The sequence below is a fragment of the Pieris napi genome, chromosome 17 (genome assembly GCF_905475465.1).
Source record: "Pieris napi chromosome 17, ilPieNapi1.2, whole genome shotgun sequence".
Taxonomy (NCBI): domain Eukaryota; kingdom Metazoa; phylum Arthropoda; class Insecta; order Lepidoptera; family Pieridae; genus Pieris; species Pieris napi.
The window spans coordinates 7,575,530-7,719,708 of NC_062250.1; the positions used below are offsets into that span (position 1 = coordinate 7,575,530).

Genomic DNA, 144,179 nt, shown 5'->3' on the forward strand with positions numbered 1-144,179 from the left:
GGTTACCGGCGTTGGTAGGTACCGTCAATCTCGCAATTTACATTCCATATAGGCTTTACCTAAGATTTGAGGGAGAGTACACCCATTTGTTAGTACATATTTTTACATTTAACGTTATACTAATTTAGACATGCTTCAAAATTTTACACTTATGATAAAGTATTTCTCAGTTTTCGTAGAAACCGGAAATTCCCTGTTCGTCGTATGTGTAACCTAATTACGAGTCTGCAGTCTGATGAGAGTACTCATTATGAAGAGTGTAATACAGTACAGAGTTTACAGCAAATTCAGTTCTAAAGGACGAAGGTTTATAACGCATTTAACGAAGTTACTCTGTATTTTAGATGTGCTTTTAATATGTAATAGATAAACATCGTTGTATGGCATAGAGTTGCCCATTTGATTAGTCATATGCAATATCAATGCAGGAAGGTATTTATTTACGATACATTGAATGTCACTGAATGCTGTTTGTTTATTGATATCGATTACAAACAAGCAGTTTTTTTTAATAAAGGAAAACCTTTAAAAACAAAGCAAATAAAGTGTGCCATAAACAAAACATTATTTCGAATTTAAAAAAAATACAATTTAAAAATAGAATAGTTACGCGACACTAAAGTCAGAAATCGCGTGGTCGTGGCATTGCCAGTTTTTTTAGTCATACAGTAAAAGAAAACATTGTGTTAGAACCATATGTCTAAGACTCAAAAAGAGGAAACATTTCATATAACAATCACTTTTCCACGTCTGTAAGGTTAATTAAACTGCTTGTTCCATGTGAACGATGTTACGCGTAACTAGAAAAAAATAAATAAATCAGATAATCAAACAATATCAAATATATATTTGATTGAATATATATTTGTTGACTATGAAGTATTCTGAACAATAGATCTCTTAATTTGGTTGTTTACTCTCACAAAGTAGCTTTCATAAATATTAGTTAAGTATTATTAATATTCTATTTCGACGGTTTCTTTAACTTGCTTAGGTTATATGATTTCATAAGAAAAGACAGAATCAATATTTAGAAAGTGTAATACAAGTGTACATACAAGAATAAAAAAATCACTGACCCTACATTTGGGCCTCAGATGATTTCCGTATTTGTTTCGTCATCATTATATTCACGTGACATACGCTGTCAATTAATAGGTTTAAGGTATGCTGTTTTCCTCTCGATGTTTTCCTTTACCAGGCATTTCGGTGAATGGTACAGATACCGGCAAACATCTTAAACAAATGTCCTTGCCTGCGCAGAAGCGATTTTTAGGTATCACTGGGAGAGGGGGCGGCGGGAGGTGGTGCGCGGGGGCGGGAGAGTGACGTGTCGATCGCGTGATTGGTAAATCAGTTGACCTCGTATGTGTACGATACGCAAACTTTCCCCCACCCCCTAGTTTAATGCTCAAGAAGTTTGCCGGTATCTGTACAACCGACATATGAGTTAAGTTCCGCAGCAATTCTCATTTGATATATCTGAAATGTATACTTATAACGTTAATTTTCTTAATATCATTATTCAAGACATATTTTGTTACATTCAGAAAACTTTGTAAAGAATTTCATGATATTATGAATATAGCGATAACAAATAGATGTTATGCCGGTGGTATCACACATAAGCTTTGCCTTTTTAATAATAAATAATTTTAGTTTTCACCTGATTATAAGTTACTCGTATGGTCTTATGTTTTTGTCTGAAGCAATAATTTCGTATTGGTTGAAATTACGACTACTTGATTGGAATGAAAAATAAAGAAACAGATGCTATAATGTGTCTGCCTTACTCGAAGGTAAAGAGTTGTCTTCATAACAACTTACTGGAAGTTTTCTTCATAACAAAGGTCTAATGGTTACGAGTATTGTCATATTCGTAACGAACCCTAAAAAGCCAATAAATTCTCGTGGCAAAAAGTCTCTTTAGAGAATAAGAATTTGATCAATTTCGTATTCTTACGAAGTACGAGACAGGCTGTCCATATTTCTTTGCATTTTCTTTGCCTACGTCAAAAGTGACACCTCCGAACTTCTTTGAATATTGCTTGATTGACGTTTTTATAATACCAATATGATTCTTTTTATTTGAGAAAAGTGAAATTTTCCTTTGAACGAATCTAATTTGCACTGACGAATATCTTCAATTATTATATTGGATTATTGCATACAGGTGTCATGGTTCATTCTCAGTGCCTGGATTTTACCTCTAAGTATAAGTTGCCCTTATAGTTTGATCTAATACTTACTACGCTGGCACAGTGATCCAAGTTCTGGCCGCCTATACAAGAGAACGCTAATTTCGACGATCTGGTCGGGTGTTCGAAACTGGATTCTTTTGTTTTTACATTTGTTTCCATTGTAATAAACTTCATGGGCTGGTCTACAGAATCTGATATAACCAAATAAAGAAAATAAATTAACATTTATCATTCGCATGTGTTTTGCACACGATATTTATATATAGATTTGACTTAATCATAATGCATATAAACTTTGATAGGTTATATTAGATAATTGATGTGTTTGTGTGTTAAATTTGTGATGTCATTATTGCATTTTTAGGCATACACATTGTTTTAGAACGTATAAATAAATAAATACCTATAATCAATGATTTTATAAGAAATATTCGAAGAATAATTTGTCCGAATATGAAACAAATAAGACAATGGGTCTGCACAACTATTACAAACAAACGTAAGAATAAAAGAAACTTTGAATTCAGTAACAATAAGTAAACAGAAAGTTCGAACAAAGAGTCCCAGAAAGCGATCTTTACAAGTCCACGAACTTTATAACTGGACATCGGGCTTTTGTCATAAAATTCAGCACTTTAATTGCTAGTGTCAGCCTTGGTCCCTTTTATATTAAAGCACATCTTGCAAAACTATTATAGAGATTGCAAATACCACTAAGAAACTATTTATTTATTGAAGTGAAACTTCAACTTCCAACTAAAAAAATGTGCGTGTACTAGTAGTGTACACACGTTAGAAGTGAAACTTCTTTATGACCCTATTTTTCGAAAAATTATCTATATGCAACTAACTTTACAGAAATTGGTTAAATAAAGTTAAATTAGATAAATTTATAATAACTGGAAAAAAATTTAGTGTAACATTTTTCGGTTACGCGTCACATGTTTCGGTTACGCGTCACATTTGACCGTTACGCGCGTCTTTTTCTCGTCCCTACCACGGTTGATTCGAAGAGATTCTAAACCATTAATAACAAAAATTTGTAATAACTATAACAATGATACTAAAAATTATATTACAATTTATGAAATTCTGTAATAATCTTAGTGGTAATAAGGTAAAATGAAATAATTGTATTATTTGTATTCAAGTCTGTGATATTAAAAGCCTTTTGTTAAACTTTATCTAATTTAACTTTATTTAACCAATTTCTGTAAAGTTAGTTGCATATATGTAGATAATTTTTCGAAAAATAAGGTCATAATGAAGTTTCACTTCTAACGTGTGTACACTAGTACACGCACATTTTTTTATTTATTAACACTTCGTTGCATTACACATAAAAGTTTAACATAATTAAATGTAAAGGAAACATTTAAGGCAACTGGCGGCCTTATCGCTTTCGAGCGATCTCTTCCAGGCAACCACTGTGAGAAAAGAAAAAAAATGTATTAAATTAGATAAGGTAGTAACTACATGAATTAAACTCCTCTATTCGTTTTTAAGACCATTTCAGCACGTTATGGAGCTAGCACCGGTATTCTGTAACATGCGAAATCTATTGCGATCCCGTATTCAAATTAGATTTTTTTAAGACAAGGTGCCTTTCAAGTATTGGAGAGTATTTAGTTGTTGTCAATTTTTGACAACAATTATAAATAACAACTTAGCTATCTTATTATTATGACATTATGATAATTAATTTGAAATTTGCACATGATATTTTTATTTGGCTGATTGTGCGGTTTTTTATTGTTAATCGATCTGAATGTACCACTTTCTTAAGAAATTAATGTTTTCTTATTATTATTGATATTTTACACAGCACACTCCCAATATTTAAATAACTTCATATATCGAAATAGCATTAAAAATATATTGCAATGACGATCGTTAAAGGCATAAGCTGGCCTAAAATACCTACTCTGATATTAGCAGTCTTGTGATAATATATTTTTTTCTTTTACCTGGGGAAATGCATTTTGCGTATCCTACCGCGGTGAGACTGCTTTGTGCGGGAGGGTTATATGGGACTTGCAAATGTGCAAATGTTGCATGGTGCGACCAATAATGGTATCCCGTTACTAAACATAACATAACGTAGATTATTTATTATTTAATCAATATTTATCTACCTAACTAAAAGCCATATACAATAGGTCCACGTCCAAAGACATAAGCTCGCGAGTGGTGTTTAAGCGCGGTACCTCCAACACTTATTACGCCTCAAGTTCTTCTTCGAAACCCACATACCCAGTCTCGCAATCATATGCACCCGATCTGTAAGAAAATAGGCACTCATAAAACTCTATGAAACAAAGATTTTGCGCGCCGCTATAAATCATGGTGTATACGTATCAGAGATCACAAATAATATACAAGGAACAAATCGAGTGGCGTGAGTTATGTGGAAAGTTTCTACTGTGCATTTAAGTTTAGGGTTGTGGGTTAGATAACTGTACTAAAGATACAAATGTAAGGTTATGGCCGATAAACTGTGCAATATGACGAGTGGAAAGTTTTTTTAATGTATTTTGAATTGACCGGAAGTTTCTCGTTTCAGCGGCACTTTGAGTCGCAGAGCCAGCGGACTTGTGTTTTTTTTTCTGAATTGCGGTAGACTGTGGCTGTTATTAAACAAATATTGGTCGTCCGTATATATGTATCAAATATAGAGCGAAATAGATTATAGATATACTAGCTGACCTGGCAAACGTCGTTTTGCCATGTATATCATTTATAATAAAAAATAGGGGTTGATCGTAGAGGGGTGAAAATTAGGGGTTATATGTATTTTTGTATCCTGTATCATAAAAAAATAAAAAATAATTTAAGGGTGGACTTTTACATTTTGGGGGATGAAAAATAGATGTTGTTCGATTCTCAGACATACCCAATATGCACACAAAATTTCATCAGAATCTGTCAAGCCGTTTCGGAGGAGTTTAACTACAAACACCACGACACGAGAATTTTATATATATAGATAATATAAGACAATTAATAATAGTGGAAAATTAATAGAAATGAAATAATAAAATTATTTAAAAGGTGACTAAAAATAAGTCTTACATATACAACATGTTGTTGTCGTTTTGAAGCGCACGATTGTCATACCATATATGTACAAGCCTTTATTCAGATAACTCAAAGTCAAAGTCAAATCATTTCTTTCAATTAGACCATCTAAAATGGCACTTTTAAACGTCAAAAAAATAATACAAAGAAGATTCTAGTTGCCCCTTCCAAACGGTAGTTTCGTGTGGAGAAGAATGGGCAAGAAACTCCACACTTACTCTTTTAAAATAGGTTTACAATATTTTGTTACATTTGTTAAATAATTATATGTGAAGACAGTGTACTCTTAGAATAAACTACTATACTAAAAAAGTTAGTATACATGTTCCTCACATATTTACAAAATATATCGAAACCGTAGAATATTAACATTAAAGAGTAATAAAAATATTAAAAAAACTCAACAAAACAGTGTGTGATATACAAAAAAAATAATTACATTTGTAGCATTATAAATTAAAAAAAAAAAAAAACTCACACTTGTAATACATAAATAATAAAATAATTGTAACTTTAATTAATGCTTAATTTCATTTATAAATACATATTTGTTAATAAGTCAGTTAGGAAATACGCCGTTACTACTGACCTATGAAAACTGTCCTAAATTTTCCTTTTAAAGACACAGAGCATGTCTAGTATAATCCGAGAACGTCTCAACCCCTTAAATCACTAGCAGGATTAAATTATCCTAACAAAGGTACACTCGCGGCCATAAATAATAAGAGAGCGAGCGAGGCGCCGTCGATCCGAACAAAAAGTAACAAACATATCTCTTAAATAAAGAAAACATGGGCATATGTTAACATCTGTTGGTCGGCAGTCGCTTTTACGATTGATTCGAACCGCTTTGTACTCGTCTGTACATCTTGAACGTGCTCCATAGCCTACGAGATATGTAATTTAATTAATACTAAAACGAAAAACTTACAATTATTGGCTAATTCATAAGGAACACTATTTAAAATTTAAATGGAACATATTATCGGGCAGAATCGTAAAATTTGAAAAATATATTTCCGCTAGTTAATGTTCTAAATGCAAAATGAATGTTGCATTTCAGTTATGTCGGGCGATTCGATATTTGAACATTTTAGCCTATGTTTTTGACAATTGATTGATATTTGAAATTGGAAATATATTAAACACTAAACTAAAATACGTTATTTCTGAATGTAACTACATAACAGGCTTTAGGATAGGTAAGGGGTAAGTCCTGGAAAATGATCTAAGCCCATATCACTTTCGAATTTACTTGATATGTAATTTGACTTCTGTACCCTTAAAACCTTTTTGCCAAAAACCTTTTTATTTCATGAAATTTCTGCGATAGTCGTCAAGTATTTGTATCAACTTATATTATAACTTTGTAACTAACGCACCCTTCTTTACGTTCAAAAAAAAATATTTGTTTAAATATTATTGTTGTATTACATTAATACATCATAGTTTTCGTCCTAAAAGTGCTAAGATATGAAAAAAAAAAAGGGTGCATGTACTTATGTACGCGCGTAAGAAGTTATACTTCTTTGGCATTATTAAAAATAGTTTTTGATTGCATGCAAATAATTAATTACAATTAAATAATCAAAGACTGGAAAAGGAGTCATTAAAGTCAATAAAGTTCAGTTTACATTTGAAAAATTAATTAAATAAATATTTATTATTATTCTCTTACATTAAACAAATAAAACACTATTTATCTTTAAAACATTTTTATTTCATTATACTATTTATTTTTAAGTGACTCTAATGTCTTCATCAGAATTTCGGTTTGTAATTTTAAATTAATCATTACTTGGTTGTGCATCTACGAGGCTTCTCCAAAACTACTTGCTTTCTGCAACAAATAAGAGAATATTAATTTAAGCTCTGTCCATGCAAAACTTAAATTTTTTTATAATTCATATTATAAATTTTTTAACACATTTATATTAATATAATTATATAAATGTGTTAATAAAATAATTTGTAGCACATGCTACAGACCTGGATAGCAACTTTCTTTTATTCTATTTAGAGATAGAGATAATTTAAATATAATACCGGTGTCTTCCTTGTAGGTTTCTTTGGAGTTGTTTGGGGATTCTTGTTGTTCAGTTCGACATGATTTTCTTTAACCTTTCTTTAATCCTACAAAATAATGAAATTGTTAAGTTATGTTGTCACTGTTGTGCACACCTTTGTTTGGCTTTTTTAGTATTCAAGTTATGTCAAAACTGATTTATTACCTTGTCATTGTTGGCTTTTGGGATATCAATTGTTTCCAAAATGATTTTATTTGTAATATCCTGAAATATATAAATAACATCTATTAATTTAAGTATCATGGTGAGTGGTTCGCACTCAGGTATTAAGGTGTATTATACCCACTGTCCATTATAAGTGGGAATGGGCTCACTTCTGGCTGGACAGAGTTTCGGTACTACAAGTGCAACATGGATGTTTTGAGGTATTACAATATCTCTAACTACCTGTAGGGGAATAAAGTACTGTTGTGAGCATATGCCTATGCTTGAAAGGTTGAACCTTGAACATCACCATACATCATATTTATAATTAACATTCCTACCTCGACACCATCACAATCAAATTCATTGAAATCTACTTCAAACCGTTGCGGTATCATCTCTGCCATATCCATTGTGTCTCGAGAAGGTGATGGTGGCTTTGTTCCACCTCCAGTTTTAGATGTTTCACGGCGATAAGATGACAACTCTTTTTTTGTATTCAATTTAGTGCACTTCCACTGATTCATCAATTGTTTTTTGTCTCTTGTCCTTATATTTGCTAGATTAAATCTGAAAAATTACATGTTTTGATTAAATAATGTGGTCATTTTTTTGAGATGCAGGTACTTATTAAAATGTTTACTTCTCTGTTATATCGCTCCAAGCCTTCATTTTCTCCTTATTAGTATTCGTGCTTAAATCTTTGTTCTCAATTATTGATATATAGAATATTTCTAAAACGTTGCTGTAACAAACGCAATAAACATAAGCAATGAATAATGGTTCATGTTTCAGTTTTAATCAACAATAATACTCGATAATACCTACGGATAGTTAACCTCAATTGTATTGAAGCACTCAGGAAGGTTGGCACAGTTTTTTCACAAATATTTTATCATATTAATTAGTTTTGATTTAGATATTAAATTTAAATCACTTCTGATTATAATTCAGACGCACATATAAAATTCGCACTTGTATAATGAAAATAACTAGATACATAGATAATCTTTTATTTTAAACAATAATTCAAACTCCTATATTTGTTTAAAAGGTAAATGTCAATGTCAGATGTCAATTGTCATGGATATTCAAAATTCTTGTTAAGCTGCTAAGCTAAGAAATAGAATATGCGTGAAGTTAGCTTATATTCTATTTCTTTTGTAGATTGCGCACGCTATAATCACACTCCGAATTTTGTGTCATAGGTGCGCGCGCATCGTAAAATTTCACTCTCATCAAATTTTCATAACGCGCCTAAAGAAGTATAACTTCAAAAAAATCATTTACATTAAAGTAAATAAACACGATTATTTATAGATTTTTTTTATTTTATTATTTCTTCCTCTCATTCCAGTATTCATGTTTCGGTAGAATGCCCTCAATACACTTCTTGACTCTTACTTTGTGGTTGTAATAATAATTACATTACAACATTTCAAGGCAAAGTCTAGCCATAAAATTAGGCCAATTAGCAGTTAGACATGTTTATTAAATTACCTCCCTATCCAGTACCACCTTACAATCACAAGCATCTAATCAGAGGGTTGCGGTTTGAGCCCGCAACGAGCAATTCTATTGCTCAGATGCTAATTTAAAGACGCTAATATGCAAGTACATTGTCACGAGCTTCCAAAATGATAGTTGGGCTTATTCAAATGAGCTTTGTATATGGCATAATTAATTCTATTTTGTATTGTATTGGGTCACACCTTACCAGGTAAAATCTTTGTTGAATTATTGTGGTTTATAAGTATGTATGTTGTAATAACTCTTATTTTGTTTAATTTAATGTTTAAAGAAAAAACTTTTTAACCGGATTAAAGTTATGTATTATTATAAATTTACAATTATTTAACATAATTTTAAATCTAACCGACGTTTCGCGTGCTTTACAGCGTGCGTGGTCACGGTGACTGAAGACAAAAGGTGTTGGATGTCAAAAAGTATCACAGCTGTAGAGAAAGTTGCATTATCTGTTGTTTAACTTTTAACTTTAAATGTGTAAAGGTGATGTCAATAAAAGACAATATACTACGAATTAATATTTTAAAGAATGAGAATGGGGCATGAGACAAAGAATTAACTCAAACCAATGTCGTACTAAACCATTGTACATACTTCGTAGTCGACTCAAAAGTGTTTTGATGATTTGTTTAAATTCTTAGGCAAAAATATTAACATTTAAACAGTAAATTCTTTACTATAAGACCCATATGGAATAAACCAATAGTCATACAGACATGCATTGGGGTGTAAAATAAATATCTTCACGATTTTCCTCCGTATTGTTTTTGTAAACAACGACCGGGTACTGATCACAAACATACACAGTTTATTTGATAAGGTTGTCTAAGGTTAATATTTTAGAGGCTCGCCGATGCGCTCTCTTCGATCAGACTCTTATTATATTTCTTAAGCCATTTTTATCTCAAAAGGTGTTTCATTATGCTTATTAGCTTTATATTTGGTAGATGTAACCATAATACATACATATTATTTACTAGATTATTGTTAGGTGTAATTTTTTAATAATCTGTAGCAAAACCTAAATACATATTAGATAATGTTTAATGTGTTCGATATTTTGCTATAACCCAATAAAAAATTATCGCGGATATATATTTTGTAAGTGTAAGATATAAAAAAATCAGTGGCACTACAACCTTTTTTGGTCTGGGCCTCAGATTTCTGAATCTGTTTCATGATCATGTTTAAATCTAATAGGCAAGTAGGTGATCAGCCTCCAGTGCCTGACACAAGCCGTCGACTTTTAGGGTCTAAGACAGGTTTCCTCACGATGTTTTCCTTCACCGTTCGAGCTAATGTTAAATGCGCAAATAGAAAGAAAGTCCATTGGTACACAGCCGGGGATCGAACATACGACCTCAGGGATGAGAGTCGCACGCTGAAGCCACTAGGCCAACACTGCTGTACAACAAGTGTAAGATATCAAGCATAAATAAAAATACTCCATCCGGCTCATAAGATATTTTATCCAGTCTATAGTATTTATACATATTTTTCATATTTTATACAGTTCATTGCCTTAGCTAGAGAGATAAAATTATAATATTATGTTCTAACCAGGGGTGATACAATATTTTAGGTGTGACCCTCAGATATTTGTATCTGTTTCGTGATCACTTATTTTATCTACTAGGCATAGCTCTCTGTGCTTCACGCACGCCGTTGCCTTTTTAAGTCGGGATCATACTCCTCACGATGTCTTCCTTCGCTGTACGAGCGAGCATATCGACAGAAATTATTGCACAGTTACGGTTCGAACCTATGAAACTAGGAGACGAAAGTTGCACGCTGAAGCCACGTTCAAAGTCACTGACTGAACGTAGCCATTTCTGCTAAAACCCTCCATCTTTTAGTCGATACCAACTCCGGGCAAATAAATACAGATAACACAACTTTTTCTACAGCTGTGATACTTTTTGACATTCAACACCTTTTGTCTTCAGTCACAGTGACAACGCACGCTGTAAAGCACGCGAAACGTCGGTTAAATTTAAAATTATATATAATAATTGTAAATTGATAATAAAACATAACTTCAAATCCGTAGAAAAAGTGTTTTTCTATGTCTAAAAGTTATGTCAATAAAGACAATACTATCACTGACTGAAATTTGACATTTTAACTCGCGAAAATGCTGATTACGATCGTACAAGTAAATTGACATATAACCAAAGCTGATGTTATTTCCATATAATGTAAGACAATTATCTAGATCATTCTAAGTTCATAAAGACACAAATCAAATTGTCGTAAATTTTATAGTTCGTATTTAAGGTTTGTTTCCTTAAATGCGTCGTTAATTCGTTTTGTTTGACTTATTTTTGGACGTAACAGAGTTGTCCGTTTCGTAAGATCTGTGATTTTATTTCACGTATGTACGCTATAAAAGTCTACACGTGTTTCCCAATCAGTACAATTCTTGCTTGTACTGACGTAATAATGATTTAATTGGGATGGTTAATTTTAAAAAGTGTCGTCTATGGTATCTTTTGTTAACTCATTTATGCATCTTATAATTTGAACGTAAGTGTGAATATTGTCCTTTTTATATGATTTTCTTAGAGGAAAATTGCGTGCTTGCTACCTCACATTATATAGCCTGGAGGTTATAATGGTTCATGGGTCACGACATTGCGTGCTGTCCTCTACTGATTCCATTTGCACTCCAGTGCTTGGATGCGCCGGACGTGTGACGTGGTCATCTCGATGAATTTGTTATGATTATATATAATTTATATATATATATATAATTAAATACCCTTCCGATCGTCAAGAATATAACAGATACAGAACTCTCATTTATGCACGTCCTACAATAATAGCTATTTTTTTTTATTATTTAATTGATTAATGTTAATAATATCATATCTAAATCTGTACGCAGCCAAAGACGTTCTTTAATACTGTAATAGGTACGAATATACCTAATTCGTTGGTATTTTGTGCAAAAAACATTTCAACCAAGCGAAATTTATTTCGATCACAAAGCCATTCAATAAGACGAAAAAATATTAAACTTCTTATCGCATTACGACTTTCGCATCTGGAAGAGAGATGTATGTACTAATTAGAAGCTTTCGGATGCGAGCTGAATATACAAACAACCAGTGACACAATCTGTAAAACAAAAATAAAACTTGATTTCCGATGTATCTCTACTCTAGCTAGTTAGTCTCAAATATCTATATCTCTAATTTAATATGAGATATGAAAAGTATTTGTTTTCGAATACTTATTGTAGTCTATCTTCTCGAAGTGTTTGCCTAGTGGCTTAAGCGTGCAACTCAACCCTTTAGATCGTAGGTTCGAACCCCGGCTGAACCAATAAACTTTTATTTCCATGCACATTTAACACTCGCTCGTATGGTGAAGGAAGCATTAGACCTGAAAAGTCAACGGCCACAGAAAGCTGATCACCTACTTGCCTACCTAAACCGATGCAAAAATTTGAGGCGAATTTTTCACTACTCGGAACAGTTATTGTTTGGTATAACGTGGTAAAAAATATTATTAATATTATACAGTTTCCTTACCGACATTTTTTTCTTATTCTACTTAAACTAATAGATTTAGTAGAAAACATTCTATAAAGCGCTCAAAGAGAAATTCATATCATGTCTAAAATCTTACATCAAACTCTAATGAGAAAAATGCTTTAATTATACCGAAATATATTTCCTAACATTAATATTGAGACAGTTGTAACAGAAGACAAATTGTACAATTCCAAGTAAACGTGGAAACAAATTTCATTAACTATTTTCAGGGGGACTGAAATAGGACGGACATTTTTAGCCCCCTCTTTACAGATTCAGTTCCACTTATGTCTCGCATTTATAAAGATTTATTATGCATTTGTTTTAAATATATTGCGAAGTTCTTAACTTTTGTTTTAACTTAATAATTTTAAGGCACTTCGACCGACTGAATCTAGGATTATTTTTAAGCGACATCAAAACTAGAATCGGAAAATATTGGATGGACTTTTAGGCTTCCAATTTATTGGAAACTAAAAATAATATGGACCGTTTTTGAGATATGGGTATCCACGAAATACTGGAGGAGACACATATAAAAGAGGTACCTAGGTTAATAATAAGTTTACCTAAATTACTTCTATTAGAGGAGTTGTGCGAAATAAAAAGTTAGCTAAATAATTATACTTCAATTTAATAACGGAATAAATCATAGTATGAATGAATTAGAATATTTATAAGAAAAAACTATAAGCAGCAAAATAAAATTATTTTTTTAAAACAATTCTGTTTCATTTGAAGTGGAAACTCTTTTGTCATGACTGTTGGAGTACAAGTGCGTTTGTTGAGGATTGTAGGCTCCTGTTGGACATACAAACAGAGCTATCAGCCCTGCGATTCTGTAACTCACTTCACGAACTCACACAGCGGTTTTCGCATCGGCGGTCTGTCTCAAATCAGTCGTGAAGCAGTAATTTTATGATTTGGCATTCTGATAAACAATAAAGTACAAGCTCCCACCTTTTCAGAATGCCAAATCATAAAATGACTGCTTCACGACTGATTTGAGAGCGACCGCCGATGCGAAAACCGCTGTGTGAGTTGTGAAGTGAGTTACAGAATCGCAGGGCAGTTTAGCATATCAGCATCGCGCAATAGGTACAGCGCGGAAATGTTGCCAGCATCAGGGATACCTTTTATTATAAAATTTTATTAAATATTATATTTGTAATTAAAGTTTAAATATATTATATAACTGGTATTTATTAAAATTAACCCAGATACAATTAATAGATTCAATATCTGTTTTATAATTACAAACAAAAATCAATTAATTTTAATGTTATGACTCTAAACGGTAGAGAATTTATGACATTACTACTAAACGGCTTTTTGTCTTCAATTTTCCCTTTGCACTCAAAGTACATGACAAACATAAAACATTTAAAAGGACATGTTCATTTCACAGTTGCGCGCACAATTTAATTTAGCTTTTAATTTAAAGAGCAATAATTTTTAATTAAAACAAAGATTTCTAATGGACGCTACAAGTTATCTAAGAAAGTACGAACGCGACAGTTAATTTCTTGTGACATAAATAAAATTGGAACGAGGGGGGAGTGCCTTCCCGCCGGAAAAAATAACAAACATATCTCTCAAAGTAAGAAAACAAACAACGTATGTTAACATCTGTCGCGGCACGAGCCGTTACAGTCGTGTGATTAAGTGGTTATGTTTTATTTCATTGTTTTTATACTAGATGCCCTGGTTTCGTTTGGATGAGAATATTGACACGGTTTTATAGCAATACAAAGTATTCTATGTAGTGGTATTCCTGGTTCAGCTTGGAAAGGGTATCGAACTTGTGCTATTTGGGCAAAACAGTGAAATAATCATGATATTATGGTTTCCTTTTGAAAAGTGCAAAGTGAGAAGCTCATACGATTCAAGCTTTATATATCCTAAGTCGTATTGGATTTAAAAAAAGGGTGCGTGTACTTATGTACGCGCGTAAGAAGTTATACTTCTTTGGCATTATTAAAAATAGTTTTTGATTGCATGCAAATAATTAATTACAATTAAATAATCAAAGACTGGAAAAGGAGTCATTATAGTCAATAAAGTTCAGTTTACATTTGAAAAATTAAATAAATAAATATTTATTATTATTCTCTTACAATTATGTCCAATGCCGTAGCATCTTCCGTGGGCAACTTCATTCTGTTAATTTTGTGTAACGGTGCGCGCGCATCGTCAAATTTCACTCTCATCAATTTTTCATAAAGCGCTTAAAGAAGTATAACTTCAAAAATTATCAAAAGCCAGCAAAGTTCAGCAGAAAAAGCTGCTATTAAACTGTTTAAAAAGCTTGTTTGTTAAACGACAGATAACATTGGAATTGCATTTTATATATATATTATAATATATAATAAAGTTACAAGGCAGTGACACTAAATGATTCTCTTTAATTAATGACCCCTTATTGTCAAGAGCCTTTTGTTTTCGAAAGGGTCGACAATGGGTGGGACCTATACTCAATCCATTGTAATAGTATTAAGGTATTTTACAGTTATACCTTAATTTGCATTGTCATCCTATTTAAGACCCCAGTTAATAAACTTTAAGTATCTGTTAAGTGAGTAATTCTTGCTCATTTGGGAGTTTCTATAAACTTTTAACTCGTGTTTTTTTTATGATTGGACAATTCACACCAATCGAACTAGTCCCATGCTAAGCTGGTGAAGCCAGCACACAACACCAAATGCTCATCACATCGATGTTTGTCCCAGCCGGGGATTGAACCCGGGACCCATGGATTTGCAGTGAGGGGTACTAACCACTAGACCAATGAGTCGTCGTTAAGTCGACAAGTTTATTTTTTATAACTAAAAGTTGATCATACTTTATTTATGTTATTATATTTTACATATGTTTTAATTTATTTATTACATATGTTATAATTATTATATACTATCTTAAATATATAACGGTATAATTAAGATTAGACACGTATTTATTTGCCTGAATAGCTTTGGGATTTATAATACAATAAACAATTTTATATATTTACTTAAAACGTAATAATTACCAGTTCGAATTATACCTATGAAACACACAGAATATGTTATTCAGTGCGTTAAATTTAACACCATATTAGTAGAAATAAATATAATGCAAAATATCAAAAAGACAATTATGAACGCGACAGTCCCAAATACTCGAAATTCTATACGCCAGTGTTGATTGCAGTTAATTATAAATTCGTCTCCCTCGCATTGTCTTTGACTATTTTGGTCACGTCTTTGTTATTCTCTTATGTACCTTCACTCATTGTATTAAAGTACTTTTTCGTATGTACTTCAATAAAATACATTTCTTTTATCCACGATCTAAATCAAATCGAAATCAGTGCTTGAAGGAACACACTTTGACAGTATTACTTCCGCTAATAAATGCTTTGTCCACTCGTATCATTGAACAATGAACTTGAAATTGTTCGAGTTGTTTTTGAGTGACATTATATCAACAAAGCTTCGTTTTACTTCTTTACACTTCCTCTGGCCAATTCTGTCAATTAATTAATCCCTCAGTTAGAAAAGGCATCTAATTGTATCAGAATTCGTAAAACAGAAGGTATTTTTTTACAGTATGGCAAGTCAAAGGATATTTATTTAATAAACTTTAACAAAGCACTTTAAAATCGTAATTAATTTTCGTTAAAAGTTTCTGAAAATGGTTGTTGCTATAGGTACTTGGTACGCTATATTGCTTGCTTTTATAAATATATAAAAAATACTTATATTACCTCCTTCGGTTTTTCTTGATGTTGGTATCTCTGAGGTCGTAGGTTCGATCCCCAACTGTACACCAATGTACTTTCTGTGCGCATTTAACACTCGGTCGTACGGTGAAGGAAAACATCGTCAGGAAAGCGGAATATACGCTTTCACCTTTCGGGTCTAGGGCATTCCGCTTTCCTGACGATGTTTTCCTTCACCGTAGGCACAGCATGCTGTTCACTTGCCTATTAGATAAAAAACAAATGATCATAAAACAGATACAGAAATCTGAGGCCCAAACCTAAATTCAAAGCTCTCGGACGAATGAACGATGATCCTAATCCTTGGGATTGATTTGCTCCGGTTCAAACAATTTGTATGATTCAAAACTAAGCAATTAAAAAGAGTGGCGGAGAGTTTCTTGACAGTTCCTCTTGCCCGCTCTACGCCCTTCACCTGCGAACTGGTAGTAAATGTAAATTTAAAATTAATTTAACTTCTTTTCTGACGTTCATAAGTGTGTTTGTTTTGAATAAGGTTATTTTGAGTTTCAGTTTAAACGGTCATAGTGCCACTGGTTTATTTAAAATATTATACTTAAACAAATGGAAGCTACCAACAATTCCTTTTGTCAACTCCTTGTTTAGTTATCAAATTCTTGATTATAGGTAACTAGTAAGAACAAAAACTGCTTGGCCAATTGTAACATTATTAGATTTCATTAACATCTATAAAGAATATGGCTAATTTGCTTCTGAATACGGAAAAGGAACTTAATAAAACCAAAGGGTTGGTGAACACTCTATCGGCAACAATTCCTTATTTAGATTCAATTTCATTTATTAATTTTCTAGCACTTTTTAACAACCCGAAAACATTAAAGGAAGCGAACACAATACGCTTACAAAATAAGCCAATGCTAATGTACTTGAGTTTGAAACCTTGACATACATATGACTCGGTCTATTTCATGTATAATGTTAAGACAATATTTTATAGTAGGTAATCGAACCTAGGAACAGATTATATATTATCAGCAAAACATGAGTACTGATCATAACGTCATGTTGTCGCGTTGTTATCTGTGTAAAGCGGGCCATAGACAACTAGCGGCTCAGGAACTGCTCGAGCAGTCCGTGTATTGCGAATATTAATTTAGTATGGATTTTTTAAAGACTTTTTCAACACTAGACATATTTAATTCCCCTCGCTACTCTTTCAAACAAGATATCCTTAAAACACTATCAGACATTTAATGTCACTAATTCAAGCCGATTTTAACACACAGGCTTTAGTTACACACATAAATACACACCCACACCCTACACACATTCTCTCTAGAAGGTTTACAGACTTAACGTTTCGATTCAAAAATTACAAATATGTAAATAAAATACCATAATATTTAACAAAATAAATTATTTTTGTTTCCATCAAATATAAAAAACCAATGAGCCCATTGGTTTAAATATTAGTATCCTCTTCGAAAATAAACCCATGGCGATTTAACGAACGTCTGCTTTTCATCGCTGCCTTAATTGGCGATCCGAGAGCTACTTTTGTCAATTTAATTAGCCGACTGTCAACTGTCGTCGTACGACTAGGTAAACTTTGAGTCATGAAATTATTAATTGCGACTCATAAGTATATGAAGTTTTTGGTAAGCGGTCTCTATATAGGTTGATAAAAATTAACCACATTTACAGTAATACTCCTTTTTATCAAAACTACCATTGAATGAGAGAGTATGACTGTTGATTTATCATCAGCCATTCTTTTAGGTCTTTGGACGTAGGCCTTTTGGCTCCATTTGCAGCCTGTATGCTTTGTGAAGTCGTCGGTACATGTCGCCGGTGGGCATCCAGGCGGTCTTTTGTTCTGCCCAGGACTCTATTTTGAGCGAGATCCTTCGGGTCCACCGGGTCTTGCTCATGCGTTGTCTATGGCCCGCCCATCATCTCTATGGGAGATGCCCAGCATTGCTGCTTATATACAAATGTTAAGCTCTTGGTTGATTGTGCGAGTCATAGTTTCGGCTCCGTATATAAAGACAGGAAGCATGCATTTGGTCTTGCCGATTCGTCGCTCACGCGTGCGGTATGCATCTATCCACTTCAGCCTAAGCGCTTATCTACGGTCTACAGGTTCTAGATGGCATTAGACCCACTCATGGTTCGTTATTGCTTTAGACCGACTTTCTCTGACTCCGTGCCGCGTTCTTGGATCAAAGTTACCATGTCCTCTATGTTATTGGCTAATTCAGCAGGGCAGGGCTTTCAATTACGAATTATTTGAATTGAATGAATTTCAAGGACTTTAATCAAACATTGCCATTGTTTTATCTTTTGTTTTCCAATCTACCTCACTCACCCCAAATCTATACCGCAAACGAAATATTCGTTTAATAGTGGCAACGTAACAAATATACGAGCATAGACAGTTAGTTGAAAGGGAATTGGAAAATAAAGGCTACAAAAATTGTGGTTTAATTTTGTTCTTATTTAAAACAAACTTTAAAATCACAATCCTTACAGAATCAAGACACATACTATAAATTCAATTAAAAAGTAAAATTATTAAATTACATTTCGTAGCTGCGTTATAAATTGTTTTCATTCATCGAAGTTATTTTAATTATTTAATCAGAATATTGTGCGTTCAAATTCATTGAATTGAAATAACAATTTGAAATATTATGTAATTAAACATTGAACAATCAAATCAAATGGAACCGAATTACAATTTTTTTCTACTTATGAGTAATTTCATAAGTTAAATTTTTGTGCATCGATGATTCGCAATGGCTTAACAAAATATGATCCCATCAGTCGCTTAAACTGTCATAAATTTAATCAAACTACGCAAAATAAATCAGCATCAATATGAAATTCATTGGTTTATTGCTTTTTTATAACTTCGAAGTAAAATTTATATATTTCCACTGATGCGATTTCTCACACACATACTACGTAGACTCAAGGGCCTTGTGGCGGTTTATAATTTATAAATACGAGTAGTAAGGTAATCAGCCAATTTGACATGTCGTCGATTTTTGTGTTGAGACTGATATTTTCCTGAAAGAAAGACCTAATAGTATTCAGCCTAGCTTCAAACGATAGACCTAAAGATTGAGAGTCACGCTTAGCTGCAAGTACTGCACCTAATAATATTACCAAGAGGTAAAAAATAAGTTTGTTGGGCGTAATAACAAAATCTAGAACTTCACTAGTACAAAACATTTTAGTTATTCAACCCGAATGAAGTCACGATATATAATAATAATAATAATAAAAGCCCTTTATTCACTGACCTTTAAATTTACATGCTACTCTTATTTAACAGTAGTATCTTAAATCTAATTTACATAGCGAAAATAATAATTTATTAGCAACCACTTTGGTCAGGTTGTCTGTCGAAATAGGCCTCCCCCAATTGTTTCTACGTCTCCCAATCCTTGGCAGACCTTCTCCATCCTTTTGGTAGATCGTCCTCCCTCAGAAGTCACGATATATAGTTTTGTCTAAATAAAGCTCACCTCTTTATGTTAAGAGTAACAATGTAACAGGATCACTGCAGTTAATTATAATAAGCTTTCAGATTACCCGACAGAATTTACATTTTCCTTGTTCAATGATTTAAGCCTAAATCAATATAACTTAGTCGGCCCTTGTCTTTAAATTAATATTTATATCTCATTAGAAACATGAAATGCCTAAGTAATGCTTATTAATTAGAATAATATTGATAGTCATTCAGTTAATATTTCACCTCGTTTGAACCAATCAAAATTAAAATATAATTTTCTTCACGTAGGTAAAAAAAATATTGCTTCTAAATTTACTTATATTGCTAGTTCTTAAATCAGCAAATAACGGACTAGAAGAACTGGCAAAAATCTGTCACTCTTGTAATTGGATAGCGTTTTTTTTAAATGTTTGTATGCACCTGTAACCATTACATCATGCTCTTTGTGCGTTGCTGTTTTGTTATTTTAACTGTTAAATAATTAGTAATACGTCAAGGTACTGTATATCAAGCGCCATCACGCCATGTGTACGAATGTATCTTTCAAAAATTTCGTACGTAGTCCTAAACATAAACAGGAGGGAGAATAGTAAATGTTAAAATTTACTTAAATATATAGAACCGCAAAAGTCAGAAACAAAAACACATCAAAAGACAAAATAAAAGAATAAAGAAACAATAGTTGTCAATTGATTCGCATCACAAAGCGAGCCTAATTCTAGCTGATATCATCAGAGAAAATAAATCATCTTTTTGTTCGGCTGATAGACGACAAAAATTATTTTCAATGGGAAGAAAAATGGGGCCGCCTAATGAGCCTGCGATAATTATAGAGCAAAATAAAGGAACAATGTTAAGCTCGTTCTACGATACTATATTTCTATTTATTTAATGAATATGAAAGTTTTCTAATTATGTATAATTGAAAATTTCGTATATACACATTTATAATAAACATTCAAATTAAAATAATTTCTTCATATGTACACCTATGAACGTCAAAATATAAATAAATATTAAATGTTTCTAATTTTACATTTACTGCCATTCTCAAATCAAGGGCGTAGAACGGAAGAGAAGAACTGGCAATAAACTTCAATCACACAATTCACACAATGTTTGTAAAGAGGTTGTTTCGTAGGTATATATAAATATAGAAATATGCTACGAATATTGTAGCAAAATATTCAGGACAGCCACATCATGAAATGTGTTAAAAATTTATGTAAAAAATAAAACAAAGACAACTTCTTATGATTTAAAATATCTATCAAATCACTGAACTAAATTGACTACGTAATTAGTTAAAAACTAAATGAAAGAAATGTTGACAGTTTTTAGGTCAATACCATAAATTTAATTAAAGCACCGTCGGAGTATCGTTACCTAAGCTTTTCCATTTTACCTTTAGACTGAATATAACATATTTTATTAATATCAGTTAACGTAATAAACTAACACTTGACCCATATATTATGTGTTATTATGTTACGTGCGGTTCTCAACGCTAAGGCTGAATCCTGGATAAAATTACGCTGATTTTGCCCAATATTTTTTTTAACTGTCAGGCATATTTTGATTTAAAAAACTTCTTCATGATTAGCAATGTAAATAAATGATTTTTATTAATATTTTATAGTAAAAAAGGTTAGAAAAACACAGTAATTAAAATATAGCATATAAGATATTATAAAAATCTTATTTTATAAATTTATTATAATGTATATGTTTTGTTGATGGCTGAAAGCAAGCGCGTTTCTTTTATACTTTCATGAATAAAAATAATGATATCAATTAAAATAACCAAGTCACGTAGTAATGTATGCTGACCAAATGTATTTCTTGCAGCTTAATATACATTTTAATTGCTTCTTCACAAGATTTTCACAGTAGGTTTTAGTGGACCACAGTCGAATGCGAAAATTCCTTCCATCCTTTTCCATCGGTCGGGAAATTGTCGTCCATCCCTCTCGTTTACCCCGGTTTGCTGCCAAAGGAATGATCCCTTATGTAAGTCAGTGCGATCCAAGCTTCCCAGGCGATCGGACGTACAGCGTTTCACAAAAATACAAACATAATTTGAACTCGTAACGATTCGTGGAAAGGATGAAAGTGACAAGTGTTTTGTTTAAAAATATAACGGAAATAAAGTGAATGAACAGTTGAAAAGCGTTTATGAGATTTATCACTTAAACAATTTTAAGTTTATTCTTAGTATGTTTACTATAATCCTTACACGCGGTCGCGATAAACTACAAACGATATATGTGATGGCCGTTTAAAAATAGATAATAAATGACATGTCAACTTTTTTTCTGACATTTGTCTATTTTAATGCAGGGATTAGTGACATTCGGTGGAATAAGTTGTGACACGGCTCGGAACTAATTAAGGAATATTAAATAGTGACGATGAAAAGGAAAAGGGTGTGAAAATAAATAATAGTGTTGTTAATTAGTTGTTTTTAATGATGGCTGATTTAAAGAAAATTAAGTGGCATTCGTATTTTTTGAATGCGATGATGCTGTGCGTCACTATGATTTATGGTAAGTGAAGTTTCTCCTAATAATAGTTGATTCCGACAACACGTTTTATTAACTGTAGCGAGAAACAAGAAACGTTAAGAATATAAAGACTCGGTGATACGATTACTATATATACTAAGACATAATTAAAATACGGTTCGTAATAGAAAAAAATGTTTCATTAATTTACAAACTAATAAAAAAAATTAATGATTTTAATTGGTAGAAGCTACTGCAGCTGCCGGGGCAATTTTATTACGTGTATTCATTGCGTTTTAAACTACTTTCATTCTTTTTTGTAATAAACAGTTTTATAAATATCACGGGATATTAAACAGCTTTATGTAATGATTCGATGAATTTAATTGCAGCGAAAAATTGGTTCGGCAAAAACGGCAAATTACGGCTCGAAAAACATCTTTATAACAACTTTCAGAGTCAAATAAATATTATGCACTCAATAACTACAAGTAACTGCTTTTAAAGAGATAATCTAAACGTTGTCTGTTCGGTTATTATAGTAAATTATTTATTTAAAAAATATATAATATACATGGAAACCGACCCGGTAAAAAATAAAATCAAAAAATATCTGAGAATAACAATGAATTAGCTACAAATATATTTTTGGTCTTCAAAGATTAATTCATGAACTTTTAATCTTTCGTTACCCTCGGTATATAAACCCTAAAAAATATTCAATTTTGTAACGAAATACATATTCCAAGCCATCTTTTCAGTATTCAAACCACCATATATTTTTTTAATTGCCTAGAACAGATTGCTGGAAACTTATAATCTGTTGCCCTCCTAATTGTTTTATTAATTATATTAATTTTGTCATTAAATAAAGTACTAAATAAACATAGATTGTATTTTACATACCTAACTGTAATATTTGATCCAATTTCAACCAGTTGCAATTTCTCGAACCAACGCTACGTGTTCTTTTATCCATTCAGTGCTCTACATCTCAATTCGTGCTTCTATTCAATCTGCAATGAGTCTTTGAAAAAGATCGTAATAAACGTTTATGAATTCTTAGGTTTTTAAATTAAAAACGTAGTGATGGTAGATTTTAGTACCAATGTTTTTGTAGAAACTCTTCAATGCTATATTAAATTAGATAATAATACTTGTACAATAAGTTTGTTGTAATGAAAGACATGTCTTTAGAGACAAAAGTTACTTAAACCTTGATGGTTTTATTAATCATTATAGAAGTCCAACTAATAGGGCTGTGAATGAAACAATTATTATCGGACTTCGAAGTCAAGATGTTAGGGTTATATACTTTACATGCGTTAGCACAAGTTATTAGGCTTTGAAATTTCGCGGTTGTATTTTAAATATATAGTACGAAATACCCTCAAATAAAAAAAACTAGTAGAGGGTATTTTCTTCATGTTTGCGTAGGGCTCATTACGGACAAAAAAATGGTGCACAGCCGTGATTCGAACGCACGACCTCAAGGATGAGGCAAGCCTAAGCCACTGACACTGCTTATCAATAGAAAGATACATATTAAAAGCCAAATCAGCTAAGAACTTATGATATGATTATAAAATAGCCGATAAAGTCCAACTCCAGTGAATTACTTTTCTATTTAAGTTAACCACTTAACTTTTATCTTAAGGCTTACTATTAAATTTAATAATCGAGCTTATAAAGCAGATTAGCGAGGTGAAAATTTTGTCTACGAATTTTTGTGCAAGCTCGCAAAAGCTGATGGCTACTTTTCCAAATATATAGGATCACCGAATTTCATAGTTTTTTGCTGAAAATTTACAAGAATAAAAGTCTAAATTTTACATGTATTTTTGTAATTATAAATATATTATACTTTCCATGCATAGAGTTTGTTACAAATGTTCGTCATTCAACTGTTTTCAATAGACATTTTCTTAGTTACCTTCCTGAAAATAAAAATCGTATTTATCTAATCGTAATATTGCATTTGCAAAAAACATAATATTACAGATACGTAAGTAAAGTTTAGGAACCCAATCATGACTGTTTATTTAAAATGTAATATAATTATATAGGTAGGTAGGTATAATTCACAGTTTTAATTAATTACAGTATAAACACACACGCTTTAGCCACACACACACTTTACACGCACTCTGTCTGTAATATTATTGTTTAGTCTATAAACATTTGAATTGGCGTTCTGAATTAAAAATTAAAATTCTTGTATTACGTTTAGTAAGCTGTAATGATTTGTAAAAAAAAATATGAAAAATTAGGCTTTGATTATATTTATATATGCCGTAACTCGTAAAAATAATAAGAGCATGAGACCTCTAGATGTTGCCTTGATCCAAGAAGCTACTTAAGTTTGAGTGCTCGCCATATCCACGTTCAACTAGTCGTACTTATAAAGTTAAAATCTTAAACCGCTAGCTTATGCTAGTAGAAAAGTCTACAAGAAGTTTTCTCAAAAATATCCAAACTAAATTTATTAATATTGATTCATCATAATAGGAACATACATTTGTTCCTTGAATCTGACGAACAAAACGTTCTCTAACACTCAGAGTCATTCATTAATTATAACGATTCAAATCTCTTAATACTGAGTTAAATAAGGAGCTAAAAGGTCTTTTACTGCTTGAATAATCGTTCATTAATTTCGCAGCTGAGTTGCACCTCCTTTAAATTATTTGTTAATTTACCAAAAGGTATAATAGGAGGACTTTTAAACTAAATTTTTGTATAATTTTACCCCAGATGAGTTCATTGATTTGGGTAAGAGGGTTGAACATTTATTAACTATCTAGTCTCATCTGATTCTGTATCGCCCTTATTTAAGAAATTTAATCTATTCCGAGTTTATTTTTTTTTTTGTTCCTATTTTAGTTTTTGTCTAAATAACTATATGTATTATGTATTTTTGCAATTCTAGCTTACCTTATCTAACTTAATTTTTTTTAACAGTGGTTGCCTGGAAGAGATCGCTCTAAGCGACAAGGCTGCCAGTTGCCCTACTTTTTATTTAATTATGTCAATTGTATTATGTTTGTTAAACGAAGTTTTAATAAATAAATTATGCGTGCTACAAGCGGTACGTTACAATGGTGTGCCCAATGAAACCATTTTGGCTTATAACTTGAAATTTTATATAGCTGTTAAATTGTGTAAGTACAGCAAATAATTAAATTTACTTCATTTCAGAATAAATGTCAGATAAAATAAATTCAATACGAAATCTAATGGAACAATTTAGAAATTTATTGAGATTCTCGATAATATAAAAACGTGTTACTCGTGAACAAGTGCTAATATTTGTGAAAACTATAATAATGTCTCATTATTTCATTTTAAAGTTATATAACAATAAATAATTTTTAATAGATGTATGAGACAAACTTAAAAGGCTACGCACGTTCGAGCCTTTTGGTATTGTAAGATTATCCCTTTGGCCGTTTGATTTTGACAGAATAGGTTTATATGTATCAAAGCTGCTGTAGTGCGTATAAGCTTTCATTGTAGACCTTTAGATTTTCTATGTGCAATATTAACACCTCTCTTTTTTTTTATACATGTGTCTTCACTAAGACATCATGGAATATTACGATCTAGCCTAACTTAAGACTAATAAGTAATTTAAGTCTAACCTAATATATTACAAAGGATATTTAACATAAGAAAGTGTCCAATAACACTACTGTCTACTATTTTATTTAAAGTGTCCAATAACACTACTGTTTTATATTAACACCTCTCGTTCGGTAAAGGTTACAGAGGGAGGTAAGAAAACTCTTATTTTTTGGATGGATGGATTATATTTTGAGGCTAACTAATTTTTAAAATTGTGGTGTAACTTAGACTTAACTCCAGCCCTATTAACAGGTTTCATAGTGAAATTAAAAAATGTAATCGATTAATAATATATATTATTTATACCTTTGAGAAAACTCAATGTTGTCTTATTTAAAAAGAATTGTGGCATCTGTTTCATTTATCTAAGAGATTTTAGCTATTATGTTGGTACTTACTAGTTTACATTTCCTATTTCGATCTAACAGCCGAGCCTCAAATTATATATCAGATTTTAATGAAGCAAAGATTAAATTATGCTTTAAGTTAGGATTAATTTAATCAATCAAATTAAGTTAAGACTATTTAGTGGAATTCATAAATGTGCTGGGTTGAGATTTTTAAAAATTATTTTTCATGAAGTATTTTCAAATGTAGATTCATACATTTTTACTGACATTGATTTTAAATCAAAAGTTGCCTATCGGTTGGGGAAAGCTGCGAGATTTATTTTAGAGATTATAAAGGTATTTTCAGTAGGTACATACGGACCGAAATTTTTCAAATACGGAATCTTTACTCCTTTGTTAGATAGAATATTAAATCTTTTTATATATATATAAAAAGAAAATGGTGTTAGTTTGAGGCTCTTTCACGCTTAAACCACTGATCGTATCGACATGAAACTACCACCATTCGATCCTAGATGGGTTATGGCTATTTATTTTTTTAATTCCAACGTTCCTTCATTTTTTTATTTCTGTTTTACTTTTATGAAATTTTTTCCCGCTAATAAAAACAAAAGAGGCTTCCTAGAACCGCAAAACGTCAACATCTGTTAAAAACTCGATTTTCGAAATATTTCAATTTTCTTAGCGGGAAGTTAAAAAGAAGAATAATAAAAAAAAAAAAGAAAAAAATGAAACATAAAATTTATTTTAATTCGTCCAGCAAAGCGGGCGCGAAACGGCTAGTATATTATAAGATATTTCCTCTGTGGTAATCAATTCGATTGAACAATCCCACTATAATATTAATGTTTAAAATTACAAAACTTATAACATCCTTTCCTACACTAATTTAACTTAAAGTTAATTGATATTAGCCTTCACCGGACACAGAAAATAATTAAGTGCCCCAATTCCTTAAGTCTTAATGAGAAAAGAGACAAAGTGCATTTAGGAAATTCATTCCCGACTTCGCTTTGAGACCGCGACTGGTTTGAACTTTCATAATTATCAGCATCTGGTAAATTCGGGAACAAATGAGTATTTTGTGTGGTATAAATCTCTTCTTAATAATACTTAAGAATAACTCTGACTCTCAGGAAAAAGATATTATGAGAAGTTGCAATATAAGGTATATTATACCGTCGATAAGACAGAGTTACCAGTATTTTATGTAAATAATTCAAGTGCCGTAATTATAATCGAACATTTTGATATTATACTCATGTACTTAATAAATAATTATAAACTGGATGAAAAAAAAATCATATGTCCAATTCATACGTGGTAGAAGTGAAACCTTCAAAAACAAAGTTTTTATAATTCAAATATGTAAATTAGACTTTTTCTCTATCTAAATGTAGGATATTTTCTTCAAAAAAAAATATTTTAATGTTAAATTTTTATTTATAACTTTAATATCAATCTTTAATTTGGTAAAAACTAAAATAATAAAAGTTTGAAATAAATTCACAAGATCCAACGTGGGAGAAAATGAGATAGGAAGCATTATACAGTGTATAAACTTTTAATTAAGTGTTGTACGAAGTTTTCACTTCAAAGAGTTTCTATAACTAATGATTTGTAAATAAAATTGATAAATAATCTAACTTTATAATTAAACTACTTACTTGACTTACTTATTTAATTTTCATCAAATCTGTTTTTTTTATTTCAGAAAATGTTCAAATACACACTAATTTAAATTTTATACACTGTATAATGCCTCCTATCTCACTCTCTCTCACGCCAAATCCTATTAATTTATGTGTCTCTCTCTTTTTACTGTTGCTTTTTCCGTTGCATCCGGTTTGAAATCACAACGATTCTAAAGAAGTTTCACTTCAATTATTACGTGTTCAACGATTTCCAAACTGTTTGAGAACATATACGTATCTTTACTGATGTTATCAGATTCAACTTGTTCTGCGAGAGAAACATATAAATAAATTATTTTCTTTTCAAAACCAGTGTTTGAAAGAGTCCCTTCCAATATCGCAGGATCTCATCGTCAATATATTGTAACATTTATTTACTTTTTTAAATTTAATAAGAATTTAACTTTAAGTAATAAAAAATAATATAACACAGGTAACTTACAGAAGTTAAATTCTTATTATCTATAATTCTTCCCCTATTTTTTTATTATAAATGATATACATACAGATGTATATCATTTATAATAAAAAAATAGGGGTTGATCGTAGAAGGGTGAAAGTTAGGGGTTGTATTTTTTAAGGTTGTATCATAAAAAAAGAAAAAAGTAAAAAAATATCTAAAAATAAAAAAAAATATTTAGGGGTGGACTACCCTTAACATTTACGGGGATGAAAAATAGATGTTGTCCGATTCTCAGACATACCCAATATGCACACAAAATTTCATGAGAATCAGTCGAGCCGTTTCGGAGGAGTTTAACCACAAACACCGCGACACGAGAATTTCATATATTAGATACAGATTTACTGAATATATTTGCATTATTTCGGCATATTAACAAACCCCGAGTAGGTTTACTTTAAGATAAAACTACACCTAAACTCTTTTGTTTCTTATATTAGGCTATATTTTTAAACATAGTCCAACTTTACTGTGTTGATAAATCATAAAGACTAAATTTAGACTTGTAGATAAATGTTGTTTTATAATAGTATCAATCGCTTATACTGGGAATAAATAAGGCGCAACTGCGTTTCTCTGTGAATACAAAAGAAACAACATTTAAAGCCTATATTGAAAATTAAAATATCTTACATATATTAATGTCAAGTGACATAAATTAAACATCGTCGATCAGACGGCAAAGACAACATTACAAAAGAGTTTATATAAAATACAATATAGACAAGAGTTTGTATAGGAAAATATATTACGTTTAACAAATATAGCGACTAAAGAATCGCTATGATCCAAATCAATCGCTTTAATAGCTTTCATTCAACCTACATACTCCATAAGCAAAAGCAATGAGCAATCAACGGAGATCAAAAAGATAAAGATAAACACAATCGACCTCAATTGGTTGTTGATGAGGAAGCGAATATGATATGAAGGGTTTGCTAATGGACTCTCCAAGATTATTAAGAGCAGTTGCCAAGTAAAAGATACTATTGCTAATGTACCTGTGATTTACTATAAATCGACAATCTTTTATGTAAAAAAATTGGCCTACCTATGATTGTTTTATAATCATTTAATTATATTTACTCTTTGACCTTGATACCGATGCGAAATAATATTATAGTAGCAATATGATTAAATATCTAATAGATTGAAAAAGTGACTGTAATACTTTAAACGGAAATAGACATAAATCTTGAAATATTTGTATGTTAGTATGTTTGTAACGTATTGGCTCAAAAATTACTGGACTGATTTTAAAAATTCTTTCAACATTTTAATGGTACATTATCACTGATTACTATAGGCAATTATTTTTTTATTAATTACAAGAAAACAATAAGGATATATATTCTAAACCTCAGTGAAATGTTTTTAAAAATTACCCGTTGATGTCATTTATTCTTTTATCATTTTGTTTTCATGAAATATCGTACACAGAGGGAGCCAGCAATAGGTACACTATTGCTAAATATATTATTATTTAGGTATAGATGTTTAAAAAATAAATGTCCACCCGTTTTTGTATTTAATATAAAATACACGTAAAAATCAATAGTTATATTAGGCTCAGGACATCCAGTATTTCCCCAACTTTGTGATCTCTGCAACACTATTACAGTTTCCAGTTCGACACTACTTCCCGCAACTAATTAGAAAGCCAAGAGACTTCATTACAAACTTTATTTATTTCATCCCAAGATAGTGCTTTTACTGGATTTTTCTCACAAACGATCTTCGAAATTCCGTGCAGTTTCTAAAGACCTAATCTGCAGGCAATTACGAAACTTACGCCGAGCTTCAAAGGCAGTGTCTCCGAAATGAATTCCCTACATGCATTTTGTCTTCACTCATTACAACTTCGTTAATAACTTGAATTTGGTTGAATTTTTGAACTTGGGGACAAATTTTCATGGTTTAAACTTACTAAGTAAAAGCTATATAAGTAGACATAGACATAGACATAGATATTTATTACAAACGAAAACACACACACATAAACACACAAAATAACAATACTTAAAGAAAAAAATAAAATAAGACATCAAAAACAATAAAAATTAAAAATAAAAAATTAAAAATTCCCTTTTGCCATTCGGTTCGCTTCCAGTGTGCAATGTGTGTGAACTGTGTTTGTAATTGGCCCTGGCTCAGCATTATGCTGAGGAGCTAAAAGTTCCACAGCGCTGGTAATTCTGCCAGAGACCACAGCAGCTAGTTTGCGCCTCTAATAAAATAAAATAAATAATAATAATACCAAGTAGAAAATAATAATAATAATATTAAAGTTAGAAGTGTGAGTAATGAAGATCGTGTGTAACGGTGTTTAATAAATAAAATAAAATAAAAAGTTAAAAATAAGAATAATTGTAAATAAGATATTTTTTATATTAGTGAACATCTATTTTTAGCTGTTCCATTTTTATAAAGTTTGAAGTATGTTTATTTGTATATTTTTTTAAATTTCATTTCATTAAATCTAAGAGTATGTGAGCAATGAATGATACATTTTCCCTTCCTTTACCATAGTAAGCTGTGTATAATATAACTAAATGATATTTATGAATATAGGTTAGACCGATAAATAATTTATTAGATTTCGGACTTTTACATAATAAAAGATTGCTAGTATATCCAAAGAAGAATTTCAAACATGAAGACTCAAGTTATTCAATATTTTGGGGAGATCAAAGAAGCTTTCATATTGATAAAGTTTTTGAAGACGCAGATGTCGCGAATCATACGTCATCAGTATTTGTATTATAATATTCGTGTATGTAAGATTATTAACAGAAATGATAATTTTCTGGCCATTTCTCGTCCATCAATTTAAAAGTAGTAGCTAATTTTTATATATTTTATAAGGATAAAATAAAAGCTATTTGAAGTTCTATGTATTAATATGAAAAGTTAGTGGTTAGGTCAACAATATTCAACCTTCAGGCATTAAAGTGGAATTAACTTATAATGCTCGTACGTAGAAATCTTTGGGTTTAATCTGAATTCTCTGAAAAATCTCAACTTTCGTATGTAAAAAACATATTGAATATTGAGCGTAAAGTATTGAATCTTATTCCTTACTCTGAGACCCTTAAATGTGTATTAGGCGATACAAACGAGAACGCTATTACATTTAATTAGTAAAAGAAGTCGTCATTTAAAATCACAGTAATAATGCTTATACTCTTATTACTCATATTACCCTTAATATTTGTCTCAGACTTGAGTTATCGTTGTAAAATATTAACAAGAGTTATCCGCCTTAGGTCAAATCCTAAATAATAATTCAACATTAAACTAATGACGTGCTCAAGTAATTCTCTAGTTAAACTCAAAGCGAGAATTTCGGTATTCCAAGTTGAAAGTTGCAACTCATTACCGCGACTCAATGAGTGGAACTTTGCTAATTGACATGAAAATTTAAGCGTAGGAGAACTTGACTAAACAATTTTAGGTAAATATACTGTAAACCATAATGTTCGCGGTTGCATCTGTGAATAATTGCGTCTTATCGTCGAATAGTCCACTGTAGCTCAGTGGGACTGAACATAATAATATTTGATTTACCGCAACGTGATTTCAGATACCATCAACTACAAATCAATATTAACTCAACATTATATTGAAAGTGTAACAAATTAGGAACCGGGAAAATTATCGAATTGTGAAATGAAGACAAAATCTGAAATTCCTGCATATATTGGGACATAAACAGTGTTTTCCTTTTTAATCTCAGAAGAAAAATAATCAAAGCTTCGTAAAAATAAAATAGTTAAGTAAATAAGTAAAATAATTAAATCAAAAGCTTTTTATAAATTTGACGAATATTTAAAAGATACTAATCCTTGAGATTGATTTGTTCCAGTTCAAACAGTTTGTATGACTCAAAACGTAGCGATTAAAAAGAGTGGCGTAAAGTTTCTTGCCAGTTCTTCTAGCCCGCTCTACTCCCTTGACTTGCAAACTGACAGTAAATGTAAATTAAGAATTTTTTTCTGACGTTCATAAGTGTACCTGTTTACCTATATGAAAAAAGTTACTTTAAGTTTGAGTTTAACTATGTCCCGCGACTACGCGTAAAGCAATTTTCAATACTTGAGCTATGCGCCGCAATAATATCTTTTAAAATTTTAAGCATTAGTTCCAGAGAATAGCACAACTAAATCGTCACGATTCGTCGTGTTTTCAACGCCCATGCACATTTCCCTAAATATGTGGGCGGCCGGTTATAATCTAAGAAACCGAAAAGTTAGTTAAGTATGTAAACAACAACCTACTTTTCGGTTTAAAAGCTCACTCAGCATATGTTTCATAGTAATACTGTTTATATTATTAATAGTTTTGAGACGTATTTCATTGAAACTACAGCTGTTTAATCGGATACAAGTGTTTCTATGTTATCTATAAATATAAAATTCATCAATCAGTTATTGCATTACTGATGCAATGCAACGAATGGAACGATTCCGCTATTTCTTTTTGTTGTGATTGTTATTCTCCGGAGAAGGTTCTTATGAAATGTAAATAAGGAAATTCAGTGGTACATTAGAAAATGTAAGAAAGCTTAACGACAATATTAATTGTACATATACTGACAGTTGTTAAAAATAACTTTCGTAACGCTAAAATAAATATCGACGATCACAAATCTTACAATACTTTGTTTTTAAATAATTTTAATTTTCTATTAATTATACAAATTTGAATTCCATATTCATATTTATGACAGAACATCGACTATTATGTCGCTTATAACTATAGCATTTAGATTTTTGAGGTCATACTAAAATGCGACAGCGTGTGATTTGGGTACTCTAATGTCAAACAAACATCAATGCGGTTAAATCTGTCAATAGTAAACAGCTGTTTGACGGAAAGCAAACATTAGTTGTGGTTGCTAAGGACGTTTCAAAGCTGATTGCACTTGTATTTGCACATTATAATTCTTAATGATAATTAAAATAAGAGAGATTTCGTAGTTGGACAGCGCATAGAGGTAATCTTATTGAAGCATATAATCTTTTCTGGCTACGATATTGCTCCAAGGATCGAAAAGCTGTTTAAGCGAGAACACACATTTGAGGGGAATTTTCTTTATAACTAAAAACCACTCAATATTCAAATTTCCTGAACCACTTTCTCCCAAACTAAGTAGTGGCCGACTGGAATATTTTTCCAGCAAGTGTATTTAATGCACATGTAAGCCAACTTCAGTAAAACCGAAGGAGAAACTTATTATTTCGACATTGACTTTAAAAAAAATTACCCTCATGATCTTTATACCCCCATTAACTATCGTTAAATCATTGTTATATATATAAAATATTGTTATTTAATACTGTGTAATGTAGTGCATTTTGAAATCGGTCCAATTTTAAAAGGAATTGATGTAAAAAGAGACTGGATAATTCCAAATATGCAGCACGCACACATCAGCTCATTAAGTTGCTAGTGTGTTATCATAATACGAACGTCATGACGTGACGCATTATGTCGTATGTCAACGAGTTTTACACTAGTGATGCTGTGAGTGTTGACCAATCACAATCAAACGTAACGTCCCGATGTTTCACCTTTCGTATTAGTCTCATTACAAAATTGGCTTTTAGTTAGAATCTCATAACTTGTAAAAAAATCGGTTGTCTGTAAAGTCGGTTTACTGACGATAGTTGAACGTGACAACGTCATAAGAAAATACTGATGGAATGGTTGCATTTTTCAAAAGAAAATTTTAATTTTATTTGTTTGATAGATTGTTTGTATGAATATAGAGAGGAGGTAAATGGAAATTACAATTGAATTGATCGACTACAATATAATCGATATAATACGATATATATACTTTATATACAATAAAAATGTCGAACGCTGCCGAATGCGGAGGCCGATTGTGCCTCTTTGTTGCTCGTTCCGCGCTCTCGCTTGCACTTCAAGCCTTAAATGGAACGCCTCAGAGCGAGGTAACGCCGCATGCGTCATGTTTTTTTCGTGCGTGCAGCCGGCTCCATCGAATTATAAGACGTTGTCACGTCAAAAAACAAGTGTAGCAACGCAGTTCTTCTACCGTAAAAAGTCCGTGTAAGTAAGTGTGATCCGTGTAATATCAGGTCGGGTAATTTATTCAGTCTCTACTTACGTAATTAGCTAAGCTAACAACATCTTATAGTGACAAATCTTGTATGTTTTAAATAAATACATTGACTTACACACTTGTGTACTGCCTTGGCCACATATAAAGAAAATGAGTAATCAAACAGACACAGGAATGTGTCCGACACGTGTCCTGTAAAAAGATTGTAGAAGTTAATGTAAAAATTTATACTGAAGTACAACTGATCGATAATCTTCGCCGCTAAAATTTACTTTTAAAAGTAAGAACATAATAAAAGTTGAAGCTAGACGGAAGACTGAATAGAAATTAATTATTCTAGGAACAAGTTTAAAATAAGCATACACTTTCGAGGAAAGTTATTCTTCAAAGTAATAATTCAAAAAACTGTTTATTCTTTTATAAAATAAACTTGGACCACGCCAAGTATTTTTAGCCTAGTAGGCATTAACGTGCGACTCTAATCTGAGGTCGTAGGTGCAAGCCCCGGCTGTGCACCATTGGACTTGCTGTCTATGTATTAGGTCCTTACATATGAAATTGGCGTTTTGTATGGGAGGAACAAAAAGTAAATATTTTTAAATATAATATATTTAATTAATCAAAGTATGAACCATTGTTTTCTATGCACTTTTGCCATCTCATATGTAGTTCATTTATCCCTTTACTAAAAAAACCAGTCGGACGGGAATCAATAAAATCTGTGAAGGCGATTTGGACTGCCCCATCAGAGTTAAATTTTTTCCCTTGCAAGAAGTCGTCCAAATTTCGAAAAAAATGGTAATCTGTTAGAGCAAGGTCCGGGGAGTACGGAGGATGTCTTAGACATTCCAATTGAAGCTCTTCTAATTTGGTAGCCGTCTGTTGTGCAGTGTATGGTCAAGCGTTGTCGTGAAGTAGCAGTGGCGTGGAGCGATTGACCAGAATAGGTTGTTTAGCCGCTAGCTTTTCCATCATGGTTTGCAATTGCTGACAATAGACATCAGCCGTAATAGTCTGGCCAGATTTGAGGAAACTGCAATGAACAATACCGGCACTAGTCCACCAAACTTACAAGTAATTTTTTTGGGGTTAATTTTCGCTTGGGGCAGGATTTGGCTGGCTGGCCAGGATCCAACCATTGCGCTGAGTGCTTCCGATTATCGTAAAGAATCCATTTTTCATCACAGGTAATGATTCGGTTTAAAATACCTTCATTATTGTGCCGGTTCAGTAATGTAACGCAGCAGTCGACGCGCGTTTGCCGGTTTGCTTCAGTCAATTCGTGAGGTACCCATCTTTCAAGCTTTTTAATCTTCCCAACTTGCTTCAAGTGAATTAAAACAGTTTTATCACTAACACCGCAGCCTGCAGCTAACTCGGACGTGGTTTGCGATGGATCCGCTTCCTCAATAGCCTTCAATACTTCATTATCAACTTGGGTCTCAGGCCGTCCACGGGGGGCTTGTTCTGCAGGTCGAAATTTCCAGAACGAAAACGTTGGAACCAAAAACGAACTGTGTTTTCTTTTGCAACATGACCGCCATACACATCATTCACCCTTGGAGTCGTTTCCGCGGCACTAGTGCCACGGCGGAACTCGTACTCGTAAATAATGCGATACTTTAAGTTTTCCATTTTGTAAAATGAGTGACGCAAACAGAAAAAAACAGAAGAAAAAAACAAATGAATGACGGTCATCGAAGCACAAATACATGTGTAAATAGCTGTACAAATTTTAATTTGGAAGTCTTAACCAAAGAGGAGATATTTGAGGTCAAAGTGGCCAATACGTAAAACGCCAATTTCATATGTAAGGACCTAATATTTTTAACACTCGCTCGTACGGCGAAGGAAAGCTTCGTGAGGAAATCGGCATGTATTCGACCCAAAAACCGCGTACTGGCGTGCCGTACTTGCCTATTAGAATTTTTTTTTTGCACTTACCATATACACAAAACTAAGGCCTGGACCTAAAAGGACGCTATTGGTTTGGGTTACATGATTGGTAAAATAACCGTAACAAGCTATGGAAGAATAAGTGAATTTGCGGTACTATTAATATCTCTGGTTCTGTGGTCAAACCTATTGAGACGGCACTGCCGGAGGGCATAAATATTCCTTTGATTCACAGAATTTGAACGCTGATTTAAGAAAAAACACCGGTGTATAAACAAAATCTTGTTAAGTATTTCAAGCAAAAGCGATTCAGTAATGAGAAGGCAAATTAAGTCACACTTTAATTAAGGACTTTTTAGACGTTCATTAATGCTGACGAGCAACGGCGTTTTCCTCAAAACGATAAAAATATGTCCTAGACTCATTTAATCTTAGGGAACTTTACCTTTTCATGTTATTCACGTTTTGGTACCGTCAAAGTGACACAATTTTTAGAATTATACTATTAAAAATGATGAGTCGTCACACCGTCACAAAAAACCTGAATATCTGTTCAAAGGTCGGTAAAACAGTCTGGGCCGCTAGTATTATCGACAAGTTTCATTGTCTATCATGGCGTAGTGTTTTTCAGAGTCGTGTTTATTTAAACCAAAATAATGATATCTGTACCAGAAAACTCGTTCCAATGTGATAAAAAACATAGTGTATCTTTTCGATTGGAAGTGATCATTAAAATGGACAAGAAAAATACAATTCGAAGAGGGAAACGTCCCTCTAAAGTGCTCGAAGAAAATTATTATGCCAAAGAAGTATAACTTCTAACGCGTGTACATAAGTACACACACGTTCTCTTTTTATCGTTATTGTTGTGCTACTAACATTACTATTACAGTGATATTTAAGATTTTAGTCAGCCCGCGACGCCTATTCTAAAATCTAACGTCGGCACTGTTTTAAAACTTCAAACACAAAATAATACTAAATACTATAAACACGTTTTAATACAGTGCATTTTGGTTTTTCTAAGTTTACATTGCCCCTTACAAATGTTTGCATAACGCTTTTACATGAAATATAGATGCGATTCTGTTCTCAAATTGAATTTCGAACACCAGCTTAACTTAAATCACTTAAAAAGTATAATCTAGAACAATTCAGCGAAGAAAAACTTGCTGTTTACCGAAGCTTTCGGGGAAATTCGAATTCATTGAATATGGAGTTTTAAAATAGGTGAAGAAAGGGATGCACGTATTGAAACGCACTAGTGCGATTGAGATGGCAAACGGAAAGAAGATAATGTAGTTACATTGTGAATTCAGTTCTTTTATTACGTTAAAATGTACTTTCACGTGAGTTTCTGAGAAATGATTTTTTACAAAACAATTCATTCAGATGCATTTTAATTATAGTTGATTTCGCTGTTTCACGTCGTCGTAGAATTCAGTATCATTCAAAAACACTGAACTACAGACTAAAATACATTCCTACTTGATTCAGTACAAATTTTAAAGAACCGTCCAACGGGGCATGGGGACTGTGTGCGTCTAAAGCAGGTAGGTGATCAGTCTTATGCACCTTCTACTTGAAATAATAAACCAGTTGTAAGCTAATAAGCTTAGGGCTTAGTAGTATTACTGTAGTAGACATTACAATCTTACCTTAAAATTTGAGTTCTTATTTTTCAATATTAATAATAAATTTCTAATATTATTAAGATAGATTAAAGATTATTTCCTTAATAAGGTCAAATAACACTTTCTTATGAATGAACATCGAGAGAAAACGTATAGATTAAAAAAATCCTAAATTATTGTTTCCTCGGAATTCGAATCCAGAAACTTATTTATACGCCATTAAATATAAAACAATGTTTATACATAGGCTAAGGTTGGCCCATACTTAATGTCATCTGAAAGTCGTGTTAAAACGCGAAATGTACGAATACGATTTTAAATTCAGAAAGAGGAAATTCACTTTCTCTGCACTATATCTGAGTCCTTTCAAAAGCGAGCAGTACTTATGTATATGAAGTGGAAAAGAATAAAAGGTTTGATATTACTGATGTAAAGGGATATTATTTCGTCGCAGTATTGTTAAATATATTCGTTTTATTCACGTTTACAGAGTGGGCTTTACAAATAAGGTATTAGAATAACATTCAGAACGCGCGGAATTGTATGAATATTGTATAACAATCATATTGTTCAATGAAAATTTTTACACTTCAAAACAATTGTAATTAATTAAATCGTGAATACAGTTTATTACATTTAATTATTTTATTATTTATGGTTGTTTTTTTTATTAATGGCATCTGTTTGCTAAATAGCCTAAACGGGTGACAATTGTCAACCGATTTTGACACGAGCCCAGGTGGCTGACGGTTGACGTCCAAGTTGAAAAGAAGTCGTTATTGAGACTTCATAGCGCGCAACATCTGTATTGGAGAGGACTATTGGTTTCGAACGTACTGGAGGGAAACGAACCACTATCGCCATCGAAACGAACGAACATATATCGATTCAGATCAGATTGTCATTGGCATTCCTCTGTTTCTGCGATAAAAAAAAGTTATATCGAGCTCTCAGCTTACCTAATCTCAAGCCCTTAGCATCAATAGGTAATATGTTTCTGATTACTTAATAGATGTTGTAAGTATCATTTACCACAAAATCACAGATAAGTAGTGTCACTGACATACTTGACAGGTAAGTCAAAGTCAAGTTTTATTAGAGATTCAAGGAATTCAATATATTTTATGCAGTTCTTCCTCTTTTTATAGTACCAAAATTAATGTTCTCGTGCATTTTTACACAATATTTTCACCCTCAAACAACAGAGAAACATCAGATATATTGAGTTTATTGGTATTAGTGTAATCGGCTTAAAAAAATATTTAAATCGTGCCTCACGCTTTTATCTTTATTATTTCGTTCCTACTTTAATTTTTACTACCATAGTCTGTAAACTTATAGACCATAGATTACTTTAGTCTCTGGATTTAAGCTGTATTCACATTTTGTTTTTAATCATAATACATAGAGTGTAAGAAGTTCAAAACAAAATTTACATTTATTGCACTATTCATAAATAGACGTATGACTCAAGCCCACTTACTTGGCTCATTGTTAAATAGGTTAGTGTGTGGACCGAAATGCCATTGTATGAATACTTAATCTGCCTGGTCGTTTCATTATTTACGTTTTAGACCTGGGTTGTTTTGGAACTTTGTACCCGTACATTTCGTAGCCGTACTGATTAAATACCTATAAAGAATAATTTAACTTACGATAGAGTCGAGTAAGGGTAAAATTCAGAACTCTGACTTACTGCAAACTATGACTCCACTCCATCATAACATGATTTTTTTAAATAATGTTGAAATCAAATTATAGAGAAAGAATTCACTCTGAGGGTACGTCTAAATGATAGATAGTATGGTTTAATACCCTCACGAACAAATATGTGTAGCTATTACAAAGATTATCATAAAAATTTTAACCCGTAGGCCAATCCGCTTTTTTAATGAATGTCCTTATGTAGAAGTTTGCATTATAATTTCTACAAGAACCGTTTTAAGCTACCCCTTGATTTACATATTTAAAATGGAGGGTTAATAGGACACGTTCGCTACTTCACGGTTTACGCATTTTAGAAAGAACAAGCTACACTTATGGCTTCCGCGTATATATATGAGGTTTATTCCACTTAGGTATATATTGTATAAAAGTAATATTAAAATAGTTTTGTTTGGAAGATCTTAGTAATAGCCATGTTTTTGTTTATTTATTTATATTATCATGAGTGTTTAGTTAACAACAAATGTACCTAATACCTATATTTATCAAATGTTCTTATCTATTAACATTTTTAAATAATATTTCCATTTTTTTTTTTTTTTTTTTTTATATAATTGGGGGGCAAACGAGCTTGCGGGACGACCAAAAAGGGTAGTCCACGCAGCCCATAGACACCCATTTTAGTGGGTGCGTTGCCGGCCTTTGAGGGAGGAGTAGGCTCGTTTTTTAAAAATTTGGAGGTCGTATCTCTGAGGGAAGACCCCCCCCGGGAGCCGATTCCACAGTTCGCTAGTTCGCAAAAGAAAATGCCTAGTGAAGCGGACCGTGGAAGACCTCCAACCATCAAGATGATGCTGGTGAAATTTAGAGGTCGTTCGGCTCGTACGGTGTTGAAAAGAGGCAGGAGGGATCAACCCAAACAATTCTTCAGAACACTCTCCGTAATAAATTTTGTAAAAAACGCAAAGAGACGCAATGTCTCTGCGTAGCGATAGAGAATCAAGCCGATCAGTAAGACATTGGAGATTGACAATTCGACAAGCCCTTCGCTGAATTTGGTCAAAAGGAAGAAGCTGGTATTTGGGAGCACCGGCCCAGAGATGCGAGCAGTATTCCATATGAGGTCGTACTTGAGCTTTGTAGAGCTGCATACGTTGCACCTCAGTGAAATACTGCTTAGCCCTACCCAAAACACCCAGCTTTTTGGAAGCCAGTTTGGCTTTTTCTTCCAGATGACTGCGAAATTGGACTTCTTTCGAAATGCCAACCCCAAGGATACTGAGGCTGTGTGACGAACTAAGGAGAGCGCCTTCAAATTGGGGAGATACGACAAAAGGATCTTTCTTGGCAGAAAACGAACAAACCTGAGTCTTTGTAGGATTAAACTTAACAAGGTTGTTACTACCCCACACAGAAACCTTCTCCAGAATCGACTCAATTTCGAGAACAAGTATGTTGCGACTCTCATCGACTTCAGATCGAGACATGTTCGGATGGCCGGAATATAATGTGTCGATGGTGCTGTCGTCTGCATAGCAATGGATGTTGTCGATATTCAACAGGTCATTGATATGCAGAACGAACAAGGTCGGCGAAAGGACACAACCTTGCGGAACGCCTGCATTGATGGGTCTAGGACTGGAACACGCTCCGTCAACTAGGACTTTAATGCTACGTCCTACAAGAAAATTTGCCAGCCATCGGCATAAGCCATCGGGCAAACCGTATGACGGTAGTTTCGAAAGAAGCGCCCTATGCCAAACCCTATCAAAGGCCTTAGCTATATCCAAGCTAGCGGCCAATGCCTCTCCCTTACTTTCCACAACTTCGGCCCATCTATGAGTTAGATAGGCAAGAAGATCACCAGCCGAGCGGCCACGGCGAAAGCCATACTGACGATCACTAATTAGCTGGTGCTCCTCCAGATATCGCAAGAGCTGCCTATTGATGATAGACTCCATTACCTTTGAAAATAAAGAAGTGATTGCGATAGGTCTGTAGCTGGATGGTTCAGAGCGGTCACCTTTTTTGGGAATGGGATGAACATGCGCAGTCTTCCATGAGCTTGGAACTACGCCCGAGGAGTACGAGAGTCGAAAGAGCCGTGTAAGCACCGGAGTCAGCTCAGAAGCACAGGTCTTAAGAACGATCGAGGGAAGGCCGTCAGGACCACTTGACTTGTGGGTATCAAGGGAGATTAAGGCCCTCCGCACACCAATCTGTTCGAATCGAACTTCAGGCATAGAAAACCCGCAATGCGGAATAGTGGGCGGTAAGGTCCCTGAGTCATTGAGCGTGGAGTTAGAAGCAAATAGAGAGCAAAGGAGCTCTGCTTTCTCTTTCGCCGAGTGAGCCATCGAGTCATCCTCCTTTCGCAAGGATGGCAAAGAGGGCTGACAAAAGTTTCCCTGAGTTGCCTTCGCCAATGACCAAAAGGCTCGAGTTCCAGAGGGCAATTTCGCGAGCTTTTCACCAATTCTGCCAATATGGTCCGATTTTGCTTTAAAAATTTCTCGTTTAAGGGTTCGGGTAGCTGCGTTAAATTTCTTTTTATGGAGAGCTACATCGGGATCCTTTATGGCCATTGCGTGAGCCCAGATTTTATAGTACTCTAGCTTAAGACGGGAAGCCTCTTTGCAAGAGTGGCCAAACCATGGCCGAGATTTACCACGAATGGGGACCATAGAGTAAGGGATATAGAGTTCCATTGCTTGTAGCACCACATCGGCGACAGATTCAGCGCTGGCGTCAGGATCACCACCCTTGAAGCAGACTTGCAACCATGGGTATGCTGCAAAGAAATGACGCATGTCATCCCAATTGGCCGATTTGTAATGCCAGACACGACGGCATTCCGAAAACTGCGGGCGGGTTCGACGCCTAATTGGCACAACGGTTCGCACCAAGCAGTGGTCGGAGGACCCAAGTGGGGCATCCACAGTAACCTCATAGAAGTCTGGGTGAGAAGTCAGCATAAGATCTAATAACGAAGGCTGATGGTCAGCTCGGTCTGGTATTCGCGTAGGCGTTGTGACCAGTTGAGTTAAAGCATATGCAAGAGCGAAATCATGGAAGCCTCTTCCCGAATAGTCGGTCGTACGAGAATTTAACCACTCAGAATGATGGGCATTGAAATCACCCAGTATAACGACTTCAGCAGGCGATAGAGACAGAAGGGAATCGAGTGCAGTTTGGACATGTTCTATAAGTCGATCGACCTCGGTGTTGCCGCTGTGTGACCTGTAAAGGCAGCAGTATATGCGGGGATGGTCAGCACACTCTACGCGTACCCACAAGGTAGAAAGATCGGATTCTTCCAAATGTAAGAGGCGTCGGAAATTTATATCCTCACGAATGTAAACGCATACACCGGCTTGTGGCCTAAAATTATGCTCAAGACAATAGCCTGGATAGTGCAAATGTTCAACAGACGAGGGAACTATCTTGGTCTCCGTTAGAAACAATAAGGCCGGCTTAGCCGTCTCGAGGTGAAAGTGGACGGGATTTAAATTAGATTGAAGCCCCCTAATGTTAGTAAAGTCTGTGTTAAATTGTGTTACCGTGAGTTTATTTCTAGATTTGCCTCTGCAGTTGAGCGGTATTTTGTCCCCCCCAGAATACGCGGGACAGCCTGAGTGAGTACACCCAGGGACGGATTCTCCTGTACTAGAAGTGCAGGTACCCTCCTGGGGTAAAAAAGTTCTATTTAATAACGCTGCCATGATGATTCGGAGAGGAAGGAAATGAGCTTCCGGGAATCCCACAATATAAAACGAAACGCGACACACGTCCTGCGTGGGCCACTTCACGCTTTTTTTCAATGGGAGAGTGGTATTACCCCGGTCGTGTCGGCTCATTCGGCTGCTTACGCAGCATGACACTCCCACTACTTGGACTAACTGACTGCGCTGGTGGAAATAGTTATTGTTCAAATATCCCACCAGCGGGCGATGGGGTCGTCACTGCCCTACGCCTTAAAAATCCCTTAGTCGCCTTTTACGACACCCACGGGTAGAGATGGGGAGGTGCTATTCTATAAGCCGGCACAACACGGCAAATTCCATATCAATAAGAAGAGATTAAGAATTTCGAAAATCTAAGATTGACTGACGACTGAAAGCATAACTTTTTCTCAGCTAAAATTAAATGACTACTTATTATTCTTGGTACCTATTTTAATATATATTTTTGTTAAGTTTCGTAAATTTTTAAACTTTTTTGTATATATTATGTATTTCAGTTTTTATATATATTATGTATTTTAGTTTATTTTTATTGTCTTTATCTTAAGTATAATTGATTTTTGTAATATTTAAATTAAGGTAGACGATTTAAATAAATAAATAATCATGTTCCTTCCTTTCAATATAAATATAAACAACTATATATACTGCAAACTATATAATATAAATTAAACAGTTTTGTAAAGACTTTGAATAATTAATATTTGTAATATAAATATGAATGAACTTTCTTTACTTATTTCTGCAAAAATTTATGGGTTAATAAACAATTACAAAAAATAAATTCCTAAATTCCCAAATAGAACATTTTTGTTTAAGATATGAAATATCTTGTCAAACGCCCAAACAAAAGATTACATAAGATAAAAGATTAAAGCAATATCATACATGTAACAAGGAATCTGCATTTGCATATTTAAAGACTTCGTGAGGTAAAGGCTTATCTTGAGTTTGTTCTAGACTTGTTTACTTGTAAATAAGGGCTTACAAGAATTTCAGATAAGCTTTGATATTTTGCGAAAGCTTACTGATATTTCCATCTCAACTGGGCGAGGGTAGTGAGAAATAACTATTATTTCTACATAGCATGCTGTCATCTCGTTAAATATGTCATGTAAGAATGCGCCAATACTTTAGTAATAGCATTTTGTTTTTTTTGTTTTTTATAGAACAGGGGGCAAACGGGCAGGAGGCTCACCTGATGTTAAGTGATACCGCCGCCCATGGACACTCTCAATGCCAGAGGGCTCGCGAGTGCGTTGCCGGCCTTTCAAGAATCGGTACGCTCTTTTCTTGAAGGACCCTAAGTCGAATTGGTTCGGAAATACCTCAGTGGGCAGCTGGTTCCACAAAGTGGTGGTGCGCGGCAAAAACTGCCTTGAAAAACGCTCAGTTGTGGAACGGCGGACGTCGAGATGATACGGGTGGAATTTTGTACTCTGCCTCGACGTCCGATGACGAAACTCAGCTGCAGGTAATGCGGTAGAAGATGCAGAGTGACCCCACCCCACATCTCTACGCAACGCCAAAGGATCAAGCCGCTCGGAAAGGGATTGGTCATCGACGATTCGAACCGCTCTGCGTTGAATACGGCATTTTGTAATTTCAAATTAAGAACTGACTTCACTATTTGTCCTATTAGACGCCTGTTTCAATACCTCAGATATGTTTAATTATTATTAATTAACCTTTTTAACGAATAAAAATCTTAAAATTTAATCATGCTCTATCAAATAGTAAAAAAATTATTAGGCATATAATTTGGTCACTGAGTTTAATACATTTTACGTACATAAACATCTGCTTTCTTTGCATTTGAAGTTAATTATACAAAAAAATATACTTCAAAGATATTGAAAAGATATTAAATGCGGCGTCTTGAGATTGGTTGAAAAGGTTTTATAGCGATACTTTGCCTCATCTTACGTTCAAGGGTCTGAAATCTTAAAAGGTTTTGATGAGCTAATTCTGACAGACTTGATATCAAATGCGTTCGAGATGTTGGTGTTTATAAGAAGTTGTGTCTATATGTGAAATCTATTTCCATACGTATAGTGAATACGTTTATAGATATTAAACTATATTCTATATTACTCTTTAGCGTGAAGGGTACACGATAACGAAATAGATTTTAACGATATAATTATTTCAATAGACTATAGACATTTAATTAGACTTTTCATGATTTAGCGTCTCGTTTATGCAACTGGAAGTTAGTGCGTGAAGTTATAACTAGTTGGCCAGTTGCGTTACTACTGCGACCAACTTTGACCAACTTGGGCCAACTTCGGCCAAACTTGCCTTTGTAGTTCGACTGCACTTGAGTGTAAACATTCGTCTTAGATAAAATTGATGTTTTGGTTTGTGTTCGTCGTTTACTCTTCTTCTAATCTATTGCCGTTAGAACATTTTAGGTCTGGGCCTTATATTTCTATGAGTGTATCGTGATCATTGGTTCTAAGTGCTATTAATAGACAAGCAGCCTTCTATGTCTGACATACGCCGTTGACTGTTTGGGTTTAAGGGCGTAAGTCTTTATCTATACGATCTAGTTTAAATAAGAGCACTGTTAGAATCGCGCGCCAAACCATTAAAAGTGCAATTCTCTACTCTAAGGGTTGTATGTTAACATCAATTGATTTTTCTTACTATGTATGCTTGACATTTGCTCGTTGGAAATGTCAATGAGAGTTACTCTGACATTTTATTTATGCTTATCAGTATTCCCGTAGCTATACTACATTTTACAATATCTAAACAATTACACAACGATTATTACTATTACCTACTTACACAAAACAATATAAATAATATATATATATATAATAAATTGTAAGATGCATTGATCATTATAATACATTTAATATAAAAGAGGAAAAACAAAGCCAGTATGTGTATCTAATAAAGGATACCAGAGTTTTTTATATTATTTTTAAGCATTTTTAGTTATATTAAATATAACTATTTGATGGTAAATTGTGATATAATCTGAAGGTATACGATACATGACTGAGTTACGTAAATAGTTTGTATTACACCGAGGAATTTGAAATAGTTGGGTTTGCCTTGTATTGTATGAAGAAGGGGTGTGAAATAGTAAAAGCGACAATAAGTCCGGACTTTCAATTAAACTGTTGCAAATAGCGTGTAAAAACATCAGGTCATATTGTTTACGTCTACATTCCAGGGATTATACTTATTAATATTTCAATCGGAAATTATCATCAATGGTAATCATATAGATACGGTACGACGGATCTCAAAGCACAACATCTATTATACGTTGTAAAGCCTTTGTAAAAAAAATATTTGAAAAATAGCTTTAATATTTTTTGTAGAAATTTTAAAAAACGCATATTTACCGACAAATTGAATGGCAGGAACGAATAGTATCGAAAATGGCTGACCGTACCTGTCATACAGCCGCGTCCATCGACAATTCTGTGTTTGACAATGGCTGTTTCGGCTCGAATATTTCGCCCTTTGTGGCAAAGTTGGCCTATCACGTTAAACCAGGATATTGGATGCAAAATTACTTTTTCTCTCAAAGAGTTTTGTTTTACGTTATATTGTGTTTAAATATTTTTTGAAAAATAATAAAGTCACGGAGAAAGTAATGAAGCTTTCTATTGATGGACTACAAACATGATTCATTAGTTACAAAGATGACTTTTTACCTTTTTACAAACACACAAACTTTTTAATTATCACTTAATAGCTATGGCGGTCATCGAAAATGACTTTGGAATTTAGCGAAAATTTCCTGATTAGATAAAAACTGTGTAGGTTTTTGGATATGCTAACCGACACAAGAAGTAGACAAAAAAGGTTTAGAATACAAATTTCAAACTAAAATACTGACTTATTGACTTACAGACTTTCATGTACCTTAGTACATGAAAGTCTCAACATTTCAGTCTATCTAAAGAAGAAATACAATTATTCTTGTATATATAAGGCAACTTCTTGTCAGTTGAAAATATATTGAATGTGGATGAGCTAACTGGTTTAATATACAAGGCGATTGTTAATAACGTTGGGGAAAGAACCCACCTGCTTTCCTTGAGTAGACCGTTTTCATATTATGAATTAGAAACTTATATAGAACAGCACTTTTTTTTTATGGCTCTAGCACGGTTTGTGCATTTGCCAGCGTCAAGTATAAGATTTTTATAATTCGTGCTTTTTGCCTTAGAAATTCAACCATGTACGGTTTACGCACTCGCCCGGTACCGCACAACCCTCCCAAAGGCCGAGAACAAATTTAAATTAAATTAAAACTTGCCCTCGAACCGGGAATCGAACCCGGTACCCCTCACCTAGCTGCCACTTAATAAGACCGCTAGGCTATGAAGCCCCTAACAGCACTTTTAACGACGAGAGTGATATTATGTGAGTGTGTGAGTGAGTATTTTGTCAGATCGTAGCAATCTGTGGTATTTTACGTGATAAAATATAGATAATTAATAATTCATTTAATACAGGTAACTATAACAAGAAAGGTCTTTTAATTTGAGAATTCTAAAATAATTTCATACTTCATAAACATAATCTGTTCGCGTCAAAAATGAATTACGTACGCGTATTCACACATTTTCTCGGATCTTTTATACGATATTATATGTGAATCACTCGGGGAATTTATGAACGGCACTTCAATAACGACAATTTCTATTAGCGGCATAAACGTTATTGAATTATTTTAATGTGCGTTGAATGGGAGCGAAAATATATGGTTCTAAAATATTTTTATGGCGTGGAAAATGGAAAAATAAAGACTGTTTAATACACCAACATACCCGCGTGCTTGTGTAGAATAAAAGTATGTTATTAGCTACCCAATTACGTCTTAAATTTTGCATATCTAATTCAATATATATAAAGACGTTTTTTAATTTCTTCTTTGGTTATCAAGACCGGACCGGACCGTAAATTTTCTGAAATGGGTATAGTGAAATTACACAGGTAAAAGACGTAGGTCGGACTAGATATGGTAATTGCTCAGTAATTCTCTTTTTGGTATCCTTTGGTGTGGAATGTCTAGAGAGCGCAGTGGCTTGAGTCAACCTAGTTTTTTTTTGTTACGAAATTAACATACACACAGTGACTTACTGACACTTTCATAAATATCAAATACATTCTGGAATGGCAATAGAATAACTTAACTTCTATTATTTCTGTACCTATGTACAAAATATTATTGTATTAAATTTACGCAAGTGAAATTAAAGTTAGTTTAAACAAAACACATTTAATTCCGACTTCAAGTTTTAATAAAATACAATAAAAATAGGTAGTAGTAGAGTAGTAATATAGTAATAGAAAGTAAACATTCGGGTTACCAATACATTTATGTAAGCTTTTTAACACCTCCGACGACTATATAGTCGGGGAATAATCTGGAAACGTTTTAATAAAAAATAAAAAAAATAAAAAAATAAAAAATACAATTAAAGAAAACACTTTTTTACCGGATTAAAGTTATGTATTATTATAAATTTACAATTATTTTACAGAATTTTAAATTTAACCGACGTTTCGCGTGCTTTACAGCGTGCGTGGTCACGGTGACTGAAGACAAAAAGGTGTTGAATGTCAAAGTATCACAGCTGTAGAAAACGTTGTATTATCTGTATTTATTTTCCCGGAGTTGGTATCGACTAAAATATGGAGGGTTTTGGCAGAAATGGCTTACGGTGTCCTCTATTTTCGCGAATTGTTTATCTTGAGATTTTAATTTGGATATTATTCGATCCCAGGTGTTTGACAATTTTAGGCCGTCTTCACTATTGAAATTTAAATGTGTAAAGGTTATGTCAATAAAAGAGTACTAAAATACAATTATTTCCTTTTAGTTATCTAAAATGAAGTCGTTAAGTAATCACTTAGTGGCCTTATTAGGCCGCTTGTTGCACAACATAGCCCATACAAAGAAGACAAATATAATAGTTTCTCTTACCTAGATAATGTATATCTATCAAAAAAGCCTCTTTACATTGTAATCAGAATATAAAGTAAATTATACAATAATTTCCCAAATGCCTTTCTCCGATAAATATTAAATTCTGATTATAATGTGGAATATTGGTTAAATTAAGCCGGAATCAGTCGAGACTCGAATGGGATTACTTTTATCCTCAATTGGATTAAAGGGAGTTTACAGTCTTTTGCTTTCCGTCATTCTCCTGACACAAATCGATATTGAAAGTTGAGATTTCATAAACTTAATGGTATGAGACCAAAACATTTTTAATTTATATTAAACAAGTTATTTAAATAAAAAAAATAGTTTAGAAATGTTAAATATGCTGCTATTGGCTAAGTTTTATCAGTTTTTTTATATGGAACGAGAGCAAACGGCCGCAGGATTCTTCCCAAAATCTACTACCCACAGGCTCTCACCCTGCTAGAGCCTCGCAAGTACCTTTGAGGAATCGGCGTTTGAGGAATCAGTAATTGTAAGGGTCCAAGTTGTATTGATTCAAGCGTTGACGACCTGCATACTGTCTACTATCAGTACGTGGTAGACAAAGGACAAACATCGTGGTGATGCCCATAATCTGACGAGAAATCAGGCGCTTTGCACCATTTTAAAGTAGTGATTTTCTCACAGTGTAAACACAAATTAAAAAAAATAGATGAAAGAGAACTTTAATCAAAACAATGCAATTAGTCTTAAGGGAATTTGTTTAGATTGATTGATTTCTTACATCATTTAAGCCAAAAATACACAAGAATAGCCAAAAACTCGGCATTTTCCCTTTATATTCCATGCATGCCTTGATAACTTTGAGGTGACAAATGATATACATATTTGAAATCAATATGGTTGATTCTTTAATTTCATTTCATAGATTGAGCCCCTAATGAATTATAAGTTAAAGTGTTTTGAGTCAATTTCGAAAATTAAATAAGCCTTCATCGCTCAGATGAAAATCAATATTATCACTTTGTACAGTTTGTTTACGTTTAAAATGTATGATAATTAAGAATTTGAATAATAATATAGTAAAATGGTGTTAATTTTAATTTAACAATCGATACGCAATTTTTCGTACACCAAGCAGATATTTTCAAAGATTTTCGAGTTAATTTAAATAAATATATACTTATTTTTTTTATTTTTTTATTTATTAACACTTCGTTGCATATACATTAATATGGTACAATTGACATAATTAAATAAAATGGAGAGCAATTGGCGGCCTTATCGCTGTCGAGCGATCTCTTCCAGGCAACCACTGTGAGACAAGAAAAATAAATAAATTATTAAATTACATAAAGTAGGCAAGTAGTGCAAAAGTACATATAATTGTTGAGAAAAAGTTACTTAGTTACTCCGATGGCTCTGCGACTCTTCGAGTTTCTTGGCCCCCGAAATGAGAATCTTCCCTATCCTGTTTCCCTATCCAGCTGTAGCAGATCCTGCTACACCCTGTCGATACAGCGTTACGTAGCCCGACCAACTGGCCTCCAAACAAAAACCTTCTGCACCGTCCGATCAGAAATTCAGGTGAATTCAAACATCTATTACAAGTTGCATACAGTATATAAATTTCAATAAAAAAAATAGCCATACTATAAACACAATATGACGGAGAACAATGGGCGATTATTACAAAAACCAACACGGAATCGAAATATATTCGCTGAAATCGATATAATTGCGAGCTTCAATTCCGATCATTACTAGCTGTTTAAATGCAGGCGAACACCTTTTATTGAAAATTCAACTGCCACAACACCATTAAATCCTATTTATTGCTTTAACCGTAACAGAAGTTATGAATAATAAGTGCCCACTAATTTCGGTCGCTTTGTTTCAATGCGCCGCAAATTATTATCATTCATGCAAAACAATTTTTTTATTTATGTGCGTTGTGTGTTGCCTATGAGACTTTTAACAATATGATACTTACATACTCCGCTGGTGAACGCCAACTTCGAAGATCCTGCGCTGCCGCTTTCGACAGAAAGTCCGTCTCCATGGCGTCTTTCCAATGACATCTGGGCTGGCCGATGGCACAATGGTATACCCACCCAGATATGGTTTCCTGACACATCGATCCTCAACCATTGTCTGTAGGTGGCCAGTTCAGCGGAGTCTATTGGATTCGCCATGATGTTTTGGGTTAGTGTACCATCACCCCAATCTTTTCATATCTTAGTTTTTGATTGGGCCAAGAATCTCTTTTTCGATGGTCAATCAATAGGGTCAATGAAAATCGTAAGCAGCATATCTCAGACCCCAAATGATGATGTCCATCTTGAACACAAGCTTGATTAATTATTTGCCAATAAAATGTATACGTATACTGCGTAAAATATTTGTTCTAAGTTTGGGGGAACTGTGCAGTAGGTTGACCTGATGTTAAGTGCTTCTAGACATTCACATACCCAGGAGGCTCGCATAGCAATGACGGCCATTTAAGTATACCCGCTTTGCTTGTAATCACTAGTTTTTCTATCGAAAATTAATACTCATGGTAGAATCGCATATCTATAGTAGTCTCCAAAATGCTGGTCGATGCCGTAATTCAAGACCAGCAATAAAATTAATAAAGCGAGACAAAATTAAGCAATCAATTATTTCAACATTTAAATAACCGTTAGGCATTAATAACTTTTATATATTTTATATTTATCTGAATATATTAAGTATGTTAAATCGGTGTTCCGTAAGCACATATTCGGTGAGCAAATATAATCAACTCGAGTAAATAGGGGGCTTGCTACCGCTTTGTTAATCTTGGGATGAAATGGAAATTTCTTTATACCCTTCACATATATTTTATTTGATTATAATTTACTTTAAGAAAACATTCGATCAGTTGATACACAAAAGGTTTGGAAAGAATTTTAAATTTAATTTTTATGAATTGTGCCATAGTTTAGATTTACTTTAAAAGTCTGTACGAGCTGTTTTGTTTAGTAATAATTATTGTCTTGTCTAGTTACTGTATGAACAAATATAGGAATACGACATTCGAATACCACATTTAAGATATATTTAATATTTTAGTATCTACGGTACCAAGCATCTATCAATATTATAAGTTGATTGCGTCCTCGTTTTCTTATGAAACCTTTTGCCATTGCCTTACGGGGAACCTATACTAATTATATTCCTAGGATATATATATAGCTAATAAATCTTCCTCAGAAATTTACCCCTTCCACCTCACTTATATCGTGTTTAGTATTTTTTGTTCGTTCAAAATTTAGTTACTTATAATTTGTATTGTTGTAATTAAACGTAATTTGCGTTTTAAAGCAAATGAGTTTTATATTGTTATTTTTTGTTGGAAAACCTTTTATTTATATGAATTAATAACTAGAGACAGATAAGTATCATGTTCTTGAATACGTTTTCTTTGTTTTTCACTGGCTAGGTTAAGCTAGGCTAGCCTAAGAAGACCGGCACCGCATTTACGAGCCTTCCGGCGGTAGTGTCTATGGCCGGCGGTGTCACTTAACATCAGGTGAATCTCCTGCTTGTTTGCCACGAGTTAGATTAGAAGTTCTTATGGTAGTTCTTTCAACCAAACGAACTCTTCAAATTATGAATGACTTAAATAATATAAATTTTCTTACAGAAATCCTTAATTTTTTATTAGCAAAGCAAATTTGAGCTATGATTTAGGATGTTTGCAATAATTTAGTTAACTGGCTGCCATGGTTAGTGTGGTTTGGGCGGCATTTAATTATATTGAATATTATGAAGCAAAATTTACAGAATTAATTATGGCTTAGATAAATTGACCGCTATAGCACAAATATTAACATTAAATAATGTCAACAAATGGTATTTTATGCAGGTATGGTATGGTATAAATAATATTTATTTATGAAGATTCTAATGAGGGATTTTTTATTTATTTATATCAAACTAGCGACCCGCCCCGGCTTCGCACGGGTGCAATTCTGATACTAAATTCAAAGTGCTATAGGGCAGTGTTGCCAGATGTTCCGGCGACGTACCCCTAGACTAATTTGATTTCCCCCTAGAAATCCCCTAGGATGACTTCAAATACAAAAAAATAATAATTATTGTGTAGTGTTATTACTGAATCACATCGTTCCTTGACAGCTCAAACGAATATACAATTAGTAAGGTTATCCATAAGAGATAGACCTATACCATCGCGGTATACTTTTCTGTAGACCTTTTCAATGTGAACAATACTTAGTACATTACTTTGTACGGTTCGTACGGTTCAGCCTGCGTTTGTAATGTAAGCAGAAAAAATGTAATTATTTACAACATCATATTAGAAACCTCAAAAATAACAGTATTTATCCACTATTTAGTGCATGCTTTTATACATATAAACCTTCCTCGTCAATCACTCTACCTATTAAAAAAACCGCATCAAAATCCGTTGCGTAGTTTTAAACATTATCATACATAGGGATATAAGGACAGAGACAGCGCCTTTGTTTCATACTATGTAGTGATAACACGAAATATTATACCTAGTTCTGTAAAGGAAGCGTAGGTATATCAATCAACACCGGCGAAGCAAGGGAGGCCGCAGATAAAAATTGTAATTTGTCATAGACCATAGATAAAACTCTTTGGTGATAACTTCGTGGAATCGACATAGTGACTTGTATCGTAGTAACCATACTTTATCATCCTTAAAGCTTATATTAAAAAACAAAAACTTATATTAAAGATTTTATTTTTTCGTTTAACAATGATGCTACAAATTTTAAATGTTGATATTGTGTATAACGTGAGTCATTATATAGGATTGTTTCGACGTTTGTAATTCAAATATCCACCCAAAATTCAATAAATATTAGTTTCTTAGGTAAAATAAATAAAATCTCGAAACGATAGACATTTTAGTCCAAAATAAAGCGGCATTTAAAATTAATTAATAAGTGACGCATAAATCAGCTCCTTTTTAAGGTGGGTAAAAGTGGAACAGGTCACAAATCTGTGGCAACGGGTGCGGAGTCCGGCCATTCCTTTGATACTTATTAACGCATTCCTCTGTGATTCAGGGCCGTATTTCAAACACGTACTTCTGTCTTGTGTGGGACGAGGTAAAGAATTCTGCGGGTTTTACAGACCTAATATTTAAAAAAAGATAACGTTTATTTCCGTCTTTGTTTTACCTATATTAAGCATACTGTAAATAATAATTTTATACAGTTATTTTAATGCGCAACAGTCTTAGACCAACTGGCTTCCCTTATAGAGAATTTTATTTATTTACTAGCTGACCCGGCAAACGTCGTTTTGCCATGTATATTATTTCTGGGAAAATTTTTTTTAGTTCAATAAAAATAACTATCTTCTATAATAAAAAATAGGGGTTGATCGTAGAGGGGTGACAATTAAGGGTTGTAGATATGTATTTTTGTATGTTGTATCATAAAAAAATTAAAACAAAAAGTTTTGTCTAAAAAAAAGAAATAGGTGTGGGACCAACCTTAACATTTACGATGAAAAATAGATGTTGTCCGATTCTCAGACTTAATACTGAATATGAATAAAAAATTTCATAAGAATCGGTCGAGCTGTTTCGTATGGGAACGAATATATTGACACGAGAATTTTATACAGGGTGGTCCAACTAGTGACGTCAATATTTTTTTTTTAATTTCTTCGCACCTGGGGGTGTACGAATATACCCCATGTATGTTCCGAGATTTTTGTAGTTTTCGAGTTATAATTTTTATTTATGTTTTTTAAATGTTTTCTGCCAGCGAGGTTTAAAAAATTCATATCTTTTTTTGTTGTAGGTATTTTGCAGTTTTTTTCTGTAAATTGATTGTTTTAAATGTTGTTTAAATAAAAAAAAATATCTCAGCTTCCTAAAATTAGTTAAAACTACTCAAAACAGGTTTTAAAGTTAGAAGTTTAGTTTTTAGCTGGATTTGCCCAAACATTCGACTTCAATTTAAAAATACAAAAAGAAGTTTCCATAGCTTCTGGCTAAGTTTCAAAACTCCGCAGGGTTCTAAGCTTCCAAAATCATAGAAAAGGGTAGGTTGTGTTTCAGTAGTGTAATAATCTAAAATTACCATATTCAAATTTACTACTACTCAAAAAGTTCGGGTTTTTTGGTGTAAAGAAATAAATAAGTCAAATGCAGTTTGTTAGATTGTACAATCGCTCTTCGCGTATGACTTGCAACCCTCGCTGTGGTCTGTCTTTTTTTCAGTAACGTTTTCGAAATGCTTTCAGGACTTAAAAAGATTTCAGATGACTTGTGATTGTGGATATTCCGGGACAAAGCTCTTTGCAACATCGACAGTTGTAAATGACATTGCGAGTGAAGAAATATTAGTTGATTTAATGTACGCTGATATTCTTTGTTACACAATTGGGAAAATAGAATGGTCTTTAAAAAAATTGCTTTGTAAAATTAATCAATTAAAAATTTAGTTTTTTAGTATGTATACTATTTCGTGAACTACATTGCATGTTATTATTAGAACTATGATATTTATACACATTTAGTGCGCGACGGCGGGATAGATATTAAATTAAGATTAAAATCTTGCTGTCGTGAATTTAGCCCCGTTTGCATACCAATAGATTTGTTGCCACTCTTGCTCGAACAATGAAGGAAAATGGAGGATATTTTCCAAGTCTTACACCGATAACCACGACGTCAGGCACAGAAGGCCGCTTACATATTTGCCTAAGAAAACAATGATCATGAAAATAAAAAATGATTATTAATAGCAAACAAAAGATTGCGGGTAGATGATGTTAAAGTATTTAGTAGGTACTTTGATTGCTCTTTAATCATTTTTACATTTAAAGTATTAAAATGAAGTATTTAATGTTTATAATATAAGTACCTTATAACTTGTGGCTCTTGTTTTCTTTTAAGGTGTTTTTTGTTGGAACGTCGTGGTGCTGTCCACATATAATTCTCTATGTCTAGTCTATGATGCACTGCATTTGAATTTGGATAATTTTTCTTTTATTTTTCTATGTGTGGTGTCATTTTTATTATAATGTATTATATTTTATCATACAAGTTTTCAAGTATTATTTGCATTTTAATTAATTGCTATAGCCGTTAGTCAATTCTATCAGTGGTAGCGGAGCGTGGTTGGATAAATATCTAGTGGCAAATGGAAGAAGCATATTTAAAATAGTAAACAGTAATTGTTTTTTAAATGTGATTGCAATATGATAAATCAGGTTTCTAGTTTAATGATGTTAGTAGTACCAGTAGGTAAACAATTAGTTCATGGTGTAAACAAGATTTTATTTCGACTTAACATTAAACTTTCTTCTATAATATCTCTTCCCTTCATATTGTCTGTGTTATTCAGCCTTTAAGGTATATTTAATTTAACAATAGGTAATTGTTGGTGGGCATTCTGTAAACTATTATTATAGGAGATTTAGAAATGTTAATCTTTTGTTGTCTGGCTTATGTGATTCTCATATTGTGTGAAACTCGACATTTGACGCATGGCGGTCGCACGTTTCTGTCACAACAGTGGATTGAATCATAGATATAGACTTTTTTACATAAGTTTTGTGTAATATTGGGTATCTATGACTACAAAACATGTTGTCAATACACATTAACGTTTAGCCGTAATATAACGTATAAGAACTATATTTATCTTTATTTATAATACCAGTTTTTTATATGCACCGTTCAGTAACGTGTGTAATGTGTCAGAAATATAAGTAAATAAAATGATCTAATTATAAACTCTCACAACTAAAGCTCCAATCACTCTTGCCAACATAAATATATAAACTGACAGCCAGACAGAATTTAGCTTCACAAAATTACGATCTCTGTTGTCTGTGAAAACATACGAGTGATTCATATCTTCGCTATATTGTAAATACAAACACATTAAACGAAAGGTGGATCTCTTCAGCAAAATAAACAGTTTGCAAAATCTATTTCCAAATTACTGCGAAAATCCTTATAATACCCTCTGTATAAACTTATTCATATTTCCGATAAGAGTTCTTAATAGGCATATTAATGCGTCCCGTGAACCTTGTGACAATTTGTTTGGGGTTGGTCCAAGTTGATAAACCCTTTTTTAACGCATGACGTGTAACGTAACATTCCACCCCAGATGGCGCAAATTCTTACAGGGCACGGAGCCTTTGCACATTACCTGCATAGGCTTAAAATTAGAACAAGCCCAAAATGTGCCAGCAGTAATAAAGATCAAACAGTAGAACATGTGCTTCTACGTTGCCCTATATTCGCATCGTCCAAGCACTACCTGGAGCAACAAATGCAGATGACTGTAGACCGTAACGGGCTAAAGGCCATGTTAATAAAGCACAGACCGTGCCTGGAACGGTTCTGCTAAAAAATTATAAAATATATAAAGGCGGCAAACAAAACTGAAAGCGCGAATTGCAAGGAATTCTCGCGAGGAATTGCAACCCCGGCTCGCATGAATATTGTAAACAAAAATATTACCGATGTAGCCAGGGTGTACTTCGTGAGACGCGTAACACACCATTTGTGAAGTAGTTTATTGTAATTAATATAATGTATCATGTTTTTTTTTTTGTAAAATTTTTTAGAGATAGAAAAAGAATAGAGATTTATTAATTTAAAAAAAAACGTAACGTAACGCCATTTTATATTTTTTTCTACTTTATTTTAATTTTAATTGTTTAGTTTAATTTAAAAACTGTATTGTTGGTAACTGTCTTAACTAACTTAACCAAACTTTTCATTAAAACACAATACGATTTCAAAGAAAAAAAATCACTTTAAAAGTTAGCTTTAGATTGAACCAGGTCCGGTTTATTTTAAAACAGCTCTTAAAGTAAATATCGTTACATTGTTAGTCGGTGTATTTTTCGCGCGAGTGCCGCACTTTATTTTAGTTTCATAGTGACAGCTTTTCCATGACGCTACATGACACGTTCGCAAAATTTTATAGTTAAGTATATTGCAAACCGTGTTTCGCGTTTCAGCAACATATATTTTATTATAAAGGGGGAACATTTTATTTTTGTAAGTAACTATTAAACTCAAATCGATTTCAAAAATTGTTTCACCGTTTGAATGCTACAATTTTTTTTAATGTTTTCTAAATAAGCAAATTAAACCAACTTAAAAAATGCCACGCAATCTTTTATATTAACCACGCGTTTTATGTTAAAAGTTCGGCTTAGAATTTCTGGTTTAATGCTAACATGTCAATGAAGTCTTTATTCGAAGGACAAAACTCTTATATCCGATTTAAGCAATATTACTTTTGCACTTTTTTTCTTGTTTTGTTCGGTATGTATTAAAGGATGAGTGAAAAAGTTAGTCCATGACAGTATGGGCCCATTGGAAATCGGCATTGCTTGTGACAGCAACTTAAAACTCAGTTAGCTTTTTAGTTAAATAGATTTACCAGATAATATGAGTTGGGTCTTTTATAGATAATATATATTTTATTTTTTAATACAGAAATTTACCCTATTTATTTACTGTTCAATGAGGAAATAAAATGTTTAAATATATATACCACCTAAAACCTAGAGCTCAAAGCTTAAGATAAAAATTCAGAATTTTTTATACGTATATTTCAGCGCGTTGAAAAGTGTCGATAACATCTGGTTGAGACTTTCCCGTTATGAGAAAATGCCAAGAAATAAACTTGGTACCTCAGAAATATGTTTACAAGGTTACCTTATACCGGCACTTTACGACAAGATAAGACACAACACGAAAACAAATCTTGATAAGAAAATAAAGACTTTTTAAAGGCTTTTTTATCTTATTTTGTTCGACTGATACGAATATTAATTTAATAGACTTTTTACAACTTTAGATACCTTGCGAGACTTTAGATTTCTACAGAATATCTTAGTACGTACTTACTTTTCTTTTGTAACTTAGTGGCTAGGACAGATAGTGAATAAGTGATGCTTCTTAGTAGATATAATAACGTAGGATTTCTAAATAATTTGAACCTAAGCTTGTTAGTCTTTAGCAAATTGTCTTGAGTTCCTTTTGTTTAAATTGAGTCTTTGTAAACGGCATTTGAACTTGATTCTTCAAGGAATAAGTATTAAGGAATACGTTCGGATTTTAAATAATTTTTAATCTCTTATTCTTTAAGGATCCACAACCTTTGTTTAAGTTTATGTTATATATTATGTTTATAATTCATTGTTTCTTGTTTGTATAAATCAAACAATTAACTGTTTAAGCAATTAACTCTTAATATATGAACATAGTTATTCTAAGAGATTTAGAGGTTTTTTTTGTACTCTCTATATTGGTCATAATGTTTTTTGCTTTCGCCATGTGACAATGGTATGGTATATAAGTCAGTTAGATCAGTACTAACTTATGTATCTGGAGTTCTGTGCCCCTTAAATGGAGCCTGACGCAATGTTGTGTCTGTTTTAGTAGACATCTTTTAAATCAAGAAGGTAAGCTAGCTTCTGTGCATCTGACATTTGAGTCTAAAAGTTACAATATTTTTCCTACTCACACAAAAATCCATCTCAGTTTCTAAAGTGGCGCGATAAATTCAATATATCAATAATATACTCTTACAATTATTACGTTAAATCATGGTAAAATTATAAAAGTGAGTCTTTACCCGGTATGTTCTTTTAAACACAGGTTTGAATATAGTAAACCTACTTAGTGACGTATATAAATGACACAATAAAAGAACCAATAAGAATTGTTGAATTATTCTCGGATATAACAACGCGTCTCCTTTCAAACACAACGTGGTCCCTTTAAAAGGCTGAAGCGGTATTTGTAATATAAATTTTCATGAAAAATAATAGAACATTATAATTGTATCGACTATAAATTTTTTTAAGACAAACAAAGGGTATTAAAAGTAGCAGATAAGCGAGCCGTAGGTACGTATAGAAGATTCCATCATCAGATTTATCGTCTGATGATGATTGAGATGTTATAGTCTCAGTACAGCTGATTGTACTGATTGTGGAATGAATTATTTGTTCTGTAATCGAAAACAAGGCACGGCAAAACAAGAGTTTGTCTATGTCGAGGTTTGATTGTATTTTATTCAAAAAAAATATTATAAAGTATATTTAGTAGTTTTTCTAAGAAAATAAAGTATAAGAAAAAATTAATTAAAGGTAGATTTAAAACCGCGTGTGAGGTTTACATAATTATAGAATTACTATTTTTTTTATTAAATTAAGTAAAATGATGTAATTATTACATACACTAATTATATATTCACCACACATTTTATAATTCCTTTTACAACTATTTTATTTTATTAGCCAAATGTCAATAGAAATACGAATTTTATACTGAGAGTATTGAGCTAAAATATCAATTTACTCAGCCCTAATACCTACCTCGTGTTATAATAAAAAAATTGAATCTAAAATGTATAACATTACGAGTGGTATTTTGGTAGGGCCACTACCAGAAGGATCGCCTCAATACTAATTTGGATTTTGTACATTTAATTAGCTTTCCTTCTTTAATGACTTATATTCTGGATCGCACGAAAATTTTGAAGTGTTGTAATATCGCAGTGTCGGTTATATCATTCGTATTCTAGTTTTTACTGGATTTACTTGAAACTACAAACATATTGCTCGACATTTGAACGGTCACCTAACAATTCGAACACGCGTCAAAAATACGAAAGTATAAAATCGGAAAAGCTGAAGATATTGCCGGAAGGAGCAGGTGCCTCTCTATATTGAATACACTTCCTTCGCGAGTTATTGGTCACCCTGTTTCATTTATCGACTTATTTTTACTTGTATTACAAGGTCGGGTATTTTACTGCAAAAACATTTTGAAAATATAACATAATCGGATTGTTTTTATATAGTTCAAATATTGAAGTGGCAATGTAATAAAGTACAATAATTATATTATTGGAATAATAATTTGCACCTAATAAAATAGAATTGCAAGCCCAAGATAGGACTAAATAAAGATCGCAGAAAAATTTACTTTTTCATTTGCGGCTTGAGGCCAAGGAATAATAAAATATCAATTATTTAGTAACGCATTCGATATCTTGTACTAAGGATTATTGGTATGTATTTAATAGTCATAGATAATAAAACCTAAAGACTTATAGGAAATAAATAGATGTAAACGGAACCGGAAACGAAACTATAAAAATATATTAATTTCACAGTATGTACTCCAATAAAAAAATATGTAGTTATTTGTTATGGATAGTGTTATTATTACCTAAGGTTTATCGTTTTGTATTTAATTTTCATACATAAAAAACCTAAACACTAAAGTCTTCTAGGAGTAGGAGTACATACTACACAATATAAAATTATTTAGTAAATTTGTTACGACGTTAAACCTGGAGTGTTTATTAGCACTTTTTCCACGCTTCCACGAAATTGTGTAATATATACATAATTTCCTTTATACCTACAAAGGAGAATTAAAACACTTTGTGAATGCCTTTTATGTCCACAAACATCATTTAATAGTTTCATTTAAATCAATCGTCAACCAATAAATATTTTATAATTCAATGAAAATAAAACACCGCTCGTTTTTATCTGCAACAATAATTGTTTTATTCAACGAATGTAAAAATAAATTTTACTTCTGTATTCCCACATAAATAAGCGAATTCCATAGTAAAATATTTAGTGAATATTGCATTTTATTATTAATATTGTAAAAGCTTTCTTTTAATAACATTTATATCAGTAATTGTCACGTTGTGAAATTCTAGAGCGATTCAAAACCGGTGTGAAATCTGTGTATTTTTGTTATATACAAATATGTCCATATATAAAATTCTTCATATAATTTAATGTATAAAGTGTTTATATTTATTTTAGACTTTACATAAACAGGCGGTTGCTACCCAATTTCTTTTAATAAATAGTCTATTTTTTTAGCTCTCACGATTTTAAAATGTATCCAATTCAGCGTTCGTTTTCCGGCAAAGCAATAATTGTTTACACTATAATATTTCCGAAGAAAGAGTATCGCAATCAGCATACATAAATAAATATTAAGTAATACGCATGGCTCTAATGGCAAAAGAATATTTACATCAATCTCAAATAACTTTAGAAGCGGAATAAAGTTTGCTAATGCATAAAGTTGCGACCTAAATAACTTGAAAGTTGGGAAAATAATTTTATATCGATACATTCAAGTTGATATTGGCAGAATACCAAGAAGACAAAGTTTTGAAAGACCTTCATCCAATGCAACTTAACTCTGCCAAATGTCCAGCCTCGGAACGGAGTTTATTTCAAATGTCATGTGATTTTATTGTTACGATACCCGATTTATTTCGAGAGGTAAACTTTTTGTAGATTCTTTAGATGTTATAGAACTTTTGAATCGACGTCTCAACCAATTACCAATTATGTGTTAGACGAAGTATTCACGTTCTTATTCCTTATTCTTGAGGTTTAATTTAGTCATAGCACGTTCTTCGTCTTTTATAGTTACAGCCAAGACATTCAGTTGGTATTTGCGGTTTTAGTACGTTTATGATTGAAGAAATGTGATGTTAAAAATGCATTGCTTTAGTTAAAAACTATAAAAAAACTTTCTATGATGGTCTTAAAAATTCAATAAATTGTAAAAAAATTCGTTGTTAAACATAAAAAAAGATTATTGAAATCTGACCTGAAAGCTTAAGTATTCAAATTGGTAAATCAATTTTTCCTTAAGCAAATATTTTCGAAGCGTATAATTAAGTCTTACATTACCGAAATTTTCTTTGTTCACAGAAGCCGGGGGACTCCGTACCACGGAACTGAATATTACGCCGCGAGTCGTTCAACGAGGTAGAAATGTAACGATGGCCTGCATATACCAGCTCCACGAGAGTGAGATCTATTCAGTAAAGTGGTACAAGGGCTCGCAGGAGTTCTATAGATATTCTCCCTTAGAGTCTCCCACTACTAGAGTGATGCCCGTAAATGGAATCAAAATTGATGTGAGTACAAACTTTTCTTCAATTGTTTTGTTCATGTTATAATTATTATCATCGCAATTTTCATATTTAAGTTCTCAGCTCTTAATTAATATATATGAAGATAAAATTAATTATACTGCCTAATTAATAATAACGAGATTATTTCCAGTACATAATGTATCGCTTAATGTGCATCACTAGGACCCTATACTGTATCGATTCGTAATAAAATCATAATAGAGGAAAATCTTTTTAACATTATTTTTAAATTGAACTTTGTTCCCTTGTTTCAGAGGTTAAATTCAAATGAGACACACGTAGTTATAATGAATGTTACACCAAACTTAAGTGGGAACTACAGCTGTGAAGTTATCCAGAATGCTCACACTTTTCCCCATTATACGGCCAAATCAAGACTTGATGTTGTAGGTAAGTAAACTAATATGATATTTCATAAATGATTTTATACTTTGACATATTTCTAATAGTGGTTAAGACATTATATCTGTATGAGTTTCGACATACTCATGAAGCGCATACACAAAATATAGGTACTTTTCTAATTTTTTGTTAATTAAATACATTTTTTAATTGCATGATTGGGACAATTAAAATCTATGTTTTAGTAATAAATTGAAATGGAATGACATTATTTTTATTTATCTTTAAATTCCAATCATAATGACCACGACGAAGATGGGAACTTCGGAATGCTTCAACAATAAAGTTTATGATACAAATTGTTTTTTTTATTTAAAATAAGTCAGGTTATATACATCTCATATATACAATTAACCATTTGTCCTTATAGTCTTTTGGTAAGAGTGGCTTCCTTATGTCAAAACCAATACGTTTTTTGACAAAAAGGCTTGCTTCTCTCTAGCGCTATCCTCTTGCCATTTTCAAGACAAAAGCATATTTCATCATTTGGAATTATGTATTAGAAATAATGACTGTTAAAAATTCCTTAAATAATCCTTTGTATTTGAGTAAGTCACAGCATTAGCTATTATTACAAATAAGGGGTATTTATGAAAACTATTTCAGTCTCACAACCTCGTCAAAATGTGTTTCGACTTTGTTGCAGACAGCTATACGTTTGTACAAAGCATGAAAAATATTAAATAAACAAACGTTTTTTCGGGTGAAAGTTCCAAGCATATTACTTTATCAGTACATTTAGAAAATCTAAAAATATTTTTTACAAAGTCATAAAAGGAATAAATAAATTCACAAATAAAAGCTTTATTATCAACAATATATCAATAGTATTGGAACTATCCAAATGTATTTACGAGCGTGTTTTGCGTGCGTAACCAATAAGTTCGGCTATAACTGCTCTCTCGCAGCCAGATAACGCTAGTAACGATCAAGACACGCGATTTTCGTCCTTATCTGCATAGTGATGTCGCCTTTATTGGACCAGGAGAAGTATCGACTGTAATAATGTTTCGTAGAAATCTATTGTATTTTCGTACGGCGATTTTAGTCTACGATTGGCGCAGACTACATTTTCTTCCTTTCATTTAAATATTATTCGAGTATTGAAGAAATATATTTTTTAATATCTTTAATCAGTCTTATCTTTTTGTATTCATTAACATCACCCTATTGTTTAACCGAAGCTAAGTTAAGCTAGCCCATTCCTAAATGTATAAAATGTCAACTACACTCAACCTAAACAAACGTTATGTTAATTCTATATAAACAAAACTTACTGATTATAATATTATGTAATTGACAACATAAATATAAAACTAAAAGCCTCTTACACTTATTAAATAAATTCCCTTTACTCTTGGAAAGAGACAAAGCAATACTCGGGCGCTAACAAAACCCTCGAGGCGTTTTTCAGTCACTATTCACCAGTTAACAAGTCAAAGGTTTTAGCCGTAATGAATGGTGTTAAGAACGAGAAATATTTAGGAATGTGCAAATAAATTTTATATTCAGATTTTAGAAGATATCTATGAGGACAATTTTATTTCTGAATAAGAAATCCATGTAAAACTGAAAGAAGATATCGCTTATAATCGATTCATTAGTTGGCCAGCATAGTCCATTGAAATGTTTTGGCGCGTTCTTTTTACGTGGCATCCCCAGTGGGCCTATTCCACAAACAACTTGCTGATGAGGTAATCTTCGACATAATTATATTAAAAATCAGTGATTAGAATAGGGTAGCAAGCTATCCCATTTTATTCTTCTTCGAGGGTTCAGGTTGTTGCTTACAAATTTTTTGTACGATGGATAGTTTAGAAGATATAGCCAAAAACGTGTTTTCACCCCTTTTTCCAAGATGGCGGCCGGGGGATTAGGGCGCCAAGTGCCAACCCCACAAACTTGGGTTTAAGCTTGTATTTACCCCCCCTCCATGTTCCATAAATAAAATTGATTCCTCTAACAAATGTTCAGCAAATGTAACATTTCAATGGACTAGCAATGATTGTGAATAGTTTTTGTATTATATTTTCAAGTGCAAACTGTCAATTACCAAAATCGCTTACAAAAAACGAGTACCTCCCTTGGGTTTTTTCAATGTCAGTGAAAAACAAAAGCTGTATGAAAAAATTGCACTTGTATTTCTTGTGAACGTATAGCAAGCGTTCCCTGAAGCCAAACATTTTAAAAAGATTATAAATTCTATAGCAAATGTATTTTAACGCTCCAAGACGGTAACTAGAAAACCGGCATTATGTTATATTGTGCTTTAGTGGTCCCTTGTAAAAATAAATTACAAAGTACTAAGCTTTTGAGCTGCTTTGGCGTCGTTGCCAAACGAATAAGAAATCTTATACTTATTTGTTTTTTGATTTCAACTATATGCATTGAAAATTACAATATGCAAGTAGTAGGGTTGAGACATAGCCTCAATATTTTAACTTGAATTTTTATATACATAATAAATACAATGGTCAGCTTACAACACATTCTATTCAGCTTAAATACATCTTTAACTTTATTTTACAATTAATACTGACTCTCGACGAAAACAATGCTTTGTTTCATGTTCCTCACATCAACACTAACTACGCAAAAAATCTCAGTTTTGTATCGCGCAGCCCGGACATACAACGACCAATATTTAAGCCTTGACTTGTTAAAGCTATATTATATGTTTAAAAAAAGTATTAAGAATATCCATAGCGCAAAATCACCTGCACCATGAACATACCCCACATACACACCTTCACGTACATACCCTCACCTATACACCATCATACAACACAGCCAAATTAGGTACCACTTACCTAGTTAAACGTATTGAATAGTTTTTATTTGTTTGTTTCCTTTTGTAAATTTTTTAACCTGTTTGTAGTTAAATGTATGCATTGCATATCTGGCTATATTTTCAGTGTAACTGTTTGTTATTATATGTAATTTATGCTAGCTGTAGGATTACGAAATAAATAAATTAACTAATACTAAAATGTAATATTTATAATAATAATATGGTATTGTATACGTATGATTTACTCTATACATTTTAAATTTAGACTAGCGGTTCGACAGTTGTCCTGTACATCTTAAATACAATAAAAACATCTAATTATAGATCTAAACTATACTCGAATCCCATTGAACACATCTACATTTTATAAGTATCGGTCTAGACGTTGAGTCTAATTACACACACACTCACAAAAATAAACATATTATACTATAACTTATGTAAAATATAAGTAAAATTATGGAATGGTCACTCTTCGGAACGATAAGACGAGACTGTTATGTAACTTTAATGTTAGGAAATGATTTCAAAGAGCTACTTAGTACGAACTAAGACTCCTTTATAACAAAATCCATTAGGTTTTTGTCATACACTCTCATTATTGGAACGAAGTTCCTTATCGCGCGTTGTGAAATGGGGCTAGATGGAAAAAATTCTTACGAAAAGTTGTCACGACACTTGTTTGTTATTTGCTATTGTAATACCCGGTGTATTCTTTCGTGTATTCTCGTCCGATCACCGAAGTTAAGCAACGTCGGGCGAGGTCAGTACTTGGATGGGTGACCGCCTGGGAACACCTCGTGAATTTTGCTTTTTTTTTCGTCGTAAGATTGGTGATGAGAAAATCTATCATACTGTTATGATACCAATTAACATATAAATTAATCGAAAGGAATTTCGTTCCATCCGGGTCCCTTGACACCTCTACAGTTTTTATTTATATATTAACTCACGACTCTTAATCTTACACGTAGTATTATTTGATATAATTTTACGTTAAAATAATTGTAAAACCTAGTAAATATGTATTTCATGCAAGCGGTTCAAACTTTTAAAGAACACGTGCTTTTTATCTTAAACCGTCAAACGTCGGGACAATTTTTGTTCCCTTTGAATTTCCTTGTAAATATTTCATGCTGTTTTAAACTTGTGAATTTAAAATATCTCTCCTCTCTCTTCTCAGGTATCGGTGGTCTCCGAGCGACAGAGCTTAGAATATCGCCACCTGTGGTACAGCGTGGATCAGACGTTACTTTAGCCTGTCTGTACGAGTTAACAGAGGCGCCACTCTACTCTGTTAAGTGGTACAGGGGCCGGCATGAGTTTTACCGGTTCTCACCAAGTGAGACACCAGCTACCAAGATATTTCCCTTCGCTGGAATTAATGTTGATGTAAGTATTTTGTATGCATATGTGGCGTTGTCCTGTTTCGGAGGCTCAATTTGCGAGGTGGGTAGGTAAGTACTTAAGTACTTGTTAGTTAATAACCAGCCTTGCGATTCTGTAACTCACTTTTCGATCTCACACAGCGGTTTTCGCATCGGCAGTCGCTCTCAAATCAGTCATTTTATGATTTGGCTTTCTGATAAACAATAAACTACAAGCTCCCACCTTTTCAGAATGCCAAATCATAAATTGACTGCTTCACGACTGATTTGAGAGCGACCGCCGATGCGAAAACCGCTGTGTGAGTTCGAAAAGTGAGTTACAGAATCGCAGGGCAGTTAGTAAAAGTTAATTTTTGTAGTTTTACTAAGATTCAATGCAAAATCCAAATAAATAAATGGCTCACAGTTCGATCATTCGATTCTTTCATAAACATCGTCGGATTTAGATCTAAGACATGCTGGTTTCTTCACAATTTTCCTTCCATCGCCATACGAGTGGACATTAATTGCGCATATAGAAAGTAACACTACTCGGTCATTTCTACATACGATCTAATTTACTGACTTAGATGCTGGTCGGTTATGGCTACTAAAATTTCATGTTAAACTGAACAAAGTAGGATAATAACTTTATTGAGTTGGCCGTTTAAATCTTAGGAATACACTTTGTGAACCAGCTGCCCACTGAAGTATTTCCAAACCAATTCGACTTAGGTTCCTTCAAGAAAAGAGCGTACCAATTCTCGAAAGGCCGGCAACGCACTCGCGAGCCCTCTGGCAATGAGAGTGTCCATGAGTGGCGGTATCACTTAACATCAGGTGAGCCTGCCCGTTTGCCCCCTGTTCTATAAAAAAAAAACATTCAGATACAAGGTCTAGGTTGCAAAATACACGGTCTACAAAACCATTTGTAAACGTTGCCAAAGAAATGGCTTATTATTTGATATTATCGACCTAATTTATACTCTTAACCCACTAGAAATATATAAAAGCCAGAACACTTTAATTACTTCACTTTTAATACAAATTCTTTGGTGTCGCGACTCACTCAAGGAGGCTATCCAGGTCGCCTTTGATATTTTAATTTTACTAACAGTTTTGCTTTTTCAAATTAGCTATTTTCAGTTTAATGTAGTCTTAAGAACCGGTGTGCATTTTAAAGTCAATATTTTAAATTATTTAAATATGTAATTTCCAAAATATTTAATTTTAATTGTCTATGGAAATTTCCCAAGCTATTTTAACTTTTATTTGTAAATTATTAATAAATATCTCTGTTTAGTATTTAAAGGAACTTGGTCTTGTATTTTTAGTATAAATCAATAACATTATTCTACTATATTGAATTAATTAATGCACGCATAAAATAATGTATTTCTGTTTAATACAGTTTTTCCTGCAGTAACTAAAGCTATCTAGTAAATTTTTTATTTTAGGTAGATTATGTATTACACTACTTAGGTAGATACTACGGTTTAAGACTTTTATTTCTCATTAAGAACATTACAACATTAACATACATGAGGAAATATAAGTATGCAATAATACATTACACTTATTAATTAATTGTATATTACAAAATAAGTACAACCACTGGCAAGAAACAGAAGACTTATTTAATAAAAATACAGTAATTACAAATTGTTTAACAGTTACACAATACAAAAAAGAAAACAAGATAAAATAATACAAAGAAACAACAACGAATAATAAATAGTAGTAATTTAACAAATAACATTCTAGTACTATTTTGTCTGTAATTGTCCCATACCCCTACAGATTATGAGACTATACTCGCTAGAAGCTTACATTACCTAATAAAATAATAGGTAATATAATTAGGTGTTACGCTAAAAACTTAAAAAATATAATCTTGATAAAATAATTCCCCATCCCTTTTTTTGTTTATGCTATAAGTTTTTGTAGACTTAGGATTCCGAGACGTTTAAAATAATCACAAACACGGTATTTTCACGTCGTTATCAGATAACAGTTATTATACAAGGAATTCCAATATACACTTCAGGGAACATAAAACTTCAAGAGCAACACAAAGCGTTCGTTCACCTGTGATATAAGATCCGAATGTCTATTCACATATTTCTTGAGCCCTGCAATACCTGAAGATCGGCAAACCTAATCTCACGGGATCAAAAATTTGATTTAGAAAGAGATTCTTACATGTCTTCGACGAATTCATCAACTATACTTTAGTCAGGTATGATTAATGGTATGCGAGTCTGGGAATGTAGCAATGAAAAGAAAATGTTTTATTAAACTTGTTTTCCTTTACAACAGCTATCATTTGTTTTTCTAAGGTTTCTCTGAAGGAATATAAGTGAAACGAATATTATTTGCGGAAAGCTTTTACTGCGTACTAATACATTAGTAATTATTTTATCTTTATAAGCAAGTACGTGTTTTCTTTGCCCAAGACATCGTCGATTTTTGAAGAAATACCAGTTTACTCAGGAAGTTTAATTTCAAGGTCGCGAATTATACCTTAACCCAAAAAACGGACTTGGAAATATGGCAGTTATACTTCGCCAAAACCTCTTAATAGGTTAAGAACAAGATAGGAAAATTAAGTGAAGCACACACGGAGTATCAACCTACGACTGGTCTTATAAGATTCATTCGCCATAACCACTAGACTAACATTGAGCAGTATTTTTTTTTAATAGTAATTTTTGTATAAATTATTGAGACGTAGAAGAAACGTAATTTGTTATAAGGTTTAAACTTTGGAGAGTAAGGCGTTATGCAGTAACTAGTTTACGATTAAGGCTTTATGATTAATAATATTTACTCACTTCCCATGGGATTTAATTAAATTTGTAGATACGGCTTCGGCGTGGTACAAGTGAAAGTCTCATTAACAATATTTTGTATTGAAATATCCAATTTCTACGAGTAAACGGACTTAAATCGACATTGTAATATTTTTTATTATTATTAAAATTAATTCTAAAATGTTTAAATAAGCTTAGACTTTATTTTTTAATAATATATTATGCATATGTGCATAGCTATTATTCATTGAAATTCATATTTTTAAAACGATAAAACAAGAATCTTGATATTATAAGTAGAAAGTTGAAATTCGTATTTATCTATTATTCGTTCATCATAAACTATCATATACATTAATAAACATATACCATATACGTAATATGTAAATGCTTAATACACCATTAGAATTTTACATAATTACCTACACTCATTGTTTTCTAAAGTAACATATTTCGGAACCAATTCGATTTTCTCCTTCAAGAAAAGAACAGTGATTCATAAATAGCAACGCATTTGCAAGTTTTGAGTGTTGTTTGATAGTCGTTTCTGGAAACCACTATCATCCACCACTAACCATCAGATGCAACTTCTACCTATTCATCCCGTTCTATAAAAATAATCTTGGCTGACGTGAATCCAGAAATCCTAACTTACTTAACGATATCAAATATAGCGGGCATATAGGCAATCGTCGGGAGCGTGAGCGCACTACAACTGGCAAGGGGTGCACCGGTGCCCTCAGTTATACATTTGACTATAACTATGTAACCCACAGCCAGAATTTAATAAAACATTTTTTATACATATCTAAACATAGTAAACAAATTACACCAAAAAGTTTTTTGTTACAATTTTTTTTTCTAGCGGCGTTTATCGTGTTAATAATATCAAAATTGTTTTTAATTATTGTGTCTTTTGTAATTTAAGTTGGTTTAATCACTCCCTCTTATTCCCGATACCACAGGTCATGACGACAAAGCCCCTTCACACGGACGCGTTTGAACAATATCCTCTAATACACCGTAATTGTTATCTTTAAGCTCCTTTGTTGCACTGACAATTCGGATAGCACAATTAATTCAATTTACTCTTTGGTTTACGTCTTCATGTTACGATACAGCAATTGTACGTTGATCAATTGTTAAAGAAAGTACTATAACTCCAATATTTCATTATTTATTTATTTCAATCCTACTGACTTGGAATTAAGAATTGTCGTGTAATAAATATAAAAGTTTTAATATTAGTTAAAATGAAGTATTAAGAATATCCTAATAACTTTTTTACACCTACAGCTAACAGAAATTATATATGACGGAGTGAGTAGTGGTGAATAGAAAGGAGTATTGTCATCTAGCGACAGGAAGGTCGGAGGAGAGATGAGGAAAGAGAGACAGAGGCAGGGACCGATAGTTGTCAAAACTAATGATAACCTGAACAATGTTTGAAAGCACGAACTGAATTTTAACAAAAAACAGGACCTGCCGATAAATTGTTGAAGATAATGACGTCAGCATACTGACGTCATTCGTTCCACGACAGATCCCGAACCGACCACAGAGTCAAACGGCAGTCATAGGAACGAGTGTAAAAGATTACTTTAATATTTATTGTCATTGAGTTAATATTTGAAATTATGATAAATAACTTTTAATAATAATAATAACTATGGAGTCATTATTAATCTCGACCATTGAATAGTCGTTCATTTATAGATCTAGCAACATATTACTACATACTATCAAAAAGTCTGTTAATCTGTAGATTTATTAATATTGGCAAATCAAATAAAAGATAAAGCGGTTTTTAACTAATTTTACTTTAAAGTTATTAAATAATGAAAATGGCAGCTGATACCATCGCCATTGCTCCGACATACCTTATAAAAACAAACAATTACACTAAAAGTATAGCCAAATATGGAATGTTTACAAAAAGGTTCAAATATTTACAAAAGGGAAAACAATAAAAATTATTCAATACATTTAACAAAGTAATACCTAATTTGGCTGTATTGTGTGATGTTGTAAAAGTATGTACGTAAATGTGTGTATGTATCATGCTCATGCTGCAGGTGATTTTGCGCTATGGATATTCTTAATACTTCATTTTAACCAATAAATTTTAAGTCAGCCTAAACCTAACATCGGGAAAATATTTACTGTTTTTAACCATTGTGCATTTTTTTTAAACAAACTCTTCCAAATCTTTCCAAAGATAAATTGCACGTAATGTTTACTTTAGTATTGAGAGCTTTTCTTTTAATAGTAGTAATTCCCCGATGGATACATTACTGCATATGTTTCAAAAAATATAATTATGTTGTCAAAGCCGATAAGCCTTTCGTATATGATACTTGACGTTGGTGTTTGGGACTTAGATATGATATGTATTGGACATTTATAAGTATCGAATTATTTAAAAGTCATACTTAGGTCTAAGTCTTAGTCCCTGATTTGAAGGCATGCAGCTCAGACGGTCTCACGATGTTTTTCTTCACTGTTTTAGTTTTACACAGAGCGATCAAAACAATGACCTCAAAATTCGAAGGGTGTTTTACTTTAAAACTCCTGTTTCTTTAATAAGAAGTCTTAATAATAAGACATCTTTATTAATTTGTCTGTATTTTTTATATAAAACAAGGAAGCCTCGACGTAGAACGCTAAGAAACGATAGATCAGAGACAGCGGTTGCGTGCTTTGTTCATATTCTTGTGACTTTTTTTAATGTTTTTATTTTTCAACACAATACGGTGTCATTTAACAAAGTTCTTACAAAACATGTACATCATAAATAAATAACTATAAGATTTTATTATGCATTTCAATTAATTTACATTATCATAAAAAATAATGTTTTGATCGAATGTTGCCTGGTTCTTCATTTTACAATAAATTCATTTTACATTAATTAAGAATGATATATCACTATATTTATTATAATTAAAGATTTCTTATTATGTTCATGAATTGGATTATTCTTCTCTACAATTTTTTAATAATTAGGATGACACCATCAAGATAGAAAAAAGATATTCTCGTATATATTATTACATATATATTTAAGAGTTATAAGTTATTGGCAAAAGATAAATTTGATATATCTTTTTATTCTTCGATTTCTATTTATCAAGAATTCACTTCAATATTTATTTTTAGAAAAAAAATGCTAAGCAATACTTACCCCATCGTATTTAAAATTTAAATAATTTGTAAAATTATCATTATTAGCCTGAAATTCTGTAAACACAAGATATTGAAAGCTGGTATCTAAATTACACGGAAACTTTTAAAAATGTAAGTGTTAACTAAATGTAAAAACTAAATGAAATAATAATATATACTAATAACATAAAAGCTTGTTGTGATTGATGAAGTATTTAAAATATTACTTAGATTTTAATTATTATTATATAATAATCATCTGTCGAAGCAAGTTTGATAGTTAAAATTTCAGAACTTACATAGAAACCACAAACAACAAAATAATCGTGATTTAGATTCCAATACATTTCAGTTTGAAGGAGATCCTGGTACGAAATAATGTGATAGAATTTAGGAATCTAAACTCATCAGCATCTCTGTTCTCATCAACTGTTTTTTAAGGAAGCTCATTGGTAGGCCCCCTGATATAACAGCGCTTTAATTCAGCCAGAGCGCGTCAATCAAAAACTTCAGTTTTATAATAATACTAGCCGTTTCGCGCCCGCTTTGCTGGACGAATTAAAATAAATTTTATGTTTCATTATTTTATTTTTTTTCATATTTTTATTATTCTTCTTTTTAACTTCCCGCTAAGAAAATTGAAATATTTCGAAAATCGAGTTTTTAACAGATGTTGACGTTTAGAGGTTCTAGGAAGCCTCCCCGAATGTTTCCGCGGTGAAGTCCGTATGGATAAATTTTCATAAAAGTAAAACAGCAATAAAAAAATGAAGGAACGTTGGAAATAAAATAAATAGCCATAAACCATCTAGGAAAAATTTCGTATCGAATGGTGGTAGTTTCATGTCGATACGATCAGTGGTTTAAGCGTGAAAGAGCCTCAAACGAACACCATTTTCTTTTTATATATATAGATAGAAGAGTGTACCTAGATATTGCGATGGGTCATTTTGCTCTTTTGTATTCTACAGCTGAGCTTGAACGGGTTAAGCCAGCGCATAAAATGTGGCTGCAATCCATTGGTCTCAAGGTTTTCTCTTTGTTTCGTTACGAGGAAAATGATTGAACGGCTAAGAACAAAAATACGCTCTATATTATATAGATTTTTATCGATTTGGTTTTACGAGTTTCCGAGAGATTCATTCAAGAAAAATCCTTTAGAATTTGTTGTTGGAAAACGAATATCTATGATTACACATTGGAGCGTCAATAGCACTTCTTCGAAAATATTTTTCCGTTCAATAAATACGTGTGGATAATCTATATATATAAAAATGAAACCCGTTTTCCGTTGTCACGACATAACATGAAAACGGCTTGACCGATTTGTCTGATTTTTTTATATAATATTCCTTGAAGTACGAGGATGGTTCTTACGGAGAGAAAAAATTAAAAAAAATTTAGTGAAAAAGATTAAAAAAACACTTTTCTATATTCCCATACAAAATATTCGTAATACTACTTAAAAGTCAATTTGAACTTTAATACCATATATAAAGTTCAAATGTTAGTGGAGGGGTTCCGGGAAGGTAAATTTTAATTTTTTGACATAATGTGTTTGTCTTATCAACTTTATTTTTTTTATCTTACTAGCTAGACCGGTGTCCCGAATAGCAAAATAAGTATTATAAAAAAATAAAGAATCGACTGTTAGGCGGTACGATGTTCGCCAGGCCAGCTAGTTTATGATAAAAACACATAATTAAGTAAATTTAAAATCTCATTTTCTAAAGAATTTTAAAGAAGATGTGAGGTAATCTTGTATTTTCATCTTTGGCATGTTTTCTCAAGTTCACAAACAAAATTCTAGTTATTTTTAATTTCATTTGACAAAAAGTTTTAAAACTTTAGGTGTTATGCAATACGTATGTATGTAGCTCTATAATTAGCTTTTCAAATACACTGTCGTAGGTCCCTTTGATAGTGAGATATCAACAATTTTCATAATTAGTCATACATAAGATCATTGAGAATCAGCCAGGCTTTATGGGAAATGATAGCCAGGCTTCAGATAATGAGCGAGCTCTATTGTCGATATTTCGATCACCTTTATGCTCGTAATGGCACGGTGGAATTGAAATCTGTTACGATTTATGAATAGTATGATTGGTCCGATATTAATCCAAACAAAGGACTCTGCTCTCTTTATAACAATATTTATTATAAATTTTATCTGTAAAATTTGCCATAAATTAAGATTAAAAATGAAACAAAATAAAATTTCAAATATTAAAAAAAATGCCTTAAAAAATTGTGTTTCAAATATTACAAAGCCACTGCAATGTACATATCGATGATGCAGGCACTTTATTACGAGTAATCTACCTGTTCATATGATAGATTTATTAAAAAACATAAAATGAAAATAATTGGTTTAATGTGCGATGTCGTTGTAAGCATGTTGTTCTGGCGAAGTTTCATAAATATTTGTAAATTTATCCACTAGTTTCCTGGTACATTTCATATCATAATAATTTTGAGTTTAAATCCATATTCATACATAATGAAAAGTTTATGTTTGACCAAAATCGCTTCAGCAGTTTAGATATGGCATCCATGCGTTCCTGAACGCGATAATAATATAGGGAACTATATAATATAATTCTATATATCATTATCAAACACATTATTAATTTTGTTCCCAGCTTGCAAGATCAAACCAAAGCCAAGTGGTACTGACGCGGGTCAGTTTCGGTCTGTCTGGAAACTTCAGCTGCGAGGTGACAGCTGACGCGCCTTCCTTTGCAACGTCTATTGTTTCTAACACTATGGATGTGGTTGGTAAGTAATTAAATAATTAGCATTCAAAGCGTTCTTCGCGATCTTCAAGAAGTTAAGAACTTCCTACGAATTGATTAGAATATCTTAGTCCTATGCTAGACACTAGGGACAAAAATAGCAATAACAATATCTATATATCTAATAACAAGCTTCAATCAGCCAACTCCTTTGTTTTGTAAAGAGTACTACGTCTTCTACCGGCATATACCATTACTCACACATATAACTATTGCCTCTACTCTCAAAAATATACTGTCCGACCACAACAATTACTCTGGCTATTCCTTTTTACGGATTCATAAATATCTCTCTAACCCACCATCTACTTGTGTCTATAAAATTCGATAGCAATGATTTAATCCAGGCCATTGATGGCACGAAATTCAGCGATAGCGAGCTTTTATGGCATCCTGAAGACTGCAAAAGTTTCCTCTGCAGGCCCAACCTATCAATCGTATCACAAAATATTCGAAGTATCCAGAAAAACTTCGACGCCTTTACCCTCTTTCTTGCCAGGCTCGGGTTCGATCCAGAGGTCATTGTACTTACCGAATGCTGGATCGATCAACATTTTGACGGACTCTGTTTGAACGGATATATCTGCAAATACTCAACACAATATATTAACAAATGTGATGGTATTGTTATTTTCCATAAGCCGGACATAAACGTCAAGATATCCGAACCTACTTTTTCTGAAAGCAATTGTCTAATCTTGACAATCGATGATGACATAGCAATAGTAACATTATGCCGTTCTCCATCCTTTGTAAACATTGACAATTTTTTGGCATCGCTAGATCAAACCTTAAATCAAATTCAAAACAAGTCTACCTACATAGTAGGGGAAATAAACATTGATATAAAAGAATCGTCAAGTGATATCAGGAAAGACCAATACTTAAACCTTATAGGTTACCATGGGCTTGCACCTGGCCACACCTTTCCAACACGAGAAGGAAACTGCTTAGATCATGCTCTTGTAAATTCAAGCCTCCTAGCTAAAGTGGCAGTTTGCCCTTCATTAGTGTCAGATCACCTTTGCGTTATTTTAGGAATTAACACCATCCCCATAGCAACACCACAGCCTGAGGCCATTAGAAACAAGACCCGAATCAACTATGAAGGAGCTACAGAAGAACTAAAGCTCACTGACTGGAAACACCTCTATGACATCAAAGAGATAAATAACGCAGTTGAAACCTTTAACGATACGCTAAAGAATGCCATCTCAAAACATACCGTCATACAACCAGCAAGAAACTCCAAAACCATTAGGAAACCATGGATGACCGCTGGTCTTCTAAATTGTGTAAGACGAAGAGACACTCTTCACAAAACCGCTAGAAAACATCCCAAAGATCTTGAACTATTGGATAAATATGTAAAATATAAGGTTTAAGAATAACTTTATTTCTCATAAGAATTGCATACAAAATTCACTTACTGAGAAACACATATTTAAAACTAAGATTAAAAATTAGAAATTAGAGCGCACAGATGTACATATATAAAATAACAAAACAGAACAGCACCAAAAATGTGGGTAGACATAATAAACTTGATCAGTCAACCAAGCAAAACACGGATGTACGAATTTGAGTTTTTACTAGATGTGGCATTGATGGCATAGTCTGATATAACAAGTTTACATTGATTATTTTAATTTTTTTCATAACACTACTTTATTTTTAGTTTATTCCTATATTTATATATTTAGGGCATGTACAAGGTTTTTAAAACATTTTTACAGACTAAAATCACTTTTAGGCAGATTTTGGTCAATATCAAATACAATTCTTTAACACCGTGAGGAGTGTTAGTTTAAAGTTCTTTAGACATTAAACATTTCAAGTGTTATCGCATTCCTGTCAATATATATATATACATATTATATTTTAATCACTTATTTGTATTTAATTAATGTGTAAGTTTTTAGAAGCTTTTTAAATCGGGCATAATTTTGTTCTGCTTTTATAACTGATGGTAACTTATTATAAATTGTACCACCCTCATACTCCAAACTTCTTTTGCCATAGTTAGTTCTAGGAGGGCGGGTCACCAAGTAACTAGCACGTCTTAAGTTAATATTTCGTGTTTGTTGTTTGGTTAAAAATTTTATATTAGAATTAATTTCCCTAATTAATATTTTGCGTACTAGAATACAAGTGTAGTATGTGTACGTTTGTTTAATATTCATTAATTTTGTTTCCTCGTGTATCCTTTCAGTAGGCGTCCGAAGTTTATAGTTAAATAAGTTTTTAATCAATCTATTCAGAGTTCTCTGGATAGGATCCAAATTACTCTTTGCTGCAGTACCCCAGACCTCAATGAGGTAGTCGACATGAGGCTTAACCAGAGAATTATAGATCAGATACCGCACTTTTTGTGGGAGACAATTTGTTATGTTTCGCAGTGCCCCTGTGAGTGGAGTTAGTTTAAGTTTAATTTTTTCTAGATGTGGCTTCCAAGTTAGGTTACTATCTAAAATAAGTCCGAGATATTTTTCTTTAGGTTTTCGTTCAAGTATTTTTCCGTCTATTTTAAGTTCGAAATTATTATTTATTTTTTTATTTTTTGCTGCAAAAATAACATAATTTGTTTTTGTAATATTAATAGTTAAAAGATTTGATTGAAACCACTCATTTAACAGATTAAGATCATTTTGAGCGTCGGCTATTAGAGCTTCGATCGAGTTTCCAAAGTAAAAGAGACTTGTGTCGTCTGCATAAAGGGAGATGTCACCTTTGAGACCCAAATCACTGATACTGTTAATATAAATGAGGAACATGAGGGGGCCTAATATTGATCCCTGGGGAACGCCAAAATTCAGGATACAGGAATTGCTTTCATATTCACCTATTTTTACTATTTGTTTTCGGTTCTCCATATATGATTTAAAAATTTCAAGTGCTTTGCCTGTAACACCGGTAAGTTTTAGTTTTTGTAATAATTTTTCATGACTAATGGTGTCAAAGGCTTTTTTTAGATCGATAAATATACCTAAGGCAACTTGTTTTTGATCAATTTTATTTTTAATTTTGGTTACGAGGTCAATTGTGGCAGCGAGAGTATTTGATTGAGCTCTAAAGCCATATTGTTTTCGGTAAAAGAAACCTTTTGAATTAAGGAATGACTCTAATTGGTTATAAAGAATCTTCTCAAAGACCTTAGAAAGCACTGGGAGAACTGATATAGGGCGATAATTGCACGGGTCAAGCTTACTTCCGGCTTTATGAATTGGTACAACTTTTGCAACCTTTAACTCGTTGGGAAAAATACCTCGTGCCAAATGATAGTTAATGCAGACTGTTAGTTCCGTGGCAATAATGTCTTTTACGCATTTAATTGATTTTGTACTAATACCATCAATGCCAGATGCAGTGTTACAGTCCAAATTTTTAATTATGGTAATAACTTCTTTCGTGGTTACTGGTTTCAGAAATCGCAATTCTGTTCTATCAGTTAGACTACACTGTTCTAAAATTTGAGGTACTTTTGATTTTTTAGAAATCATATTTGCTAGGGTTGAGCCAATGGTCGAAAAATATGAGTTAAAACTTTCACATATTTCTTTTTTGTCCGTAATAGTACCAGCTGCCGTTTCAAGTTTGTCTGGTCCAGGTCTGTCATGCACTTTGTTTTTAGCTAAGTCATTTATAAGTCTCCACATTTTTCGTGGTTTACTAGAATTTTCTTCAAACCTCTTCAGATAATATTCACTTTTCGCTTTTCTTATATTGTGTGATACTCTTGCTTTAATATGTTCGTACTCTGCTTTTAATTTCGTGTCCATCGCATTTGTTTTATATTTTTGCCATAATATGTTCTTGCTATTTATCTCTTCTAATAGTTCTTTTTTAATCCAGTCTTGCCGCGGAGGATTCAATGTTTTAAATTTTGTGATTCTGCACTTATTTAAACAGGATTTCAGTTTCCCTGCCAATTCATCATACTCTACGTCTTCATGATTTTTAGGATATTCATCCAGGCATCGATAAAGTTTGCTGAAGTCAACTGCGTTGTATTGCTGTTTTATGATAGTTGGTGGTTGGTATTGCTTTATCTCTAAAAGTATTTGTTTGTGGTCAGACAATGAAGATTCCGTAGTGATAAAATGAAAATTATTTTCACTTAAATTACAAGATACATGGTCTAACATTGTCCTGGTTGAGGTTGTTTCGCGGGTACAGTGTTTTGGGCTTATTTTGTTCAGGATTTTGTAGTTGTTCTCTTTTAAGGTGTTCTTATATTTGCGTGTCGCTGAGTCCGGGTTGAGTAAGTCCAGGTTGTAATCGCCAAAGACTATTGTTCGTTTCAATTTGTGTAATTGTTGTGAATATATCTCGAGAAAGTTATCCATTTTTATTTTATTAGGCTTATAAATGGCACCGATATTTAGAGAGAATTTTTTCACGTATACCCAGAGATAATGAGTATCATCGACGCATTTTTCTTCAACAAGGTGATGTTTGAGATTGTTGTACACAAATATTGACACTCCACCGCCCCTTTTATTTTCTCTATAATTAAAGTAATGGGTATAGGAGGGTATCTGGAGCATTTTTGCCTCATCTTCACTCTTAATCCAAGTTTCCGTTAGTATAATGATATGTATGGTTACTTGTAAAGAAGCGATAATACATCTAAGCTCATCGAATTTTCCAGGTTTGACAATACTGCGAGAGTTGGCATAGAAAAATTTCAGAGATTTTTTTGTAAAAATAATATCTGTGTAATTGTTGATTATTTGGTAAGTTATTTTCTCTTTGGACGTCATCAGTTTTTTGGAGTTTCCTTTATTGTTGTTTCTTGCGTTTATAAGTTCGGTTATATGAGGTAAAGCTAGTTTTTTGTAATTGTTGTAATTTTTGGTATGTTGTTTACATATTTTATAGTGAGATCTTTTTCACCCTTTTCGATCCTTAGGGCAAGTTCGTCTCGCAGACCTTTTAGCTGATCTCTTTGGTACGGGGTCATATCTGAATAAACTCTAACGGGTTTACCAATTTTACTCTTGTTTTTTAAAATATCGGTAGCGGCGCGTTTATTCTCGAAGACGACTTTTATCGGACGTGGCTTTGAGGGGTTAACGACTGCCGGTTTACCTAAGCGAAACACATGCACTATCTTGGGGTCAGGGATTGGTATTGGATTGAAGGCGTCAGCTATCTTAGCTTTGTCGTAATCCTTTCTTTCCTCTGAAGAAGATGATTTTAATTCCGGTATACCAAACACAATAACATTGCAACTGCGCTTCTTTCTCTCCTCTATTTCATTTATAACAGTATCCAAGTTGACAATGGACGGTTGAGTGGTCTTCAGAACCTCGACCTCTTGTTGGAGCTCAGTAACCAATCTACGCAACTCTGGAACTTGTCTTAAACCGGTCTCACAGTCATTACAAAGATACGATAGTTTGTGCGTCTGAAGTCCAAAGACACGCAGTTCGGTCGCAGAAAGACCGTTGCATTTGTTACAAATGAGTCGGCAACACCCTTTGCAAGTTACTTTGACATTTTTCTCGTCCATTTTAGCAAGACACTTAAAACATTGAGACATGATGGGACTCTTTAATGTCAATATATTTATTTTATTTTTTTCTTTGTTTTTTGAGGGTAGGTCTTTTATAGCACTTTTAAATTACTAATTTTTAGAGTGTTACACAACAATAGCTATGTTTCCAATAGTTCTAGCACAAGTTAAAAGTTTTCTCCAAATCACATACACTTTTCACTACAATCGCGCGTATACAACCATATAATTAAAATAAAAAACACAGGAGCTGCGTAATACGATGTTGACAGGTTGACGACGCGCGCGGAATCGAAACTTCTGCAATAATCTTCTAAAGAAACTTAAAGAAAACTTCGAAAAAAGCACGATTAGGCAGAACAGACATAACACCAAAAAACTATGGGAGTCAGTAAAAAGTATATGCCACATAGGTTCAAAGGAGTCGCATTCCACTGACCTACTTCAAATAACACCCGATCCTGTGGTAGCGCTAAATAAAGCCAACGACTTTTTTACAAACATAGGCAATAGTATAGCGGAAAGGACTATCACATACTTACATACATCTGAGGAACAGCTAGCAAAAAATATAGATAAGCCATCCAATCCAAACTCATTTTTCTTACATCCAACAGACGAAGAGGAAATACGTGCAACTATCAACAAACTTAAGGGTAACTCAGCTGGAGGTTGTGACAACATAGGAAGCGAACTGATAATCAGACTTAAAAACATCCTTGCGGCTCCTATAACCTACCTTTGTAACCTTAGCATGTCGACCAGCACCTTTCCAGAAGCTTGGAAGCTAGCCAATGTAACCCCAATCTGGAAGTCAGGAAACAAAATGGACGTCTCTAATTACAGACCAATATCCCTTCTTCCAGTCATAGCCAAGATCCTAGAACGAATAGTGAACAAGAGGCTGCTCTCATTTCTAGAAAAGCAATCGCTCATTTCCTACAACCAATTCGGGTTCAGAAAACAAAGATCTACTGCAGACGCTGTCAGTAATCTTACTGACCATATAAGCGAGAAATTGGATATGGGGCAGGTATGTATAGGTGTCTTCTTAGACCTCGCAAAAGCCTTCGACACGGTCTCACACTGCATTTTGCTGCGAAGAATGGAACTGTTAGGAGTGAGAGGGGTGGCTCTGCAATGGTTTGCATCCTACCTTAAGGATAGGCAACAGCGTGTTAGTCTTAGGGGACACACAAGCCACAAGAAATACGTCAGATTTGGAGTACCACAGGGCAGTGCGCTTGCACCGACCCTCTTTTTAATATATATCAACGACCTGTGCAGTCTGCCACTGGACAACGGAAATATTTATTCATTTGCCGACGATACAGCTATGATATTTCATGCTAAAACTTGGGAACAGGTTTCTGTCTTAGCAGAGAAAGGTATAAATTGCGTCTCCAACTGGCTTCAAAACAATCTGCTTAGTCTAAATCTCAGCAAAACCAAATTTATGTGTTTCAGCATAACAGATCGCTCCCGCCCAACGACCCTACCAGTCATAAAACTCCACACGTGCTATAACCAATATCCATGCCAGTGTCCTGTTCTCGAATACACCGAAAGTATAAAATATCTAGGAATAATAATAGATCGACACCTCACTTGGGAAAAGCACATTGATGCACTGTCTTCTAGGTTCAGAAAACTTATGTTAATATTCAATCGACTGAAACGAGTAGCGGAGGACGAAGTTATTAGAATAATTTATCTAGCACTTTGTCAGTCCATTCTCACATACTGTATATCGGCATGGGGGGGAGCGGCTGAATCTCTATTGCTTAAGTTGGAACGTGCACAGAGAGCAATCCTTAAAGTTGCCTATCGCAGGCCGTTTAGATACCCCACAGTCAAACTCCACCTAGAAACAAAAACCCTCTCGGTAAGGAAGCTTTACATCTTGGCGACCTGTTCAAGATATCATAGATTCCATGGGCTCACAATTCAGGACACATCTAAGAACAGACGTCTTGCATTCCCAACGCCAAAACGAAGGACTGTATTTGGACAACGCTCCTTTGCATTTAGGGGCCCCTTCCTTTATAACAAAATCTCCAAATCTATGGACTCTGAGATCGTACAACTATCCAGATATAAATTAGCAAGTCACATAGAAACTACACTAGCCAAATTGGATTTCGAATCCACAGAGGCATTACTACATATCTTTGTATGACTTTGAGGTTTCATAAACATAGACAGTGCACGATCATAACAACTTTCAGCTACATTCTCAAATACATGCGCAAACTCACCTATTCACCCACTCACTCATTCACTTCATACGTAACACTAAATTTATAACTATTATTGGTATTTTTTATTATCATTTTTCATATCACATTTTTAAACTAATTTTAACATGTACCACGAAATAATTGTTTTCTAGTTACCCACAACACAGGGCCTCCCTAGTGTGGGGACTAGCGATTCATGATTTCTGTCACAAACCTTTCTGTCATTAATAAAGTTTTTATTATTATTATTATTATTATTATATGCATGCTCGTGAACGGGTGCTGCTTGTGGTGACTGGTCGTACTTGAATTCGTGTATGCGGTGATGTTGGTTATTTTGACTATGTGTTTGCGTGTTGTTCCCACGAGAATGTAAGTGCGTGCTCCTATTTCACCATGCCTCCTGCTGATAGAGGACAAATCTTTGTTTTTAATTTATGTTATTATTATTAATTACTTAAAATGTCACATGGGACATGGTGTAATGGTTGTGAAAACACTTTTCACACACGGAGACTTCAATCCGGTAATTATGTATTGGTCACCGTGACCACGCACGTTTTCTTCAAATGTGTAAAAGTTATGTCAATAAAAGACAATACTTCTATATAGTATATCTGATAATTATATATTGTAATTAACACGAGAACAAGACTTCATGTCAAAGTTTGATTTAAGCTTTGATTTAAGGCAGTGAAATAGCTTTTCTACCTTAAATCTATGCCACACTTATCTTGTCCGTTTTTTCGCAATATATCAAAAAATCATGCACGGATTTCCATGTGGTTAAGTTTCACCAATTATACAATTGTATAATAATACATAATTTAAACGTTTAAGGGTCACCTGTACCTGTACCAACCGGTCGTTAGTAATTAATAAATTTCTTAAATAACTCCGAACACTTTAATAGTTAGAGAGGTTTAGGTTTCAATTCATTTTATTAATATTTAAAATTTGAATTTGTTTTTAATGATTGGTGACGGAATCAAGAGGTTCGCGTTTATCATTCAGATTTTAGTCAATTTCAATATAACGTGTATTGTATTGAATGTATAAATTTTTAATTTAAATATGTTTGTGTTGTTCTTACAACTTCCAAACGGCAGTACGGCGGTTTTCAAAAATTTAATAACCATTCGTAATATCATATGTATCCTTAATCAACAAATAAGTTTTATGTATATTTTCCTTATTTACTAATTAGGAATAATACAAATAATTCATTATACTTTATATCTTAAGCTTTGTTTTTCTTTAGATGAAATGATATAATAATTAATTAGTCTAGCAATAGAAATAATTAGTAATTAATATTTATTTATCCAAGCAGACAATGTGAAGTCCATATGATTATTATTGTGTTAGTCACAATATTGTCCTAAATATAATATTAGGTTAGCTTTATTAGGGAGCGTTCAAGTATTATGTAACGAGTTTTTTTTCTTTTGTAAAACGTTACGATGCGGGGCGGGGATTGAATTACGCGTTATTGTTAATATTATTTTCGACTTACACCACATAATAGTAACTAAAGAGTCACTAGGTGGTCACGAAATGTTTTACTATACTCGAGTACAGTACTGTACCTACTTGGGTACTGAAAAACGTTACGGCGAGTTACATGGGGGGTCAATAATCTCCAAAAATCGCGTTACGTAATACTTGAACGCTCCCTTATATATTCAGTCATAAAATCTAAACCCCCCCCCCACCCCACACACACACACAGTACACATATTTACCGTGTACGTGAACCTTCCAGTAAATACCGCCTTAATGCTGTTAGGCCCCGCATGCCCCTTACAGTGATACTTGCGCAACAGTTAACACCTGCACATCCATCTTTAGGGCTTCAACATAAAAAAAAATCATTGTAATTACTGTTTGCAAGAATATTTTAGTCGTTTGTGATGTGGGATACTCTTCTTTAATAAAATCCCAGAGGCTCTTTTATCTCTGCCTTTCAATAAATTTAAGAAATGTATTAAAGAAAAGCTGTGTAAAAAGGCTTACTATAAAGTCAACGATTATCTAGTTGATAAAAGGGCCTGGGACTAGTGCTAGACAGGCTACCTCTAATTAATTTGCGATATTTGTTTTGAAATAAGTGTTGTTTGATGATTTGATATTTTAAAAGAGTACCGAGAGTTTTTTACGCCGGCTTTTTCTCTCGGCCTACACCCTCTGTCTTCTTTGCCGATGAGTAGGGATGCCTACAAATTCAAATTTAATGACGTGGAATAAGTGATACATGTATATTATGTTCCATAATAAACATATTTTTAATTTTTTTATTTTGTGGCGCTTGAGAAAATGACGTCACACGCGGCAATCACGGAAATGTTTTGATTGCCACACTGAACGTAGAAGAATCAATCAATAGAATAAGAAAATAACACGTTTTTATGAAAATTATATGTATAAATCTAGCTACTACTCTATGGTAAAATTGTCTCTTGGAAAGTAAAAGACTCTCATGGGAAATACATATTCCAATATGGAGCGTAGAAGCCGCCAAATGAAATAAGTTTAAAATGAAACTTACAGTGTTTTATTATTATATACCTTCATTTATGAATGGCATCGTGTGTTTATGTTAACGTAAAATTGTAAACACCGTTAGATTGTAATCTATCTCACGAGATTATAAACTGTCGAAAGATTGTGAACCTCAGCGTACTGCTTACAATTTAACGTATTATTATTCGGTAGATTGTACTAAACTAACTTAGTTATCATTCAAACTTCTTTGGTCAATTACAGATTAATTTTACTTCCCAACAATTTCATATAACTACCGAATAATAATACGTTAATTTGTAAGCAGTTCGTTGAGGTTCACAATTTTTCGACAGTTTACAATCTCTCGAGATAGATTACAATCTAACGGTTTTTACAATTTTACGGTGACATTTACATACCATTTCTTTCTAATTATATGCCAGGTTTGTCGTTTGAAGTCGAGAAACCGATGACCCACATCTCTGCAGATTCTTCTAGAAAACTTTTTTTTTATTATTAATTTTTTAGTCTGCTAACCACGTTCGATTACATATTTTGATGTCTGTGATTAGATTCCTGGGTGGATCAGTACTGAAATTATTTATATTTGTTAGAATAAATAGTACCTAATAAAAATATTCCCCTTTCGTAGTATTGGGGTAAAGTCGCGAGAGTGCACTTGTCCCTTCCAATTAGTCATTATAATATGTCCGTATATGGAAAGTTAATTAATAAAATAGTTTAGTTTTCTTCACTCTTCGCCGGGGGCGACCTAGTTGTGAAGTGAGTGGGTGTAGTATATAGTGATTTAAAAACTTATTTAGAGAAGCTACATGTATAGCGAGAAGGTTTTCCTTATTTGTTTTTAATAGTTTTATAATTCTATTTAAACAATTTTTCGTTCATGTACAGCGTATCTATCTACCCATTGGTATAGTGGTGAGTACCCCTGACTGCGAATCCATGGGTCCCGGGTTCGATCCCCGGCTGAGACGAACATCGATGTGATGCTTTTGGTGTTTTGCTTAGGTCTTGGGTGTTTAAATATGTATTTATATGTCTATCTATCTATAATATGTATGTATATCCGTTACCTAGTACCCATAACACAAGCATCACCAGCTTAGCATGGGACTAGGTCAATTGGTGTGAATTGTCTTTAAAAAAAAATCTACTGTTAATAAATAAATATGATAAACCAACGTGGCCGGGAACCCGGAGATTATTACTATTAATTTAAGACGTGATATATAATAGACTGTGTCTTACAGTGCTTCCAGCATCTTCACCAATGATTCACACCAGCCAGCACTACTACATGCCTGGTGATATTCTTCGAGGCAACTGCTCGTCAGGTCCAAGTCGACCCCCTGCCGAGTTAACATTTTTCATCAATGATATACCGGTTAGTTACTTTTTATACTAAATTTTAAGGCATACATTATCTTTATATATATAATTCTTCTGTGAGTGTGTATGTCACTCAACTTCTCTCAAACGACTGGACCGATTTTGATGAAATTTGTTGTGTGTGTTCAAGGGGATCTGGGAATGGTTTAGATTCACAAATCAGCCCGCCAGATGGCGCTGCAGTCGGTACTTTCATACTTTGCTTTACTAATTGCTTGAAATATCATGCAGGACAACGTCTGTCGGGTCCACTAGTATACAATATAAATACTGTAAAACAATATCTAATACATAAAATTCTCGTGTCGCGGTGTTTGTGGTTAAACTCCTCCAAAACGGCTTGACCGATTCTCATGAAATTTTGTGTGCGTACTGGGCATGTCTGAGAATCGGACAACATCTATTTTTCATCCCCCTAAATGTTAAGGGTAGTCCACCCCTAAATATATTTTTTTTATTTTTAGATATTTTTTTCTGTTTTTACTTTTTTTGATACAGCATTAAAAAATACATACAATCCCTAACTTTCACCCCTCTACGATCAACCCCTATTTTTTTTATTATAAATGATATACATGGCAAAACGATGTTTGCCCGGTCAGCTAGTTTCAATATAAAAGTCCAGGGAGTCTCCCTTGCAAGCCGAAGTAAAAATTCGAACTGAACATTTATTTGACTCATTGAAATTCCAGCTAATAAACTAAGTGTACAAAATCAAGAAAAAATATTCAATAAAAATCAGTGAACATTCAAATCCGAAGTTACGTTATTTTCTTCAAATGTTACATAAATAAAATCGAATACTTTTCTGAACCAAATAGAATTCGTTATTCGGCAAGAACTTCTCAATATAGACTAATCAAAATTCGAAAGTTTTAGAACTAAACTTATTTATGAGCTGAATCCACGATCTGTAAACAACTCTGTTTACTTAGCTTAGGGAATAAACCTCAGGTTAAATCTATATGTACAAGTACAGTACTAGTAGCCTTGTATACCCTGAGGTACCCCTCGATTCTGTATCCTAGTCATGTGTTTTATTCGCAATGAATACTTGCTCGTAGGGTGAAACGTCGAGAGGTACCAGCGTATCTTAACTCAAAGTTGATGTCATGTATCTGGCAAAGAAGGCGTATAACTACTTGCCTATTAAGAATAAAATATCTGAGAAACAGATGTAGCATTCTAATCAGGGATTGGAGCACTAATCTGTCTGTATTAGCTTTGCTTTAAAAAATAATCGAGATAAAACCAAAAAATATAAGAAATTAAATGATAGTTACGATTCAAAACTGCCTTTGAGTGAGAAATGAATGAGAAATATATATATGTATAATGTATATATTATGAAATTATAAACATTGATAGTGGCTATTAACTAATGATTTTATAGAACTATGTCGAGGCGTTTTAAAACCTCATTTAATATTTTTACAAAAATCATAATGCCCGTGTCAAGTGTCTTGTATTTGTGCACAAATTTTCTACTCTTTTTTTGTATCTGTTTGCACCGCAATTGAATATATTTGTCTATTTTGCACTTATAAGAACGTTATTGGAATACCGTTTTCCAATTTGGCATTTTCACCGAATCGAGTTGGATCGAAGAAAAATTTTGTTCCGATTAGCAACAATACAAAACCTTAATTCTTACCTTGATAATAATGAAGAAAATCAAGCATCGACGATGCTTGATTGCTCGATGTTTATCAGCTGTTTTTATATACAGAAAATTGTCCGGAAATTCTATCGAGAATCAACCTACGCGGTTCTAAAGCTAATTCACGTTATCGTCAAAGTTTGTTTGTTAAGGGTTCTAGTACTACGTGCAAGGCCTGGGTACATACAACACATTCGAGGCTGTTAAATCTAGTCAGTGACTTGCTCATACAAGGTTCGGCTGCAGAGATCCGTTCAGTACCAGGGTCCACGAAAAAGCTAAATGTGGCTTATTAAGCGCAAGCTGTGTCAGTCTGTGACTGAGTTTATACCTATACCTTATAGTCCAAAGTACCTATGTTTCTTTAAGTTAAGGTGCAAATCTATCAGTATGAGCTTTGCTTTAAAAATAACGAAATAAAACCCCAACTACCTATTTTAAATATATGCTTATATAATTAGTTACAATGAGAGACACGTCGTAAGTAACAGTTCATATCTATAAAAGTCGCCAATAAAACCCCTCTTCATTTGGATATTATGTCTGAAAATCCTGTCGAAGCTAATATATTATTAAAATTCATGAAACTTTATGAGTATTAAAATAAAACAACGCAAGCATCCCGCATAAAATTAACTTCAATCAGTTTATTTAATTTACATTTTGACGCATTCCGTTAAAACTTGCATAATTAACTCGTCCAAAACTTAGTCTACGCCAATTTCATTTGTTAATGAAATCTAACTTTCAGAGCTTATATAAATAAGAATGATATTAAATAGACCTTTGTTTTTTAAACAAAAATGAAATATTTTTACATGTGTGATCAATTCACTTATAAATCCCAACTAGCTGCCCCCGCAAACTTCGTTGCGCCTTTGCGATGATTTAACTTAGCCTATATTTTTAGTAGTTAGTACTAAATAAAACTATGTCTTTATTTATTTATATTATTTCAATTCTTCTTTCCATAAAAACCTTCCTCAGACCACATGGATTAACAAAAAAATACTAGAGTTGGTCAAGCCGTCTACGAGATTTGCACTTAGCAACATATTTTGTCATTTATTTTTATTTGTATAGATATTGCAGAAAAAGGGTTTATAATATACATAAAATTTTCGTAGTAGACACATTTTGCAAATCGTATAAACATTTAATAATCAAGAAGCAACCAAATATAATAGAAAAAAATAAAAGCAATTTGATATAATAGAAAAAAATCAGTGGCGCAACAACCTTTTTAGGTCTGGGCCTCATATTTCTGTATCTGTTTATCAAGTAGATGATCAGCTTCTATGACAAGCCGGTTTCCTCACGATCCTTTCCTTCACCGTTCGAGTTCGAATGTTAAATACGCACATATAAAAAAACAAAAGAAATAAAGTCTAAGTAAAGTATGGTGGACAGCCGGCAATCGAATTTACGTCCTCAGGGATGAGAGTCGTTCGCTGTAACCACTAGGCCAACACTGCTCTTTTCAATAGAAAATATGCAGAGTAAAATATTTTAACTCCCACATTCCGCTCTGCTTTGGTTCCACTCCTCCGCTCGGCTTCTAGGAATTATCTACCCACCTAGCTTTGCAATGAACACTGTTTTTTTTTATGCATCAATAAGCTTTGAGTTTAATTCAGTGAATAGCGCTGTCAAATTATATATGAGAAACATTTAAATGAGTCGACAACAGCTTAAACGAGCAACCCTTATACCGGTGAAGCCAAGAATCTTGAAGAAACGGCCAGAAATTTGCGACATGTGTCAGGCACAGAACTTGTATATTAAAATAAAAATGATCGAAGAACATATGCAATCTGAGACCAAGACTTATATAGAATTATTATTTATACGATTATTATTTATTAAGCGTTTAAAAACTAAACGTAAACTAACTAAACTAAAAATTCTGTGAAGATTTACACACATTTAAAAGTCATAAGTCGAGTTATTTAGTTTGAAGTGAGTCGGCAAGTATTGTTCTTGTGAAACACTATGCATTCTGATGGCGACGTTTTAAATTGCACTCCGACAATGGTCTTGAAAGTTTGCTTCTATTTTTGTCGAGTGCTATTTGTATAAAATCAAATACATGCTTTATTAACTTTAGATTTAAACTTATACCAGTGTGTAGCATAGAAATCTATCATTATTTTTATTTCAAATATAACAAAGTTTTTATACCTATTTATACTAACAATAAATAAAAACATTATACAACTAACTAGTTTCTGAGGCCAAAAACTTTCACAGTTGCATTTAGTAGCATTTTGTGAGGGTAAACAGAAAATATTTAAACAAAATAAGTCTTTTTTTCACAGTTATTTTTAGTATAAATGAACTGTCTACAGCCACTGTCTATGCAGAATAACCTTGGACTTATACTGATATTTGTCGGCACTCTCACGTATTTTTAAATACATAGACAATAGACATTATATTCATTATTCACTAGATATTGCTCACTTCGTTAGTGTGCAAACGGGATAAAATTTAAAACATACAGTCACAGACACGGAAACTGAGTTACTTAAATTATACTTCCTTCAATGACTGTTTTTTACCAACATTCAAAGCAGTCACGTAAAAGTTCTAAGAACAATTATGGAAACTACTAAGTCCATTCTCAACCAACTAAAAATTACCACAAGCCTGTCGACTCTCATTTACAAATGGGTGCTTAGCTACTTTGGCCATATTGCCAGGAGAGAACCAAATATTGTCGACAAGTGGGTAATGGTAGGAAGAAGTGATGGCAGGAGAAGTCGGGGTCGATCGCCTACCCGTTGGTCTGACCATATTATGATAATTATGGATCTCAACATTCGATCGATGTATCTCTTAGGGCTTTTCACGATAAGCACGACCTACAGTAATGAAGTTTGCTAAGAAGAAGAAGAGATGGTAACTACTTTATAGTATGTAATCAATCAATCAAAATACGTTTATTCAGGCATTTCTTAGGGCATGCTTATGAATGTCAAAAACGTTTACACAATTCGCGAAAGAGCAAGACTACGCCATCCGTTCGCAAAACTACCAGGAGGCCTTGTTCTGAGAAGAACGGGCAAGAAACTCAGCAAGTTTTACCCTCCCTCTACATTACAATTATTTAAAGGAAAATGTAATAGACCACAAAGTCATTAATATAATATATATGTTCATGGAGATTGCTATCACAATTCTAACGAAATAAACATTTCAATTATTAAACTGGCCCGACTCAGGATATCGAGAAACACAGCTATGGGAGAAATGATTATGTAGCGTCGAAAATAGGTAGTTAAGCGTTTTCAAATGTTGATGTTATAGTCTGAAACTTTAGTTTTTCGTTTAAACTTCGTTCAAAGCGCCATAAACTCGACATATCTCATTAAGTGTGGCGCTTAAACGCTACCAGGGGGTGTTAAAAAACTTTAAACTTTATAAACCACTGCGAAACGTAATTACTTCGTGCTATAACGGTTTCCGTGTGAAAATTAATAGTAAATTAGTAAGTGCGAACTGAAAACTAAGAGGAACAAAGTGTTTGCTTTTTGCTTTTGTTTACTTTTAATTAAGCACAAATGTTCTAACTTTAATTCATCATTAACTTTTTTTGTAATGTTTGAAGGCAATTTTTTATAGTATTTTATTTATTGTAATATTGACATTAAGCTTACGTATACAAATACTAAGATATCTTAAAATTTTTAAGACTGATTTTACCCAGCGATACCTGGATCCATATCGAACAAAACCAATATTAAATAAATGTCTCAGTATCAGAAATGGATTCGAAAGACTGGGATGCGTATACTCATATTATACATTTTTTTAAATTAATTAAATGCTATTATTAATCATATACAAAATTAAATTGTTAAAGAAGTATATTGCACCCATAACCGGACTATCCGGTATTTATTTACTACTTCAAATATTTCAATGGTTTAAAAGTCACAATACTCGTATAGTTTGCCTATATATTTTTTATAACTCACATTGCAAATTTAACAATAGAAACAATAATTGTATGAAATGTCAATTTTTAATGAACAAACCATTTTCCATAGAATATACAAAATAATACAAACAATGTTAGCCACTTCGAAACTCAGTGAGCCCTCTCGAAAATTAGGGTTGCTTATCATCCTATTAAAATTATTTTGTAAATATTTACTTAAAACGTTTCAAGTAAAAACATTCATAGTAAACATTCAAATTATATCATGATTTGCTACTATATACTAATATTGTGTACTATAAAATATATTGGATTAGTAAACTAAACACTCGTTATCGAGGATTGAAATTTAAATTGGCTTTGTTTTTAGTACATTCTTGACATTCCTAGGCATAGTAATTTTATAGAACGTAAATAGAATTTTACTTTAATGGTGCGAGAAAACTCTTATAAATACTGAATATTAATTAGACTGGAAATCTATGTGAATAAAAATAAATCGCAAAATATTTTGAAGACGGCTGAACAAACTCGAGTATTTTTTTTAATTTACTCATTAAACTCTGAGGAAGGTTTTTATGGAAAGAAAATTTACAGGTTTTAATAAATTATAAATTTCAATAAACACAACTTTTTTTAAATTATTATATGAATTTCATATTAAACAGCCATTTCCAACAAATTTTTACAAGCATTTTAAATATATTGATTATTGTCAAAGAAACAAACGTACATTACTACGTCAACAAATTTAAGAAAGGAGCAACCCTACGCATAATGTGCAATTTATTTTATTCCATAAACAGAATATTTGATGAGACTAATTTACAAATTTCGTGTAATCATACATTTATTATTTCTTCAAAGGGCTGTAATTTGGCAAAAATATTTGCTATGAAAATTGCGATTAATTTATTACTACTACTGCGAGTACTAACAATATCCTGATGGTTATAAATAAGTAAACCCGAATGTGCTGTTTTGAGACATTGGGTTCATATAAATTACCCGTGTACCTGGTGCCTCGAATCAACGTAGACATATGAATTAAATGTTTTCTTCTTTGTGTCTTTAATAGTTTTGCTAATTTTAATTTTACCAACATAGTTATAAGTATTACTTTACTAACAATATATGGACTTTTTAATGGTCTGCATTAAATGTTTTTTTTTTATAAATGGTATATGGTATCGATGCATCATACAAATGTATTTCAATTCATTTTCATATTACATTCATAAATTATACCAAATAAATGTATGTCGATGTTTATTCGAAATTTTTTTCACCAGGTGACACCAGGTCTCCATAACTCCCAGACAGCGAACGATGGTCTTTTCTTTTCGGAGTTGTTCGTGCAGGTCCATCTATGGCCAGCTCATTATGAGAGGGGAGCCCCAATTCTCCGTTGTGAAGCCAAAGTTGCAGATTTGTATAGAGAGAACTCAGCTGTTGCGCTGTACTCTGCTAATAGTGACCCTAAGATAGAAAGAGGTAAGAGATCTATAATTTATCCATCTATCGAAGCTTTTAATGTTAAAATTAAAGTTAAATCTTTCTCAGACATGACTATTTATTGGTACCTTCTGGAAACCGTATAAAAAAAACAGTTTTTACTTTATTGCATTGATACCGCACGAGCCGAAATTCCTGGTTTCATCGGCACCACCTCGATGGCTATTGGCTAGAAGTCTTCCAGAGTCCGCTTCTCTGTGCTTTTTTTCTTCTTCCTTTTGTGAGCTAGCGAGCTGTGGAATAGGACTTCTAGTTTAAGTCTTTCCTGGGAGATTTATCTTTAAATTTTTACAAAGAGTTCTTCTCTATTAAAGCCCAGCAACGGCAACTAATATAGGTGTCCATGCGCTGCAGCTGGAGGCTCGTTTCCCGTATAAATAAATAAAAAAAACTTTAGTGGTGTCAAGGGACACCCGGATGGAACGAAATTCCTTTCGATTAATTTATATGTTAATTGGTATCATAACAGTATGATAGATTTTCTCGACACCAATCTTACGACGAAAAAAAAAGCCAACATCACGAGGTGTTCCCAGGCGGTCACCCATCCAAGTACTGACCTCGCCCGACGTTGCTTAACTTCGGTGATCGGACGAGAACCGGTGGATTACAATAGCAAATAGCAAAAAAGTGTCGTGACAACTTTTCGTAAGAATTTATTCCGTCTAGCCCCCTTTCACAACGCGCGATAAGGAACTTCGTTCCAATAGTAATAATATGTAAGGAGTTACGAAAAATTATGTATATCAAAGGAACATTGTACCCGTATGACCGTATAAAGTCCATCATTGAACATTCTCAGTGGACCATACGGCAGGAAATGCAATAAGATTAGTTGAGGGGTCATTGAGACTGTGTGGCCTCAGGGGTCATTTGCAAAGACAATTTCCTTTGGGCCACAGTGGATCGTTATTTAGTCTTGTGATGAGATTGATCGGGTTATAGCATGGTAATAATTATAACTATGCACGTTATATTGCAATATTATTTGTATAAGATTCTTAGTTAAATTAATAAAATCTTAGCTAAAAAGCATTTGTTAGTCATAATAATTCAAGATATTATTTTAACCGATTATTTAAAACGTTAATTAGGCTTTAATGTGATACTGTTGAAATTGGACGTACATGTTATGATTTGAGGATATTTGGGCACGTTTTCTAAATGTTGTTTTCAGAAGTTAAAACAAAATATGTCACGCGAAATGCCATCAACATATTATACCATTTTTTTAACGTGTATTTTATCAAATAATACTTTCTTCTCACAGAAGATGGAACTAAAATGTATACAAATTTTTCAATGGTGTCTTTATCACTTTGTTGCTGAATAACATTATCTTCTTTTTACATTTATAAAAATTTAACCTGTTTTAACCCTGTCAAAAGGAAATATAATTATATATATAAATTAATTATTAATATTTTCATATGAGAAACTATTCATTTTAAATAACTTAAAAATATCTTTAAAAAACTTGATTAAAAATAATGGCGGAGAGTTTATTACCGTTCTTGTCCGTTCTAAGTTCTTGATTTGGGTAGTGGTAGTATTGTATTACCTTTGAATAAATTGTATTTTGATACGATATGTTTTCTATGTATAAAAGTCGATAGATTATTAAAATTGTCAACAATACGCCAATAAGGCATTCAAAAATCAATTTTTACCTACGATAATGTTTTTTTCAGTTACATCACCAGGAGCCGGAGCCAAGTTGCAAGTGTGCCAGATATTAATCCTTCTATGCATCCTGTTGGCTAATAATACATAGATTTAAGTAGAAACGAGTTTTATCCTCGGAGAAAATATAAAGTCAATATAATTAAATTTAATTTATTATGTAATATAACGTATGAATCGACTGTATATTTCCCTTCTTATTCATTAAAACTAAATCGAATGTCACCGTTTCAACTACACTGTCTCTATTTATCACAGCGTTGACATAATTTGACAGAAAGAGACGAAATAGTATTTTAGCTATGAGTGCTAGACGGATTTAGTTTTTATGAATACGGGGGTATATATATATCCATATTTTGCTGCAAAAAAGGATTTGACACATAAAGATTACATATTTAATTAATAACGGCAAAAATTTGGCTATAGAAGTCTCGCTTTTACGCATAGACAATTCATGTTGTGTCAAATTGTGAGACTAATTTACCTGTCAACCTATGTGATTAGGCTCTAGTCTGTGACATTTACTGTTATTTTTTAAATCTATATCTGTGTAAATATTGTAATGATATAATTTAAAGTACAAAAACAGAACATTGAATTTGTTAATATTTCTCTCTGGATAATTCTAGGAAATTGTAAAATAATTGGTATAGGTGTAAATTAGTTGTATACAGTTCGAGATTGAATTGTGAATTTAATAGTTACTGTACCTAAACGAGCTGCTACTTATACCAAAGAATGTAAAGACTAAGATATTGTTGATTTAATACAAATTATATGTCGATATTTGGTTTTATTTCAACTACCTACAACAGTACAATGAGTAATAAAATCATAAAAAAGTATTGTTAAAGTTGGTAAATCAATCTGAAGCAATGCATCGATTTATGTTCTTCTCAAAAGCCTAAAACTACTTTGACAAGTAGGAAAAATTTTCTATGAAACATGTCAATATAGAATCTACGTTTGAAGCTACAGTTTATAATGTACGTTGTGTCTGATCTTAAAAGGTATACAAAATACTAAACTATTCTATTATCAATTAACGTTCGAATGTATAAAGCATTTTTTTAAACGCGAACTCCCGCTGCGCAGACTATCAAATAATGTTTAGAAGATCTAAATTATAAGTTCTGAGTAAATAAATTTATTTAGTTTTAAAAACATATTCCTAATAATCGTGGCAGTCACGTACGATAATATGCTAAAGAATATTAAATTACGCTTTGCAAAACTTCTAAGATATAAAAATAATAAAAACTTTTACCGGAAAAGACAAACAAGGATAAGCTGGTATATCAGCTATTAGGTGCTCTATTTTAGAACAATAATGTTTCATAGAATTTACTAATATTGTAAGAATTCAACTTTCTAGTACAAATTCTGACATCAGGGGAACTTTCTTATAAAGATCCAATTGAGATGGTGATGAGTTTCGGTTCCTAAATTCAATCGCATTTTGTTCGTACCATGACCTCCTAAACTGAAACATATTGGAATAGCAAGACTGAATGATAATATTGTTTGAGGTACGAACCTCAATATACGAATGTATGTTATGAAATTTAACTGTCAAACTTGCTTCGATAGATGTTTTATGGTACGAATTTTCATACAAATTCAATGAACGAAATCTGATTATCGCTAAGGTGACGTGGAAACATAAACGTGTTGATTTTCTGCCGTAATGGTATGAATAAGCGATGAATCTCAGTTATGGGTTGTCAATAGGCTCGCAATAAGGCAATAAGTAGGATCTCAGTTTGTCACAAATATAAAAACCTATACTACAAATTTCACAATACACGTATCGGTAGATAATATATCAAACAATCGACAAAACTCATGAATAGAACCCAATAGCGACCTTTGATTGCAGTTCTAGCATTAGGAAAATAACTTTTTCAATAAGCAGCGCAAACGATCGGAAATCGCGGAGTCTCCTCAACAATTGCTGAATGAAAAAACTTGGGTGTCCTCAAAAGTTGGGCGTTGAATTAATTGAAAAGTCACTTTGCTTTCACTGATTCGTATTAAAATGTTTAAATGGATTTTAATTGAATAATACGTAAATGTTTTTATATCCAATTGTAGTTAGGAATACGACATTTTTTAATAAAGAATTAAATTACATACCTAGTATACGCGCTTGTTGAAGTTAAACTTCTTTACTTTATGAAATATTAGTATTTAATATTTTATGCAAAATAATTTATTGAAATCTCAAATGACGAATTGTAAATTAAAATGCCACTTGTTTTTATTATCGAAAAAATAAATTATCCGTTGATGCTGACCACGGACGCAGTTTAAATAAAAAATAAATCAGTGGCGCTACAACCTCTTTAGGTCTCGGCCTCAGATTTCTGAATCTGTTTCATGATCATTTTTAAATCTAATAGGCAAGTAGGTGATCAGCCTCCAGTGTCTGACACACGCCGTCGACTTTTTGGGGCTAAGACATGTCGGTTTCCTGACGATGTTTTCCTTCACCGTTCGAGCAGATGTTAAATGCGCACATATACGTAGAAAGAAAGTCCATTGGTGCACAGCCGAGGATCGAACTTACGACTTCAGGGATGAGAGTCGCACGCTGAAGCCACTAAGCCAACACTGCTCTCTACGGACGCAGTTTACGGTAGGCTATTTGTGGCATAAAAATTGCCATTTTGTGCGCAAATGAGATTTTACTCTGAAACAGCCTGGCAAGTAATAAAACTCGCCTCATATAGTCGCAGAGTGAAAACGATCGCGAGAAATGTGATTAAAAACTTCCCTCACTTTATTGCGCGATATTTGATCGCATCGTCACTTATGCGTTTTCCAATTCTGCTACTTGTAATGTTATTTCCGAAGTGCTTTGTGTCTTCTGTTTCTCGTATTGTGGTTTAGTTGTTAGTTGTAGTAGTGGTTAGTTTAGTGGTAAGTTTATTATTGTTTAATTTATTACAAAAGACGTGATTACGTTAAAGAATACGTTTGAATTGTTTACCAAACAAAAATCACTATTTTTACTCGTCCCGTAAAATCGCAAATCACGTTTTGCTACATTAGACTATGAGCTCCAATTTATAGCCAACACTTATGAATAAAATCATACAATGTATTACTAGAGTTAATTGACAATTTATTGTACTTAATGAACTAATTGTCAAGTCGCTCTTCAAGCAAGAGGATACAGAACATCCGTTGACATACATAATTACATACATTACATATTATTTTTAATTACATAAGCGTTACTTTTCAAAAGTTAAAAGTCAAAAATCATTTAATCATATAGGTAACACAATGTACACTTATGAACGTCAAAAAGAAATGTATATGAAATGCTTCTAACTTTACATTTAGTGCCAGTTCTCAAATCAAGGGCGTAGAACGGAAGAGAACTGGCAATAAACTCTCCGCCACACTTTTTAATCGCCATGTTTTTTTTACACAACGTTTGTAAGGAGCTGCAACCATTACACTATGTTCCACATGACATCTTAAGTAATTAATAATAATAAAATAAATTAAAAACAAAGACTTGTCCTCTATCAGCCGGAGGCATGATGAAATAGGAGCACGCACATAGTCAAAATAAATAACATCACCGCATTCAAGTACGACCAGTCACCACAAGTAGCACCCGTTCACGAGTATGACGCATGGCCAGCCATCAGCCCCCTCGCAAACATGATAGATAATAACAAGTCTGCAAACTATCATGAAACCATTGAAATTAACGTAGGTATAATAATATTTCTCTCTTCAAGAAGTCATATAATTTCTTTGCAATGAATAAGCTAGAACCTCGTCCAATCTTATAAAATCTGCCCGATGCAATATCAAGTTATATAAAGTTTACAGCGGAAAATATTTTATAACTAAACTTGGTAAAGTACAAAATGTGGTTCAGAAGTTTAAGAGCAATTCGGGTTCTTTCATAACACCTCCGACGAGCCATTTCATTCTAAATAATAAAAATGTTTCTAGAAAATGTTTAAGTGCAGTTATACCAAGCTTCGGATATAAAATGAGTACTTTATGTATGTACATATTTTACTAAAGACTAATGTGATTGAGTTCTTTGAATGGAATTGATTTCAATATTATTTCATACATCGGGAAACGCCTATTGCCTCAATTATTTTAAGGCAATAAGTTTAATAAGTTAGTTTTATAAGTTTAATTTTATTAATATTGTTGCTAATTACATGTTGATGTGTTATAGTTTAAATAATAATATATTGTATTTAATTTTAAGTAAAACTTGTTGACAATATATGCAATGTTGTAAATTAAAATAAAACATAAAAACAAAATGCGCAAATGCTTAGTCTTTTTTTATATTGCGTACGGAGACCAATAAACGCTTTTTGAGTAATCCCATAGGAAGTAAGGGACGTGTTGAAAAGTTATTATTGACTAGACTGTAGATCTGAGAAATACGCGAGCCAACAGTTGTTATTATAATAAAAAATTGTGTTTGGCTACAATGATCTAATTTGTCTTATCAACCCTTTTAAAGGGTACTTTCGTTAAAGGACGGCGCTTAAAATAACTAAATTAGCATGTTTTTGATGAACCATTGTCCTTTGTCTTTGCCTTGTCTTTTTCCAACACGGTAAATACACAAGTTCATAGAAATCCACGAATGAATTTTCATTAATACAGTGTAATTCGGCCTTCAAATGTATATGTTAACGTAAAATTGTAAAAACCGTTAGATTGTAATCTATCGGTTATCGGTTATCGGTATTCGGTAGATTGTACTACACTAACTTAGTTATCATTCAAACTTCTTTGGTCAATTACAGATTAATTTTACTTCCCAACAATTTCATATAACTACCGAATAATAATACGTTAAATTGCAAGCAGTATGTTGAGTTGACAATCTTTCGACAGTTTACAATCTAACGGTTTTTACAATTTTACGGTGACATATACATAAAGAGTAGGAACAAACTATCAATTGATTGTTTGATATTATGTGATGACATATTTTTAAATTCATTATAGTGGTAGGGGAGCCCAAGAGGGGATTTCGGGATTTACTAAAGCGCGGCAGATTAATATATAGGGGGATACCTTGTACCCGGTTAAGTACCTCCACAAAATATGAGGCCCATATATAAGGCCGCCCGTGAAGGAGACAAGATCAGATTAGTAAAAAAAAATTGACCATCAGAAATTCCCGAGCGCGTCAGATTAAGGTAGGGTGAGTTAATTACATCCTAAAAAGTGTATATTCCACTAATCTGACAATTTGAGAGTGACGGAAAAAAGGGGAGGGCAACAAAGTTGTAAAAAAAACCGTCATCTCGACATTCTCGAGCGTGGCTAATTTTTTTTTATTTTGAAGGAAATAATTCAAGAATAATGAAAAATATATAATCTGACGATTTCCGCAAGCCGGAATAACAAAAAATCGTCGATAAAGTTAAATGCGTGCAGCTGCGTGATGCCTACATTTCCTTTAACCGATCGGAATCTACTAAACGGCGTTCTAAATATTTCCCTCAAAATTACATTTCCTGTGAATTTGAACCGATTCGGACCGATAGATTTTGAGAAATTTTGAAAAATCTTAAAAAAATAAGAAATATTTTTTTTTAAAGTGGTTTCTTTATCGATCAACTTCAAAAACTAATCCGCCTTTGAACTTGAAAAACCACGTCGATCGCCACCAAGCTGATCAAAAGCGGTTGATTCGTTCGAGAGATATCGTGAACGAAAGAAACCCGAAAATGTGTTTTTTCGGGATTACTCCGAAAATTGTGGTTCGATCAATTTAAAATTGCAAAATTACTTATGAAGATGATAACTGCGTCGAATGCCGCCAACCGCGTGAAAATTGCTTGATCCATTCAAAAGTTATTGCGGTTTGAAAATTCCAAAAATAGTGTTCTATGAAACTTCTATCAGACTTTCGAGCTGGGAGAGCTCAAATGCATAGACATGTTATTTCTTTTAACTCAGCGAGCTCAGAATATCAATTTTAAGCGCCCAGGAATGGAAGTAGCGGGAAGTTGCAGGAATGGCCCTTTCGGTGAATCGTTTTTCTAAATTTTTTTTGTCAGATCAGGCGAATCCCTCTAGATAATCGTCAGATTATGAGACAGTACGTTAAGAACATAAAGATGAACCACATATATCTTAATCTGACGCGCTTGAGTATTTCAAAATTGCGATTTTTTTTTTGCAAATTATGAAAATGGTCGTGGGTTTGCGTCCCATCGAAATCGTCAGATTTGTGAATGAGAGCTTTTTTTTGGTGCACTTAACACTCCCTTAGAAAATCTGACGCGCTCGATATTTTTTTTTTTTTTCATTTTCAACCCTTAAATACAACCACCCGTATCATGCAAACGATCAGATTAACATACGTACATAATTAAAAATACGTAGGGCATAGATGCTATCAATATCTGACGCGCTCGAGGATGTCCATGCAACAGTTTTTTTTTTACATATTTAACTATCTATAGCCGCTTCCCCCACCGATGAAAAGGAATTTATCATATAACATTTTTTTCTTCTTTTTATCTAAGCTTTGCATCCCAATAGGTCTCTACGACGCTCGAGTAAATCCCCATTTAGCATCGTGGGCTCCCCTACCATAGTGTGTCATTCCTCTTTTGAAATATATATAGGAAGGAAATGAATTCAAAATATTTTTTCCAATAAAAAGCGAACATCTGTAAAGCAGGCTTAGAAATTAAACTTTCATCACATTTCTACTTGAGTACTTTTTCAATAAAGTTCAATAATAAAATTCTTGAAAATCAAGTTATTAAAGTGGCGCGTTTGAGAATCCCTTATCCGAAAATTACGGCCGAAACGTGCCTCCAAATTCTAAATCCAACTTTTCTATACAAAGGAATATTAGCCACCAATAAAGCCATAATAATAAAAGTTTGAATCAGACTCAATATTTGCCTTCTTAGGCAACGGACCTTCACAGATCAATAACAATAGTCAAACTGAATGAAACGCTCAAAGGTTTTCTTGAACTATAATATGTAACAGATGATCTTTTATTTGTAGCAAATATATTCGTAAAGAATAAAATATATGAACTGTAAACGTAAAATTACTAATCTTTATTTATATTATTTTTAGCAGGGTAAAATATTGTTTTTTTAAAGTTTTCGGTTACTGAACCTTGTTAGTAAACATACATCAATTCAAAACCTTAAACTGTCAATGCCCTTTGGTTAACGAGTTTTGTAATCATTAAATTCGTTGAGTTGCACCTTTTTTGACTCGCCTGCAACTTACTGTATTTTGGGAAGATTTTCTGCAACCTTTGCAACAATAATCGTTATGGTTTAGGTAATTTACATTAGACTAATATATAATACACATAAACGTTACCCAGAAATCACTCTACCTGGTAATAACTATAAAAAAATTCGAAGATTTGAGATTATAGCAGCCAAGACATAGACTTTATTTTTATAAACGATAAATGACGACAATTCACCGTTGTTACTGTTTGTTTTGTATCCTGTGGTTCCGAGGTTGAAATAAACCCACAGCTAACCGACAGGTTTAATTAGGAAGGGGGCTAATTCTCAAGTTTTGATGAATGCGATTTCACGGACACGGCCCCCGTTGTCAGTGGTCTAGATAATTTGAAATGTTGATTTAAAACCTTGTTTGAATTAATTATTATTTCGAAGGAACGTGATTTGAAAATGTAAGTCAGAATATATTATTTGAGTATTTGTAAAGCTTCATTTGTATCTTTATTTATTTGATAAAATTTACTCTTTATACAATATTAATTTCATTTCTCCTTACATTCACGAAACATTGTATGATATATATCCATATAAATACAAATGAAATCTGTTGCTAAACTCAAGACGCGATAACGGCTGGAGTATTTATTTCATTTTTACCTTGAACTCTGAGGAATGTTTTTATGGAGAGAATCTAGTACTTGTTTTTATTCCAAAAAAGCGAACAGTCTGTATGGAGACGCATAGCAAAATGTTCCATATGTTGGTATGTAGTTACTAAAAAGGTAGGCTAAGTAAAAAAAAAATATTAAGGTGAAACGAAGTTCGCGGGCGCAGCAAAATATACAAAATAAGTTAACTCAATTTCGAAATCAACCTCCTTAAATTGGCCTCCTTTTAAATGTTGGACTCCAAGCTCTGCTGATTGATTGAAATGATTTACTCAATAACAAGTTAACGCAAGACACAATAACATCATCTAAAAAACTGTATTTTGATGTAGTCATGAATGTATGTGAAAACTCCATTTCTAAATCGGAATTATATTATTGAAATAATGTTTGCAGTTAACACTTTTATGCATGAAACAGTCAACGAAAGTCAAAAAGCCTTTTAATAACGGCTTAAATAGAATTCTAATTCGACATCATAAAATTTAGAATGTTCGAAAACCTGAATGTTGATTAGTTACCGAGCCAATTTTATCGAATTCCACATCAAACCAATGTTTTTTATTTAAAATCTCAAGTTTATACAGTACGAATACACTGTGGTATAAAATTATAAGTGGATAGTTTTGTTTAATTAAATTAAACTCGCTTCAAACCCTGTTTAAAGTTTTGAGAGGATGAAATTATAGTTAACGGAAGTTGAAGACGATTGTTCTATATACAGTAGACGGAAAATTGTTCGTTATAATAATAATATTTCATAAATAATTGAAGAAACAAAAATACAGAAATACACAGAATTGAATTTCTAAAACAGGGTTTTGGGTATGACGTGTCGCTTTTAGATCAGGGAATAATAGTACCCAAGTGACAGAGGGGAGGCCGCAAGAGCCTTCGCTCAGGGTGTGTGGCGGCCTTATACAAGCCGTTGCTTCTGACTTATTTAAAATATTATATGTAAAAAGGTGAGTATCCACGAAAGGATTCCACTAACTATAATTACATTAAATAAGCGTGCTATAGTTATATAGAAATGTAATACAGTTTTGTGGCGCGATCCACAGATACATTAGAACTAAATGTCAAAATGTACCAATTCATTTCTACATTTATTTTTCGAATTTCTCTACGACTCTCTAATGACAACATCTTAAAGTGCGCTAGCTTTGTTTCGTACGTACAACTCTTTTTTAGAGATGCCAATGTAGAAAACTATTATTGAATTATAAACCCAATCTGACTTGGTGACAACCTTGGTGATAATAAAGCGTGGTCAAAATTGCTACCTTTCCCGGGCGAAATTGCTGAAAACTACAATGTACTCGGTTCGTCTGAAATTGTTGTTAGTGCATTTTCTCATGTGTTATCTTAGAACGATCTATTTTATCACATTTCATAAAACTTGTTTGTTGAGATAAAGAAGGAATTATTTTATTACAACAATGACGCTTTGTGGCTGGCGTGTTTATAACTGTTGTAGACATACTGTACATGAACTGTAGCAATTGAAGGTATCATTTTTCTAAAGTTATTTAAGGTAAAAATAACGTTCTTAACGTTCTAAGAAAGTAAAAGAAAGTAAAAAACCTTTTGATATTTTAGCTATCAAGCCTATACTACCTTAATTGTTACAGATTCTTTTTTACGAGCAGTGTTTTAGGCCTAGTGGCTACAGCGTGCGACTCTAATTCCTAAAGGCCTGTGTTCACTTTGATTAGTGATTAGTGCCGGTGATTAGTGATTAGAAGAAAACAAGTGTGGACAGCAACTGATTAGTGTAGGTAGTAAAGTGATTAGAAGCGTGTTCTATTTTTTTGCGAGTGAACTGCGAGTAGTGATGTCGCGTGCGCCCTCCTTTCCCCCTCACTCGCAGCGTGCCTGCCAACCTCTCGACAACTGAATTTACTTAACAGAGCCACTAAACAAGAATTGGACACTACATGCACTAATCATCCTCAATTACTAATCACTTGCACCCGCACTAATCAAAGTGAATACAGGCCTTTATCTCGTAAGCCCCGTCAGTACAATAATAGAGTATATGTCTAAAAGGGCATTAAACACTTACTTGCGCGGCGAAGGAAAACATCGTCATGCCTTTGATCCAAAAAGCCGACAGCGTGTGTCAGGCAAAGATCAACTACTTGTCTATGGAAAAAAACAAATGATAACAGAATGATAAATCTAAGGCACTGATTGTTACGTCACTGTTTTTTTAAATATAGTATCTACATATATGAGTAGTAAAGAGTAAACCACCCGGAATGCTTAAAAAACATATTTTCATAATAATATCACGCGAAAATCTCATCTATATCTCCGTGTCATGTGCCATTTTCCCGTGTCTTATCAAACTTGCGTGCCACACTCGCGTGTTCAGATTTCATCTAGCAAGTAATTAGGATACCCTCATTGCATCGAAATTACTAAGATCTGAACACGGCATTTGGAAATTTGATCCTGAACCTCATGTTTATGTATCTTGTATTATATTATCTATTGTATCTTATATATGGTTTAGACTTACACTTCTGGCGGTTGTTTAGAAATAAATAATAGTTAAAAAAACTAAAAAACACGCTTTTAAAGCACATCAAACTAAAAAGTGAAAAATAATTCCTAATTTAGGCTGAAAATGGTAATGAACAAAAATACTGGTATTATTGTGAAAAAGCGTGGGGCGCTCGATAGACGAAAAATATGGCACAGAACATAATTTTTTTATTTTTTTCATTTTTTTTCGGATTATTACATTGCCATCGATCTTTGACAGGTGAGCAAAGTTTGAATTAAATCTGTCCGTTGAAAGTGGGTCAAAATCGAGTCCGAAGGAGTCGGTTACATACATACATACAGGTGAAGCTAATATAAAGCGTGTAAAAAAAAAACTTTCTGGTGAATCGTGATTCATTTACAATAAAGTTTTATATACATGCATATAAATAAAAGTATATATAAATGATGATAGGTAGAAGAAAACTAGGTACCTACGTGTCCCAGAACACTATGTTTCCTTTTATATTTATAATTATTGTATGGTCACAGGAATTAAAGCCTTGCAAGGCAGAAGTGGCATAAAATAATAAATAAATTTATATCTTCTAATATCTCGTTTAAATTTCTCGTGTTGTTCCCATACGGAACGGCTCGACCGATTCTTATGAAATTTTATATTCATATTCAGTAAGTTTGAAAATCGGCTACTATTTATTTTTCAAAGCCCTAAGTGATAAGGAGTTTGATAAATAAATAAATTTTTTAGACAATTTTTTTTGTTTTTATTTTTTTATGATACAACATACAAAAAAAACATACAACCCCTAATTTTCACTCTTCTCTTTTTATTAGTTTAGATAGTTATTTTTATTGAATTTAAAAAATGTTTTCTACAAATAATATACCTTCATGGCAAAACAACGTTTGCCGCGTCAGCTAGTTTATATATATTACTAGCGGACCCAGCGAACTTCGTTCCGCTTAACATTCTAATAATATCGTTTTAACTTTAGTTAAACTTAATTTAGGATTTATTTGAGGTAATAACATTAATACAACTTTTTTCCAAATACAGAAATGTTTTATTGCTTGCCATTGCGAAAAAGAATGACGGTTTTACACATTAGGATACAACATTTTTTGTTTTGTTATCCGGCGCAAGAACAAAGTGATAGGTTTCTTTTATATGCGTAATTTTGTCAACAGATGGCACCACATGCAGTTTGCATTCGTACATATTTTTTATTTTTTTATTTGTTAACTTATCCGATATTTTATTACTTATTCTGCTATTCGGAGCGGAGAAGAATCCACTAAAAAAGAGATAACTAACATCGGTCCAGCCGTTCACGAGTTATAAGTGTTGTAACAAACACGACTTTCTTTTATATATATAGATTAGCAGCTTAGCATAAGCGTAGAGTACCGTAAAGGACTTTCCTATAATAACCAATGAACCCATAAAACTGGACAAGTAATCACGTCGCAATTCGCTTCATAAATGTAGAAAAAAGCTTCCTTGATAAAAAGTTACAATATATTTTATTTAATTACTTTTTTCTGCACCAAACTATACTTATGTACTTGAAAATAAGTGAAGCACTATACAGAATTACAACTAAGTAAACAACAAGAATAATATCAGTAAGAGCAAACACTTTTAATCCATGAATAAAAAGCGTAATCCCAGCAATCCCTGTTTGAATAACCTAATAACATCCAGATCTGTGGGATGAATGGCAACCTTCCTCGAATACCCCAGTCGTATGTGATTCATTATAAAAATGTGGAAATCTTTCTAGGTAATAACTCAACGAGAAATGAGCACGTTTCCACTATAGCATGAATTGATTAATTAATTATAATGTTAAGAATTCCATTTTAATGAATCATAGTTTTCATACGACGTAGTTTTTTATTCTTGTTAATTTAGTTATGAACTTCTTGCACTCTACCCTACTCTTAGTATTTATTTTTCTTTACTAAGATTGCCTGGAGGATACTGCTTGTTTCCGATAAGGCCACCCATGGCCTCTAGTAATTTATGTCACCCGTTTTTATATGCACTAATCATGTTTTAAAGTGATAATAAATACATGAATATTTTATATAGGTAGTGTCAAAGTCGTAGTGATTTGTGTTTTATAATATACTTCCAGATGATTTCAATTATCTGAGCTATATTTTTGTTACGTAAACATCTCTTCCAATTGTCTGTTATTTTACTTTCATGACAATAAACTAAAGATATCTTATAAAATAATGTAAGATTTCTAGCTTGCGTAATCCGCAATACATTGTGTGTTTTTACTAAGCCTAAATAAGATTTTAGTACCAAATAACATAAGAAACACTTTTTCAGGTTTACGGAAAACAAATGAGGTATTAATTTTCTTTTGTTAACAATACGTACAAAATGTAAAGAATGCATTACCCGTTTAGTTACAAATAACGTCACGTTGTACAATGAAAACGGATTGAACGTCAGTGGAATGCCTCAGGGTATTATTAACACATCGCGCTATCTTGCTAGGACTCATTCATTTTTCAACCACACAGGCGGGTCTGTTCCGCGATCGTTATTTCTATGCATTTTTATGCATACAAAATAAATTGTTTTATACTATGTTAGTATTTTGTTCAAAATCCCACCAGTTAACCTGGCCATGGGCTCGAATGTGAATAAAATAAATAATGAAGGGCTGTTGCTGTTGATTGATATGAAAAAAACCAGAAACACCATTTCGATTCTAGAAAAACCATTATCTATTTGAAATGCTATTGCTTTTATTATTCCTACATTATCGTATGGAGGAATCAAGACCTCCGACATTACAGATCAATAAAGTAAGATTTAAAAGCTTTTCGCTCATTTTTAAAATAACAAAAACACAAAAAGTTATACAGAAAAGTACTCGAATAGGTTAGGGTACTCGAAAGGCCACAAGTTGGGCAAAGATCTCCTGTCATATGGACAGCAAAGAGCACTTGACCCGAAAACCCGCGTAATAAAATGCTATTTCGTTATGAAGCAAAACAACTGCTTTTATGTTTCTATTTGATGTTCTTGGAAATTGAATTCTTGTGAACTTTTTAAAATAAATTTTATTACCTTCTAGGATTTGTGAGCTGAATATTTCTTGTTAAGTAACATCATTTATGTATGACAATTTTTGTAACATATTTTATTAATGTGTTGTATCGTAATACTTAATCATATTAATAAAATTGAGTTATAGGATGTAAGTTACGAAAAATAAATGAGTTTGTTCACGGAGCAAAAAGAAAAATTGAAAATAACCTTACTAGTGATGTTACTACACTTTATGTTGACCTCAGATTGTTGAGGTGATCATTTGTTTTTTTCTAACAGACAAGGAGGTGATCAGCATTTTGTGCCTGACACAGAATGCCGACTTTCTAGGTCTAAGGCATGCGGATTTCATTACGATAGTTCCCTTTACGAGCGAGTGTCAAATGCGCACATAGACACAAAAGTCCATGGGGACACAGCTGGAGATCGAACCTTACGACCTCAGGGATGAGAGTCGCACTCTCAAGCCACTAGATCAATTTATGTATTCTAAATATATAATACTCGTAGATAAAAAAATTTATAAAATATATTTATTTATATTTATATATAACTCTCAATCTTATAGTCGGATCTTTAACAAAGTTTTTTTTTCATACTTATTCACCTGCTTATACTTTCTTAATATTATAATCACATTACGAACTCAGTGTATATAAGCGCATTTTGTACTCTGCCATACAACTGTTTTAGCAAAAAATATGCATAACGTTAATTAATAATTAAAAGCGTCGCCACGTAATATAGTCGATCTCACTTTGAATACCAATGTTGTTTAATGTGAAAACTTTGACGAATATTGTTTATTTTTCCATCCCCTAACTTTGAAACTCCGATTAAATTCGGTTTAGATGTCGGAAGCATTTTCCTAACGGGATGTTTCGTAATTTGACGTGAAATTTTACATGTAAACGCTTTCGTCTTAATGTTTGGGGTGGCGGTATTAATGCCTTTATTTGTTAAAAGTTTGAAGATGGCAACCCCGATATTGCCATCTAAAGTAATGGGGTTTGTTACGTCATTAGTTTCTATGGCTTTGTTATAAATAGAAGATCAGTAGAGAGATTCTTTGATAATGACATAACAACCAAGTTTACTAGAATTTTATTATTTTTTCAGATGTCTAAAGTGTAAGTTACGCCAATAAACATTTTGATAAAAAAACTTGGCGTTTCAAAAGAGTATGGGCGAGTTTATTGCCATTTCGGATTGCCAGGGAGTAAATTAAGAAGCATTAATATAAATAAATTATTATGAACAATCATAAGTGAATTAATTAAGTGATTTGACTAACCTTATTCACCTTGACTCAACCTTAAAATACACCTATAAATTCACAATTATAATTACAGTATAAATTATGTTGGTATTTAATGAAAACAGATTATAATTATATACAAGAACTGAGGAGGAGAGAAATAACTTATTTAATACGAGAACAATCGATATGCATTATATATTAAATTAAATCAAATGTCGGGCTTGCTTTTAATTATTATATTTCCTCGTATGACATAATTGTGACCGTTATTTCTGGAATTGTGACCGTGATACTCCTGTCGTATAATAAACATTGTTACAATTAATTTGTTATTGTATGTATGTACTCCTTGCTATGTTTATTTTTGCATGTGTACCTATTATTTCGATAATTTTGTTGTGATTTCTACTTTTACTTTAATATTTCTTTTTTATCTGTGATGCAATTGAAGGGCACTTCTTAAGGGTACTTCTTTATGTGACATAGTAATAAGGGGAAATAGATAAAAGAGCGAGAAATTACAGGAACGAAAAACGAGGGCAGCACTGTTGCTGTTATTAAATTATAATGACAATGGCAATAACCCCATTTCTCAGACATAAATAATAATGACCATGAAATTACTATGACTATCAAATAGTCTGTTAATTTATAGATCAAGCAACATTGAAAAATCAAATAAACAATTAGAAATAACGGTTTTTAACTAATTTGACTTTTATACAACATCTGGCATTTGAAACTGACGCCATTGCTACGACATTAATAATTATGGCTATGAAATTACTATTACTACAGACTGTCAAATGGTCTTGTTGATTTGTAGATCTAGTACACAAGTATTAACGGTTAAATACTGATAAGACTTTGACGAAGAGTTCTGTGACATATAGCCATACCAGATACCAGCGCCATTGCTACGAAATACCCTATATGTGTGATGTGTTCTTCTTTAATACATTAATATTTAATATATACCCATTGAAGTATAAGAATTATGAAATAGGAGGAATACTATGTACTATAAAACATACTATGTACTATAAACACACTACTTGTATGGATGGCGGCATACACAGGAAAAACATATTATTAAGCTCTTCAGTGTTACTTCGATGAAGCGTAGCTTTTAAAAATAATATCAAAAGCTCTCGTCTGCGAAAGTTCGAAGTCTCAATTAAAAATAACTTATTTTCCAATGTATTGACAAAACACAGAGCAAACTTTGCAGTACATCTTAAAAGCAAAACATACTAAGTTAGAGTTTCGAAGTGGACACAAGAAAACGGAGGAAAAACAGACTGACGTATTTCCAATAGTAAAGTTTTAGCACTTAAGCCGTACACACACAACCTTAATGCTTTCGGTTAAGGATCTTACATACGGGTCAAAATATGTTTTAATTTAAGAACTGTGAATTAAAAAGATGTATTTTGGCATACATAATTAACCAAGAGAAACTGTTTAAATCCAATATATCGGCAAATACAATTCCTCTTTTATTTGCTACACTACTCTGTAGACTATAAAAACACTATACATTAAAAACTAAATAAAACTATTAATTATTTTAAATATTTCATTGATACTTACATTTATATTATCATATGTATATAATATTGGTTCTATCTTCTAGATCCGTTTGAATGAAGCTTTAAAACGAGATTTAATGGTCAAAAGAGTTTAATTTAAATTTACTGGCGTACACCAAAGTCAAATAAATAAATATTTAAAACCTGTATATATCAACTATTATGGTTTTAGATACATATACAACACCCAATGATATTTTCTAGATAGGATCTTGTAGATACAAGAACCTATTGAATTGTCTCTGATCAACGAAAAGAAACGTTTTATAACATGAAGTTTATACTACGCTTAAAATTAATACTGTTAAGAAAAACATGATTAACAAACAACAAAGTGTAAGTCTTTACATTTTTACTATATCCCGTATCTTGCTACTGCTGCGTGCTGAAGAAAATTATTTGACGGTTCCATACTGGCAGGATGTTTTTCATCTTATGGTTGAAGGTCTATGGTACAACTTTGTACTAGCTTCCGTGTCGCCTTCTACACTTTCACTGTCTCTTTTCATAAAACTTTCGAAAAATCACATATTGTATATAATTTATGTATATAATGTTATTTAAATAACACAGACAATATCTGGGCAATGCCTAGTCTATAAGGAGCTAGGTAAAATAAAAATATGTCTCGAGAGCCTGAAATAATTGTGTTGAATAAAAGAGCAAAGTTTTTAATTTAAGTTCACCGATACGGGAAATTGACTCAGTCGCTTTCTTGTATTTTATATACCTCGTCTTTAAGGTAAATAAGGGGCGTTATTTTCTTACTCAGATTTCTTAAATTAAATTTTTTATTCTCTAAGACCATAGCGAAATCAATCTCCTTTTATAATGTCTTTGATATACGGTAGTTAAGTACGTTCGACTGTGTTTTATTTCAAGTCCGTGAGAATCGTATATTGTAACATATTTCTTGACTAAACGTGGGGCAAATGTTTATGTCGTATTCCAAGATTGATCTGGACCAGCATTACTTTATTGTTTCGTCAGTAATTGAACCATGGACCTTTGGATCAAATTCATTCAATTAAATTAGTCTAAATATACTAGCTGACCCGGCGAACGTTGTTTTGCCATGTATATTATTTCTAGGAATTATTTTTTTAGTTCAATACAAATAACTATCTACTATAATAAATAATAGGGGCTGATAGTAGAGGGTCGAAAATTAAGGGTTGTATGTATTTTTGTATGCTGTATCATAAAAAAAATACAACAAAAAAATGGTCTAAAAATATATAAAATTTTTTAGGGTGGACACCATTACTTAGGAGTTTGAAAGATAGATAGTAGCCGATTCTCAGACTTACTGAATATGCATAAAAAATGTCATAAAAATCAGTTGAGCCGTTTCAGAGTATGGGAACGAACATTGTGACACGAGAATTTTATATGCATATATAGAGATTATAATTCAGTGGTAAAAACAAGTGGCGCTTCTAACCTTCGTTTTTGGTCTAAAATGATTGTTTGTATCTGTTTGTTTTCTTGAATTTTTTTTAAGTAAGTTAAGTATTCTATGCCTGACACACACTATCAAGTATTGTGTGTAATCTAATCTAATTTCCCGGCTGAGACGAACATCGATGTGATGAGCATTTGGTGTTGTGCTTAGGTCTTGGGTGTTTAAAATTTGTATTTATATGTCTATCTATTTATAATATGTATGTATATCCGTTGTCTAGTACCCATAACACAAACTTCACCAGCTTAGCATGGGACTCGGTCAATTGGTGTGAAATGTCTTTAAAAAAAAAAAACTATGCATTAGATCGGGTATGCACCCGATGCAGGTCCTGATCAACCGTTGTCACTTAGATACAGATTGTATCCAACCATCGCCGGGATTCAAATAGCATATCCTTAGGATTGAAGGTCACGCGCCACTAACAATGCTCTCAATACTCATTAATAAACTTGGATTAAAAGTAAATCCCTGTTATTCCAAACAAACAGCGCAACTTTTCAAATATTGAATTAGATCGAATCGGAAATTTTCCTACGATTAATTTAATTTCTCGAAAACGAGCGATTAATGGAGGCTTCGGGTCGAACCTGTCACACATAAAAGCCGTTTTACGATCAATTCCGCCGCAAATGTTCGTTAAACGCTGTAATTTCTGAAAGATATTTTTTGCGATTTTATTAAAACCCCGTGAAATAATGTGCTTATACAATCTAGGTTCTGAATCTGCTGATGTGTTTGAGAGAGAGGGATTTGAGAACTGGCAGAAAGCATTTAATATGTATTGGTTTTTTGACGTTCACAAGTGTACACTGTTATCTATATAAATAAATGATCTTGATATGATTTGATTAAAATATTAAAATTGTAATTAAATTATGCTTATATAGCAGTCTGCTTGAGGGGCAGGAAGATTGTAACAACAATAGCAAGAGCAGATCGGAGACTAAAGGAATGATTACGTATACGAACAACTGTTTTATAATAATTATTTTATCAAAGGATTGTCGATGGAACCTGACTTGTATTTTATTATGATTAACATAATTGAAATGTTTGTTTGAATGATTTTTTTATGTTACTGGCTGTTAGGGGAAAACTGGCCCGCAAGTGCGTTGCCGGCCTTTTAAGAATTAGTGCACACTTTTTTTGAATCACACTAAGTCAAATTGGTTCAGAAATACAACTCCTACGTTTGAATTTAATACAGACTTTGATGATCACTATTTGACGATTTCACTTCGATAGATTACAATCTACCGAATAATAATACGTTAAATTGTAAGCAGTACGTTGAGGTTCACAATCTTTCGCCAGTTCACAATCTTGCGAGATAGATTACAATCTAACGGTATTTACAATTTTACGGTGACATACACATGTAAATAATATGTCTTTTTACTTAGTATATTTAAAAATGCTTAGAATATTTGCCCATTTATATAATAGCTGAAGAGATTTATTTTATTTTCTATTTAACTCGTAGAGATAGTAATAAATGATGAAAGACATCATTAATGTAGACTGCATCATTAATTCTGGTTTTTGCATATTGGATAATGCGATAAGGTCCATTAATCCAGGACATTACAGCAATTAGTGCGATACCAAGCCGCAATATAAGATTTAATATGCAATTACGATTTCACTCCTCTAGGGCTTAAAATGTATCAGAGGAGCTCTTTGTAAATAGGGACTTTAGTAACGTTTTTGTTTCTGCAAAGCTACCCTCGATTGGAGTTGGTATTCTATAAGTGATTCTAATAATCCATATATATATAATACAAATTTCTTTTAATAGACACTAGTGTAAGCCTAGTGGCTAGTGTTGCGTTCCAGGCCTTGTGAAATAATGAATATTTCTATGTGATCATTTTATACTAGGTCATACGGAGAAGAAAACATGTTAAAATCCCGATTAGACCCGAAAATCAACAGTGTCTGATATGCACAGGCCGCATTTCTGGTTTTTCAGAAACAACAATGCCACATTGCAATACTGCCAGCATTAAAGTTATACTGGAACCAAACTTTTAAAATTTATTTAAATTTTGTATTTGTCATATTTTTAACTATTATTATTGTTATAACTATATAGGTTAAGTATATCGTAAGTTATGTATATTTGTGTGATAAAGAAACGTATAAATATCAGGTCTGACAGACGAAACTTGTTCCATGGTAAAAAAACAGTTATTATTTTATCACCATAATTTGCAAGCATGAAGCCACAAAGCAAGTGAACGAAATCACCAATCTATTGGCGTTGAAAATGAAATCAAACTTGTAAATTTTGATAAAAATACGAATAAAAACAACCAAGAGACCGTTCTTGTTCAGAACAAGAAAACCTAACCTAACCAACCCAAAATAACCCTGAAGAAATGTTTGAAAGTTCAAGTTTTGTAAGGAGATACAACTTCTTAATAAGTTGTGTTGTAATTAGCAGCGAGAGCTTGTGTTTTGAAAAATCTCAATCTTTTTATAACCTTTAAACTGTAAACAGAGAAAATTCTATACACAATGTAAAGTTAATTTTATTAAATTATTATTGATGATGTTTTTTTTTAAATTTCAATAAACAGTTATTGTCGTAGATATAGTTGGATTTATAAGAATAATAAGTAATAAATATAAGACATAATGTATTATCGATAATGTAACATCTAATATGCTCTACCCACGCGTAATTGACTTATAAAACTTATATCTATGTGGCAGATCAAAAGCTTTTGGCAGATCTGTCTCTTTTCATCACAGCGAAAATACGATTAGAAAGAAAGAAACGAACGAGCAATAAAGGATGATATACCTTAACAAACACACGAAGGCACCATAGAAAATCTTAGTTAAATATACGACACAGTGCACTTGTATTTATTTAATAACAATCAAATCCTTCATACTATATGCACATTATATATCGCTTTTGAAACATTAACGGTGAGACTATAATTGCGTTGTAACATTCGCGTAAGAGCTTCGTTTGATTTCAGCTTTAAGCTCAGTTGATCAGATTGGTGCAGTCGCTACCACAACCGTTTTTATAAAAATATATGCATAATATTATTAGCCACACTTTACTAGTTGTTACTTTATTAAGCGCAAACTATCCACTTTGCGATAGCTATTGTTATTAGATCTTTATAAACATGAAATGGTTTTCTGTTCCTAGCACATGTAATCGATTTCTAGGGCTAAGACTTGCTGGTGTCTTCTTACATCAACCTTTGAGCCTATGATTTCAAGGATCACAGTCGCATGCTAAAGCCACTACACCAGCACTACTCTTATAGTTACATTATAGGTTACAAATAAATACCATAGTTTCTAGATCCTTAATAAAAATATAATACACTTTTTGCGCGTCAGTACATTTACAAAATCAACAAATATAGTTTTCATATTATGCAAATGTCATTGTGCTCAATTTTATACTTTATTAATACGTTTATCGAAATATCGAATTCGCTTGAAATAAAAGAGATATGTAAATTTTACCTTCGGGATGCGTTTCAGCCAATGAAATAAAATTAATTAAGTTTTATTAAATTATTTACACCACTTATTGCGATACAAACAAACAAGAAGGCAATCCATATCTTGCAATGAAAATAGTTTCGAACAATAAACACAACGAACTTGACTAATTAAATTACGTTCTAAAACTTTTTAACCACTTAAGAGGTTTAAAGTGAAAGAAGCGGTTTTAAGAGCGACACCTTCGTTCTGGTGATCCAAAAATTTACGGCGTGTATCAAGCATATACCTACTTGCTTATAAGTAGGTATGGCTCTATGGATCTAAGAAAAAGAGATCAGAGAACAGATACAGATATCTAAGACCAAGTGTTGCCACAATTTTTTTACCTAAGTGGTTTAATGAACAAAATGGGCGTAGCATAGAATAATGTCTGTAATAACAATAGAAATTCAACTAGCCTAATAATAACGCTGGCAGAGTTGGGGGCATTTAGTGGATTTATATTTGTCGTTTGTTTAGCGCAGGTGCCTGTCAGGTATCAATTTTTTAATTTCATACCAAAAAATTAGGAATAAGTATGCATTTATTGTAAACAATAAAATAATAATATTTTAACAAATATGTTCTAATAAATATAGAAATCAAGGTATGGTAAAATTCTTTTGACAAATTACGTATTTTTATGTGAAAGCTCGTCGTGGTAAGTTAGTAATAAATTTTTGGCTGAAGGCTTGATGAGGCTTTGCGTGGTCAAAGCTTGAAAAATAATATACCTAAATCCTATGAATGATTCTATACATTGGTAAAAACCGCAATATGTCTAAGTAAAATCATCATCACTAATGTAAATAAATACTATTAAAAATATAACACTTGTTACTAAAGTTCAAAAATCGAGTCCCTGTGTTACTGCGGTCAGTTGGAAACAAAGGGCAAAGAATGTTGGAGATTTATATCGCTTATGAAAGGAGTATGAGTGTAATGGCGTGTGAGTGTTTCTGACAATGGTTGAAGAAAATTTATTCATTTAAAGTTCATTTGCATGGATTACAAAAATCAAGATTATTTATGATAACAGGTAACAATATAAAAATACAAAATTTAATACTGTTAAAAGTTTCTTACACAACTAAGAACTTACTTATTAAGGAAGATGAATTTTTAGTAGGCTACCTGATAAAAGCCAAGAGGCTGATTGCAGATGGGGGAAAAAATATAAAAAAAGGCTACGGACTAAAAGAGCTGGTGCCAAATCCTTAACAGAGGCAAAAGACGTCGGGTAGATCTGAACCAAAAAAAAATCAAGATCGATCAAGCTTATGATTCGAGGGAAGCGATTTTATTAATGATTTACGCTCCAAGTACTGATAGGAGCGTAAATCATTAAAATAATATTAGTTATTTATTTGATCCTGGCGGTCTTGATTTCATTCATTCCTGGGTGACACCTGGGCTCCTCAGATGTATGCGGAACAGGGATAACCTTCACAAAAAAACTAAAAAGAACCCAGCTGACGAAATTTTAGCAGTGACATATAAAAGATACAGAAAATTCTGTAATTCGTTATTAAAAAAGGCTAGGCGTGAATGATATGAAAGGGATGAAATTAACAAACATAGTAAAAATAGTAGGAAACTCTGGGAGACCATCAATAATAATATTACTCAATACAAAAACCTAGATCATCATCTACAGAACTTTAAAAAAATTGTAATCCACAAGAAAAAGTAAACAGTGTAAATTCATTCCTTGCAAATGTGGGGAAAAACATTGCTACTGGCCTAGATAATTATAATTGTAATTGCTCCTATGTGACCACTACACCACCCCCATTAAAAAATTCTCTTGTCCTCTTTCCCACTGACAAATCAGAAGTAGAGAGCTTGGTGATGAATCTGCGAGATAAATGTGCTGTTGGTAACGATATGATATCTGGCCGACTTCTCAAGCAACATGTCAAAGTTTTGGTCCCACCCATCACTTACATATGCAACCTCTCCATGGAAACAGGTGTGTTTCCGGAAATCTACAAGAAAGCTCTCATAACGCCTATCTACAAGGGAGGTGACAGAAGTCTTGTAGACAACTATCGGCCTATCTCCTTACTTCCCATCCTGTCCAAAATCTTGGAACGATTATTGAACAGGCGATTGGTTGATTTCCTCGACAAACACAATATTATTTCAGACTCTCAATATGGTTTTCGTTTCGGTAGGTCTACTGATGACGCAGTTCATAGCTTGACCGATTTTATTGTTAGGAATATGGACAGGAGGGAAAAAGTGATTGGTGTGTTCATTGACTTGTGAAAAGCGTTTGTCACAGTTTCGGAAGAAATCCTCTTGCACAGAATGGAGAGGTTGGGCATCAGGGGTATACCTCACCAACTCTTCACGAGTTACATGTCTGAACGCACGCAAGTTGTGAGGGTGAGAGAGTGGACTAGCATCGAGTTACCTGTCACCTTCGGTGTGCCGCAGGGCAGCGTTCTTGGACCCACATTGTTCCTCATTTACATTAATGAATTATGTGGGATGAACCTGAGAAATGGAAAAATTGTGGCCTTTGCTGATGACGCAGCCTTAGTTTTCCATGGTCAAGATTGGTTTGAGGCCTTTCGACATGCTCAGCGGGGTGTGAATTTGGTATCGGATTGGCTACATCGCAGTTGTCTGGCCCTTAACACCGAAAAGACCAAATTCATGACCTTCGCAATGTCGAAGCGTGACATTCCTTCTGGTCTGGCACTTGTGTCGCATGCTGGTTCATGTCTGACCGGGGAGCACTGCGGGTGTCCAAAGCTCAACTCCGCAGGCACAGTGAAGTACTTGGGAGTCATGCAAGATACCTATCTAAATTTCCAAGCTCATATTGACCTACTGGCAGGTAGAATTAGAAAACTGATTTATGTTTTCAAAATTTTGAGGCACATTGCTAATAACACAATTATAAAAATTGTCTACCTGTCGCTAGGTCAATCCATTCTGAGCTAGGTTAGTGCCTCCCTTCCCTTCATTTGTCCCACCACAGAGGTATACTGACATTGGGAGGTACTCTCTGTGCGTCAAACGTTTATTCTTGCCACAATTTTACGCAAGCACTCACTTATCAATTATGACCAACACCTTAAAGATAACAAGCGTAGAAAAGGCATAGTGTGCACTTCAAAGCCCTTTCGCACAAGTTTTGCCCAGAAATTATTCTGTTTTTTGGGGGATTACTTGTATAATAAGATCAACTCTTCCGTTTCCACATATCCCCTAACTAAACATGAGTGCAAGAAGACGGTTGCACTGTGGCTACTGGACCTCAACTATGAGGAAACAGAAAAAATGCTGACAATAATCAAATAGTTGAGTTTAAAGTTGATTTCAAACTTTGTTAATAATAGGGAATAAATTTGTAGTATAATAGTTTTAGCTTTATTAGATTTACACTTAAGTAATAAATATAAAACATACACAGACACACACCCACACACATACATATAATTTACACATATACACATACCCCATGTGGTTTCCTTATATATTATAATGTATTGTATTGTATAAGATCTTCTGTCGATCCGTAGTGGTGGAGGCCTGGAGGCAGGACCTGTAACACAGGTACTCTTACCTTTAGCAGGCATCAGTTTCACACAGACTAGCTTTTTCCATTAACAGAAGTAAAAATATAAATGTCACTTGCCTATGTCCTAAGTTTAAGTTTTTGTGAGAAAATAAATAAATAAATAAAAAATAAATAAAATTTCTCTCCAATAGCAGGTACGGTGCAAGGTATCATTAGTTAAAAAATGTATGTCGGAGCTTTAGCGATTGCTTAGGCTTTAGAATGACCCCTGTTTGCCTTTTTGAAAGGCTTCAGAGGGCCTAAACAATTAACGGGTCTCAAGTAACTCGAGTGATTTACAAAAGTATTCATGACTCTTCCCTAAGCTAATTGGTTTGAAGCTCGTAGTGTGAAGTAACGCTAACTTTGTATGAACAAAAATTGCCTTGAAGTTAAAATGTGAACTTCACACCACAAAGCTTTAAAAAGTGTATTTCCATTGGTCGTTATCTGTTTAACGGTTTCCTATATTAAACGTTTAGTTACGTCTTAACTATAATACTACATTGTCCCGGATAGCCATAAAGGCTGTGTAAATCTGCAGTAAGAGTGTGACCACAGCGCGTAAACTGTTTCATTACTAAGCGAGACGTAAATCCTATCAATAGTGTAATAATCTCTCGAGACGTAAATCCTATCAATAGTGTAATAATCTCTGTAGTAATTCTGCTATAAGGACAGTATTATATTTTTAGTCTCATTTTTCAAGACCGTGCGGTGTTGGCCTAGTGGCTTCAACGTACGACTATCATTCCTGTGGTCGTAGGTTCGATCCCCGGTTGTGCCAGTCGACTTTCTGTCTATATGAGTATTTAATACTCGCTGCTACGATTAAGAAAAACATCGTGTGGAAACTGGCATGCCTTAGACTCACAAAAGTTGACGGCGTATGTCAGGCTAAGAAGGCTGATCATCTTTTCGCCTATTAGAAAAAACAAAAGTTCACGAAATAGTTACAGAAAGTTAGGAAAGGTGCGATTTTTTTGACGCCGAGTGTATGTAAAAAAAACATTTTTTTTGCATAATTTTAGAGCTTACAATTAAAATTAAATGAAAAATATTACATTATTATATCTTATTTTTGTATTTCATATTGCATTTATTTTCGATATATTATAGAATTTTCTCCTATTACTTTGTTCAATATATCATTTTTTTCTTAACTGAAATGTTATATAGACTGTATTCCGTACAGCTTGTATTTCACGCGATGCATAAAAATTTACAACTTCCTTCCACACGTCAGGAAACATGTTTCATTTTACGATATTGCAAATGTGCGCACTTAAAGCTGCGCAAGAGTGTTACTAAGTAATAGATTTCTCAAGTAGGTGTTAAACATAGATACCCTGGAATTAGTATAATGTTGTGGAACATAAAATGCTTAAAATAATCAATTTATCAAAATTGTAAATCTATTGTAATAATAATATAATAATAATATTTGTCTTTATCAAAAAATATATTAAACTTTAATCACTTACTCAAACTCACGACCTGAAGGTTGAGTGTCACTCATCTAGCCACGAGTCTTGCACAACTCTTAGAGTTATATTACTAATCCATAATTGAGAGAAAACTTAAATTCTATATCTCTTCTATATTCTTAGTTTACTCTTTTATAGAAAACTAGCTGTTCCACCCGCATCAATTCGGTCTTAGCACGACTATTGCCTAAAGCTTTACTCGGCAAATAGAGTTTTAAATGCAAAAAGAATTTTGTTTTGTTAGACATTGATGCCTTCTGTAGTACATCACTTTGCTCTGTTGTCGATGCTACCGTAATTTCGTACAGAACCTAACTTTTTTTAAATATTCTATAGCTCATGTTTATTTTTATTTTATTTATTAACACTTTGTTCCATACAGATAATATAATACAGTTGAATGTTAAATGAAAAGGAGATAAGGCAAGCGCAAGAAGCACAAAAATACATAAGATTTATAAGTTATTTAGAAAGAACTAATGAATCAAAACAAAGCAATTTAAACATATGTAAACAGTGAGCAGTGACAATATTGAAAAATATATTAAATCTAAGAATACATCAGTTCAGTCCTGTATTTTTGGAGCCTATTCAATGCAAACAAACAATTAAATCTTTCCTCTATAATAATAGTGTAGATTAATTATTGTCTATTTAATATTCTTATATCATCACAAAAAGAAAAAAAATACAGCTTTATTAAAATTATTCGTTATTCCAAATAAGTTATTAACCCTTTGCTTAGATCCGTAATCTACAACCTAACTCAAATTTAACTTTAGTTTCAAGAACTGTCATACATTTTACTATATACAGTTACACATATTTCATAATGTTTCTGACAAGATAGAAACTGGAGATGTGAATTATTATATCGGCTGAAAACAAATTAGCAAAATAAGATGAATGTGAGGCAAATTAATTTATGGAAATGGTAGAATAAATCCATTAAAAGCACTTAACTTGTCGTATTTACATAAGACCTAAGAAAACACTTAAGAGGGTGCAGCCGTGAGAAGGCGAGATTTCGATATTTTAGTGACTTTTGACATGCTACTTTTCACATAATCGAAGCTTATTAAATAAAGAAATGTACAATTATGTAAACATAAAGTCTTATAGAAGTGTACTGCAAAGGAAAATTTTGGTATTTAATAGTACATCTTTGTTTAATTTGTCATTTCTTAAAAGCAAAATTTCAAAAGCGCTCGTCAGAGCTCACTTTGAGATATGAAATTACCATTAAGCTATGTAAATACATTTTTTTAAATATTTTCGTAGGACAGAATATATAGTCTATTGGTGAACCACAGCGGAAAATATTAAAAATTATATATTTTAATAATTACGCACCCATTTTTATAAATGACTTATTATACGATTTTGGAAACAGCTTTTTATGAGAAAAGCCCGATTTTATTCGTTAAAACTATTTTGTATCGATTAACTGAGGATGAATAAATAATAAAAGTAAATTTACATAATTATTATACGACGATAGTTATTACAAACTATTATTGAAAATGGCCTATATAATTACGCGCACGGGCGAATGTGATTTAGTACGCGCCGGGTCATCCCAGAGGGTGGACGTATCGCTCATTTCCCGCGCGTCTAAAAGTTGATTGACCTTACGTACGACCGAGGTTCAAAAGGAGTATAGTGCGTCATTGGATTTGATACTTTAGTAAGTAAAATTTCTAGTTAATGTTTCTTTCGAGTTGTCATATCGCAATTTTGCTAAAAAATAATATTATTACAGGCATGGGTAACAAACGCAAAAATATAGTTGCAGTAGAAATGCGAAGTCTGCAGCGAACGCCAGGCAATCAAAAAGGTAAATTAATTTCGCGATATTTTTCTGTCATTTACAGGTAATTTGGTATGTAAGTAAAATCTGTTCATCGTTACTGTTTAGTAAACAATTACGGCGTACTGACAACCAAAGACAATATAATATATTAATATCTTGGTTGATGAATAAGAATAATTTATTAGTTTTAAACATAGTATAAAATTGGTGTTACAATATCAACAGAGTTCGCATGTTTAGCTAAAATAATAGCATGTAAATCACAGATATAGATGTACATAGATAACGCAAGTATCACGATTTGTATTGAAACCAAGCGTGCCGACTTTTTAATACCTATTGTGACGTCACAGCCGAAATTTAGTGACGGGAAATCCAAACCGATTCAAAGACACCGATGCCGCCGATGCCACTAGTTACTAGCTTTGCTACCAGCTTACATTATACCGTTAGTCTTTTCTTATGACGCGCGTGGACTGAAGTTAGCGGCGATCGACCTTGACGCTTGGTCGGGGTTCGGACACGCGAAGTACATGCATTTGCGTATTCTATGTAAATCTATATCTGTGATGTAAATATTCATTACATATACAATAGTATTACATTTAAAAATAAAATAAAAATATGTCAATTAATTTCCAATATTTATAAAAGTAACGTCAAAAAATAAGTATTTAAACAAACAAATGTTTGTTTAAATACTTATTTTAATAATGTTATAATAATAAAACGTTTTCCAGGAGAAAGATTAACGAGGAAAAAAACCAACGTACTCATGAATCTCCTGACAATAACGACTCCTGTGTTGATTCAAAAAATAATAATCGTGACAATGTAAGTATTTACTATCAGCTAGTATAATTAGCTATTCATACTTAAATTTAAATCAGTATATATTTAGCAGTCATCTGGGTAAATTAATCAGTAAATTAGAGGCTTTTACTAAACCCCGGTTTCCAATTAAATCATTGTCTAATAACCAGCCAAGTAATTGAGCGCAATATTAAACCAGATGGCTGAATGTCGTGTAGTCATTTATATTAAATCAGATACCTATTTATGGATTTGTGATGTTTGGGTAAGGTGACCAAGTAAGTTGTACGCAATGTAACTTGGAGGTATCTCCAAGTTTTCCTACTATTTTATTATTATTTAAAATTAAATGTTAATCCAGTTCTTTATTTTTTTTAATAGGAATTATTTGATGCACTCATATCGGATCTGGAAAAAATAGATGAGAAAAAACAAAATATACATTTAGAAGAAACGGCAAATATTGAAGAGTTTGAATTGGTATATAACGTTGGTCACTATATCACGTAGTCACGCTGTCTGCCATGCGTAATTCAATTATTAATCTTGATTACTGATTTCAGGAAGTGGAGCCACAAAAACATATCATTCCTCCATATCAAATTATAGGAAGAAGGATTGTTGATTTCATGTATTTCTTTGATCAAATCAAAATCGTAGCTAACCATAATCCTGGACTCGGTTGTTCAATAAGTAATGTTGAAATTGTCAAAGAAATACTTAATGGCTTAGAATCGACAATCCACTTCAAATGTACAATGTGTAACAAGAAATTTAATGTCACACTATGCAATAATAATTTTCCAAAAGAGATGACCACAAACCATGCTGCAGTGACTGTTTGTAAATAATAAAATCTAAAAATGTAATTTATGATGTATCATTTACCCAATACTAGTTTGATAAAAATTAAAAAGTTTCATGGGGGCACACACACGTGACCGTGTATATCAAAGTATCAATATTATTTTATCCTACTATTCCACGTTCGAGATAGCGCTTACGCACACAGACGCATTTTGTTGTTGTGTAGCTCGTCTCGCGTCGATTTTGACTTGGCTGAATTGGGATAAGCGCTCTTAATATATAAATTAAACTCGCCGATAAACAAATTAAATTAACCTTTAAAGTAACTTTATTTGAATTTTATGATTCTCTCCGCCACTCTTTTTAATCGCCATTTTTTTGTTTTACAAAATGTTTGTAAGGAGCTGCAACCATTACACCATGTCCCTTGTGACATTTTAAGTAATTAATAATTATAACATAAATTAAAAACAAAGATTTGTCCTCTATCAGCAGAAGGCATGGTGAAATAGGAGCACGCACTTACATTCTCGTGGGAACAACACGCAAACACATAGTCGAAATAACCAACATCACCGCATACACGAATTCAAGTACGACCACCAGTAAGTATAAGACGTATTTAGCTTCAGAGACATCCATTAAATCATTACTAATGGTTGATTACACATCTAAATATGAGAGCAACTCTGGTACAGTATTTAATATCTCTTTTAGCTTCCGATTGGATTGAATTGTTACGGGTAAGGAACACTAGCAGTCTTACTGGCAGGCTTGTTGTTTTGAGATTTTACTTATAGAATGTTCAGAAATTCAGAGGACGTCTGAATTAAATGCTTTACTTTAAAATTCGCATAGCCGTTGATAAATATCTACAATAATATTAATTATTATTTTTGTAAAATACATAATTGAAATAAAAAAAAATATATATTTATATTATGACTAGCTGATCCGGCAAACGTCATTTTGCCATGTATATAATTTATAATAAAAAAATAGGGGTTGATCGTAGAGGGGTGAATATTAGGGGTTGTATGTATTTTTTAATGTTGTATCATAAAAAAATAAAAAATAAGTAATTTATCTAAAAATTAAAAAAAATAATTTAGGGGACTACCCTTAACATTTAGGGGGATGAAAAATAGATGTTGTCCGATTCTCAGACATACCCAATAAGCACACAAAATTTTATGAGAATCGGTCAAGCCGTTTCGGAGGAGTTTAACTACAAACACCGCGACACGAGAATTGTATATATTAGATTAAGTAGGTACGTATTTATACTAAGAATCAATATTTGTCATTATAAACTGTAACAAAGTTATAAAATAGTACCAGCATGTTTATTTGAAAACTTAATAATTAATAGACCATGCAGATTAAAGTTGGCAGTTGTTTGGAATATAAATTAGTTTAGCGTTTTCGAAACATGTTAATTTTACAATTGTTTATTAAATTTAAAATTGTTTGACACGATTTATGTTTTCGTACTACTTGTAGTTTACGCTAGCTATCTTGGATTGAATTAAGGTGGGTTTTAACTCTAGGGAAATCGGGTTTTTCCGAGTTCACTATGCAACTCGCTTGTTTACTAACATAAATTAGGAATTTAATATAATTATTTTGTCCCATTTGGTGTCGAGACCCTTGGTCCGTTGGGTCCTAGCGCTTTAAGGCTTTTTAAAGAAATTTCAAAAAGGTTAGTCGACATCACTGGAGACCGAAGAGCTGGCAGCTACCTCGGACAAAGAATTAGTCTAGCGATTCAAAGGGGGAACGCTGCCAGTATCTTCGGAACCTTGCCTTAAGGGGGAGTCCATTTAATAATATATTTCCTTTATAGAGACTCCTTTTAATAATATATTTTAGTTATTATATTTTAAGGTTAGTTTTTGTTTTAATTGTTCTTCTGTTTTGTGCATTTGTATGTTGGAAATAAAGCATTAACATAAATTTATTATTTCATCACTTCTATTTTATAATAAGTATGTAATTTGTTTAAGACTTATTTATACCATGAACATTAATAAAGCCCCTTCTATAGATCGTATATATGAAAACCCCCAATAAACCTGGCTAAACTGTAAATCTTTTTCCTTACTCATAAAGGAAGGTTTACGACGAACTCAACCCCAATATACGCAGAACCTTTAACATTGGTAATTAAGAAAACTCTTAGTTTTTATATAGCTCCAGATTTATCGTATTAAGTAAAATCAGATACAAAACTGCCTAAAAAGGCATTTCGTCTATAATGATATTATAAAGAGTTTTACAGGTTGTAGAATCTCTGGTTTTACTGAAATGATTTTGAAAATTCTTTTACCAATAGAGAGCCACGTTATTTGTTAATGTCAAAGTTATAGTGGTAGTTGCATTTGCAAAGTAGGGGAATAAACAGTGTCACGAAAACATTTCTTACGAAAGCTGCCTTAACGATGTGAGATATATGATGGAGTTCAAGACAAATGTAAAGCCTTGATAATGCCTATAAAAATGCTGTCTATTAAAAACTACTGCACGGAATTTATTTCGTAATTTTTTATATCTCTAATGATTTATTAGGAAGATTTAGGTAGATATTTTTTCAAGGTTTACGGGTGACGGTTGCGCATGCAAGTTTTTAATTTTCCTTATTTCCTAATTTTACAGTAACTTAATACTAATACAATAGAAAACTAAACTAAAAACAAAACAAGTAAAAACTTTCAACCTAAACCTCTAACTAATTATAAATAATGCAAATCTAGTGAATTCAGCCAATGTGCAACGATATATATCCGTCTCACAAGCATTAATATGTAGGGTGCGCAAGACACGCGTAAATGGTTCTTCTCCGAGTAAATTTGTACGCGCCCGAGGCACTGCCAGCAATTGCGACCGTTTACCACGCCGAGTGTGGTTACTTGGCACATCCATATTTATACAGCTCTATGATTCGGTGCTTTTTAGCAACCAGTCAGACTGTTACATCAATTTAACTATTGATACATCATATGATAGAGGTTATGATTAGAGACTTTTGAAATGTGTACGCCATATTCGCAGAGTTAGAATTTGCAATACGCCGATAGATTTTTTTCAGTGAATGTATTCTTTTGGAAAATTATTTTAGTCATATACTGACTTCTGAATATAAGAAATGTGTAATATTACATTAATCCTATTTTCATAGTTTAAAAAAATTACATTCAACCAGATTCATTTATTAAGGCAAATTTTGACACTGATGCTTAGTGTTTTTTTATGGGACAAAATAAATAATTGTAAAAGTAATGCAATGCAGTTGGATGACAAGTTTTCTATTTCACACCGTACCAATAGTCAAAACGTAATTTTTAAAACGTACTCGCAAGTCCCTTGACATTAAGATTGTCTATGGGCAATCACTGAACATCAGATGAGCCTCCTGCCCGTTCTATAAAATAATTATATGAAAAATATCTCCGACTTTTTTTTTATAGAACAGGGGGCAAACGGGCAGGAGGCTCACCTGATGTTAAGTGATACCGCCGCCCATGGACACTCTCAATGCCAGAGGGCTCGCGAGTACGTTGCCGGCGTATAAGAATTGGTACGCTCTTTTCTTGAAGGACCCTAAGTCGAATTGGTTCGGAAATACCCCAGTGGGCAGCTGGTTCCACAAAGTGGTGGTGCGCGGCAAAAACTGCCATGAAAAACGCAAAATTTAGATGAAAAAATCCTGTGTTAACAAAAGGAAGTCAAACTTGCCACCTGATGAAGAAGAGGGTTTTTGTACAGAATCGACAATCCTAAACTAACACACTGACAATCCGAAACCACTCTACCGTCATTTTACAGAATTTTGAGCGAGGCTTGAGTCCGGCCCTCGCAACCACCGGTCTTCTCAGTAGCAACGGACTCCCCGATACTACAACATTAGAATCGCTATATATGTTATCAATTGGAAAAACATCGTTAGCGCGATCTAGACCTAGGATTCCTATTGGTTCAATACACGCGTCACTGTTACGCTTTGTGAGCAAGAACTCGCATTACAATTAACATCGGCTCACACGCAAGTCATTGGGTATGAGGCGTTAGAAGTTACTTCACATTCATCATATTTGTATAAAAGAAAATTGATGTCATTATATGGCTTGCTTTGATTTAAAATCCTGTATCAGAGTGGTCAGTTATAAACATTGTTTTAATCTTAATATATATAAATTACGTGTCACGTTGTTTGTCCGCTATGGACTCCTAAACTACCGAACCGATATCAATCAAATTTGCACACCGTGTGTAGTTTGATCCAACTTAAAAGATAGGATAGCTTACATCTCAATTTATACCCGCAATATTATTTTATTGCAAATATTTGTTTATTATTTGATACAATTCTAACAGATGGCGCTGTGTTAAAAGTACCAACATTTCACATAAGCTATCTAACTTTCACATAAGTTATCCTATCGTTTCCCTTGAATAGTTTACTACTATGTAATATAACAAAAACCTTAGCCACAGCAACGCTTGGCGGGTCTGCTAGTATGTTTATATATTTACTAGCAGTCTATCCTGACGTACGGCACATTTATGTTTTTATTTTGTAATTATAATAAATATAGCCTATGCTAGTCAGAGATGAGGAAAAAATTGGAAAGAGTTTTTAATGGTTTCAGAAGTTTTTGAGTTTATTAGTTATAAAAATACGAATATTTCATTTTTAATATAGATGCTACGGCTTTGTCAGGCTCACTACTAATACATAATATAATATTTTTTTTATCGCCATTAAATAATAACTTTACATTAATGGCATAATTTTCTGTTTTTTTCAAGTGTATGTGACCTGAAAATTGTATGTTTATGTGTATTGTATAATACAAAAATATATAACAATAGCAGCAACCCCAGGAACTTCGTTACGCCTTAATATATTATTTTTAATTAGCCTACCCTTTTAGTAGCTACATACCAACACATGCAACATTTTGCTTTATTACCCCATTACTATTTACCTAAGTACAAAATAATATTAAATATTTCAATGTTTTTTTTTCATTTCTGTCCATAAAAACTAGATTCCTCAGAGTTCCTTTGAGTTTTGTGCTTAGAAACATATTTTGCGATTAATTTTTATTACTATAGATTTAAAGAATATTCGAAATCAAAAGCTTAAATTCTGGCCGGCAATTTGAATACGTTTGCCAGCATTTTGTCAACGCATTGGCCTGTTTGTATGCAATTTACCGTTTGACAATGATATATGGAGGCAGTCGACGATGAATTTCAATTATGTGTGAACTAGTCAATATTGCGTTATGAGTGTTGTTATTTGATTTTCATATTATGTGGTGAGTTGAATTGAATTAGTTTCTAATATAATTTGTTTATATATAAAACCTGTCCTGACTGATGCATTAACTTAGAATTTAAATTAATTAATTAATTAATTAGGGATATAACTTTTAAAATTCGGTTTAAATTTTATGTAAATGTAATTAGTTTAAACTATCTTTAAATACCACCAAGTATATATAAGGGAATAGGAATTAATATCAAAGGAGATTATTTATTTATTTACAAAAGCTTGGCTGACTGATAAATTGGTACATAAACAAAAGAAAAATACAAGATTGAACAATCACTTTTAAACAAAAAACAAACACGGAAAGAAAAAAAACTTAATTATAGGAAAATTTATTTGAGCAACTATTAATATTCAAAGTACTTGAAGTAGCAAGCATTAAACATGTATTAAATAAGTAGCAACAAGTAAGTTTTTTACAATTGAGTTAGTTACTCGACGAGAGTACTCGGTCGAACTGAAACATCATGAGAAAACCGGCACAATATGCTGACCATCTTGCCCAAAGAAATATATTTATACCATATGATTACTTCACAGAATGGTGACAGTCAGGTTGGCTGACCAAATTTGTTATCGCAATCAAACTATGCGCCATATTTCCTATTTGATACTATTTACTACCTTCAAAGACGCATTTGGTACCTCTGCATTAAATAACATAATAAAGAAATAAAGTGGCCAGGTTGGCTGACCACTATCATTTAATTGGGTCACCACAGAATGCTCCACTATTATTTATATCTTAGATGATAGTCGAAGTCAATACACATTTATATAGGTAATTTAATAATACTCATAAAATAATTAATTAATTAAATAATTCTAAGTTTACATTTCGTCACAGTCCCATGATTTGGCATGAAACTGCCCGTCTCTCTTTTGATCCGCCAACTATTTTACAAGCTCTAATTATAAGATGTTACTCCAAATGACTCTAATTAATAATTAGTGTGTAGTTGCTATCACCGTAGCATGGCGAAATGGAAGCACGCACTTACATAATACATAGAGAAAAAGGCGAACACATTTAGTGACAAAGAAATTACTTTTAAGTTACTGATAACCAATTAAGTGATACGTTGTAAGTGTAGTAGTAGTAGTGTCCTAACAAAAAAATTATTTCGACCATATCATGATGTTATAGCCTTCGTGGGTATGTGTACTTAAAACCCAATTTTTTGTTAGAAGATTAATATCGCGTACGTTTTTGTAGATATTGATGTCTTCTATTAAACACACACATCACTTTGCTCTATTGTCAATAGTTTTCGCAGCGATTGCGATATAGGAATTTAATGGTATTTTTTTCATATTATCGAAGTTTTCATACGGATACCCAACTATTTTGAAAATATTTTATAGCCTTTATACGAATTTTTCTAAATCGGTCCAGTAGTTTAGGAGCCTATTCAATGCAAGTAAACAAAGAAAGGAACAAATACTCTAAATTATATTAATACAGATACTTACTAAGTTAGGCGAGAAAATAACTTTCATCGCCTTTTAATTCCTCGTTAGTAACAATACGGATAAACTCTTGTTTCCAATTAACATCTATTTGTAAAGATAGCACCATAATTCTACTTTAATTAAAAATCTAAAGCGAAGTAATAAAGATTGGAATACCTGTTCTTTTTACATTCTTTGTAACCATAGATTTATGCCTGAATTACTTGTAATGCAATATTACGAAAACGAAATTAATTAAATTATAAAATATACCCTAATATATTTCATAGCTAAATGTTTGTTGTTTGGAATAGGTAAATAAGTATGGATATGTTAACGTAAAATTGTAAACACCGTTAGATTGTAATTTATCTCGCGAAATTATAAACTGTCGAAAGATTGTCAACCTCAGGGTACTGCTTACAATTTAACGTATTATTATTCGGTAGATTGTACTACACTAACATAGTTATCATTCAAACTTCTTTGGTCAATTACAGATTAATTTTACTTCCCAACAATTTCATATAACTACCGAATAATAATACCTTAAATTGTAAGCAGTTCGTTGAGGTTCACAATCTTTCGACAGTTTACAATCTCGCGAGATAGATTACAATCTAACGGTTTTTAAAATTTTACGGTGACAGATATAAGACGTCGCAAAATTGGAGCAAGCTGAAATGATTAAATTTAAATAGAAACAAATTGGCGAATGATTCTTCAAATTCAAAACTATATCAAGAGTACTATTATATCCCCAAAGCCCATAATGTACAACGCCAATAGCGACATAAATAAGTATCCCGACGGTCGTTCTAGTTATCTAGCTGATGTAACCTTGGCAATCAAGCAGTACATTGAGACGGGACACAACTCATTATTCAGATCTGGATCATTGTCTCTGTAAGGTCTCAGGTAATAACTATACACTTAGTTTATTCGAACGTTGGAAGTGTTACTTATACATATAATATAATAATAATAAAGTATACATTTGTAGTATTACTCTTTATTAAGCGAATATAGATTTTTTATTTTCTTTTATTCTTATTTGTGGCCTTGTTGGTGCTGCCATATAAATAAAAAAATAAAAATAATAAATCAGTGACGCTACAACCAGTGAGGACTGGGCCTCAGATTTCGATATGTGTTTCATAATCATATGTCAATCTAATAGGTATTAGTAGGTGATCAGCCGCCTGTGCACCACACGCCGTCGACTATTTGCCTCTAAAGCAAGCCGGTTTCCTCACGATATTTTTCTTCACCTTTCGAGCGAATGTTAAATGCGCACATAGAAAGAAAGTCCATTGGTGCGCGCAGGGGATCGAACGTACGTCTTCAGGGATGAGAGTCGCACACTGAAGCCACTAGGCCAACACTAAAAAAAAATTAACATACCCAAATTGCGACTAACTTTCTACGAAAAAATAACACCTATTTACACCTACACTTATCTAAATAAACCCTTTGAATAGAACCACTCTGTTTTCACTTTATATAAATTAATATTTATTTCAAGTATCCTTCATAAAATTTAATAACATCGTTATCTCAAATATTTATCTGGCTTAATTTGTTGAATGAAATCAGATAATTTGTGAAGCCAGTCGAGTGTAATGAGACCGAGTCCAATTAAAATATTTTAATGATTTTTAAGCCTTTTGTCGATTTATTGTGTACCAGTTTTTAAGGGTTCGTTCTAATAAACTGGTATGAATTAGTTATAAGTACCAGTGGCAGCATAGTGATAGTTTGATAACTGACTGTGCACTTATGGATTTTTAATCCTTTTTAGCTTTGTGTATCAAACATCACTTGTAAGGTAAAGGAAAATTTCATGATTGTTTTAGAGCTACATTTATTTATTGCATGCAGGATCAGAAATTCATTAATGAAATCTATGCATAAATCTGAGCTCCAATAAATGCGAACCAATTCTTAAAAGGCCGGCAACGCATTTGCAAGCCTTCTGGCAATATGACTGCCCATGTTATAATTTAACATCAGGTAGGCCTCCAGCCCGTTTTCCACCTGTTATATAAAAAAATACCACTAGATAGTTATTTTGTAGGCAGCGACAAACTTCTTGTATACAAACAGCTGATTTCGGTTTTATTCGTTGTTTGAAGATCTTGGATGCATTGAATCAACAATATATTTTTAAATTGTTATTTACGAATCGAACCTCTTGAATATGCGTTAAAACGGTTAAATATGTAATGTGAATGTTTCGAATAAATTCTAAGTCCATTGAAGAGTGTCTATTAAGACTAATATTTGTTTTATATTAAAATCCCGTATAATGACGTCGTTTTGTTATAGTGTATTTTAAATGTTAAAATCTTAATATCGTCCTACAATATATCTCTTTAGTTTGCGTAGTAAAGTTTTACATTAATTTTATTTCATTTCATCGTTTTAACGCCCAAGCCGAAATCAATCCTTCAGATCTACAAAGAGATTTTTTTTTTTTTTTTAAATTAAATTTTCATATGTAATACCACAAGAGACGACTATAGTCGTCATGACGACTATATTAATTGTTTGCAACGAACCTATCGGGAAATACCCGATAATTTTGAAGCTCGAGTGGTATTCGGGGGATTATTTTTCCGACCCAAATGTCGGCCAATAGAATTGCACCATGAGACGAAATGTACAGTTAACAAATAAGAATTTCATAATGAATAAAACAACTACTTAATACTTTTCTTGAAGCAACGACCAGAGAAAATTTTCACAAAAAATTTTCAGTATAATACCATGTAGGTTGTACCACGTGACGTCGAATGGTGCAATTCTATTGGCCGATATTTGGGTCGGAAAAATAATCATATAAATTCTGTAGTTCGAGTATAAAACATTTGCTTAACAGCGAAATAATTGTGCGTGTTATTCGATGGTGTGATGATTATCATATATTTTATCTAATGTTATTCACTGAAAACTCCCAATGCACAACAATCCATTGGTTTATGTAATATTGGTAATAGAATCAATATCAAAAAATGTTATCTAAAGGTCCATAACTGTATTGTTTACTTATAAACTCGAATACATTATTCGATACAAAGGTACATAACTGTACATGTGTATATATTTAATTCACCTTTGATATTTTCACAAATAACCACCATTTAAACGAGATCGTCTACTATGAATTCATTACCGATGTTTGACCACACTATCAAACCCTCTGTGGCTTGTACTGTCAACAATTTTGTGGCTTGTTTATTCAAGTCAAATATTTCTTATTACAATGTTAAAGTTTAAAAGTGTAATATGTGTGAAACGAATTAGGAACAAAGTCATGAATGAATACAATGCTGTGGGGTTGGTCGTGATGAAGCTACCTCCCGATATTTTCGTTTATTGTTTAAAAGAAAACCCCCATAGTTGGAGTTCAAACGCACGATATCGTGCGTAACATACCAAGCACTCTTGAAGCAAAATCTTTGTTTTTTTTAATGAGATCACGTAAATATTTACTTTTATGATAACAAGACTTATAGTGTAAAAAGTTTTGTGTAAAAAAAATGGCGATTAAAAAGAGTGGCGGAGAGTTTATTGCCAGTTCTTCTCTCCCGTTCTAAGCCCTTGATTTGGGAACTGGCGGTAAATGTAAAATTAGAAGCATTATTATGTATTTCTTTACTGACGAGTCATAAGTGTACATTATATTACCTATATTATTAAATGATTTTTTACTTTACTTTTACTTTTATAGCAAGGGAAGACTTAAATTTATATTCTGCGTTGTTTTCTTAAGAATGAAGTTCTATTTATATAAACTGCAGTTTTGAAATTAAACCCATTTTAATCCCATGAGTATTTTCTTAACACAATGTTTCATTTGTCTATTCTAACATATAAAAAAGGATTTTAATTCTGTCGAAAGAAGTGTATTATAAACCAAATAAAACAATTATAATGTAGATGTGAACACAACATGTTCAACCTCAATTAGCTGCTGTATTATTTTGAAAAAAAATTGATTAATTTTATGTAGACTGACAATTTTTAAAAACCGAGGGAAACTTATAAAGTCGTAGTATTGTCTTTGATTAACATAACCTTTACACATTTAAAGAAAAAAAGCTTTTACCGGATTAAAGTTATGTATTATTATAAATTTACAATTATTTAACATAATTTTAAATTTATCCGACGTTTCGCGTGCGTCACCGTGACCACGCACGCTTTAAACTTATAAAGTCGGTTAAATGAAATAAAATGAATGAATGATAAATATCGCAGAAATATGGGTGCCAAGTTTTTCACGCATCAAATAATCGACAGAATGTAGCACTTACATCGAATTTGTTATATGTAAACCCTTGAACCCTGGGAAAGGCCGCAATATGGTATTTCGAAAGTCACTTAAACAGAATCTGATCAAGTTTTATACGCGACTTTGTTCGGGTTATTCGAAAATGTTATATTAAGTGAAAGACACAACAATATTAAACTTTTTGGTATGTCGCCCGTAATGGGGTATCTTAGACACATTATTTGATAATTTTTCTTTCAGGCCAGGTTATCCGCCGAGCCTGGCACACACATTATGAGGCTAATTCCGACTATGTGTTCCCATGAGAATGTAAGTGCGTGCTTCTAATTCACCATGCCTCCTGCTGATAGAGTCATAAGTGTACATTATGTTACCTATATGATTAATGTTTTTTTTTTATTTTTTACTTTAATATAAGACTTCGATTAAATACTTGGGCATATACGGACACGAGGCATCATCAACGGACGTCGAGGCAGAATACGAAATCCGACCCGTATCACCTTCTGCGCACGCAAGATACATGTATGTCTACGTCTATGTGTCGTTGAAAGTACAAAGGGACCCACAATTATTGTAATCTCTGTTTCATAATATCAAAGAACATCCAACTATGAAGCTAATGCTCGTTACTCATCGACAATACAGAATTGGAATATTATATAAAATATACTGTGATAGTTATCGGCGCTCCATGCTTAGCCGGCGGGATATTGGCTGTAAGTTTATTATGGAACTTCCTGTTTAATTTGTTTAAAAGGAAATCTTTTTTAGGGGACCTCATAACCTAGCGTTCTTATTAAGTGGCAGCTAGGTGAGGGGTACCGGGTTCGATTCCCGGTTCGAGGGCAAGTTTTAATTTAATTTAAATTTGTTCTCGGCCTTTGGGAGGATTGTGCGGTACCGGGCGAGTGCTTAAACCGTACATGGAGGACACGGTCGAATTTCTAAAAGACAAGCACGAATTATAAAACATCCTATACTTGACGCTGGCTAATGCATAAATCGTGCCAGAGCCATTAAAAAAAAAGAAAAGGATATTTTTAATAAACACTATAAAAAGTTTTAGTTTATATGCTTCTATAGCGACACCAAACTCCGGCTACCAATTACTACGATGACATCATACTCTGAAACGCGCTAACAAAGTTATTCCGACCGCTGAGGAAGGACAACTTCCTGCCTTTAGTCATTGGGATCTTCGGGCCAGTTAGTCATTATATTGGTCTAACTTTAGGTCCTTAACTTCTCTAACTTATTAAACCTTTAAAAACTTATACATAATTGTACTAAGCATCAATTACTTAAATAATATTTTGTCATATTTATTTCATTGCCATGTTATAACAGTAATTAACATATTAGCTATTTGAGGTTCACTGTTTATTTAAAGGCAGACATTTTTCATGTGCATACAACATTATAGATCAAAATCGTTATACAAAATTTACATTCAGTTCATTTCGTTGATGTACTCTGAAGTCCAAAGAGGTTATACAAAATTCACATTCAGTACATTTCGTTGATAATATGTACTCTGAAGTCCAAAGAGGTTATACAAAATTTACATTCAGTATATTTCTTTGATAAATGATAATATGTACTCTGAAGTCCAAAGAGGTTATACAAAATTTACATTCAGTATATTTCTTTAATAAATGATAATATGTACTCTGAAGTCCAAAGAGGTTATACAAAATTCACATTCAGTACATTTCGTTGATAATATGTACTCTGAAGTCCAAAGAGGTTATACAAAATTTACATTCAGTATATTTCTTTGATAAATGATAATATGTACTCTGAAGTCCAAAGAGGTTATACAAAATTCACATTCAGTACATTTCGTTGATAATATGTACTCTGAAGTCCAAAGAGGTTATACAAAATTTACATTCAGTATATTTCTTTGATAAATGATAATATGTACTCTGAAGTCCAAAGAGGTTATACAAAATTCACATTCAGTACATTTCGTTGATAATATGTACTCTGAAGTCCAAAGAGGTTATACAAAATTTACATTCAGTATATTTCTTTGATAAATGATAATATGTACTCTGAAGTCCAAAGAGGTTATACAAAATTCACATTCAGTACATTTCGTTGATAATATGTACTCTGAAGTCCAAAGAGGTTATACAAAATTTACATTCAGTATATTTCTTTGATAAATGATAATATGTACTCTGAAGTCCAAAGAGGTTATACAAAATTTACATTCAGTATATTTCTTTGATAAATGATAATATGTACTCTGAAGTCCAAAGAGGTTATACAAAATTTACATTCAGTATATTTCTTTGATAAATGATAATATGTACTCTGAAGTCCAAAGAGGTTATACAAAATTCACATTCAGTACATTTCGTTGATAATATGTACTCTGAAGTCCAAAGAGGTTATACAAAATTTACATTCAGTATATTTCTTTGATAAATGATAATATGTACTCTGAAGTCCAAAGAGGTTATACAAAATTCACATTCAGTACATTTCGTTGATAATATGTACTCTGAAGTCCAAAGAGGTTATACAAAATTTACATTCAGTATATTTCTTTGATAAATGATAATATGTACTCTGAAGTCCAAAGAGGTTATACAAAATTCACATTCAGTACATTTCGTTGATGTACTCTGAAGTCCAAAGAGGTTATACAAAATTCACATTCAGTACATTTCGTTGATGTGTACTCTGTATTCCAAAGAGGTTATACTTCACTGAGCCAGTGTATGTAAGTCATATCCATAGAAATCTTTAGGCCAGACAATGCACAGTGAGACAAGTGGGTCGTTAACGCTGAAAATCGTCGATATTATTGTCTGCAGCCGGATGCAGATGTCGCTTGAATGTTCACCTCTATATAGGTTCTATTAGAAAAATGTTCCTTGTACGAGTCTCGTTCTTATTTTTCTTTTATTGACGTATTCGAGTTTCCGTCATTGGTATAAGTTCTTATACAGTACAATATACCGTATATTTGCAACATAGGATTACCTTAGTAACAACACACAATACATATTAATACACAAAACATATAAATACACAAAACATATAAAATATACATTGAAATAAATAACTAACCTTAACATAAACTAAATATATTATTAAAAGGAGTCATTTAGGCAAGGTTCCGGTTATATATGTTTTAAGTTTCGTAGCCTCCGAATGGTTTGTTGCAAATAGGCCGTCAACACATACGCCGAGGAACTGTTTAGACTAGCGCAATATACCCGGCAAATCAAGTAGTTAACAGCCAACCTTTAGCTAAAATTGGCAACTGAAAAAGAAATAGTTCGTCAGACTTTTGGTTATTATCTTTCTGAAACTGAAAACAAAGCCAGGATCTTCGTCCCAATTATACGCTTTGTACTTATAACCATTTAGCTAAATAGCAATTATATATAGCCCTTGCTGTTATTTTATAATTGAATAATGATTTATGGTTGTATGTATAAAGCTGATAGTAAACATTGTAGTCTTTTTTCACAACCGCAATATTTTTCCGGCAAATATCTTATTATTCGTTTCCTAATATTAAGGCTTTCATCTAACGATGAAACTGGGCGTGAGCCTTCGATATCGTTTATTGGATAATCCAATATGAAAATCCGCAACATCTTGAGACAATTAGCGCGCTCCAGTTAATGTATTTCTGATTACACTCCAGCGGTAACTAATCGTCGCAGGTGAGGTGTCATGAGTGACGAATTAATCTCTCGATAATTAATATTATGTAGACCTAACGACTTACCACTGTTTTGTGCTTTTTATATCATATCGGCATACGTCGCATCTGTGATTTAAGTTCGGTAAATCCGGTTCGTAATGGACAATTTTCTGTATCTATGTATTTTAAAGACATGTATGTCTGATGAACCTGATGTCTGAGCCTGAGTCTGATGATATGAGCCTACAAACTCGACAAAAAACAAATATTCAGGGCTATGCTTCATATAAAAGGTCTATCATATTTTTTATAGAATTGATCTGAGACTTGTTGATTTGTGAATATCACGTCATCCATGGACGTTTAAAACGGTAGGTGTACTTACTACAAGTTTTCAGTCAAACAATATTTGTCATATATCTAGAAAAGTTGTATTACATGAACACTGACTTTATAATGATTAACCTACTCAAATATTCACATAAATTATTCATGATAACGATTTTCTCAGCGTCGATTAGCCAAGCAATTTAAAATGATACAACGCTCCACGGTTGCCAAATAAACTTCCTCGAACCGGAAGGTGCATAGCGTTGCAATATGTTCTGAATTTACATATTTATTCTGTGTGAGTACAGTAGAACATTTCCGTGTATTTGACTTCTAAGTTTACGCTTATTTAGTAGACAGTGTAGTTCTATTCAAATGTTAACGCTTGTCAATTGTTCTAGTTCGAACAAACGATTAGAGTGTAAAAACGAGATAAGAACACTTTTGAAAATCGAAACGATAGACCAAGTAAATAAATTAACTTAATACCATGTTGTCATCCATTCCACTATCGAACGTAGTGGCAGAATACAAAATTCCATCCTCTCCATCAAGACACCTGGCATTCCACAATACAGTGTTTCTTCTGCCGCGCACCATCTCTTTGTAGAACAGCTGCCGATAGAGGTATTTCCAAACCGATACGACTTAGAGTCTTCAAGAAAACTCTGCTGGTCTCTGACAGAATGACCAGCGCTGTGGAACTTTTTGCTCCTCAGCATAATGCTGAGCCAGGGCCAATAAAAACCACAGTACACACACATTGCACACTGGAAGCGAACCGAATGGCAAAAGGGAATTTTTAATTTTAATTTTAATTATTTTTGATGTCTTATTTTATTTTTCGTTTGTAATAAAAAAAATGTCTATGTCTATGTCTATGTCTATGTCTATGTCTATGTCTATGTCTATGTCTATGTCTATGTCTATGTCTATGTCTATGTCTATGTCTATGTCTATGTCTATGTCTATGTCTATGTCTATGTCTATGTCTATGTCTATGTCTATGTCTATGTCTATGTCTATGTCTATGTCTATGTCTATGTCTATGTCTATGTCTATGTCTATGTCTATGTCTATGTCTATGTCTATGTCTATGTCTATGTCTATGTCTATGTCTATGTCTATGTCTATGTCTATGTCTATGTCTATGTCTATGTCTATGTCTATGTCTATGTCTATGTCTATGTCTATGTCTATGTCTATGTCTATGTCTATGTCTATGTCTATGTCTATGTCTATGTCTATGTCTATGTCTATGTCTATGTCTATGTCTATGTCTATGTCTATGTCTATGTCTATGTCTATGTCTATGTCTATGTCTATGTCTATGTCTATGTCTATGTCTATGTCTATGTCTATGTCTATGTCTATGTCTATGTCTATGTCTATGTCTATGTCTATGTCTATGTCTATGTCTATGTCTATGTCTATGTCTATGTCTATGTCTATGTCTATGTCTATGTCTATGTCTATGTCTATGTCTATGTCTATGTCTATGTCTATGTCTATGTCTATGTCTATGTCTATGTCTATGTCTATGTCTATGTCTATGTCTATGTCTATGTCTATGTCTATGTCTATGTCTATGTCTATGTCTATGTCTATGTCTATGTCTATGTCTATGTCTATGTCTATGTCTATGTCTATGTCTATGTCTATGTCTATGTCTATGTCTATGTCTATGTCTATGTCTATGTCTATGTCTATGTCTATGTCTATGTCTATGTCTATGTCTATGTCTATGTCTATGTCTATGTCTATGTCTATGTCTATGTCTATGTCTATGTCTATGTCTATGTCTAAAATAGCGTACAAAAAATCAAATACTCGAATTCCCCCGGCATTGCAGGTGTCCATGAGCGGCGACTATCATTGTCCCTCATAAAAATATAAACAACATAAGCAGCTTTCTCTTCTAATTTATACCTCATGAGGTGTGCAATCTATCATTTACTATATGTGATATTCATACAGAATTTCTTGGTGCATTTGCGGTGTTATTAAAAACTCGAATCAACATTGAATTTTTT

General features: G+C 32.8%; 1 protein-coding gene and 1 long non-coding RNA gene across 3 annotated transcripts; both read left to right on the top strand.

Annotated features, from left to right (window-relative positions):
* Window positions 1–21,827: 21,827 nt before the first annotated feature.
* On the top strand, window positions 21,828–98,010 carry LOC125057777. Of its 2 annotated transcripts, none has more exons than XM_047661658.1 (8): window positions 21,828–22,366; window positions 63,187–63,395; window positions 63,668–63,803; window positions 67,790–67,998; window positions 76,597–76,732; window positions 88,284–88,417; window positions 95,318–95,519; window positions 97,232–98,010. In XM_047661658.1, exons 1-8 carry the CDS (start codon window positions 22,288–22,290, stop codon window positions 97,312–97,314), a joined length of 1,188 nt encoding a protein of 395 aa, XP_047517614.1. In that variant the 5' UTR covers window positions 21,828–22,287; the 3' UTR covers window positions 97,315–98,010. The 2 variants fall into 2 exon arrangements, with proteins under 2 accessions (XP_047517614.1, XP_047517615.1); XM_047661659.1 differs by having other exon boundaries at window positions 63,190–63,395.
* A 26,608-nt stretch (window positions 98,011–124,618) lies between these two features.
* LOC125058006 lies at window positions 124,619–127,118 on the top strand. The gene is made up of 5 exons (XR_007118302.1): window positions 124,619–125,310; window positions 125,386–125,460; window positions 126,177–126,270; window positions 126,631–126,729; window positions 126,813–127,118. It is a non-coding gene; the product is annotated as an uncharacterized LOC125058006 (long non-coding RNA).
* Window positions 127,119–144,179: the final 17,061 nt, after the last annotated feature.

Excerpts from the sequence above, each read along its gene's own strand:
- LOC125057777 (XM_047661658.1), top strand. The coding sequence starts at position 22,288 with ATGATGGCTGATTTAAAGAAAATTAAGTGGCATTCGTATTTTTTGAAT. Across the intron at positions 63,804-67,789 it reads ATCAAGACTTGATGTTGTAG|GTATCGGTGGTCTCCGAGCG; the intron begins GTAAGTAAACTA and ends CTCTCTTCTCAG. Across the intron at positions 76,733-88,283 it reads TAACACTATGGATGTGGTTG|TGCTTCCAGCATCTTCACCA; the intron begins GTAAGTAATTAA and ends TGTGTCTTACAG.